Below are 104,431 nucleotides of genomic sequence, written 5' to 3'. Positions count from 1 at the left end.
TGCAGAAAAATATATTTGTTATTCTGGAATTGTGTTTCTTAGCTAAAGAAAGTTACATTCCTTACTAAAAAATGTAATTATTAAAGAATGTTTTTTTTATAGAATGTAATAAAGATGATTCAGGAAGCAAAAAAGCTAAACTATTTCATGTTGACTCGTATTTTTTTTTTACTTATTTATTATTTAAAGAGTTTAATTTCTATTGTTTGTCCACTCAAGGTTTATGGGGATTTTAATAAGTATTTAGTTAAATTACTTATTGAGTAATTAAGTTACTTTTCAGACACAGTAATTAGATAAGTATTTTAAATACAATATTGATTAAGTAATTAGTAATAGTAATTAATTACGTTTTTAAAGTAACTTACCCAACACTGGTCGTCATATACATATACAGACAAAAAACTTGAATTTTACAGTGTTTATTTATCAGACAAAATAAGTTAAATTAATTAGCTGTCCAGTACCTGTGCAACAGATGGTAGTGATGGTTCAATAGGAGCATGCTATACAACAACAGATACAAGTGTATACATAAACAGAGAACTGAGGATACTCTTCCCTAACGGGTGGAATTTGGGAGAAATTCAGGAGAATGGTGGCTCCGGGAGATTTTTGGGAGGGGCACTGAAATTTGGGATTCTCCCGGAAAAATCGGGAAGGTTGGCATGTAGTGATACCAAATAGCAGAAGAAGGAACACGAGAAGCTGAAAAAGTACCAAGGGCTCAGAGTAGAGCTCAAGAAGATGTGGATGATGAAGGTAACAATGGTCCCAGTGGTCATCGGGACCATTGTTACCTCCCTGATAACGACTGTGTTTAGTCTGTTCCTTCCCATTCCATGCAAGGCCACCTGGGTTGGCTGGAAGACTGTTTACTTAGCCTAGCAGGGCGAAGGACACTGTCTCAGCTGAACTCTGGACACGCACACACATACATATACACTGATATGCACACCTCATCCCCCCTCCCTTTCCAAACGCCTTCGATGCTTGTTCCCTCCTGGGAACACAGCAGGTCTGAGCCCGCGCTGGAATGGTAGCGCTGGGCAGGATGGCTGCTGTGTTTGCTACGGATTACTCCTCACCCCCTACCCAACCCTGTGGCTTGTCACATGTTCCATAATGTTGTGCTGTGGACATTTATGTGCTTTTTTGTGCAGAGGAGTTTTTTTGTTTCCTGTTCTGATGCTGGCATCCCAGGAGCCCAGCATGAGTAGAGGTCTCTTTTTTTCATCTTGTACTTTCCCATTGTATATTTCAGTGTTTTTTCTGTAACACTACCGATCTCCGACCTGTATCCCCATGCGATGTCTGTGTTGTGTGTGTAAGGTCGGGGGGGTTCCCATTTCACTGCAGGGCTACCAGCACGTGGCGAATAAAGCCTTGATTGATATATTGATTGATTGATTGATTGATTGATTGATTGATTGATTGATTGCAGTGACTCCCAAGCTAGGTGAGTGGCTCCAGCAGATCAACAACATCCGAGATCTCTGTCCAGAAGAGCGCAGTCCTAGGAACAGCAAAGACACTGCACAGGACCCTCAACATCCCAGGCGTCTGGTAGAGGACCTGTGCTTGAAGGACCACCCGCAGGGACGAGACGGGAATAAATATAAATCTCACAACAGCAGTCACCTCAAGACTGTTTTGACTCTTTCTTTGATTTTTGAGAAACACTTTGAAGACCCCTGGGATGAAGGGAGAGAGTACTCCCCCTCATCAGAGAGGGCTGCCTGTAGTGCTATTACAGTACATTTGTGTGTGTTGGACTCTGCTGATGGTCTGCTAATGACAAATGGATAGACTGAGCCAATGGGGAGCGAGCCGTGTGAAGTCAAGTGCAAAATTGATATTTCAGGACAGCTGATGCATTGTGGGAGCCAGGTCTGCTTAGTATCACTGGCTCAGTGGCACAGAGATGCAATACTGACTCTGTTTCTATCAAGGGTTCAAGAGTTTTTTATTTAAAACCTCTCCTAAGTGAGGAAAGAATGCAAAGGAATTGTCTTTAGAAACACTAACCGATGTAGATGATAACAAATACATTGGTTTTTGAGTTTTCAAGCTAGAGTTGACAAGGCTAAGCATCAGGGTTTAAAATGAATGAAAAGTCTGTATTAGTCTTTGGTTGATTAATAGGCTGGAATACCAAAGTAAACACAAAGAGAAAAACTGACTAAACATGGAAGATCTAATAGAAACACAGACTAGGTACAGGGGACATGGGAGAAAAGGAAAAAATCTTGAGAATAACTTACAAAGAAAACTAGGAATACTAAATCAGAATGAAAACATAACATGAGCAAAGGTGATATTCAAACTGAAAACTACTACAAAGTCAAACAGAAAATATCAAACAGAAACCGAGAGTCCAAAACTGAAAAACAAAAACAAAAAACAAACAAAAAACAGGATTAGATGCATGAATGCAGAAGCATTTTATATTCTCAGATGACAGTGAGGAAGATGCAAAGGTTGGAAAACATGAGTGAGTCTGCAGCTAATAAAAAAATAATCCTCTCTGATAGCTTTGTTTCCTGTTTCAACTTCTTCTGTTCCTACACCAGCACTTCTGCAGTTTCTTTTCCTTTTTTTCTGAATTGCATCACCCATCATTTTGGGAAAGACTCAAACAAATCCACCATGTCTCAGTTGCAGGTGTAAATGCTTCTGTGTTCAAGTCACACTTTGTGCAATCATTACCAAGATTTTTTTTCTTTTGCAACCACTGAGGCCAAGTTCTGGCTGAAAGCACAGTGGAGATACTGACACAATCATAGTAGAATAGGGTAGCTAAGTAAAAAACCAAAAAAGGGCAGAATCATGGACTCATGGAGGAGTCCATTTTTCATATCCAGAGGTACTGACTGTGGGGGTACAGCTCACAAAAAGAGCATTTGATCACAACTCAAGAGTTTTGTGACCCAAGTCCAGATGACCCACACAAAAAAGATGTGCATGTAAAGTCAGTAATAGTGTTTTGGAACCTGGAAAATTTGATCATTTCATTATTATTGTTGTTGTTGTTATTTATTTAATATAGTACATGTCAAACTACTAAAAGATTCTGGCTTAAAATTTTCACTTATTTTTAGTTTCCCCAGATTTAGCCAAATGGTTCTGAAGTCTTTGCTGTTGAAATGTGTTCAGTGGTCATAATTTTGACATGACTGTAATTCAGATTTATTTATCTTCTCCTAGTGTACATGCTAACCCAAACTTTAGGTCATCTTTATTTTGTTAAGGTAGTAGTATAAAACCACTTAGTTAATTTGAATTCAATTTCAATTTCTAGATCGGTTTTGTTTTATCTGGCTTTAGTTAATACTGAATGTTCTTTCATTCCAGTCATTTTTTAAGGGTCCCAGTAGAAATGAAGGTAAAAAAACAAAACAGTGCTCATTTTCACTTGACTGTGAATAACACACGTATGAGGCTTCTGTTTAACTTATGGATTACAGATGTTTGTTTTTTTAATTAACCAGGGAAATGCACCTTCTTATGTATATACATGAGTGCAAGTAAAAATAAATATAAGCAAATAAAGTGATCTGTTTGTCCCCTGAAATGATCAATAACACTAAATTAAACCTGGCTTTAGTGTTTTTCCAGCTGATAGAATAAGAGCAGGTTTACTGTTTGGATCCTGCATGTTCTGAAGCTGGATGATGAAGCTTTTTCAGCTGATTTATTGGAAGGAGCTCAAATCCTTCGACTCTGTGTGGATTTAAAACTGAAACCTGCAGTACCGGACTTTTCCTCTCTGGACTAAACAGCTCACCACCTCCCTTTGCAGACCATGATGGATCCTGGAGATTAATAAATGGATAAATTTCTCGGGAAGCTGAGGATAAACAGTACTCAGTACAGAGCAAATTCAACAACACTTGTTTCTGATAGTTGATGGAAGTATATGAAAAGGGCACTGCCTATGTTTACGTCTGCATTTGGGATTCTCATCCACAACTCATAACATAATGCACTGGCAAATAAAATAGACTACTCAGACTATCAAGTTTTTGAAGATGTTCTTTCCCTTTCACAGAAGAATATTGAAGTTAAGACAAGGCTCATGCCATGATCCTTGGAGGACGGGCATGGTGCATGAGGACCCCCACTGGAAGCTGTGATCCCAGGGCATGCCAGTGCATGCAGGAGGTGTACACATTGCATGCCCTTTTTTCACCTGAGGTCAAAAAGGGTTTGTTAAACATACAGCCAGCTAGCCACCCACCTGGTGCAGTGACTGCTAGCCACCTGCCAGAGCCCACTTCCTCTCTTTTGACATTGTCAGTGTTTGCAGCAGCTCAACACCCAAGCCTCGTCACTACAGCCCCACCCTCCAGAGTTGACTATGCAATCTACATTGCACCAGCCTGAGTATCCTGAGCAACCTGAGTGGCCTGGGATGCCCAGGCAACATGTGCAGCGGCAACCATCCACTCCACCAGTATATACCATATATTCGTGCATTCGAGCCAGCCCAGTATAAGCCGGAAGATCCTGAACCTGCAGAGTTTCAGAGCCAACAGAACCCAAGTCTCTGTGCCCTGCTGAGGATAATTGGAGGTGAGCTTCCCTTCCTCCAGGACATCTACAGGAAGCGGTGCCTGAGGAAAGCAGGGAGGATCATCAAAGACTCCAGTCACCCCAGTCACAAACTGTTCAAACTACTTCCATTAGGCAGGAGTTACTGCAGTATCCGGTCTCGAACCAGCAGACTGAGGGACACCTTTTTCCATCTTAGAAGGTCTTAGAGTGTCTTAGAATTTGTTATATCTTTGTAGTCCAAGGTTATATTCTGGCTCTGGGTTTTGTAACATTTTAATGTAACAGTTTTGTAATCTCTTTGTTTCCCTCAGTCAAGCCACAGTGTCTGTCTGTTCTGTGTTTTTTCTCTGTATATATCTTCTGCCTTAGTTTAGTTACGTTTCCTGTTTCATTGTGATAGTCTATTGTGTGTGCACTGTGTTGAGTCTAACTTCCCCTTTATGTATATTAATGAATGGTTCCCACTTTGTTTCCCTTGTGTCTCCACTTCCCCTAATTGTCTCAGTCTCCCCTTGTCCTTTATCAGAGTGCAGTTCCTCAGTTTTTGTTCCCTAGTGGTTCCTTGAGCAGAGTTAGTTTAGTTAGTTTTTATTTCCTGTTGGATTTGTATTTTGCCTATAGCTAGGTTTTTTGTATCACCCCCAAATGAGTTGTGGAATCACAGTTTTAAATGTTAGAAATAAATATTTCTAACAAGCGGCACGGTGGTTAGCACCGTGGCCGCACAGCAAGAAGGTCCTGAGTTCAATTCCAACATCAGGCCGGGGTCTTTCTGTGTGGAGTTTGCATGTTCTCTCCATGTTTGCGTGGGTTCCTTCCGGGTACTCCGGCTTCCTCCCACTGTCCAAAGACATGCAGCTTGTGGGGATGGTTGATTGGATAATCCAAATTGTCACTAGGTGTGAATGAATGTGAGTACGAATGGTTGTCTGTCCCTGTGTGTTAGCCTTGCAACAGACTGGCGACCTGTCCAGGGTGTACCCCGCCTCTCGCCCTATGACAGCTGGGATAGGCTCCAGCACCCCCCGCGACCCTGAAAAGGATAAGCGGAAGCGGATGGATGGATGGAAATAAATATTTGATTTGTTCCCCTCATTTACTTATTTCTCTTTGTTAAATTGTATTTTGAAGATCTGTTTTTTAATTTGGAATTCAAAATTGATTTTTGAAATGCATTACTAAATCCATAAATGAATTCAGTAATGCATGTTTAGTTGCACAATTCTTTATTTTGATGCATGTGGCTCTTTTGGTCCTCTATAATTGGTCCTCCCGATGTCTGCATGGAATATGAAAATATGATGTTTGTGCATCATATCCTGCAAACATGAAGCTCCCAATGTCACAGTACGGCTGTGTGCAGGCAAAAGTAGGACCCAAACGCAAACTCACAGAGACAAAAGGTAAACTCAAAAAACACAGCTTTATTGCTGGCGTGGAGTGGGACACGAAAAACAATACAAAATAAACTAAACTGGGAAAACTAAAGCACAAGGAGCCACAGGGGAAAAAAAATCACACAGCTATGATGGAGACTACGACACTGACAAAGAGAAACACAGGGCTTAAATACACAGAGGGATAACGAGGGAATGAGACACAGAAGGAGGGCACAGCTGGGAGAAATCAGGACTGGACGAGACAGAGACGCAAAACTAGAAACACTCACATGAGGCATGGACCTTCAAAGTAAAACAGGAAGTATCACACAGAGACGCGAACTAGACACAGTGGAGACAGCAACTAAGAAACAGAGACAAACCATAAGGCAGAGGTCTAAGAACCAAAATACACAGAGGGAAATACTCAGCTTTGAACACAAGAGACTAGACTAGAGGGAGTAACAAAAGACCAACCATGAGAACATAATGCACAATGCAGGGTGACAGAAAACAAGAAACTCAAACATGCAAAGACACACCATAAACAGAACAGAGGGGGCACAGAGAGACATGAAGGGCAGGGGAGACTTAACATGGGTTGAAACACAAGGGGGAACTAATAAGCAAATCAACATAGGAGGCCTAATGAGCTAAACATACTATAAACATCAAAATGAACTAAAACTCAAAACACTGGGTCCTAAGACCCAGGATCGTGACACCCAAGTCTTAATGATTTAAAATTAAAATTCTCTGAAACACACAAACTCACACACACTCTGTCATGGTCCCCACGTTTTTGTTTTTGTTCTCTCCCTCTCCCCCCTGCCGTGGCGGTTCTCATTGTGGGCTCCCGCCCCTGGCCCACGCACCTGTGCTCATCATCACACCTATCGCTGATTGCTACAATCAAAGGAGCTTCTTAAGATGGCAGACCTATGCTACTCGTCGCTGGAATGTTGAGCCACCAGCGTCATTCTGTATTCAGCAAGTCTGAGCCTGTAAGTCTTCGTGCGATCTTGTACTAATTAGATTTTCTGTGTGTGTAGATCTTCACTGGACCCATCCCTGTATCTTTGAGTGATTGAGTGAGCTAGAGGAGCGTTGGAGGAAAAGGAGTGGGATTGTTGCTGAGAGAGTGGAGTGTGTTTTCGGACCCTTCCCCTCGGACCCTGGAGCCCCGGACCCCTCTCCCGAACACTTTGTATGTATTATCAACTGGTGAAATCACTGTAAATAAATGCACTGCCAGCTTTTGCAAAGGTCTCCTGGTCTGCGTCTGAGTCCATCTACAAAACCATGTCACACTCCCTCACAGAGACCCACATGAATTTAGTGCATAATTCAATTCATGTTAATATGTATTCTCCAATGAGAAGCCTGCATTATGTTTGATAAAGTGTGTAGGTATGTATTTCATCATGTTAGCGCTACATGGAGGATGAGAGTTTTGGGAGAAGCTGTTGCATTTTTCATGCCTTTTGCATTCATATAGCCCTCAGCTTTAAGGCCTATACAGTAACCATCTGTTATTAGCAGTCGGGACCTAAGGCTAGTATCTGCAGATTGAATGTGTCCAGCAGATCCAGTTTCAAATGCATAAGGATAGGCTGAAAAACAGAGTTAATTTGCTGATTCAGTCAGGTCAATAATTTATTAGATAGACATATTTTTTTAGTAACTGATTATAACAAATATATGGTATATCCACAATATTTGTAGCTGCTTTTGTTTTAATTTCTAGTTGAATGTAATCACTAGGCTAAATGTAAATTGCTAGAACTCTCAAGGAAGGAAAATTTGTTCCCTTACAACTGAGCCAGAATTCTGACTTTCACAGATAGGAACAGTCAGTTAAAGATACTTCTGATCTCAACTCATTACATGTATACAGCAGTCTACAGAATCACTTTCTTCATTCCAACCTCTGGAGCTTGGAAAGACAAGCACCTGGACATCTTTAAGTTTCTTGAAGACGTTTCTGTGTCAAATACTGAGCTTCAGTGAAGATTCAAGTTCCAGTTATTTATATTTCCTATCACCTTAAATCCTCACTCAAAGACAAGTATCTTTGACAGTGTATATATAGGTGTATCATATATAAGAGACATATTGTTTGTTTAATTTGTTGGCAGCACTAAATTTGGCTCAATACTTACATATATGTGTAAAAAGCAAATGTACGAGCTGTGATAACTGTTTCTGATCGAATGAAGAGCAGACTGATATATTAAATATTCCTTTATTGGGTGAGAAAATCAGACCATGTCATAACTGCTTTAAGTCATACAGAATAGATATCAGAGCCTTAAACAGGCTGGCTTCTGCTAAATGGGTCAAACTGGGCAGAAAGTATCCAAACACATAACATCCTTATAGAATATGATGTAACACTATAGATCAACTTACCTCAGAATATATAAAGCATATAAACAATTACAGCAATATGATGCAACAAACACAGCAGTACTGCTAATCCAAAATACTCAAAGCTTCATAGAACTGAAACAAACATTTATTTTTAGCTCCATTCTGCTGCTGATACATACTTTAGGTTTCTAAACATTAAACTTGTTGCTGCCTTTCATAGTGTGTAACTTGAAGGCCCTGAGTACTTTCTCCCACACTGAAAACACTGGAATGATCAAATTATTTGAACATTACCTAATAAGACAGCCTGTCTATTCTCTCCATCTGTCAGCTGCTGCAGGCTCTTCCTCCTCCTCTTCCTCACACACTGCTGAGGTTTTTTTTTTTTTTTTTAAATAAGTTGACTTATGTAAGTTAGACTAAAGTGTTTTGGGTTATGGTAGTTTGGAGCATCTCTAGAGCTGAAATAATATTATTTAATATAAATAATTATTTTACTAAAACCTTATAGTAAACCCCAAGTGTGTGACTAATCAGTGATAATTGTTATGACTAAGTTTAGCAAGTGTCAGACGTTAGGAAGTGTGCAAAGCTTTTGTTATAAACATAAAAGGTATCGTTCGGTCAAAAGCATTTTTTATTGTTAAAAAAGTTAAAAAACAATACATAGATGAGTATAATTTTAATATCTGATTTCAAATTTCTTGCATAAACACAGACGTTTGTAATGGTTACAAGTATGGCTGCAGACATACAGCAGGTCATCCACCAATTACAAGGTTGGTAGTTCATTCTCTGGCTCTTCCAGTCTGTATGCCAAAGTATCCTTTGGCAAGATACTGAGCCCCAACTTTCTCTCTGATGCATCCATCAAACTATGAAAGTGTGAATGATGGCTAGAAAGCACTTAGGCACAGAAAAAAGTGCTTGTATGAATGGGTGTGAATGTTGTATAAAATGCTTTGAGTGCTCAAGTAGATTGGAAAAACACTGTAAGAGAGACAATCCATTAACCATATTATATTTACATAAAACTTAATGTCGAGATCTGTAAAGGGAGACCCAAATACAAATATGAGAAGCAAAATATCAAAATAAAAAGATGTACTTTATTCAAAAAGTTGATAAGCAAAAGTCCAAATAAAAGGACAAAGAAAAAGGGAACATGGAGTAGAAGAACTCAGACAACCATTTGGAAGGACCACAGGGTAAACAACTAGAATGGAGAGAAAGACAAGACTGTATTTACACAGGGGGCTGATCATAAAATGTAAGAAGTGAAGAATCAAACAGAGGGGAAATTAATGAAGAATAATCACAAAGCATAGGAAAGAAACAAATCCTTAAAAAAAACAAAACATGAAACAACCCAAAGAAATAAATCCATGACATGGAAACTATACATGATGAGAAATAGGAGAATGTCAAAAGCATGGGAAGAAAAAAAGAGTTAGAATTAATTAATTAATTTGTTAATTAATAAAATTAAAAACTCATAGAAAATCATGGCGCCAAGACCACTAAACTAAAAATTAATAGTAGATGTGAATAACCATTTTAGTAAACCAAAATTAAACTAAAAGGAAAAAATAAAAACCACACAAGGAAAGAAAAGTGAAACTAAATACAAAATAACTTAAAACTTTGGAACTAACTTAGGAATATAATGTGCATACAATGTATTTAGTCTTTGCCAAACTGATCGAATTTGTGATCAAAAACCACTACACACTTCTGCATACATGTTTACTGGAGACCGAGATCTCATCATTGGCAATCATGTTTTATCTGACTAAAGATATACGGAAAATAAACCTAAAAGTATATACTCATTCATTAATAATATAAAAAAGCAAAAGTACATTCTTTAATTCTTTAAAATGATCTGAAATTTAAAATATGTATACCGGGTATATGAAATCAAATTTTTATAAAGGATGAAAAATGCAAAACCACAAATATGTCTGAAAATAGTGTATTACATATATAATGCAATTAAAGGACCCTCAAGCAAACAAAATGAATGTGGAAAACAATATTTAATTATGCCATTGTACTTGCTGTACACAGATCGAATGCATTTATCTGCTGCAGCTTTATCTTTGACAAGGCTACCATGCAGGTATGTAAAAATGTGCTTGAAAAATATGTGTGTGGATGTATAGTTTTACATGTCTATGACAAAAATAAACTAGGGCACAAGTCCTTTCTGAGATTTCAGCAGATCCAAACACCCCACTGAAGTCTCAAAAAGGGCAAAACACAGCACAGTGTGAGGTGTTTAAACCAATAAAGTGATTACAAACACTAGATTCCTGAAGATGATGATAGTACAGAATCACTGAGATTTTTTTTTTTTTTGATGGGGTCAAATTCAATGAGGGGTGGCAGCGGCACTCTATGCTTTAATCACAGCTGACAGGATGGAAATAGGCTTTTGAAGGACCTGGCAGAGGAGGTGAATCTTCTCATTTAGGTGTCAGATGAACAGTCAGAGGCTGCAGCTGTTCACTATCACAAAGAAGCAAAGGGGAGAAATGCATCATAGTGATGTCACATTGCAGCAGGATCGAGCTAACTGATGAGATCTACTCCCAACTCAGCCTTACTTAAATAAAGGGTGAACACGAGTTTTAACTCACTGTCTGCTCACCAACTTGTTCATGCTAGCATGCCAACATTTGCTTAATACCATCCAGTCATCTAATTCAATATTAGTAGAGTGGCTGAACAGAGTTACTGTAATTTTATATTTTCTAATTACCGGTAGATTTTTTTAATGCCACTTTTTCATTTTGGTTTTTAATTCAGTTTAGTTTCAGTTAGTTTCCAGAGTGAAGTTTCTCCTTTCAGTTTAGTTTTTTCTTTGAAAATGTGTAGTATTAGGGTAGTTTTATTAGTTTCATTGTTAGTTTTAGTCTTTTACTCTTTATGGTATGGAGGTTTTGTATGGAGATTTAGGAAAATCAGTACGGGAAAAACGTAGATTTTTTTAAACAGTTGACTCAGTCAAAGAGACATCCAGGTTCTCAATAAAAATGCTCATCAATGCCCAGCTAGACAAGTTGTAATAGAACAGACACGGAGACATGACAGACTGGGGAGACTAAGGGACAAAACACAGGTACAGGACTACAAATGTATTCACAAAGACTGAACACAGAGAGACTAGACAGACAAAGGGATGTGATGACAGGACGCAGAGACTAGACAGAGACAGATTGGACATGAAGGTGAACAAATATAAACAAACCAGAAATCAAGACCCATACCTACCTACCTTAGTTTGATTTTGTCCCCAAAATCTAGTTTAAATGTTAATTAACTAAAATGTTTCCAAGTATCTGGATTTGAGTTCTCTACTCTGCAATACTTTAAGTTCAATCTATTTTGGCCTCTTACTTGATAAGCTTATTTCAAAAATGTATTTGTACTTTAGAGTTTAATATTTTCATTTAAAACCTGGCTCAGGACTTTTTCACAGGATGTAATGCCCAACAATTGCATTTTTTCTAATTCTTCTAGACTGCAGACCTCCTGGCTCTCCTTTGACTTTTCTTGTCACAGCCAGCTGGACATGGCTTTCATGTGCCCTGAGGAAGAACGTCACATAGTTAATCGGTTTGTGATCGCTAGATAACAATAATGTCTGCCACAGCCATGTCCATGTTTGTGAGTGTCATATAATTAAAATACCATTGCATGTTGAACAGCCACAAAATCCCTCCTTTGGCAAATCTGATCACGCCGCCATCTTCCTCATCCCAAAATACAAACAAAGGCTGAAACAGGAAGTTCCGGTTCAGAGGAAGGTCGCGCGCTGGACGGATCAATCGGTGGCCGCGTTACAGGACGCACTCGATGACGCAGACTGGGGCATGTTCAGAAACAGCTCTGATGATGATGTCAACGTGTTTACGGAAGCGGTTGTGGGATTCATCGGGAAACTAGCGGATGATACCGTGGAGACAAAGACTATCACAACGTTTCCCAACCAGAAGCCGTGGGTGGATAAAACCATCCGCGACGCTCTGAGATCCCGCACCGCTGCCTACACAGCAAATTCAAAAGTGTTAAATGTTTTGGTGTTAATAGTCTTCTTGCAAAAGTAGAGTTAATTTTACTCTAAGTAGAGTCACATTCTTTTAATGTAACTCTGAGGTGTAAAATGATAGTAGTTAAAATCGAGTGTTAAAAATGAGTGTTTCTCTGTCAAATCTGGAGGTGTTACAATGGAAACATTAACTCTTGACCTCTTAACTCTGAACTCCTAGAGGGGCTATGACACCAACAGAGTAAATTCACAGACTCCGCCCCCAGCACGGCTCCAATCGAAGCTGAAGTGAAGCCGTTTCAGAACATTTTGCTCTACATATTTGAGTTGTTTGCCATGCTTGGTAAGTCATTTTTTCAAAGATTGTTTCAATTATTTCTATTAGCTTTTACTTCTGTGGCTCTTTGGAGTTGAGACAAAGCTGTGTGAAAGGCATTAGCCATGTTGCTCGCTGATAGCATAATATTCTGTTTTAGCTAGCTGAAAGGTATTGTTTGCAGGCAAATACCACAGCCTTGAAAAAAAGCTTGCATGTGAATTTTCAGTCAAACTTTTGGTCAAATACACCTAAAACAATGTGTAGAATGTGAAATGTTGGTATAATGGTGCTACTTGAAGCCTGAAAACGATCGCCCATTAAAAAAAACTAGCAAACAGCAGTAGCAGACGTCCTGACTGGATTCTACGTTAGCATAGATCCCTCCAGAGTTTTGTGTGCACGGTTTAGGTAAAAATGAAAAAGGTTGAGGTTTTACATTTAGTTCAGTATTACCTGTTGCCTGTGTCCTTGTCTTTTGGGAAAATACTTTACACAAGTAATGGCTCAAAGAGGATTCCTTTTTTTTTTTACTGTGCTGCAATTGTTTACTGGATTATTTGTGCCATTAATTAGTCTCAACTAATTTTTATTCAATCTCCACACAGGATATGCTTGTGAAGATGGAATATGGGGGAGAGCAGAAGTGCGTTGAAGTTCCACAAAGGGATGAATGAAGGACATGCATATTGTATTGAAGAAATAAGTGATGAGAATGCTGTTATTTGCATTTACCATGTCAGACCTTTTGATAAACAAAATTCTAATGAAAGTGAGAACATGTATACTGTTACATCTTTCAGAAAATGTTTTGAAATTGTGGTGCACAGTTCAGAATAAATGTTTTTCAAAAACCATTGCATCTTTTTAGTAAATGTTTATTTCCAAAAGAAATTTCTAGAAGTTCAGAACAGTAAAATTCCTGCTTTTTAGAATTAATTAGAAGATAACTCTTACGTAGTTAAACTAAAATACTCTTTGAGAGTTAATATATAAACTCTTAACACCAAGTGTTAAATTATCAACTCCAGACAGATTTGGTGTTTAACACTAAATCAGAGTTAACGTACCAACTCTCCAAAAAGAGTTAAATTAACACTCTCTGGTGTGGACCCATATAGACACTTTAATAGTGTTGAAATCAAATCCGACAGTGTTAATTTGGACATGCTGGATTTGCTGTGTACAACACGGGACTCAAGACGGGGGACATGGACCCGTACAAAGCCGCGTCATATAACGTGCGGAGGGCGGTGAAAGAGGCGAAGCAGCGCTACAGGAGGAAACTAGAGTCACAACTCCAACAGAGTGACTCTAGGAGCCTGTGGTGGGGACTAAGGACAATAACGGACTATAAAGCACCAACAACCGGTATGACGAACGCGGCCGTGACTCTGGCAGACGAGCTGAACACTTTCTATGCTCGCTTCGAGGCTGCAGCTAAGGACTCCAACGATGCTAGTGTTAGTGGCGCTAACGGCTGCAGACAGGAAGATACTGCCAGCACCGGAAACGTGCTCGTCATCTCCGAGCATGAAGTAAGGAGAGCCTTCAAGAGAGTGAACACCAGGAAAGCAGCAGGACCAGACGGCATCCCAGGTCGTATCCTAAGAGACTGCGCATACCAGCTAGCTCCTGTGTTCACTGAGATATTCAACATCTCTTTATCTCAGTCGGTGATCCCCACATGCTTCAAAGAGTCCATCATTGTTCCTGTCCCGAAGAAACCCCACCCTGCTTCTCTCAATGACTATCGCCCTGTAGCCCTCACCTCAGTAGTGATGAAGTGCTTTGAACGCCTGGTCAGAGACTTCATCATTTCTTCACTACCAGACACACTGGACCCACTACAGTTCGCTTACCGTCCAAATCGTTCCACAGACGATGCCATCTCTCATCTCCTCCACACATCACTCACTCACTTGGACACTAGAAGGGGGAATTATGTTAAAATGCTCCTCATAGACTACAGCTCTGCATTTAACACCATAATTCCCTCCACACTCACCACCAAGCTGGAGCATCTGGGACTCAGCTCATCTATGTGTCTGTGGATCTCCAACTTCCTAACTGGCAGACCACAGGCAGTAAGGATGGGCGGACATGTCTCAGCCTCCACCACTCTCAGCACTGGAGCCCCCCAGGGGTGTGTTCTGAGCCCCCTGCTGTACTCTTTGTACACATATGACTGTGTGGCCACTACCAGCTCCACCACATCATCAAGTTTGCTGACGACACCGTCGTGGTGGGCCTGATCTCTGATAACAACGAGACGGCCTACCTGAAGGAGATTAGGAATCTGGAGAACTGGTGCCAGAGGAACAACCTCCTTCTAAACGTCAGTAAGACAAAGGAGCTGATAGTGGACTTCAGCACTAAGCAGGAGAGGAACTACCAGACCCCCGTCATCAACGAGTGCCCAGTGGAGAGAGTGGACAGCTTCAAATACCTCGGAGTTCACATCACGCAGGACCTGTCATGGTCCTGTCACATCAACACCGTGGTGAAAAAGGCCCGACAGCGTCTCTACCACCTCAGACGCTTGAGAGACTTCCAACTGCCCTCCAAGGTGCTCAGGAACTTTTACTCCTGCACCATAGAGAGCATCCTGACGGGAAACATCTTAACCTGGTTCGGGAACAGCACCATGCAGGACAGACGAGCTCTACAGAGGGTTGTGCGGTCAGCTGAGCGCACCATCCGCTCCGAGCTCCCTGACCTGCACTCAATCTACAGCAGGCGGTGCTGGACCAAGGCCAGGAAGATCGTGAAGGACCTCAGCCATCCCAACAACAGACTGTTCTCTCTGTTGAGGTCAGGAAAGCGATTCCGCTCCCTGAAGACCAACACAGAGAGACTGAGGAGGAGCTTCTTCCCGCAGGCGATACGGTCTCTCAATCACACCACCACACAGTACTGACCCACACATACAGTTCTTACACACACTGGACATTCTGGACATTGTTTTCACTTCATTACTTAAATCACGCTGCTGTTATTGTGTATATATTTATTTATATTTCTTCATACATTCTTACATAGTTCTATATTGTGTATTTTGTTGTACAGTTATTTTATTTTCAACTTTTATTTATATATTTTATCTTATTCTTCCCAGTTAAATTTACCCTTCATTCTAATTTGTGTTGTACAGTTATTTCATTTTTAACCTTAATTTATATTTTATTCCTTCCTAGTTAAATTTACCCTTTTTAATTTTCATATTTATTTCCTATCTTATTCATAGCCTTTTCCTTTTTTGTTTTCTTTAGGTCACGAGCAGTTGTCCAAGCATTTCACTACATATCGTACTGTGTATGACTGTGTACGTGACAAATAAAATTTGAATTTTGATTTGATTCTGTGAGAACAAGTCCCACTAAAGGACTGGAAGTGTCTGTTCTGTACCTCATTGCACTGAGACCATTGGTCCTTGGCTCAGTTGATGCCTTTCTACGGTCCCATCATGTCCTACTTTTCTCATTTAATAGCTTGTCCTCTGGCATATCTACCACACTCTTTTGACTGTGCTTGGAGATAAAGGAAACCTTCTTGCAACCACACATACAGATGTGGCGTCCTGGTAGAGCTAGACTGCCCGTGCACTGTTTTACAGTGAACTTAGACTGTATCTGTTGTCAACTGCACCTAGATTGAAACATCATTGAAACAACTAATAATACACTTACCAAAAAAATCACACCATTTTATATAAAATTGTTCATTAATTTCACAATCGACAGGACCCAAAATCTACATCATTGGGGACAGCTACATCCGCCTTGGAGAAGCACAGGCAAGGGAGACCATTGGGACCAACCTAGGTCTGGATGCCCAGGTCCAGTGGTTTGGCTGGGGTGGGATGGTTTGGAAAAACCTGATCCCTTTTCTTCTTCAATGCCTTGGAAGAAGAGCTTTTCCAGGTGTCCTGTTGATCCACTTTGATGACCTTGGCAACATCAAGAGCATCAGACTTGTGTCAGAAGGACTTTCATGATCTCCACTGACAGTTCCCGCAGATTCAAATGATTTTCTCTGCCATCACCCAGCGATGCCAGTAAAGAAATGCCCATTAAAAGAAGATGGACAAGGCTTGACTCTTTGTCAAAAGTGTGATGGCTACCTTCATTCTGTCTGTATGTGGTTGTATTGTACAGCATCCACAGATAAAGCGTAGAAATCCTGACCTGAATCCTGAATAATATTGCCCTGTGTGTGAAAGGCCAAATCCAGTAAGGTGACGCTGGCTTTGGCCTTCCACTAAGCTTTTGGCAGTAAAATATAAATCAGGAATTTTATTTTTTATACTGTTTTTGCTTGTTCTTAAAAAATGATTTTACATGTCAAAATATTTTTTGGATTATTAATCAATCAATCAATCAAAGCTTTATTTGCCACATGCAGGTTGCCCTGCAGTGAAATAGGACCCCCCCGACTTTACACACACAACACAGACATTACATGGGGATACAAGTCAGAGATCGGTAGCGTTACAGAAGAAACACTGAAATATACACTACGATGGGAAAGTACAAGAGTAAAAAAAAGAGACCTCTACTCATGCTGTGCTTCCATGGTAGGACAGCATGAGAACAGGAAACAAAAAAAAAACAACAACAAAAAAACAACAACAAAACACTTGAGTAAAATGTAAAATGTACTCACTGTAAAAGATAAAAGAGCGGATAGTCCTATATTAAAATCACAGTAAATACTGGAAATACTAATCTAAAATTTTTAATTAGCTAGTAAAAGGTTTTTAACTTTTGAACAATTTCAAGAAAATACAGACATCAAAGATCTGAAGGGGAAAAGCAATGAAGACATGAATTTTTCACTGCATCTGAACAAGGTTATCGCTCAGTCGGAAATAAATCAGACGACTGAGGCGACTCTTTACTTGTCGTAGCTCTTCAATTAATAAAAAGATGAGAAAGAGAGGCATTAAAATTTCGGCACCCATCATTTCCCGCTGTCACCAAAGGGAAAAGTGGTAGGGGCGGGAACAGCTGGTGACGCAAATCTGAAGGCTAGACCTGGCCTGCATGGTATTTGCCGTCTTCAAAGGGCCGGGTCCTTTAAAGGATGCAGCCTATGAATTGGGACACAGCTAAGATTCCTCTGCTGATGCTGAAGGATGAGGAGCATGTTTGGCCATGTGCACCGCAAGGCACAGTAATTAAACAGGTCACCTATACTGCCTGTTGACCTCATATTACGTTTGTTGTAAATTAAGGCTTTATTTGTTTTGTTTCCAGTTTCACTTTGATCTGTGACAAATTAAAGCGATTAGCACCTCTCCTTTATTAGGCTGTGGAGCAGCGAGCTTTCTTTAAATAGGTCCAATCGCTGTTGCCTCACACTGAAAAAAAGGGACTGGCCATCTCTTGGATTTATGTAAGCATCTTGCATGTATTTAACACAATTGCCTCATGTTTTAAAGATAAATGTAACTATATAGTGTAAAAACTACATGATATGCAGAAAGGGTGTATTAAATTGTTTATATCATGTTCAGGTGAAGTAAGTCAATAAGATAGCAACGTTAAATCTCGTGAAACCACGCGTGATTTCATCTCGCGGGCTTTGGATCGTGGTTTAAAAAATGCATCCATCTCAGTCAAGTCGAGCAGCCAACTCTACGTTTTTTGGTATGTCTTGATTTTTTGAATTAATATTTACCATATTTCAGCCAAATGTAGTTAAACGTCTAAAGTGCCGCCATGTAACATGCTAAAAAAGAGCCGTTAGCTTATTTGCTGTTTTATCTGTTATCAAAGAATTGGCGCTTTTTCATTTGAATTTGTCTTTGGCACAAGAGCCGTAATATCACATTAAACCTAATTACGAGGCACTCATAACATAATTTGGTTTTCTGTGTGAATAGATTTGCCAACTGACTCTTCAGTTACATTGTGTATTTACTGCACCGTGGTGTTAGTGAGATTTTGGACATTGAACAGCTTTAGCTAATATCATCAGTGGCATTATGCTAGCTTACATCCCTACCCCTCCTGCCCTCACCTGCTGTCCTTTTTGTTTTTGTTTTTTTTTGCTGCACATTGAGAGATGACCTCTATTCTGCATTTCACCAGGAGTCAGCTGATGGATTGTGGGTTCAAGGTGTTATGGTAAGAAAGTATATTCTATTTTCGTTTCTGTAACTTAATTATAATAGGTTTTTTATAATTATTAGGTGCATGCATACTCAAATAGACCACCCTATTAATACAACTGAGAAATCCAAAATCTGCCATAGGTTTAACTTATACCTGTATGTATTGTCAGAAAGGTGATTACTGGACTCACATTAATGCACACTTGAACTAAAATGAGGTTGTAACTTGTGGGTTCTTGGGTTGCAAATCAGAAATAAACATCTTTGGATTTTTTTAATCCCATAAGATCTGGAAACACAGTTTTTATTCAACAAAACATTACTGATTAACCAAGCACAGTGCCTGCTGTTATTTCAAAATAATTTTATGTCATTTCAGATGAAATGCAGCATTCCAGTGCATCCCAACCATGCCTTTACAGTCAAGGTTTCTGACGGAGCTGAGTTTCTCTCTGACAGTCTGCTGAAAGTGTTTGCAAAGTGATCGGGGGAACAGGGCACAAAGCTAAAGGATGTAGCTGCCATGATGACAGTAAGAACTTTAAAATTCTTTAACTACAAAGTGTATATGTATTGCATTAGGTCAGTAAAAGATTTTTATGCTGCATCCATTGAAACAGTCAACTATTACCTGTGAGTACTGATTCCACCGAAAGGATGCCATAATTTTCGTCATGCATTTACTGGCGCACTGAGAAAAATTGATCTTTTAAAAAAAATAAATGTTCTGGAAACTATATATCCATAAAGTTGATGTCAAACAGGAACTTTTGATATTGCTTTGTAGATGCTGGTGTTGCATGTTGACTGGTTTAAGTTTTTGTCTGGGATCATTTTCTTCTGTGCTACTGAAAAGTTCACAAATCTCTGTTTTCTTTGTTATAATACTTTAGGATGACATTAATGCTCGAAGGGAGTCTCATCAAAGTGCTCCGCATCCGTGTGAAAGACAATTGCAACATCTTCTCCACGCAGGAGTTCATGGTGAGTGTTTTATGAGTAGATTGTGGCTTTGCAACATTTAAAAATGCATTTAGTTATCCACTTGATCCTCATTGGACCAGTTAGGACCAGTAGTCCTCTTTAATAATTTGAAGTTCACATGAGGCCTGGTAGTGAACTCAGCCGCCGGCCCTTGAGGCCCCACCCCTGTATTAGGGGTCACATCAGTGTGAAAAAACTTTAAATTTGTCATTCTAGTGAACAAAGGAAAATCCCACCAATATTTACATTAGCTTTTGTTTGAAAAAAAAAAAAGACCAACAGCTAACCAAATTGTGGGGCTGAAAGTCTAAATTCTAACATCTTCTGAGTGACAAAACCTGGATTTCTGATGGGCCGGTGTCTTTCTAACAAAAACTAATGTAAAGCATTTGAAATTATGTTTTTCACCCTCTCTTAGAAACTCTGTTAGACCATGAATGGCACCATGGCAGGCCACTCTTTGGCTATAGCTATTTACTATGTTGCTTGCATTGGTTTAAATTACTCTAACATTAGAACTGGTAGAATCAAAAGAGATGAGTTTAAAAAGGAATCTTAAAGAAATGTTTTGTGTTTAACCAGGACTTGATTGAGGCCACTGCACAGATTGAGAAAACCACAATGAACATCTGTCTCCAGAGATGCGCCAGGCAATGACTTTTCTGATGTTGGCATCATCATCGAGGGTATAGTAGTTCTTCAAGATCTGGATAACGTGACCTTTGCAGTAGCCATGCTGTTTGGACCTTTTTTATTCCTTCAACATGAGTTACCCATCACAACTCTGCTACACTTTTGAGGTGATTCAAAGGGTGGTAATGGAGTTGGAAGCAACTCAGCTCTCAAGAAAAGTTCACAACTAAGACAAAACTGCTCCTGCAAGGAAAGCTCACTGTTATGCATGCAAGCTGATCAGCTCTAGGTGAGAGGACATTTAAATCTCACACTTGTTCTGCTGCATTTTTGAAGCTCAATTCCAGGAACAGATCACAGGGTTCATTTTTATATACTCTGCAACTGCCATGAGGACGAGCCGTTTTTGTTGTTGTTGTTTGTTTTTCCTTTTGCTCTGTACAGCATTTTGGCAGCATTTTTAAATTTCTCTTTGTATTTTTTCTTTCTTTTACTAGTGAAGAGATGTAGCGTGAACAGTTATACAGTCTAAATATCCCATATGGGTCGTGTGAAATGGTATTTTCAGTTTCATTCAGTTGAAGTAAGGAACGTTGAATATTTCTAAGTGTGCTGTTTTGAACCAAGATGTCACAGTATGATCAGTGCCGTAATTTTTGACAGTCACTGTATCAATGTTATTTTTGCATCTCTTGAATAAAGGTTTTGACCTGCAAGTGCTAATTTCTTTAGTTATTGGGGTAAAATGGGTAATGTTAATAGGAAGGTGTTTGCCAATTCAGTAACCTAATTTAATGTTAATGGAAACTAACATTACCTCAAATTGTTTAGTTATAATTGTTGTTTAACTGAATCTTGACGTCAGAGGCCTTAAATAGAATGTTTTGTATTGTTCTTTCCCAACATTTTTCAAAAGAAAGAGTCTAATTTCTTTGCTGTGATTGATTCCAGAGAACACGGAAGAACTGACATTATTTAACTGTTGATTTATATAGATTCAGTAGTGGAGTAATGTCAGTTTAATTCTTTACCTACTGTCAATGCAGTGAAATTAGACATTTTGTTTTGAAAGGTTACTGGTGGATGCCAGCAACCATCTTGGAAGAGAACAATATAATCTGTTATAAGGCCTCCATTTGAAAATTGTGTATTTGATACTAGAATATAATAGCAAAATGTAATTTGAAGATAACATGTAGTATTTAAGTGACCAAGTAGTATTGGGTAAAAGTTATTGAATGGTGTTGGGATAAAGTGAGAAAATTGTGAAGGATTAAAATATTTCAAGAGCTCAAATTACTTCATCAAAACATGTTTAAGTCACATTTTATCAACACAAATTGCACAGGTTTATTGAACATGAATAAATTGTGTTAATTTAACTCAATTGTTTAAGTTGCTGCCAAAGCAAAACATCTGTGTGCAACAAATGTCCACCATTGAATTAAGTAAATCCAACAACATATTTTTTTCAGTGCAGAAATAAATAGCCTCACTGTGCACTCACTCTGCCATAAAATATTTTACTTGAATAAAAAAATATATTTTACTGCTTTGTGTGCTAAATTACGGAGCCCCGCAGGGGACATGGGAGAAAAAAAAATTAAGACGGACTTTTGCGAGATCTCGCATGATGATCTGTTAGATATTGCCAACACCATGTCTTTCATGCGAGCATGCAGGTGAAACGTGGGTTAACTTAGGAAGTTAATAAACCACACCTAACCCTTAATTATTATAATTCATCATAAATCATGTAATATTGATTTTACATTTCCCAGTTGTGGTACAATACAATGAAAGGTCAGATTAAGAAAACACAAGGGGTACTGTAGCAACTGTCTTCTGTCCTAGATCAGATCATCTAGCAGGAAGTAGTATGATGAAGATGTATTATGATATGATAAACGACCCATATAGAACCAGTGAATGAAAAGTCCATTGTGTGAGCTGATCAGTTTGTAGAAATATGATGATTATTAATCTAATGATTTTGGATCTGATTCTGAAGTGTATGGGTGTGGAAACAAATAAGCAAAGTAAGGATGTAGGCAAGAAAAAGGTGTGCTAGTGTGTGCAATTAATTTATCTGTTATAAATACTAATACCTCTGTTTGGGCTTAATTATCTTTTCCCCAAAATGTCTGTGTAAGGCTCTGTTTCTGAGAAACTGTGATTAGAATATGAAAAGCAAAGATCTGGAAAAGATGGCCGTGACACAAATAAAGCCTCTCACAACACAGGTCACATTTTAATTTCATCATGGCAGTGAGGCTGCCTGAGTTTAATAGAGCTCTTTTGAACTTGCCAGATTAAACATTCAGACTCATTTATAGAGAAAGGGAGTTAAATGAAGACATTGGGCATTAAAAGGATATGTCATGTGAAACAGAGCATGTGGGAGGCAGGGAGTGGACCCAAAATGCAGCTGACAGATGAATAATTTAAAATCACAGCTTTATTGCTCGCAAAACGGTGACAAAAAGAAGCAAGATGGAAACACATAAACTAAGCAAGTCCGAGACAGGCAAACTGACAGATGGACAGAGGCTACATGCACCACGAAGGAGGATGAGAACAGAGGGAGACACAGACAATATACAGTGGTGTAAAAAAGTGGTTGCCCCATTCCTGATAATGTTTCTGATCATCAAACAAATGTAAATATTAGACAAAGATAAGACAAGTAAACAATGCAGTTTCTAAATGAGGGTGTTTATTATTAACGGGGAAAAAATCCAAACCTACACTGCCCTGTGTAAAAAAGTGATTGCACCTCCTGTTATAACATAAATTAACTGTGGTGTATCACATCTTTGGAAAGCTGAGTTCAATTTCTGCAGCCACACCCAGACCTGATTACTGCCACACCTGTTCTCAATCAAGAAATCACTTAAGTAGGACCCACCTCACAAAGTGGAAGAGACCAAAACATCCTCAAATGGCTCCTCAGTTTCATTGGATCGTGGCATGATGTCTGGCCATAATGCCGCAATCCAAGGAAATTCGGGAACAAATGAGAAATAAAGTAATTGAGATCTCTCAGTCTGGAAAGGACTATAAAGATATTTCTAAAGCTCTGGGACTCCAGCAAACCAAGAGTGCAGTGATGAGGTCACAAAAGGCCCCAGAAGAAGATCAGAAGAACTGCAGGCCTTAGTCGCTCAGTTAAGGTCAGTGTTCACGACTCCACCATAAGAAAGAGACCATTAAACATCTTGATGAGCCTCAAGACTTTTGGGAAAATACTCTGTGGACTGATGAGACAAAAGTTTAACATTTTTGAAGGTGTGTGTCCCACAAATGGGAAATATATTTACACTGCCATACACATAGTAAGGGAAAAAAAATATTTGAACCCCAGCTGATTTAGTAAATTTGCACACTAACAAAGAAATGATCAGTCTGTAATTTCATATAATTTCAGTGGTAGGTTTATTTGAACAGTGAGAGACAGAACAATAACAAAAAAAATCCAGAAAAATGCATTTCAAAAAAGTTATAAATTAATTTTCATTTTCATGAAGGAAATAAGTATTTGATCCCTTTGCAAAGTGTGCTTTAGTACTTGGTAGAAAAACCTTGTTGTCTTGGTGTGTCTTGTAGTTGGTCGCATTGGGGGATATACCCACCCACAACTCATTTTCAATGGCCTGCTGAGGGAAGAAGGTTCTCAGCCAAGATTTTCCCATCTTCCCTTTGATGCAGTACAGCTGTCCTGTTCCCTTGGCAGAAAACCCCCCCCCCAAAGAATAATGCCTCCACCTCCATGTTTGATGGTGGGGACGGTGTTCTTGGAGCCATAGTTCACATTCCTCCTCCTCCAAGCACAGCAAGTTGAGTTAATGCCAGATAGCTCGATTTTGGTCTCACCTCACCACAACATTTTCACCCAGTCCTCCTCTGAATCGTTGCGATGTTCAGTGGCAAACCTCAAACGGGCCTGTACATGTGCTTTCTTGAGTGTATGACCTTCGGTCCTTCACAGCTTAGTGTGTTACCAACTGTTTTCTCGGTGACTATGTTTCCAGCTGCTTTGGGATCATTGACAAGTTCCTCTGGAGTAGTTTTGGGCTGGTTCTACAAACATTGGTCTCATTATCATTAAAACTCCACGAGGTGAGATCTTGCATGGAACACCAGACCGAAGGAGACTGGCAGTTATTTTATGGTTCTTCCATTTGCGAATAACTGCACCAACTGTTGCCACTTTCTCACCCAGCTGCTTGGCGATGCTCTTGTAGCCCATTTCAGCCTTGTGTAGGCCCACAGTCTTGTCCCTGACATCCTTGGAAAGCTCTTTGGTCTTGGCCATGGTGCAGAGTTAGGAATCTGGATGGACCGATTGCTTCTATGGACATCTGTCTTTTATACGTGTGTGTGTATATAATACATATTAAAATTTTTAAGCAGTGCACCTTAATACCAATTATATTTTCTTTGCTTTTTTGCTTTTCAAATTTGCGTTACACTGGGATGGAAATCTGTTACCAGCTATTACAAGTTAATATTAAATGACACATAATTCAATTAATAACAAATGGCAAAATATTTTTCTCCCTCATTTTTTGTTGACTGATTATTATAAGAAAACTTGCAATAAGGATTCACTATTGACATTGTTCGGAAGTCTGCACACCTGCGAAAGTCCTCAGAAAATAAATTGAGGTTGTTTGCAGACTCAGACTTGCTAGAAATGTGCCTGTGAAGGTCACAAGTCTGCAAGGGCAGCAAAGTCTAGACAGCAGTATTCAGCTCTTGTATGAGATAAAACCCAAGATTTACTGGCTTAATGTTTACAGTTTTCTCCAGCTGCTGCTCCACATAAATACCATCCAGTGATAACTTCCCACCAGCCCTCCCTTTACTTTATTTCACCAAACAGTTAATAAAGAGAATCATCTTTCTGATTATTTTCTGTTCTGTGTATAAAAGTGGGTTATTACTGCTGAGGAGTTGAAGTAGGGCAGAATATAGAGTTAATAAATAAAGGATAATCTAAGAGCAGTGAGGCCTCGGAGAGCTCACCCTACATTCTGCTCAGTATTTTTAGTTCATCTGAACTCTGAAAGTTGCATTCACTCCATGTATTCAGCAGTAAGGCTGCTTTTTGACAGAAACACAGCTAAGCTTGTTTCTGTCAAAAAACAAGCTTAGCTGTGTTTTGCCTGTCAGTCTGAGGGATGAAGGATCTGTGGATACAAATCTGTATACAAACTAATACGTTACTGGCTTTGTGAAGGTATTTCAAGGTTTTTCTTTGAATATTGGTGGCTTTTACACTCATTTTTAGCCCTTGTACCTGATGATTTTAATAGGAATAAAAAAAACCCAACCCAAAAACCTTTCAGCTGAAAACTTAGTGTACAGTGTTTCCTTGAAATGAGGAAACTAGAAGTCAGAAGTGGCAGGCAAAATCATGTCCTTGAGAAAAATCCTTAGAGACGATTGTAGCCCTTATATCGTGGTTATTGTCATGTCATAACAGAAGTAGTTTGGTACAGACAAGTACTGTTGGATTTTTAATCAATCTGGAAAACACCTGATTGGGAACCGCTTCATTTTTCAGCATGACACGGACCCAAACACACTGAAAATGCAGTAGAACAATATCTGGAGAGAAAAACTTACTTCCATCGATCCATTTTCCTCTTCCCAACTCTGAGATATATTCCCTTCAGCTTCACTCTGCAGCAAAGTTCAGGTTGTTTCTTCCACTTCTACTATTTCTACAGTAACCGTAACAGTAACTGTAATTGTTGTAATTGATGTAATTGGAGTCCACATATGTGGACATCACATTTTGGGTTGTCTAGACCAAAATATGGGTGAACAGCTACCCTGAGGTACCCCTGAGCAAGGTACCGTCCCTACACACTGCTCCCTGGGCGCCCAATAGCTGCCCACTGCTTCACTGAGTGAATGGGTTAAATGGGAGAGAGGAATTTCCCCATGGGGATCAATAAAGTACACTTTCTTTCTTTTCTAAAATACTAAATTTTTTTGCTCTTCAAGGGCCTGATATCCACTTACGAGGACATTATACTGTCAGTGTTCTATCAAAATTTAAAACGAATGTCCCTTATATGTGGATCTCATTTTTCTCAGAAGTAATTTTCACATCTGAAGACAGTATGTTTGAATGCAAAGTAGAAGGCCAGTTGCAATTATAGGTTTAAAATGGTGATAATGACTCCCATTTTCAGACAGACACTCGTGGAAATATTGTGATAGTGTAACATAAAAGTGCCATGACACAGAGTAAACGAATGAATAAAGACCTGGAAAGAAGCTCCTGTCTCACCTCCAAGCACCTGGTAAGTCCCAGTAGAAATTTGATTTGAATATCAGATTTAGTATTGCATTTGATTCATGCAGCATTATACACCCACTACAATTCTAGTTGCTGATTGTGAACATTAGTGCTAGTAATGTGCAGCTCTTCATACAGAAGGAGAGAGGAGGGAGACAGAGAGACACATGAGAGATTATATCCCATTTCCAGCATGAAGAGAAAACAACATAAACCAGAGAACTGAATAACAGCTGACCTCATTCATATACATACAATCATTTAACAAGCCTTAATTAATGGACATAAGTGGATGTTTATCAGCTGTTTTATATGTTTGAAAATGGAAACAGTAATAACATAATAGCAAACTTATTGGTTGTTGTTATTCTGTATATTAAATAAATAACTACTTACATACATAGATAAAAATGCAAGAGCTTATGCTGGAAACAATTAGAAACAATACCATCATCCTGAGAATTCAAGTAAACCCTGTTAAAGGATAAATTCTATTTCAGCCAGGAGTTTCCTTTTTTTTTTTTTACTCTTTGGAGAAATGAGTTGGACAGTATATACTGAAAAACAGAAGCTCATCTCTGAAAAGAAAAACACATTTTTATTTTATTTTGACCCAAAGAAAACAGAGGATAGTCATAAGCTTCCCACATTCATCTTTGCACACTGGTTTGTTGTCCCACATAGGTATTATTGTCAGGGTGCTGGGTCACTGACCCAGCATTTTTGTTTATTTTGCAATCATGATTCTTTTGCTGAGTATTCGCCCTCTGTGCGTGTTAGTCGTGTTGCTGTGATTTGTCTCCTGTGCACGCCTTGTTCCCATGTCTGTTTCTTCCCTGACCCCAGTGTCAAGCCTGTCTGTCTCAGTCTCAGTGTGTTTCCTGTTTTATTTTGACGGTCTCCTGTCCTGTGTTCAATGTGTTCAGTTTTGCTTACCTCGTCTCATTATGTTCGTTCACCTCAGCTATGTTCCCATGCTGAGATGAACAGCCTTTCCCTATTCACCCTTGTGTGTGTTTGTGCCATGTATCTTTTTTACCTTGTTGGATTGTCTGTCCATCTTCCTACCATCTTTCAGGTTTTCCATGCCTCTTGTTTGGTGTTGTATGCCTTATGTGCCATGTTCTTAGTGTTTAGCTTTCTGTTCAGTTTAGTGTCTTAACCTCCTTTTTCCCGTGTGTGTGTGTGTGTGTGTGTGTGTGTGTGTGTGTGTGTTTGTCCTGCCTTTAATAAACTGCTTGCCTTTAGTTAAGCTCTGCCCTGCCTTGAGTGTCTGCTTTTGGGTCCTCTCTGCAAATACTGTCTGAAGCCACAGCCCGTGACAATTATCCCTATTACCATGTAAATTTTGATAACACTGAAAGGCAAAGACAGAATTCCCTTGTTCTTTCATCTGCAATTAAAGTTTAAAATGAGAAACCTGAAGCTAACATTATTCCCACCTCATGTCAAGACCAATGTTCCCTCTAATTTTTTATTTGTCTGAGCGAACACACAAACTCCCTGAGCGATCCCGTGGACCACTGTGAGCAACATTAGACGTGTGCACTGTAGTCACACCAGCATCGAATCCATCCAAGTTACATGGTTTATTAAAATAATCAAATTACAGCATTTACATTTCTGTTAGACTACTTTTAATTAACTGCTTTAGCCCACTTACAATGAAAATTAAAAAAAAATCTTGTTCATGTGGCAGGATGAACATTATTCCTTGGTTCAACCCACTTTCAGCCTGGCACATTAGGGGGCGCTAGTATAAATAGTGGCCATTTGAGCATTCCTGGATCGCTTACCTGTGATCTCCTTTTTGGTCACCTGACTTCCCTTTGGTGTTGTAGAGATCATTCTGAAGCCTCCATCGTGGCTGGTAGGTGTTCACTCATTGTAGTGTGTACATTACCTTACTTGGTGGTAAACAGATATTGTTTTTAGGTCATAGCTGTAGAAGCCTCCTATGAGCCACTCTGCTCATGTTTCATGACGCGGTTTACTCGGTACGTAATTCAATTTTGTTACAATCTCTGCCTTTTATTCTTTTATAGTAATAACTTATTATGCTTTGCAGGAAGTGTGGGCCTTAGTTTTACGCAATGCCACGCTAACTGAAGTGCTGCTGCTTTGCTTTGCTTTTACCGTCTGTTCCCGTTGCGAAGAGTATTTACTTTATTCTCACCTCGTGCTGCCACATTCATGACCTGTGTAGTATGTTAACATTATTAGAAGTAAAAATAACTTGAACTCCAATTTTGAAAACACAACTTTTTTTTTTTTTTTTTTAAATAGAGCTCTGACTTGTATTATGAGTCTGTGGTCTGGGAGAGAGTCCTGTAACCCTGTCTGCCAAATAAAGTATATAATGACCAATGTTGGGCAATTAATTATATAGTTCTTCAAAAAAGTTACTGAGTTTTGGAAACAAAGTTTTTTGCAGCTGTTTACCTAAAAATGCAGCCAAGGTGTTTTTTTTTTGTTTTTTTAAATAAACATTTCGAACTATTTACAGAACAATCAGCTGTTCTGCATCAAATTTGATGCCACACAAATTCTTTGTGCCACTCCAAAAAATTTCTGTCCACTATGAGATAAAGGAGAACAACATGATACCTGCAGGCCTGCAGTGTTGGGGAGTAACGGAATACATGTACCGCCGTTACGTATTTAAAATACAAAATATGAGTAACTGTATTCCGTTACAGTTACCGTTTAAAAAGGTGGTATTCAGAATACAGTTACTTTGTTGAAATAAATGGATTACACTGCGGTACTTTCCTGTTTCATATTGTCGCTGGTCAGGACTGTTTGGGTTTTGTTTGACAGCTACGTTCTGTTGTTCCAGGCGGCAGCGTTACGGTTGCCATGGTTACAGGGCGACGCTCGCTCTCTCTCTGCGACTGTGTGTTTCCTGGGTGAGAGAGCGCCTTTTCGTTGTTGTTGTTGTTGTTGTTGTGCTAAGCTAACAGGCAGAATGCTACAAGCATAGCTCTAAAGAATGTAGCATCATGGGCAGTGTAGTCCGTGTTGCAGGGAGAATGGACTGCCATACACGTTATGGGTCTGTGAGCGCGAGGAGGGAGAGAGAAAAAGGGGAGTGGAAAGGTACGAGTTGTCATCGAGGAAAAACGGGAGCTGGAAGCATGTAAATATAATAATAACCACTTCAGCCAAGAAGAGTGCCTGACGAGCCCAGTTGTAAGTATGCTATTAAGACTCGACTGTACACCGTGTTCGTGTTTTCATCCGAAAACAATAAGTTCCGTTGGAGCAGTCTTTCAACGCCTCTCTCTGTCTCTCGCAAGAAAAGTTGACCCACACAACAAAGTAAAGCTATTTTTCAGCTACGAGCCGACAGCGACCCCGCCGTATTAGCCAGAGGTCCCTTTACTACAGTTCGGAGTCGCGGACCTTCAGTAATAGTAATAAATCACACAGCAATAGTACATTCACGTTGTTGTAAAAAGCATGATAATATATTAAGTAATCCAAAGTATTCAGAATACGTTACTGTCATTCAGTAACGTAACGGAATACGTTACAGAATACATTTTGGGGCATGTATTCTGTATTCTGTAATGGAATACATTTTAAAAGTAACCTTCCCAACACTGCAGGCCTGACAGCAGGAGATGTATCACTCCTGTAACACCTGTAACATTCAGCAGTCGCCTCATTGTTCTGACACACACAACAAAACTATTGACTACACTACACGCTAACTACACAAGATTTGCGCTAAACGTTGCAAATCTCTCACAACTCAAAACACCGCTGTCACTCCTAAAACTTCCCGTTTCTTAACAACTAAATGCCATGTTTTGATTGGTCGACATGGTACATTTTTCGACCAATGGGAAAGGGTGGGGTGTTTTGGTTTCGTCTTTGCTCACAGGTGGCGAGCGCTTTCGAGCGTTTTCCTTATAAAACGCCGTTTTTACCGTTTCTCCCCGCAATAAATATAAAGAACGATAGTATTCAGGAAGAAAACCAAACATTGCATTTTTTTTTTAATCACAACTCTGGTTTTACGTGGCCTATCAACACAATTTAAAAGCTGGTATAAAGTCCACACACTCCGTCAATTGTTCCGTCTGTCCTGCTCACATCTCCAATGGTTGTACACATTGTCATTAACGTGGCTTCACTCCACATCAGCCACGCCGCTTTGCTAGCTAAAACACTAGCACATATTTACTTTAATTTCAATTCAGGTTAGAATTCTTTTTGTGTGCGTAACACAGACTTTCTCTGCGCAGAGATCGTGCAAAAGTGCGCAATTGCACACGTGCGCAGCTTAGAGGGAACATTGGTCAAGACCCTAAAAATAGTGAATATTGAGATAGTTGCGGATTTGTTCCCTGCACTTGTTATTTTCCATATAAAAGTATTTAATTTGTCACCAGAAGAAAACATTTGGGAAGATAGGCAATTAAACTGCATTTTCTATTTAGTGAAAAAGTGGTTCCATAAGGACAGAACAAGGGAACAACAACTTAATTTCCCATTGCTGAATAAGAGTGAGATAAGGCGATGACCTACAGAAACATGGAATTGTTAGAGTTGGTATACATTTAGCTGTTGAAGGGGGAAAATAAATCAATGTCACTTTTTTGTTTATTTTTTGTTTTTGCTTTTTTCTTTTTTTTACTTAGTGTATAGTTGTATAATAACTGATTTTAATTCCTATAAATTAGCTTGCCCAGGTTTGAAACATCTCTTTCACATAACACTTCATATTTGTCTTCTGCTATCTGTAAAGAGCTGGTGTCAACCAGTTTTTGTTTACTACTGTAGATTTATTGGCTTAATGCACAACTTGATTTTTAATGACAGTACGTGGAAAAATGTAGGTAATATTTCATAACTGATGTAAACAAATGATCAGTTATTACTTTAAGTATTACTTATGATATGTAAGTATTTGAAAGGTAACCCATCAGAAAGTGGTCAAAATGAAAACACCTTCTCAGTCCCAGCTTAAAAACAATATAACTGTCAGACCAAGCTTTGAATAACAACAGGTTTCAAACATGAGTCAAGCATGGCTTTCTACTAACATACAATGTATAAAACTGTTAACTTTGGAACTTGAAAATCTATTGTGTTCTTATGTGTTCTGCTCTCAAACAGAAATAGTGTGTGGTATGAAATTCCTTGCTTAACTGAAATCGTCATTGCAAATTGCATGTTGGCCAAATATAGAAAAATGCAGAAGAATATACAATGTAGTCTGGTGGAATGGCCAGGAATCCTCTATAAATCTGTAGTTTGATGGGGTTTTTTAATGAGGGATAGTGACCTGTAACCATCGGGAGCTACTACACTGCATTGTTTTATCTGAAGAGACAATATTATGTTCCTGAAATATCTGATGTTACTTATCCATCCCATCCATTCACTTCCGCTTATCCTTTTTCAGGGTCGCGGGGGGTGCTGGAGCCTATCCCAGCTGTCATAGGGCGAGAGGCGGGGTACACTCTGGACAGGTCGCCAGTCTGTCGCAAGGCTAACACACAGGGACAAACAACCATTCGCACTCACATTCATTTGCACATTCACACCTAGTGACAATTTGGGTTATCCAATTAACCTATCCCCACAAGCTGCATGTCTTTGGACGGTGGGAGGAAGCCGGAGTACCCGGAGGGAACCCACGCAAACACGGGGAGAACATGCAAACTCCACACAGAAAGACCCCGGCCTGATGTTGGAATTGAACTCAGGACCTTCTTGCTGTGCGGCAACAGTGCTAACCACCATGCCACCGTGCTGCCTAATTTAATTTATGTCTAAATTAAATTAGGCTAATCACCTAATTTATGTCTAAATTAAATTAGGTGAGTTCACATTGCTGAAGTTCCATGCATTTATCAGCATCACTGCCTCAGTTGTTACCTGCACAATAAAACTGAAATCTTTGACAATTGTAATGTCTGATATAACATAAAAGTGAACCCAAAGAGGTTCAAAATCAAGTACTATAAAAACTGTCTGAGGTTCACTTAGTTCCATTGTTTTAAGTATGCGCATCAGTTTGAACAGTTACTGTATATTTTTCTACTTGTTACCACACTCAAAGTGTTCCTGCCTGGTCGATGGAAATTTCTATCTGTAAAACAACATTTCAAATGTCTACATAAAGTGCAAGTCTTGATGTTTCTATCATAAAAATGTCAGATATGATTTTTTATCCTCTCTACCAGACTGATGTCCAGCACATAGCCAGAGTGTCTCAACAGAAACAACAGCTTCAACTCTCTTCATCCAGAAACACATTTTTTTTTTAAATAACTCTTTATAACTTTTTTTTAAAACTTTTCTTAGTTAAGCCATGTAGAAGATAATTACCGGTATACAATGTTTTCATTTCTATGCAAAGCTATAGTAGGTATAGTGGCATTCTGAATGTCTCATCCCCTCCAAAAACATGTCTTCGTGGGCTCTGTTCATCTTTGGTATGTAAAAATGAAACAGAGTTTTGTGCCACAAAAAAGATATCCATCCAATGCACTAAAATTGCTTTTCAAATCTCTTGGAAAATGAACACAGTCACTGTTTTTCCCCAAAAGAAGTTTAAGCTTCAGTTTCCAGAGTTCACCGATGCATCAAACAGGAAGTGCTGGTGCTTTGACCTGCGACTCTGAAGGCTGCGGTGTTCTGTGATCGGTCTTCAGCAACTGAAGCTGGAGAGGATGGTCCGCTAGCTGATGATGGGTAATGGATGATGGGAACCTGTCTTTCTGGTGAGTTGTAGTTGTTGTAGTTGTCAGTGTCAGGAGACCTAGAGGACAGATTTAAGCAACATTAGGAATATTTCTCTTTTAGGAGACATAAAGAGGGGCCATTGATCAAGAAAGAAATTCCAAGTCTCCAAGTCAACAGACATTCAGAAGTTCTCTGAAGAGATGAGAGAACCTGATTAAAGGATCTCAACAGCAATTCTTGCCACCACAGGGAGAGGACTTGTTAGTAAAACGATATGGCAGCTTGTCAAATTGCTTTTTAAAAAACTACGAGGAACTATGAGCATGAGGAAGACATTATCTGATCTGATGAGCCCAAGACTGAACTGTGAGGGTGGAATTCCAAGATTCCAAGATTCCAATATTATGTTATTACATTACGTTATTTCTGTAATCTATAATCCCAAATTTTGGCGTAGCTTTCATGGGTACCTTTTATCATAACTCTTCAATGTCTGGATTGAAAGAGCCTACTGAGAACCAGATCACAATCTTTTCCTTACCCTTACCTAATCATTACCAAGCAGTTATGGTGTTTAAACCTAACAAAACAGTCAATGAAAATAAAACCAAATACAGCATGAAATCAGCAACTGAATTCCTTATTGCCTGTATAAGAATCGCTGTAACTCCTAAACATTTAATGCAATTCAATACTTTTGTTAGATCATTTCATTGATACTTTTTGCCCTTTTAGTAGATTTTCTGACAGTAAGAAAAGCAGCATCACTAGAATTATGAACTGCTTATAATGCTGAACATTACCAGAATAAATCTCATACAGCAGGCATGCCCCCCCCCCCCCCAAATAAAGGAGAACATGAAACTTAGTGAAAATAGATATTTACTTTGGAAAAGAAGCCCTTTTGTAATTGCTTCTAGCTGAAGCCTCACAACGAAGTGACGATGAAGTAGCAGCGGCACTACTTCTGAACAGCTCTTCTCTGAATTATTCATGTCCATCCTGTTTGACTGCCGCTGGAATTCTAAAAGAGCTGGAGGAATCAGATTACACTGAGAATGATGTATAACTTTGAAATGACGTCAACATTCAAACTGCTCTTAAAATGCTCTGCTCACAGTTGATTACCATCAAGTGAAGGTGCATTTAGAGCATCTGTTGCCTGCACTCAGAGTAAGCATGGCAGATTTCTTGTAGGTGGAGGAGGCAACTGAGCTCAGAAAGTCGTCCTTGTGCACTCAGCAACTGGATTTTCTTGCGTTAGGCCAAAATACACTGCTGACACAATAGCCTTATTACAACCAACTCTTTCCATGAAATTCATCATTTCTGATGGCCAATGAGAAAAAAGCTGCAGTAAAAACTTTAAATGCTGTCTCTTTATCACTGTCTGAAACCAAACAGGGCTACTGGATTATCGCAAAAGTAATAATCAAATGTAAAGGGTGTTATAATTCACAATTCAAAATTGAATGTGGCAAAATGATCATTTTATCTCAGTCATTTTGTTTGCATAATGATGATGATAAACTTCAATATGCTTCTCATAAAAATATTAATTTCAAATTAAAGTTGCAAACAGCATTTATCAGGCCCTCGCTTCTCTGTGCACATCCACTCATGCTGCACTCTATCCATATTACAGGTCGGTTGGGTTGTAGGCGAGGAGTTTCATGTTGTCATGTGAGTGTTTTAAGCCCAACACTAGGTGTTGCTGGAGAATATCTACTAATTATATGCCATGCCACAGTATATCATCTGTGGAACCACCAATGAAAATTTGATGTACATGGGATGATTATCGCCTTCTGCTGATTTCCTGTACCACTACATGGTGCCATAAGTGTTACCTAATATTGGCACATAGACATCTCCAGACTTGGACTTCCGTCAAGCATGTCAAGTTTGGGACAGACTGGATAATGTGCACTTGAGATATAGAATTTTCTATATCTACCTTTGTAAGTTAATCCCTGTAAGTGTCTACTGCTGATAAGCTAAAAACAAGCAGCTGTATTATTTTATGTTTGAAAGAGAAAAGGGGAGAAAAACCCCATAATATTCAGTTTCTAAATTGCATTGTGTCACTTTCACATCCTAAGTAAATGGATTCCCTTCTCTCCAAGGAGAACTGGATTTTTCTCTGAGTGAGTAGACTGTGATTTACTCCTGTCATTTTCTCCCTGTGTGACTGAAAATAGATAAATCCCCCTGCAGGTTGCCACCACATGGCTGCCTTCAATACAACACTTAAGGAAACATAAAGGTATATATATATATATATATATATATATATATATATATATAGATATATATATATATATATATATATATATATATATATAGATATATAAAAACACCCAGCACGCCCCTGCGGGCGGTTTATCCTTCAAGCTCGGGTCCTCTACCAGAGGCCTGGGAGCTTGAGGGTCCTGCGCAGTATCTTAGCTGTTCCCAGGACTGCGCTCTTCTGGACAGAGATCTCCGATGTTGTTCCCGGGATCTGCTGGAGCCACTCCCCTAGCTTGGGAGTCACCGCACCTAGTGCTCCGATTACCACGGGGACCACCGTTACCTTCACCCTCCACATCCTCTCGAGCTCTTCTCTGAGCCCTTGGTATTTCTCCAGCTTCTCGTGTTCCTTCTTCCTGATATTGCTGTCATTCGGAACCGCTACATCGATCACTACGGCCGTCTTCTTCTGTTTGTCTACCACCACTATGTCCGGTTGGTTAGCCACCACCATTTTGGCCGTCTGTATCTGGAAGTCCCACAGGATCTTAGCTCGGTCATTCTTCACCACCCTTGGGGGCATCTCCCATTTTGACCTCGGGACTTCCAGGTTATACTCGGCACAGATGTTCCTGTACACTATACCGGCCACTTGGTTATGGCGTTCCATGTATGCCTTGCCTGCTAGCATCTTGCACCCTGCTGTTATGTGCTGGATTGTCTCTGGGGCATCTTTACACAGCCTACACCTGGGGTCTTGCCTGGTGTGATAGACCCCAGCCTCTATGGATCTTGTACTCAGAGCTTGTTCTTGTGCTGCCATGATTAGTGCCTCTGTGCTGTCTTTCAGTCCAGCTTTGTCCAGCCACTGGTAGGATTTCTGGATATCAGCCACCTCCTCTATCTGCCGGTGGTACATATATATATATATATATATATATATATATATATATATATATATATATATATATATATATACACACCATATATACATATACACAATTAACAGAAAAGAAATAAAATCCGCCATTCACTGAGAACACGGTGATCCAGGCAGTTGACATAATATAAGTAGAAGCTGAGATGGAGACCTTTACTACGCTTCTTAGATCCAATGAAACAAATACAGACAAATTTTAGAAAGCAGAGTTCTCAGAAATATAAAACTTTCTAAAAAAAACCCTCTAAAAATAATCATTAAAACAATCTTGTACTGTTTAGTAGACTTGCAGGTTAGTTATACTTCATTCCTTATTGACTTACAGTGGTCATCTAACATACAACACTAAGTGCAATAATCTTTTCTGGCATCGTTGTATTTTTACTCAGTTGTATATAGCATTCGTATTCTATTTTTATCTTATTGTATATTTTTATTCTATTTTATTCTACTGTATATAGTATATTATTTTATTCTATTCTGTACAGCTGTGTACTGTATTTATTCTTATTGTATTCTAATTTTTGCGTCATAACTTTTGCACTGTCCACTTCCTGCTGTGACAAAACAAATTTCCCACGTGTGGGACTAATAAAGGTTATCTTATCTTATCTTATACATTACTTCAGCAAACTGTAACCACATATCCTTACATTCAAATGTAATGTGAAATCTGTATATTGTTTCTTGTGTGTGCCCCTGCAATTTAAACTTGTTTTATTACAAGATGCAATAAAACAAGATTAAATCTACAAATCTTCATGTCTTAATAACATAACAGTGTCATCTGTAGCTTGCACCTGTAAGTGACAGAGATGACAGATATGAGCTTAACTGTGTTACACGCTAGTTTAAAATACATTACTGCTCTACAATGTCATATACCGGCTCCCGTCATTAGTGTCTGTGTGTTTTATCTGCCATTTCCATGATAAACACCACAGCTGAGAGTAAACTGGAAAGCAGGCAGCTTTTTTCCCAACATAATTGCTTTATGATGAATTGTGGCTGGTGATGACAAATAATGAGCTCTGTTTCTATTTATTTCACCTCTAAAGCAAACACAAATCACAACTTATCCCATTAATATTGAATAACTTATAGCATCTTAATTCACCCAACCAACATATGTTTAAATCCTGCTGAGATACAGTGGGGCAAAAAAGTATTTAGTCAGCCACCGATTGTGCAAGTTCCCCCACTTAAAATGATGACAGAGGTCAGTAATTTGCACCAGAGGTACACTTCAACTGTGAGAGACAGAATGTGAAAAAAAAATCCATGAATTCACATGGTAGGATTTGTAAAGAATTTATTCGTAAATTAGGGTGGAAAATAAGTATTTGGTCACCTCAAACAAGGAAAATCTCTGGCTCTCACAGACCTGTAACGTCTTCTGTAAGAAGCTTTTCTGTCCCCCACTCGTTACCTGTATGAATGGCACCTGTTTGAACTCATCATCTGTATAAAAGACACCTGTCCACAGCCTCAAACAGTCAGACTCCAAACTCCGCCATGGCCAAGACCAAAGAGCTTTCGAAGGACACCAGGAAAAGTATTGTAGACCTGCACCAGACTGGGAAGAGTGAATCTACAATAGGCAAGCAGCTTGGTGTGAAAAAATCAACTGTGGGAGCAATCATCAGAAAATGGAAGACATACAAGACCACTGATAATCTCCCTCGATCTGGGGCTCCACGCAAGATCTCATCCCGTGGGGTCAAAATGATCATGAGAACGGTGAGCAAAGATCCCAGAACCACACGGGGGGACCTGGTGAATGACCTGCAGAGAGCTGGGACCAAAGTAACAAAGGTCACCATCAGTAACACACTACAACGGCAGGGAATCAAATCCCGCAGTGCCAGACGTGTTCCGCTGCTGAAGCCAGTGCATGTCCAGGCCCGTCTGAAGTTTGCCAGAGAGCACATGGATGATACAGCAGAGGATTGGGAGAATGTCATGTGGTCAGATGAAACCAAAGTAGAACTTTTTGGTATAAACTCAACTCGTCGTGTTTGGAGGAAGAAGAATACTGAGTTGCATCCCAAGAACACCATACCTACTGTGAAGCATGGGGGTGGAAACATCATGCTATGGGGCTGTTTTTCTGCCAAGGGGACAGGACGACTGATCCGTGTTAAGGACAGAATGAATGGGGCCATGTATCGTGAGATTTTGAGCCAAAACCTCCTTCCATCAGTGAGAACTTTGAAGATGAAACGAGGCTGGCAATGATCCAAAACACACCGCCCGGGCAACAAAGGAGTGGCTCCGTAAGAAGCATTTGAAAGTCCTGGAGTGGCCTAGCCAGTCTCCAGACCTCAACCCCATAGAAAATCTGTGGCGGGAGTTGAAAGTCCGTGTTGCTCGGCGACAGCCCCAAAACATCACTGCTCTCGAGAAGATCTGCATGGAGGAATGGGCCAAAATACCAGCTACTGTGTGTGCAAACCTGGTAAAGACCTATAGTAAACGTTTGATCTCTGTTATTGCCAACAAAGGTTATGTTACAAAGTATTGAGTTGTATTATTGACCAAATACTTATTTTCCACCCTGATTTACGAATAAATTCTTTACAAATCCTACCATGTGGATTCATGGATTTTTTTTTTTCACATTCTGTCTCTCACAGTTGAAGTGTACCTCTGGTGCAAATTACTGACCTCTGTCATCATTTTAGGTGGGGGAACTTGCACAATCGGTGGCTGACTAAATACTTTTTTGCCCCACTGTACATCAGTCCAGCTACCCTATATGGACACAGGTATTGGGCTACAACTCTGAATCTTTGAATTCTGCTCTTTTTAGACCCATTGGCACATAAAATGCCACCCTTGCAACAAGTCAGTTTCCTTCCTCCTACATACTCTGAAATCACCTATTAGTGGTATTATTGCAAAGTGGAAGTCTGTTAGACCATCTCAGCCATGAAGTGACAGACCATTAAAATTTACAAAATAGGATCAAAGAGTGCTGAGACCCAAAGTGCATAAAAGTCACCCACATTCTGTTGACTCAATAGTTGCAGAGTTCAAAACCTTATCTGGCATTAACTAGAGATGGACCGATCCGATATTACATATCGGTATTAGTCCGATACTGACCTAAATTACTGGATCGGATATCAGAGAGAAATAAAAAATGTAATCCGATCCATTAAATATCAGGAAAGCACCTCACAAAACTTGCAACACGCTGTAGCTCGCCTCATAACCTTAGCACTTCGGAGCAGTATGCATCACGTGATAGAGCGGCTGTGGCCTGCCAGACCTGTCAGTGGTCTGGTTGAGCATTTGGAGCTTCGCTAGCAACCCGGCATTTCATCTCCGACAAAGTTATCCCCGAGAGAAGTAAAGCAAGTGTGTAAGTCCATCTCTGAATGTTTGTACAGCATTCCCACGTTAAGCTTAACAACCGATTTATGGAGCTACTGCCTCTTCTCTCTTTCTCCCTCTCCAATCATGAAACTGCTTAATGATCAGCTGATCGGCTTTTCTGTCGCGAGTCCATCTCTCTTGTTTGTTTTTGGCCCACTTTGCACCAGAAAGAGGAAACCAGCGGCTGAACAACAGCAGCACGTTTAAGCTTGATAAGCTGTTGTTAGAATATATTTAATATTACTTTCTACACCAGGATCCTTTTCTACTAGGGGTGCAACGATACTCGTATGGATATTGAACCGTTCGATACAGTGCTTTCGGTTCGGTACGCATATGTATCGAACAATACAAAATTTGTAATTTATTTTATCAACTTTCCTTCTGACGATGCTGTCTGTATTGAGCGCTCAGTGAATCTGCGTTCGACTACTCTGCCTAGGCTGCACTGTCAAGCGCAGATCCACTGAGCGCTCAACACAGACAGCATCGTCAGAAGGAAGAGCGCAGGGCAAGCTAGCGAGACAGAAGTTAAGCTCTCCTTGCAACATGGAAAATTGAACCTCCCCCACCCTCATTCAGATCTGGCGTTTGGAATTATTTTGGTTTTCATGTGACGTATGACCCTGAAGGTAAGCGCGTCATTGACTAAAGTAAAACAGTATGTTGTCATGGTCGCTGTGTGGCAGGCAGGATGAGGACCCAAAATGCAAACTCACGGACTCAGGGGATAAACTCAAAATGCAGCTTTATTGCTGACAAAAGATAATAGGAAAAACTAATCTGGGAAAAACTAACATAAAGCTCACCAGGAAACACAGGGGGAATCACACACAGCATGAGGGAGAACGCGACACAGAACTGAGGAAGACGCAGACATAAATACACAGAGGGTTAACGATGGAAGTGGGAGCACACGGGGAACACAGGTGACACTGATAATCATAACAAGACACGGCAGGAGTGAACGCAACACTAACGGGAGACGGGCAAAGTAAAACAGGAAGTACAGAGGTTCAGACAGGAGGAGAGAGAGCACGGGGAAAACACCGGGCTGGGGAAAACATAGAATAAAACACAAAGAGAGACGAGGGCTCATAAATACACAGAGGGGCACACAGGGGGTAAGAGTCACGAAGGGAAAACACTTAGGGAACAACACAACAGGGCAACTCAGGAAACATGGCCTAAATAAGGAACGAAATACAAAAATACATGAAAACTAAGAATACTGGGCCCACATGGCCCAGGACCATGGCATATGTTGGATGTGCCACGCACTAGTGTGTTAGCGCAGTTAGCTCGTTAATGTGTTGGCCGTTTAGCCCCACGCACTGAGATTTGCCGTGTTGTGGCGTTAACGTCATTTCAACGAGATTAACGCTGACAGCGCTAGTGGGAACACAACGAATATGACTGCACATTTACACCGACATCATCCTAGTGCAAAGACAAGTGGAAGAAGACAAAAACAACAAGCATGCATGCTACAAACTTTACCCGAGTCATTTAGACAGCCGTTAGCACATGATTCTCCTTATGGGGACCTGATATGTTTAATATTGTGGCGAGCTCAGACAAGGTGGAGACGGAGGTGTCGTTTAGTCTTGCTTCCCGTGAGCTAGCCAGGGAGCACAGCCCTTTATTGACATCTGCAGAAGAACACTGCCGCTAGCTAACTGCTCAGCACGGCAACCGCACAGCAACAACAATACACAGGGCGCCCTCTGACCCCAGAAGGACACACCGTCGCAGCGAGAGGGCATCACCCGTCACTATGGCAACATAAACAAAACATAACTGTGCAAACAGAACCCCGAACAGCCCTGACCCGCTACATAGCCCCCAACTAAGGGGTTAGTCGTCCCCGACGACCCCATTACCCCACACAAAGTCCTGCAAATGTCCAGGTGCCTTCTTCTGGCGCACCGGCCGGTCACGACCGGCGGGGAAAAGTCACTAGGGTCAGAACATGGGGTGCCACCATCATCCCACTTCTGACACCAATGTGGCGAGCTCAGACAAGGAGGAGACGGAGGTGTCGTTTGGTATTGCTTCCCGTGAGCTAGCCAGGGAGCACAGCCGTTTATTGACATCTGTAGAAGAACACTGCCGCTAGCTAACTACTCAGCGCAGCAACCGCACAGCAACAACAACAACACACAGGGCGCCCTCTGCCCCCGGAAGGACACACCGTCGCAGCGAGAGGGCGTCACCCGTCACTATGGCAACATAAACAAAACATAACTGTACAAACAGAACCCCGAACAGCCCTGACCCGCTACATACAATATGCTGCTGAGAATATAGCCCAGAAGAAGCGTATAGTATAGCTTTTATTTTGGAAAGAGCCATTTCTCTGTAATAAACTCTCTTTTCCAAAGATGAGTGATTCCTCAATCAGATACAGGGCTTGCAAAATCGCTAGCCCGACGTCTGTTTTACAAATTTGGAAGATCCCAAGAAGTTTCTCTAGGTATGTTTGTTTTTTGTAAGCATGTTTGAGATAAATTAGATAAAAAAAAGCTTTCCGTCTTTCTCCAAAAGTCCATGATAATATAATATAATATAATATAATATAATATAATAAAGATATATTAGGTAGTTTTCCCCTCACTCACATTCCTCCAGTTCAAAAAGTCTACATCTGTTGGCTTAAAAAAAAAAAAAACCTTGTTAGAAAGAAAACTTTTTCCTCTGTGATCTGAGGGTAAAATTATGGCTGTAAAGTAAAAGTTCCTCAATGGAAAAGGTTAGAAATGAGAATATTAGAGGGGCAGCTCAGGTTGAGCAGTTAGGACTCAAACTTAGAAAGGCAGGGTTGAGACGGTCTGGGCATGTGCAGAGGGCTGGATGTTGAATATGCAGCTGGTAAGGAGGAGGAAGGTTTATGGATGTGCAGGAGTGAAGGAGAACATGGAGAGGGTTGATGTGGGATGCTTGATGTAGAGATCCCATCCCATAGCAACAACTGTAATGCCAAAAGAGGTCATTTCTTGAAGACGTTAAGCTGTTAATTTTCATATTTTTTCTATTCATAAGCAAGATTAGACAAAATAAGTATTAAAGATTAAGTTTCTGAAAATGTCGTAGGTTTCACGAATGGTTATTTCATTACACATCATAAAGGTAAATATGTATTGTATGTATGTAAAATTCACCAATAAGCAAATTTTACATCTAAATAATTGATATAGAAGAAGATAATTATGGAAAAGTCAAAAGTGAATTTTGGATAACAGGTGGCATTAGTTACACTAAAAAAAAAAAAAAAAAACTACAACAATAAATGAAGAAAAACTCTCACTGCTAAATTTATTGAACAGGTCATTGTCTGCATTTTAAAACTGACCTCAAAATTAGGACACATTTTAATACATTATTTACTGTAAAAGTACAACAGTAAAAGTTTCTCACACCATCTACAACTGCCTGTGCTTCATTGGATATGCAGCCTTTCTCTTTCATTAAGCATCCACAGTGCTGCACCTCAGTCGGCAGCCTTTGAGCCTCTCAGCTTTTCTCCTGTTTGGGACTGAAACCTGTCCGACTTCTGCTCACTTCATCTATGGCTCCCCTGCTGCTCTGTGCAACCAGCAACCTAGGTGTGGCTAGGCAGTCTGGCTAGGCAAAATTACCTTTTTATACCAATTTCTATATGGTCAAAATGACATTGTCATCTTTCTATCCCTATTACCCCCAAATTCACTATATAATGAATAATTCAATTTTTGAAAAAGTAATGAAACATGAGATCATGGAGTTTAATTGCAGAGAGTTACACTATTTTTAAAATGGCCTCAAAATGACCTCCGTCTTGGTTCTTGTGTTAAATATTTAAAACTGTGATGTTTCTCCTTTAAACTGGTTTAAAACATCTGGAGAGAAACAGAAATTGACATTTCTATTGTAAAAGGTTGAAAAGCAAATTTAATTTGAGGCTTATCTTAACATGGTCATGAACTCCAATAGCTAACTGGCAACATTTAACATTTTTAAAATCAGAGATATTCTGAGCATACTTTTATTTTTCTAAAATTAAGAAGGGGCTTTAATTTTTTAAAAGGTTCATAGCATTAACAGTTTCATATTCTTTAACTGTAAAACATGTTTATGCTCATCTAGATTTGCCACAAATTCTATTGAGGTGCTTTAAAGTGTGCAGATCTGAATAATTGTTTTGTTTGCTTAGCATTAAAAATGTGGTCAGGGGAGCGGAAATTAAAAAGGAGGTTGTTTCAACTTTTCTTTACTGTAGCCTTCTCATTTACTTGAATGGAGAAGGAATTTTAAGGATCTTTTATGGTTTTTCCGGGTTTTTTATTTTATTTTTAAAGGCATAAAAGGTTTACTGGAAAAAATGACAGCATTGGTGTAAATAGTGTATCTACAACAAAGGTGTGGAAAGCAATGGGACAAGAGTAAGAAGAGAGACAGATTAAAATCAGTGTTGAATGAATTTTCTGGCAAACATTACATGTGAGTACTGAAAGCTGAAATATTTTGCCTGCAATTGTCTGAAAAGGAAAAAAAGACTGAACAGCATTTGTTGAAATTACTGTTAAAAATGGAAATAATTACAAGAGCTATAATTAGGAGCTACGGGGCATCAAAAACTAGAAGGCTTTGGTCTTAAATTATTTTGTCTCCATGGTACTGAATGACATTACCTCAGGAAAAGTTGAATGAACCCAACAATCATACAACGAAAAACTATCATGGTGCTGAGTCTTTGACCCATTGATTTGAAATTTATTGTGGACGCATCATTCTTCTTTTATTTTATTTATTTATTTTTTTACAGTAAGAGAGGATTTATGTTCAAGCTCTTTGAACTTTTTTGAGGTTTGTTCCTCCTTGTGCCTCTGAGATTGTTATCTATATTTCTGGTTCATGGATTATGTTTGTCTCCCTTTGGTTCCAGTCTGTATTTTTATAAGGTTATGTAGCCTTTTGTTATCATCATCTTTCCCTTTCTGTCTCGTCAGTCAATCATGTCTTCATGTTTATTTATTGCCTGTCACTGTATCACGTTCATATGTTTTATTACTGGTCTCAGTCTTTGTTACTTCCTGTTTTATTTTGATAGCCCCTCATCTCGAGTGGATTGCGTTTAGTTTTGGGTCCCCTTGTCTCGTTAATCAGATTCCATTCAGCTATGTTCCCTGGTGTTTCCCTGATGTGTATATATTGTTTGTAATGTAGTGCCTTGTGGTTGTGTCTTCCCTTGCAGTTTGTGCTCTCTGCTGTGAAGTTTGGATTTTCCTTGTTTTGGACTTTTTAGTTTAATGAAACTACCTTTAATTTACCCTTTGTGTTTCTGAATCATGCATTTGAGTGCTGCTACTTAACCAGCCTTGTTAAAAACTCGATAAACAGAAACTTAATTTGTTGAACCAGGTTAATTTCATTCTGTTACAAAAACATGGGTAAAAGTAGCTGAAGATTGTAATGAATTAAACAAAAAAAACCTGAACAACACAAATTTAGATCTTCATTAGACCAATGAACATTCAGATGGGAAGAATGAAGTTATATTAATTCAAAAATGTTCCCTGTTTTAACTCATTATTGTTGGGTTGTTGTTTTTTTTCCAGTTTCTGCTCAAGGATTGTTAATATAATTCTCAAAATTACTTTTGACAAGACTCACGGTGAACCTGACATTATATTTTTCATGGACAACAAAGCTGAACTGTGTATGAAATATGGGAATTTGTTTTTCATAAGGTATTTAAAAGAGAAAAAAATTATAAAATGATTACTCCAAATTACATCTGTTGGAAGGCTGTTGACAACTGGGGGGAAAAATAGCTCCTCCTTCACAGTAAACTTGCACCAATAAAGACTGCACACCTGAGGTAGGGTGTACAGCTTTCTTCATTCTTACAATTTAAGTTCCCATGTTTGGAGCTTACTTAAACTCTGTGATTCACAGTTTTGTAAAAATAGGATGACTCCTTGAACAATACAACAGGTTTTGCTTCTATACTTTCTGTTACTACATGCAACTAAAGTGGTGAAATCAATTTCCAGTATGTCTTGCAAATATGTTCAAATCACCATTTTTTCAGTGGTAAGTGTGTTTGTATTTGTCAGCGAAGCTTGTTTTCTCACCGTGGTGGTTTTCACTCTGCCTCCTGGTTGAGTACAGGTCCAGCCTGACTGATTGACCAGGAGATTACAGCCTTCATCCTCTAAGCATGGAGTCATCTCACACCACTGTCGACTCGTGATGATACGAACTGAGGAGGACGACAAGAGGAAGAAGAGGTAAGTATGCTTGAGCTTCAATTTTAAGTTTTTACGTTATTTGTGTTTTTTCATCAGCATCTTATGGCTGAACAACCCCCCCATCTCCTTTATCATAAATGATGATTTTATTCTTGTTGATGTTTCTCCTTTTACTCCTACTGTTAATAATGAAGAAATAAGTGCAGATACACAACTGTATTTGAAAATTCTACATAATCTGTAATCTATATTCTGCAATGGCACTCCGAGTTTGCAGTGTTTGCATAGAGTGTAAATAATTGTTGAACATACCAAGCTACTCATGCACAGTCTTTACAGAACATTGACAATTTTATTAAGATACACATACAAAATATAACAAGAAATACCAAGGGCTTTATGGTAAACATTGGTGAAATAACCCTTTAAAACAATGTTGCAGCAGATGTAGAGTAACAAGGGTTCTGTGATAGTTAACCTCTGTCCAGCATTTTCAGTCAGATGTGTGTGACTCTGGATCATGTCGAAAGAAGACCATCAAACATCTGTTATTAACAGCTGTATGTGTTTTCAATTAAACACTATAAGTGGACAACACAAAATAATTTAATGTTTCTCATTATGCAAAGGAAATGTGAGGAAAAGGTGTCAAGGGTAAAAATAAATAAAGATGAACATTAGTCAGACATTTACATGCACTCATCATGTGCATAAATATCATGGTAATTTGGGCCTTACCAGATGATCAGAATGAAAGGCAAAAGCAGTCACTCTACACTCTACAGCTAATGACATGTGAAAAAGTTTTCAAAGAAACTGGAGTCCAGTTTAAAACTTTGCTCATAATTCAACAGCTCGTAAAACCATCTTTAGCAGCAATAACTCAAAGTAACCATTTTCTTTACAATGTCATCATTGAGTGATAGAGGGATTTTGGTCCACTCCTCTTTACAAAATTGTTTCAGTTCATTGAGGTTTGCGTCATCTGTTTAAATGCAACAATATTTCAGTTGGGTTGAGGTCTGCACATCGCCTGGGCCATTTGAACACTTTCGTTCTTTTTTTTTTTGTAGACATTCTTTTCTAGATTTTATTGTGAGGGTTATTTTTTTCTCTCTTGGGCATACAACAACAACAACAACAACAACAACAATAAAAATCTCCTTCAAAAACATAACAAAGAACATAAGAGGTTTAACCTAAAAATCCCCCCAATCACAATCTTATTAAATATCCTAAAGGTCTTAAAGGATGTGCTGCTAATACTATTACAGTAGATCTTTAAGAGGTCTTGCAGAGTGCATATCTGGACAAGTGAAAGCAGCTGTGGGAGCATGAGGGTTACTTACCAGGCAAGTGGGTTTAATGTTGTGGCCAATAAATGCAACATAAAGGTAATCTAATGCAGTGTGCATAATTAATGTAGCATGACATAGCATGAACAAAGCTTATGACATGCCATATAATATATTCTAATATATTATGTAAAATAGAATGACCTGAGTTATCAGCACTATGTGGAAAACACACACACACACACACACACACACACACACACACACACACACACACACACACACACACACACACACACACACCACTTCACTTGCAGGGATATTCCTGCTGTTTGAAGTGATTCTTTACTGACCCAGTCTTTCAGTTCTTGCTCTCATTCCTGGCACTAAATTACACACACTCTGAGCCATGTCTGGGGAAACACAAAGAAAATGAAAGACTGTAGAGGCCTGTAATACATAACCTGGTAATCAGTTCGCCCATTGGAGCAGTGGTGTGATTGTGATAGCCTGTGAGTCCCCAATTATCAAACCAATTTCCTACTGAACAACAGTAGCATTGCTCAGCCATTCTTACATCCCCTCACACCTCTATCCAGATGGAGAGATCCTTCAGGAGGAGGAAACAGTTCAGCTTCAGCAGCTCATTTTTATTGAAAATCTTATTATTAGAATTTAGGTTTAGGAAAAATTACAAAGATTAGTATGGTTGTAATTTAAAATATAAATCTCTATAAAGATTTCTGGCCTTTGTTGGAAATGGAGTATATTTTCTTGTTCCTGGTATCATTAATAGGAATAAATGAAAAATCATTTGTTGTCATATTGAATGTATACTAGCAATATCATCTGTAGTGTGTAGGATGACTTCGCCTTCTTCTTGATTTCTAAAGTTAAGGATAAATTGGTGGAAGCAGAAGGAAAAATATTGCACAGAGTTCATTGAGGAGTTGAGATGGGCTCTGAGTGGTTACCACGATCGTGGCTCAAGAGTTGGGAGTTCGCCTTGTAATTGGAAGGTTGCTGGTTCAAGCCTCGGCTTGGACAGTCTCGGTCGTTGTGTCCTTGGGCAAGACACTTCACCCGTTGCCTACTGGTGGTGGTTAGAGGGCCCGGTGGCGCCAGTGTCCGGCAGCCTCGCCTCTGTCAGTGCGCCCCAGGGTGGCTGTGGCTACAATGTAGCTTGCCATCACCAGTGTGTGAATGTATGGATGACTGGATGTGTAAAGCACTTTGGGGTCCTTTGGGACTAGTAAAGCGCTATACAAATACAGGCCATTTACCAGATGACTGGGAAAGTACCCCTGAAGTGCTGAGGGAAACACGGTATTTGATGTATCCTCTGGAAAAAGGAACAAAGACAAGCAGACTTGGTATGGTATGACCAAACAAAGGAAAGGATCTGAAGGAAGAGGAAAAAGCAAAGAAAAAGTCGATTAGCCAAAGAGATGAAAAAAGTAGACAAGAGTGCTGGGAGTTTAGGCGTATGGGAAACAGAGAGGTAGCAAAGACAAAGGAAAAGGCTTATATTGAGTTGTATGTGATGTTGAGGAGTAAAGGACTTGTATCAAGCTGGAAAAGATGTGCAGAAGATTAGGGTGATTAACGATGTGGCTATTGAGATGAGCAGTGAGAAGACTGTGTTAAAAAGATGGAAGGAGTACCTTGAGGAGCTGATGAATGAAGAAAATCAGAAGAGGATGGATGGAGGACAGTTTCATGGTCCATAGCTCCATGAATTTGGAAAAACTAAGTGTGAGCTCAGTCGTGCTCCTGACTTAATGCAGCATCTTTGGATTTTGACTCTTACTCTTGAAAAAAACTTTTTTGGTCTCAGGATCATGGGCAGAGACCAAGCTGTCAGCACTAGCATCTGTCTTTGACATGAAATTTGGGTCAGTTCAACATCAAAGTTGACCTCCTCACAAGTTTAACGTCCAAGATGAAATTGTACGTGAAGATTTCCACAACTAGACTTACAGAAAGTGATCAACACAAAATTTGAACATAATAGGAATGCTTCACTTAGAGGTTTGCTTTTTGTAAGTTCAGTAATTTGATAATAATCAGACACTGTATTAGAGCCTAGTTATTTAAATCTAAAACATGAATTGCTTTCTAAATATCTGCTTACTATTATTATGTCTGCATTGTTTTAAAAAAAGGGGGTTTCAAAACTTTAGATTTTTAGATCAAAAAAATGATTGAATTTCTTACTAAATTTTTGTTTAAATTAGTAGTTTTTATTTCCTCATGTATACCACATTCCCCTGAAAGTCTCTTAATGTCTAACCAATAACAACACAGGATGGATGAATGCATTTCAAGGTGAATTACGTTGCAGAGTGTAGAAAACAGGAAAGAGACTTTGAATCAATAGTGTGAAATGGAGAATCAGTGGATTAATAGCATGTATCGGTAAGTACCCGAACACCTGTGAGCGCTGCATCACTACTCTGACAAATTAATGACTGCAATGCAGATCCATCCACCACCGCCAAGCACAGTTCATTTATCCAGAAAGCGAGGAGGCCATTTTGTAATGACTTCATTCATCAAAGAGGGTGACCTGAAGGAGGGTTGCTCCTTTGTCTCTAGAGAATGAGACAATCCTACACGTTAGGACTGAAGTGCAAATGAGGCAAACAAAAAATCCGTGCTAAACTTTAAAGTGGACACATCGACAGTACACTGAGAAAGGGTTTTTTTGTTTTGTTTTGTTTTTTAATTTGCTAGAAATTAAAAAATCTGTGCTAAACTTTTACGTGGACACAGACACCAGTTTTAATAGGATACTGTGGTGGTGAAAGGTATGTCATCACCTGAGTCTCTGCTCTGGAGCAGGTTTTCTTGAAGTATTCCACTATTCACTACAGGGATGCTATTAGCAGGTGATGGGCAGTGTCTGGTGTTAAAAAATATAATGCTCAGAGGTTGTTTTGTGTGAACAAAATCTTTGTTTGTGGTCTCAAAGATGTCATGCTTTTTCATTTTTAACTTGTAGTTCTATTCCTGTTAACCAGTAAATAATGAGATAAATATCTAAATTTTAAATAAAGTTGATTTTTAAATAAAGTTTTTTTCCCTCAAGAACTGCAGATATTTTTTTTAACCTAAGATTACAAGAGAAAATACAAACTTGCGCTTTCGCCTGCAGTGTGAACGTAGCCAGAGAGACATGACTGACTGGGGAGACAGAGGGAACATGGAGGCAAGAAATGAAATGTGGAGCAAAGGGAGGACACAGAGACCGTAACTAGAAGCTAAAAAACACAATAAATTTAATATGAACAGAAAACCATCTACCAAACTCAAAACCATGAATAACAATAATCAAGGAATACAAATTAAAACGGATACAAAACGCCGTGACAAAAGAGGAGACAGCTACTGATGAAATGCAAAGAAACTTTGGGCTTTATCCATCTAGGCAGTGACTTTCTGAACTCCACATTCAAGAAGACAATTGGAAGAGTGAAAGCTTCACTTATGTTTTCTCATAAAATAGAAGTACTGGACTGATCTGTTGTCTTAGAACAGGGGTGTCGAACTAAAGGCCTCGAGGGCCGGTGTCCTGCAGGTTTTAGATTTCACCCTTGGTCAACACACCTGAATCAAATGATTAGTTCATTAGCAGGCCTCTGGAGAACTTCAAGACATGCTGAGGAGGTAAATTAGCCATTTGAATCAGCTGTGTTGGATCAAAGACACAAAACCTGCAGGACATCGGCCCTCGAGGCCTGGAGTTCGATACCTGTGTCTTTTTTTTTGTATATTCCTAGAAAAACAATTATTCACAGTATGTTATATTATTTTAGTAAATATCTATTGGAGACCTATTCCAACAAATTTGAAATTAAATGATACCCTGTATCTGAAGTTCTTAAGCTAGTAAATACTGTCAAACAAGTCCTTTTTATGTTGACAAACTACCAGTTGTAGTCAATCGCGATGACTAAAGAGAATTTAATAGGCATCGTCAAATTAAAAATCATTGTGGAATCTTCAACACCACTTATTAAAAGACTTAACTGAATGCATATATACAGATTTTAAACGTGTATGTATACTTTTGACCCTGTATAGATTAGAGAAAATCCAAAATAAACCCAAACATGAGCAATACAAATTTAAAGTAAATAAAGATGCGTGCTGTAAGATCATTCCATCCTGGAAAAAAAACAGTTCAAAGAAATAAAAGTCTCAAATAACTATAATGAGTTTACATAAACTTCTGACCACAACTGCACTTTTATTATCTAGTATTCTATTAGACAGATGCAGCCAGCCATAGCAAACAGATTTACCATAGCATGCTCTAAAAATAAATTATACAAATACAATAAAAAACAAAACAAACAAAAAACAGGAAATGACAAAAGCAAATGCTCAAACAAACATAAACAAATGTAAACATAATAAAAAATATAGAAAAGTCAAATCAAAGATTATAGATAAGCAAATAAAAGTAAGATCACCAATACTGTCAGAGCTTTGCTATAAAAGCACGCTCATCTTGTCATCCAGCTAACCCTTCATATGTTATAGCTGTAAATTTAGTACAGAAATTTGTATCCAAACACAGAAACATGTTATTCCCATGAGTTAAGTTATATCCTAGAAAGCGGATTCTGTTCATCTGGATGTGGCGTGCTCAGTGGGAGACATATTTCATCACTCATCCAAGTGCCTTCAGCAAGCAGTACTTTTGTATAGCGCACTGTTATGTAATGTTACTTCTACACAAGAAACCAGTTTTTTTTAAGTTCATTTGTAACAGCTAAAAAGTTGTCAAATTAAACCAGGCCAACGTTTCTGTTTGTTTTACTGTTTGCTATTCAGCCTCAAAGCTTTTTTTTTTTGGATTCATTTGTATTATGACCAAAACAAATGCCACTGCTAATATGAGGTCGGTTTCACGATCATTGACATATGTGTAACCATTGATCAATAGCAATGAGTCTCTGTGGCTTTCAAACTCCAAAGCTTGATTGAGCAAAGAGTTATGGAAGCCATTTATGTGAAAAGGTAACATCCATCTTGGACCAGAGGCCGAGGCCTTATGGTTCAGCAAGGAGAGCATGTTCAGAGTCTGCTGGCAGACGAAGAAAAGGCTGTCTTCCTGCCGGAGCTCTGTTCCCACAATCTGAAAAATGCATATGTTACCCAGTTCCAGTGACACGGAGTTAGTCGATTGGAGTAGGTAAAAACCTCTCTCCCCTGTCTGAACAAAAATGTCTACACAGATGGACACATTTGTGTACACAAATTACACTTAATGGTACATCTTTTACTTACTTACAATGCTATGATTGGACCCATTCCTCAACTCTCTGTGAATGGTTCTCATTGCCATTGATCACTGGGCATATAAATTTGCATATTCATACTCAAAAAACTGACCTCACAGCGCATTGTTAGTCATGGAGCAAGTTTTGGTCATCATGTAACTGTGCTGATTATAGGGTTGGGGAAACCTGCAGTCAGCTGAGACTGAAGAAGACACTAAAAACGCTGAGTCCAGATGAACATAACCAACTTTTTGGGATTTCCTTAGTTCATTTGTGGTAGCCAAAAAGGTGTTAAATGAAACCTGGCATTTTCTACCTCTTTTTACAGTTTGATATTCAAAATGTAAACTTTTTTTCCTGATTCACTGATTGTCTTATTTAACATAATATATTTTTATATATTATTCATCGTATTCACCAGTCAGCAGCAGTCGTCTGAGGACAGTGAGGATCTTACCATCCACACAGGCTGGTCTGGCTCTCGTCGTACCAGCAATCTGTTCCTTCTTGCAGGCGCAGCGAGCTGTCTGCCGTGCGATGGTCCTCCTGGGCTGGCTGCTGTCACGGTCCAGAGTCACAATCTCACAGGTCCCTGCTACCAGCTGGCCTGAGGGAAGCGAGCAGGAAAATCCCATAAACTTCATCGGTCAATTTAACTTTGATGACAATGTTTTACATTCTGTTTATTTTAACGATAATTGTACATCTTTAACACTTTATTTTCACTGAATACACTCAGCTTCCAGCTTAAAGTTTCAAAGCTAAGAACATCTCTAAACTTGTTTCCTGAACATGACAGTGACTTCAGGGTACTTAAATGATCTGCACAGTCACAAGCTCAGTCACAAGCTCTAAGTCCAAGAAAGCATCTTTGGGATATGATGGAATAGAAGATTTGGCTGTACAGTTGATGAATGTGAACCTTGCTGCATCTATGCCGCAAAGAATTAAGGTAGTTCTGAAGGTAAAAGGAGTCCCATCTGGTACGAGCAAGTGTACCTAAAGAAAGTTACCGGTGGCTGTATAATAATCAGGCCCCATCTTATCTTAATGACCTTGTAGTACCATATCACCCTATTAGAGCACTTCGCTCTCGCTCTGCAGGCCTACTTGTTGTTCCTAGAGTATTTAAAAGTAGAATGGGAGGCAGAGCCTTCAGTTTTCAGGCCCCTCTTCTGTGGAACCAGCTTCCAGTTTGGATTCGGGAGACAGACACTATCTCTACTTTTAAGATTAGGCTTAAAACTTTCCTTTTTGCTAAAGCATATAGTTAGGGCTGGATCAGGTGACCCTGAATCCTCCCTTAGTAGTGCTGCAATAGACGTAGGCTGCCGGGGGATTCCCATGATGCACTGAGTTTTTCCTTTCCAGTCACCTTTCTCACTCACTATGTATTAACAGACCTCTCTGCACTGAATCATATCTGTTATTAACCTCTGTCTCTCTTCCACAGCATGTCTTTATCCTGTCTTCCTTCTCTCTCCCCAACCGGTCGCAGCAGATGGCCGCCCCTCCCTGAGCCTGGTTCTGCCGGAGGTTTCTTCCTGTTAAAAGGGAGTTTTTCCTTTCCACTGTCGCCAAAGTGCTTGCTCATAGGGGGTCATATGATTGTTGGGTTTTTCTCTGTATCTATGAAGCGCCTTGAGCCGACTTTTGTTGTGATTTGGCGCTATATAAATAAAATTGAATTGAATTGAATAATCATATCATGTCATGATTTTCATGTGAGAAATGAGCTTTCAAGCTCCTACTTTAACATGAAGGCTTTGAAAAACATTTGTAGGGACCCATACAATTTGCCCATACAACCCCTCACCCCTTCACCTATGCAGATGTATAATTAATCCTCAGAAACAAAATTAAAGTGCCTTTATTACAATAACACATTCTGTCAATTTGTTATTTAAATAAATATTTCTCATGAAAAGGAAAAAATAGAGAGCAGTGGAATCGAATCACAGTAGAAGATTAAAGCCTTGGGATTTGAAGAGGTTGGGTGTATGTGGTTTCTGTGGTGACTGCAGCAGTCCCCCCTGCATGCTGATGAACTGTCATCAATAGGGCTATGGATGGACCATCGCCTTTCCAGAGAGGTCCTGACTCACAACAGCCAGGAGCTCAGAAAAGAGAAAACAAGAGGCTCCGTTCAGAGAGGGGTCAGCAGGGTCACAATATGAAAAACAGCAACGACAATAGAATAGCAGCAGTGCCCACAGCAACAGCCACAAAAACAAGGGGAAAAGTTCATTAAAGATGAGGCATTTTCAAAAGGTTCAGCAGCATTACTCCCTGGGCAGCTGGTCATTTTTGTCAACAGGCATGTCTGGAAAACACCTTTGTGGACACAAATTTTTCCAAAAGAACAAAAGAGAAAAACAGAGAAGGAGATGTTTGTTCTGCCCTATGAGGTTTTTAACAGCTGGGCATAGAATGGGAGGTCAGATATCCACGGCACCTTTGAGGGACCTCCTGAAACGTAATAATTAATTCTTGTATACTATCTGTAATATGTTCTTCTTCATTTATACCTGTTCTTTATGGTTCTTTTGTGATCTATTTATTTAATTTATACACTCATTATATTCGTCATGGGCAGAATGGTGGCACAGTAGTTAGCACTGTTGCTTCACAGAATGTTCTTGAGTTTGATTCTAACATCTGGTGAGGGCCTTTGTGTGAATCACAGAAAAAGTTTCTGGCACAACTTCACCTACTTCCAAGGTGCATGGAGAGGATGAAACAATTCACAATGCAGGAACTCCCGCAATGCTTAAGGGAAGAGGAACAACTTTATTATGTGACCAACGCTTTTCGGCTTGTGGCCTTCATCAGGGTCATAGTAAAACATTGTAGAAGTTTGCTTAAATAAAAGACAGGGAACAGAAAAAAAATTCAAAATAACCAATCACATCTTCATAGATATATAAGATAATGTATAACAGGTTGGTATTTGGTTAAGTCACACCCAAGTAAACATACTGGACTAGATCATTAATGATGAAGATAATCATCAATAATAAGGGACATAATCCCCAGCTGTCTCAAAATAACACGTGTGAAATACATAAAAAGAATATTATGAATATACAAACAAAAAAAAAAAACCATAAAATGGTTACAAATGACAGCATTTCATAAAAAAATAAGGAGGTTGGTGCAGCAGTTAAGAAACAAGAGGAAGTCATAACATGAAAACACATTTGTGGAAAGGTCCTCATTTATGTCTCTACAATGTAAAATCTCTCAAATGTAGACTTAAAACGAGATGTCTAGAATGCTACACCTTCTTTTGCTGATAAAATAAATATAAATAAATAAATAAACATTACCCATGCGAGAATATTGTAACTGGGAAAAAAAATAATAAAAACATTAAAAATATAAAAAGGTTTAAGCTCACAAAAACTCATTGATAGAAAAATCCTCATTCACACCTCTAGGGTGCAGACTTTTAAAACGGAATATCCAAAATGCTTCTCTTTTTTTCCGGATAAAATTAGTATTACCACCTCTTTGGTTTAGTTTAATTGCTTCAATGCCAAGAAAAAATAAAGGTGAACTTGGATGTTTATCATTGAAGCGTCTTGCAACAGGGTTGGTTAGATCATTCCTCTTGATCGAACTTCTGTGTTCATTAATTCGATCTTTTAGAGGGCAGGATGTTTCTCTTATATATATTTTAATGCATGGGCACTGTATCATGTAGATTACATTTTTAGTTCAGCATGTGATAAAGCCCTTTATTGCAATGGTTTTGTTACTTATAGGGTCTTTGAATGATTTTACATTTTTGGTGTATTGACAATTAATGCATGACCCACACTTGAAATTACCTTGTACGTTATGGCTTATTAGGATTTTATCTGAAGTATTAGGGTCCTGGCAAGCTCTATCTTTAATATTCCTTCCTCTCCTATAGGTTATCATTGGTGGTTCCTTATACAGGGAGTGCAGAATTATTAGGCAAATGAGTATTTTGTCCACATCATCCTCTTCATGCATGTTGTCTTACTCCAAGCTGTATAGGCTCGAAAGCCTACTACCAATTAAGCATATTAGGTGATGTGCATCTCTGTAATGAGAAGGGGTGTGGTCTAATGACATCAACACCCTATATCAGGTGTGCATAATTATTAGGCAACGTCCTTTCCTTTGGCAAATGGGTCAAAAGAAGGACTTGACAGGCTCAGAAAAGTCAAAAATAGTGAGATATCTTGCAGAGGGATGCAGCAGTCTCAAAATTGCAAAGCTTCTGAAGCGTGATCATCGAACAATCAAGCGTTTCATTCAAAATAGTCAACAGGGTCACAAGAAGCGTGTGGAAAACCCAAGGCGCAAAATAACTGCCCATCAACTGAGAAAAGTCAAGCGTGCAGCTGCCAAGATGCCACTTGCCACCAGTTTGGCCATATTTCAGAGCTGCAACATCACTGGAGTGCCCAAAAGCACAAGCTGTGCAATACTCAGAGACATGGCCAAGGTAAGAAAGGCTGAAAGACGATCACCACTGAACAAGACACACAAGCTGAAACGTCAAGACTGGGCCAAGAAATATCTCAAGACTGGTTTTTCTAAGGTTTTATGGACTGATGAAATGAGAGTGAGTCTTGATGGGCCAGATGGATGGGCCCGTGGCTGGATTGGTAAAGGGCAGAGAGCTCCAGTCCGACTCAGACGCCAGCAAGGTGGAGGTGGAGTACTGGTTTGGGCTGGTATCATCAAAGATGAGCTTGTGGGGCCTTTTCGGGTTGAGGATGGAGTCAAGCTCAACTCCCAGTCCTACTGCCAGTTTCTGGAAGACACCTTCTTCAAGCAGTGGTACAGGAAGAAGTCTGCATCCTTCAAGAAAAACATGATTTTCATGCAGGACAATGCTCCATCACACGCGTCCAAGTACTCCACAGCGTGGCTGGCAAGAAAGGGTATAAAAGAAGAAAAACTAATGACATGGCCTCCTTGTTCACCTGATCTGAACCCCATTGAGAACCTGTGGTCCATCATCAAATGTGAGATTTACAAGGAGGGAAAACAGTACACCTCTCTGAACAGTGTCTGGGAGGCTGTGGTTGCTGCTGCACGCAATGTTGATGGTGAACAGATCAAAACACTGACAGAATCCATGGATGGCAGGCTTTTGAGTGTCCTTGCAAAGAAAGGTGGCTATATTGGTCGCTGATTTGTTTTTGTTTTGTTTTTGAATGTCAGAAATGTATATTTGTGAATGTGAAGATGTTATATTGGTTTCACTGGTAAAAATAAATAATTGAAATGGGTATATATTTGTTTTTTGTTAAGTTGCCTAATAATTATGCACAGTAATAGTCACCTGCACACACAGATATCCCCCTAAAATAGCTAAAACTAAAAACAAACTAAAAACTACTTCCAAAAACATTCAGCTTTGATATTAATGAGTTTTTTGGGTTCATTGAGAACATGGTTGTTGTTGTTCAATAATAAAATTATTCCTCAAAAATACAACTTGCCTAATAATTCTGCACTCCCTGTAGGTACCTAATAGGTTTGGGTCATTTTGAAGTATATGCCAGTGTTTTAAAATGATTTCTTTAATGGTTCTGGTTTTTGGTGTAAAAGTTGTGCAAAAGACAAGGTTAGATTTAAGTTTTGGAGATTTCTTAGTTGCTAAATAGAAATCCTTGCTTACTTAATTCACCTTCTCTTCTGCAGATCTTAACCACTCCTCTTTGTATTTTCTTTCTTTAAATTTGTTCAACATTGTTCTTTGCTCTCATTATATTCATCTGGAATTTCACAGATACGTTTGAGTCTAATCAATTGGCTTGAAGTAATGTATTCCAATCAGTGGGTTTAGAATAGAGACAGGTGGATAGAGATTTGTCTTTTTTTGTTACTTTTATGTCCACAAAGTTAATTTCTTCAGTACTGTAATTGAGGATGAAATGTAAGCCTGCAAAATGTCCATTAAGGAATTCTACGAACTGTAGTAATATAGAGACTGGTCCTTTCTGAGCGGTGAAGTTTGCATGTTCTCCCTGTGTTTGCCTGGGTTCTCTCTGGGTACTCTGGCTTCTTCCCAACTAACCCCACTAACAGGCAGTTAGTGGGGTTTGGTTAATTGGTCATTCTAAATTGCCCATAGGTTTGAATGTGAGTAAAATGGTTGTTTGTCTGTCTCTCTGTGTTAGCCCTGCATCAGGTTGGCGACCTATCGGGGATAGGCTCAAACCCTCCCCAAGGACCCTGATAAGGATAAGTGGAAGAGAATAGATGGATGGATTACAATCATCACATATACCCATTTTATCAAAAAGAAACACAAACATATTTAAGAAATCACAAGTACTAATTGTTTATTTAGTTACATGAAGTGCTTTCAAATGTCTGTTTCTGTTTCTGTTGTCTTTGATCATTCATATAGTTGTTATCAGTGTTGAGTAAGTTACTTTAAATTAGTAACTTAGTTACATTACTAGTTACTTCTATCAAAAGTAACTCAGTTACTTCAAGTTACTCGTTACTTTCAACGTAACTAGTTACTAGGGAAAGTAACTTTGGTTTTAGTCAGAATTCTCTTGTTAATGTGTTTCTTCCATAACTTTGCCAGTCTTCTAGCTTGCTTACTTGCCACAAGTGCACTGTGCCACCTACCAATAGAAAAACAAAGTGCATATTTCCACGAGAGAAATCCCACGCCTGGACCGTCATTGACTGCTGCCATGATTCTAGCCTACGTCACAGCGTCATGTGCGCTTTTTACATCCAACACAAAAACTGCAGTCGTGGTGCTTTCGATTGTAGTCAGAACTCAGAAATTCTGCCTTCCGAATAGGAAGATGTAGGCAACACCAGACTGCAGATGAGCTGCATACAGGGCTGGACTGGGACTATAATCGTTCCAGGCATTTTGACTAGAGACCGGCCCGCCATTATGGGAAAAATCATAAAGCCTTTGAATGAAAATAAACACTGTTGTGACAGTGATGTTCCCTGTTTTGATGGTATATATGTAACAATCTATCAATCGTTTGTTGTAAGATTCAGATAATTATTTTTTAAAAGTAAGACATTTTAAATGAGAATAAGAAAGAAAAGTATTTTTTTGTGCCCTCCTTTCCCTGTTAATGCCCTACTTGGCCCCCTGGCAAAAGCTTTGCTAGACCCGCCCCTGCACAATTACCAGCTGTCAGCTACGTAAAAAAAGATCCTGGTGTTATTTGTCTCTCAGAAACAGTTCATAACTTCCCTTCAACTCATTCATGTCAGCTAAAAGATAAACCTGTTTATAATATAAACCAGATAAACCACTCAGACCAGCGGCCGCCTCGGGTCTCTCCTCCTGCCTCTCCTTTCCCTCATCCACCTGCCATTCTCCACCACTTGCTAATGTTACTGAATCTGTGGAAGCTCCGCGATAGCCACCACACGAAGTAACGAATAACGAGCCTATCTAAATCCCAGTAACGACTAACGCGTTCCTGATTTTTGCATAATAACTAGTTACCGTGCTCGTTACCACAATAATAACGTAGTTACTGTAACGCGTTACTTAATAACGCGTTAGTCCCTACTAGAGATGGACCGATCCGATATTACGTATCGGTATCGGTCCGATACTGACCTAAATTACTGGATCGGATATCGGAGAAAAATAAAAAATGTAATCCGATCCATTAAATATCACGAAAGCACCTCACAAAACTTGCAACACGCCGTAACTCACCTCAGAACGTATGCATCACGTGATAGAGCGGCTGTGGCATGCAGGACCTGTCGGTGGTCTGGATAGCATGTGGAGCTTCGCTAGCAACCTGGCATTTCATCTCCGACAAAGTTATCCCCGAGAGAAGTAAAGCAAGTGTGTAAGTCCATCTCTGAATGTTTGTAAAGCATTCCCACGTTAAGCTTAACAAGCGACTGCCTCTCGCTCTCCGGCTGCTACTTCAATCGTGAAACTGCTTAAATCAGCTGATCGGCTTTTCTGTCGCGAGTCTGTCTCTCGTTTGTTTTTGGTCCACTTTGCACCAGAAAGAGGAAACCAGCGGCTGAACAACAGCAGCACGTTTAAGCTTGATAAGCTGTTGTTAGAATTTATTTAATATTACTTTCTACACCAGGATCTTTTTCTACGTAGCTGACGGCTGGTAACTGTGCAGGGGCGGATCTAGCAAAGTTTAGCCAGGGGGGCCGATAGGGCATTAACAGGGAAAAGGGGGCACAAAGACATACTTTTCTTTCTTATTCTCATTTAAAATGTCTAGCTTTTAATAAATAATTATCTGACACCCAAAGTTTTAATTTGATGTAAAATGAATAGAAGTCAATTACTGTACATAGTGACTATTAAGTCTAATATATATACCCTAGTAAGCTATAGTACTTTTTACTTTGGGAAGGTACCATCTGTGCAGTCTGCAATTTTGTTGAAGAAAGATGTTGAATCTATTTAATATTTCTTGAAAAATAATTGATTTCTGTGCATTTTTTTTTCACACTGCATCAAATTAAGGTTGATTACGTCGATTAAGCATCATGAGGTGGCGCGTGAGGGGTGGTTCCCTATTTTTTATTTATTTAATTTTGTTGTTGCTGGGAGTTGGAACCCTATTAGTTAGGTTGCTTAATATTTACGCTAAGTACTCTTTAAAATACCAGAATAGGGAGGATGGTGTAGGTCTAAGTTTATTAGATTGATCAGTATTGCTGAACTATGAAATATTTTTTTTGTATACAGGTATAACAGAATAGCTTTAGTGTAGTTGTTGTTTTAAACTTGAGTATGAACTTGCAGACTTGCAAAATGCAGCAAGATATTTTAAAAAACAGTTTTGTTGATTAAAAAACACTATATCGGATTCATATCGGTATCGGCAGATATCCAAATTTATGATATCGGTATCGGTATCGGACATAAAAAAGTGGTATCGTGCCATCTCTAGTCCCTACACTGGTTGTTATGGAGATAATATTCAGTTGCACATGTCATTTTGTATATTTAAATTTACATGATCTGTCCTTTAGATCTGATTAACTTGATGGCAGCCAATTATCATGCATTAAATATGCAAAAAACAAAAAGGGCTTTTTTTGTGTGTGTACCTAATAATTTCCTCTGAATGGTGACTGAGAATCTTAGATCCATCACATCTCAGCCACCTGGAATTAGTGTTCCTTCTGATCAGATGTTCAGTTGTTATAAACATGTTGGTTGTTTTGTACCATCCAGTTTCTATCATCTGCTGAAGAGTGTCCATTTTACAGCTTTCACAGTTCAGTTGTTATAAATGACTATTCCTTTGCCCCACCAAATCCCTGGATCACCTAAAAATGACCCCACATGCCCCTGCAAGCCTTCTCACAAGGCTTCTTTACACTGGCCTTCTATAAATTTTAGGGATCAGTTTAAGATTTTGGTGATCACTTTTCTGTAAGCGGTCTATGCAGTTTTAATACTATTTTTCATTGAGTTTAAATAATTCGAGAACAGCTTCACAGCCTCTCTCAGAGGCCACTCTGTCCTTCAGCTGCTTTTGTATTCATTCTGTCATTCTGTGGTTGGGGCTGTTTGAAATACTGGCTGCTGGGGTGAAAAGCCTGTCAGACTGAAACATGGCAGAGTGTCAGAAGTGCTTGGGAGCTCAGAGGTTCTGAAGCAGCATGCAGTGTTTGCTGTCAGCAACGCCTCGATGAAACATGAATAAAGGCGCAGTGCTGTTGTTTCTATCAGCTCGGAGTCATTGCTGCTGTCCGTCACAGAAGTAATCACTCAGGAGGATTAATGTCTTTGTGACAAGGCATACTTTCTCCTCTTCAAAACACACAGGATCCTTTAAGTGCAGGAAAATGGCATTATCGAAACAATAGATGAAAACATCAAATGAGCAACAAAAAGTGTCAGTATGCAAACAAATTACCCCCCTAGTGTAGAGAAGGCTTGCTGTATTACTTCAACTTTGTTAGATAAAAAAAACTACAACATGCTTTCTCCTAAAGTCTTTTAATGGCAGGAGCTCACCCCTCAGTTTACATATAAGTCACAAGTCCACTTGTTTCTGTTTTTTTTTTGTTTGGTTTTTTTATTCCAAATGTATGGTTCATTACCAGAGTGCAAACTCAGAGTGTCACACTCAAGAGTGAGTCACCACATACAATAATATTGACATTAAGAGTGAAGCTGAGGGCTTGCACTTAAAACACAACAGTATATACTAATAAAACAGGAAATTCGAGAAAAAAAAAACCCCACACCGTGTGTCTCTAATACAAGCCTGTCTTTAAATGGAGTTGTGACTTTCTGTACATGAGGTTCATACGGGGCTGGTTATTATTTGAGGACAGACACTAATTAAAAGATGCAATGCTAAAACTGAGCTCTGTGCTGATGAAACACATACAAAGAAAACAGTTTCATAAAAGTGAGTCTAACAGTAACATGATCTTTCCTAACACTAACACTGCACACAACTTTGTGCTGAGACTACACTTTTGATGAAGTTCAGGTGTGCACACAGGTGTACACACAGGTGTTCACACAGGTGTGCACACAGGTGCTCACACACACACACTAAATTGGGCTGCTGTTGCCTCTAAAAATATCTTGCATTATTAGTACTCTGTGCTGCTCAGTAACATTGTCATTGTTATTTATGCTGGTCGTTGCCGTGGTTTCTCTGCTGTTTTTTCCCCTCAACAGGTGTTGAGAAAAAAAAAAGTTTCTCTGTGTTTTTCCTCTTCTCCTCTATTTTTCTCTCACTGTCTTTCTCTTAACTTTCTCCCCCAACTTCACTTTCTTTCATTTATTTCCTTTTCTGTTTCCTGGGTTGTAATAATCCAAAACAAAAACTCCTAATAAAGTTCTAATAAAATATGACCATCAAGTGGACCATTATAGTCAATGCCACTATGCTCCACTTGTGAAAGTAAATCTGTTTGGCGTTTTTTGGCCTTCAGACAACAATTCTGATTGCTACACTGGTGGACAGGCCAGGGGGGGGGGAAATGAAGTTCATAATTACATATGACAGCCTGCATTAATAGCACTCCAGCTATCTCTCTGGTGTGACCTCCCGCTTCTGTTAACCTCAAGGCAGCATGGAAACTGATCACTGCCCGAGAGTTACCATGATAGTAGTTATGACACTTCTCCCTCTTTCTCCTCTCTGTATAAAATCAGGTCTGTAAGATTTGTCAAATCACTGATTTACTTTCCGGTTCCAAAAGGCCAAAGTTAATCTTGGGGAGATGACATTTCTCCATCGCTTTGTTTGCTCTCATACCAACAAATGACACTAATACAGTTAGAAAGTAAGAAAAACTGCTGTCTGTCCGGACTTTCTTTCTGACCTCAGGAATTTTTTCCATCAACCTAATTCATTATGTTTTCTTGGTCTCAGGGATTTCTCTGGTTTTTGAATTTGATATTTTAATTTTGATATTATTCCAGTCATGTTAAACTTCAGGTCTGATTTTTAAAAAATCCTGCTCATTTAATTATCATTGCAATCATTAGTTTTAGTTGAATTTTGATTGTGAATTGTGATTTTGAATTTAAGTTCCTGTTTGTTAATTTCTCCACTGGAAAAACTCTGTTCAAGTTTTACTTTAAAAGTGGACAAGAAAAATAACCTTTTTGTCAAGACATTTCACTGTAAGAGGCACAGTTGTAGCTGAACTTAACAGGACTAAAGCTGACATTCAGCATCATCCTTTGTTTTACAGCAGTACACTTTCTGTGCAGACTACCTGCCAGTGGGTCCTTCCTCTGATCTCTGCTGTTTCTCTCTGCAGTGAAACACTTGTATGATTTTTACTCCACTGTTTGGCCAAACGAATCGCTTTAAACTCGGCTGTAGCAGAAAAGCTCAGATTACAGGAAAATAATAACAGTTACAGGACATTGTTTTTTCCACTTGTATTGCTGTTTCCTTACCAGTGGGAGCTGACACACAATCTATTCATGGAGATGACAAAAGATAAACTGACACCCAGTGGATATGACCTTTTATTATCTATTGTCTTTTTTTTCAATTTCCCTGCAAATTGAATTGTTTACCGTAAGAGGGAAGAAAGAAGAATAATGATGAGGGTGAAACTGATTTTGACGTGATAAAGCAGCTGTCTGCTGGCCCTCTGATGACAGTTAATGAGTCTATTATTGTGCACCAGGAAACAAATTCAGAATCCCGCAACGGGTGAGATGGAAGTCTCTAAAGCAGCTTGTTCTCAGACGGCAAACTAGCAAACTATCAAAGAAGTCAGAGGTTGTGTTTAACATGACGTAGAGCAACTTTTGGAGAGGAAGTATTAAAACAAATCTACAGAGACACCAAACTGTTAACTATTTGTTTGTTTGTTTTTTACTTCTTTTTCCTGCCTCCTGTCTTTCTTTGTCTTTTCTTTCCCCTTTCTTCAGTGTAATGCGTGGTTAGCATTACTGTGGAAATTTACAATTACTTTCATTGTGGGTATTTTGTATGTTTTTTTTTATTTCCTGGATTTATGATTGCTTTCACTGCCCATATTAGTTTCACCAGTTTTCTATCACTCAATGACCTCTCTGTGTATTTATTGTGGCCTTTACTGTAGATTGTATGTTTGATGCTTGATATTTGCCACTGTGGCATCAAATATCCATTAAGCTAATCCATCCACACAAGCTAATAAAGATTTCTAGCAAAATGCATTCATAAACTGTGCAGAACAATGCACAGACACAGAAATCTGCTTATGTGTTCAAGGTAACAGAAGGAATGTCTGTTATTATTGTTATTATTTCCAATTTTAATTAATGACACATTTAATTGATACCTTTGTTGCATCTATTAGGTAGACCATGTAAGTATATTATTAAAGTGCAATGTTAAATATCAGGGAAAACTTTGATTTATAAATATGAAATGTAAAAAGATAAAATGAAATGCATAACTGAAATAATTACATAATTGAAATACAAAAAATATTACTACAATATTATTATATAATATTATTATTATATAATATTCAGCAATATATTATTATTAAAAATTATTATTTGCTTTTTTTAAATATAGAAGCCCATGGATAGTGACAGCGTCTGCTGTAACAACAATCACAGAAAGCATGTTAGCATATGCTGCACACATGTGACATACAACCAGCCAGCTGCAGAGAAGCTACATGACCTGCGAGAACATGACAGAGTGTTGCATGTGCAAAAGAGTGATGTACCACATAGCGTTGGCATCGTGAACATTGGTATTTCAGAAATAAACCTCTCGTTTTGATTGAGTGATGAGACTTTAACCACCCACCCTTCAAAAGAAGCTGCCATCGTCAGTCACATTCAGTGTTGCTTCCAAATAGGATTTTTTTTTTAAGGTTTTGAATTGTATATTACCCTTTCTTAAACCCTGGAGTCCGACTCCTCTATTTTGCACAGGAACATATAGTTTAACTTTTTTAAAACGAATGTTTTCAGTTGAGCTCGTGTTTCTGCTGAAGACACTTTTATTTTGGAAATCAAAGCTTGTCAGTGTTTTGTGCACACACGGCAACAGATCCTATCTTGTCTAGCTGAGCCAAGGGGGTTTTGGCTTTTTTTTGTCACACTTCCATGCTTACCGCTGAATCACTCGCTGATGTGCCTCCTCCAGACCCATTTATTCAAATCCAATTACACTCTCTGGAGCTTTTCGCTTTCTTAATTTTTGTTGTGTGTTTTTTTTCCTCAGCTGATGATTCCCTCTTTCATTCAGTTGCTGTGTTCATAATTCCCATGAATATATGCTCAACTTAATGGAGCATTGAAAATTAATTTGGGCTCTGAAGGTTCCTTAGTTAAGCTTTCAACACCGCAGGCACAACAGCGTGTCTGCTGCATAACAGGTTTGTTTCCAGGATCTAAACGAGCTTTATGAGCAGGCAGATAAAAGGAAGGAAACACAAAGTAAACAGACAGCATAAGGAAATTAAACTTGATCTGCGGTTTGTCTTCATTAAAGTGTTTCACACTGTGATGATCAATGAAAAAGAGACAACCAAAACAACGTTCTACAACTGATCTTTTATACTGTGCTTTTTTTACCTTGTGTTTTGATGTCATGTAAACTGGCAGACCGTTTTACAAAAACGACTCTGCAGAATCATTGCAAACGTGCAGCTGCTCACTTGACTCTGTTTGAGCTATGACTGATGAATTTCAATGAGCAGCTGCTGGACTTTATGATTTTCCTCTCTTTGCAGCAGCACTGATTATCTGAAACATCTGCATATGATGAAGAAACTCGGAAGCAGCTGCTGAATAAAAACAAAAAAGCAAGTTTCTCCTTCACGGAGAGCAGAGGGGATTTTATTGTTTTCCTGTCATACATCAGAGACTGAGGAGAACTTTAAATGTGCCAGTGTTATGTTGCATCTGGCTGCCTCAGAAATGCATATTCTACCTGAAATAAAAACAGTAACATCTATGAAACATGACTAATTCCAGGTATCACCCACAGTGTGAAAGAAGTCTGGTATCAGATCAGAAATGTCAAAAATCACTTTCACAAAGAGCCAGAGTGGAATTGTCACATCAAGGACAGTTTCTTTTCGAGGCTTGTACTATGAATCGAGCTCAACATACCGAGGCCAGCTTTCTGTTACGTGAACAGCAGCGATCACATGACTCTGGCTCAACTTGGGTTTCCTTTGTGCATTCACATTAAAGAGGTGGTGTTGTAGTATCTGACCAACCACAATTATTGATAAGTGTACTGGCAACAAAGTGGCTGATTTTTCAACACAAAATAAAACTAGATGAAACGCACAATAACTGAAAACAACACAACAGTGTGTGAGAGAAGAAAAGCACTGTAGTATTAAATGTGTGTGCTTTAAGCACATGGATCAGTAAAACTGGAAATGAGATGCTATAGTAAAATGGCCTGTATTTAGTATAGTATAGTAATACACATTAGCCTATTTTAAGTCATAAAGGAAAACTAGCAAAAATGCTGACTTCTGTGAGTTACTACTCACAGCTTTGTCATTTATATACAAAGAATTATAATGGATTATAAACAAGTAGTTCATTCTCTTCCACCTTTCCTTTTCATGGTCGTGGAGAGGAGTGGAGTTGGGGGGGGGGGCTATCCCAGCTGTCTTAGGGCGAGAGGCAGGGTACACCCTGGACAGGTCACCAGTCTGTCGCAGGGCAGTAGAACCATAAGACTGTTTTAAATGAATAAAGTTGCATATAGAAATATATATTCAATACATCACACAGAATGGGAAATAGACTTTTGACTCTATTAAAAAATGTAAACCTTCCAACTCTCACGGTTCTTCCAGGAATGGAGGTACAACTTTCTAGAGAACTGATCAGCTGATTTCTAATCTGAAACAAGTTTGCTGCAAGTTAAGGTTACCATGGCAATGGACCCCTGTAAAAAGAAATACTGAAAACTTAGAGATGGACGATCCGATATTACGTATCGGTATCGGTCTGATACTGACCTAAATTACTGGATCGGAGAAATAAAAAATGTAATCCGATCCATTAAATATCAAAAAAGCACCTCACAAAACTTGTGACACGGCATAACTCTGCTCATAACCGTAGCACGTCGGAGCAGTATGCCTCACGTGATAGAGCGGCTTTCATCTGAGGAAGTTATCCCAGAGAGAAGTAAAGCAAGTGTGTAAGTTCATCTCTGAATGTTTGTAAAGCATTCCCACGTTAAGCTTAACAACCGATATATGGAGCGACTGCCTCTCTCTCCCTCCCCTTCCTGCTGCTACTTCAATCGGGAAACTGCTTAATGATCAGCTGATCAGCTTTTCTGTTGCGAGTCCGTCTCTCTTCTTTGTTTTTGGCCCATTTTGCACCAGAAAGAGGAAACCAGCTGCTGAACAACAGCAGCACGTTTAAGCTTGATAAGCTGTTGTTAGAATTTAATGCCGATAGGGCATTAACAGGGAAAAGGGGGCACAAAGACATACTTTTCTTTCTTATTCTCATTTAAAATGTCTAGCTTTTAATAAATAATTATCTGAATCTTACACCCAAAGTTTTAATCTGATGTAAAATGTATAGAAGTCCATTACTCTATATAGTAACTGTTAAGTCTAATATACCCTACACACAAGGCTGGACTGGGACAAAAAATCGGCCCAGGCATTTTGACTAGAGACCGGCCCACCAGGATAAAGATTTAAAATGTGACGTCATTCAGGGGTAAAACCGCAAAAGATTCTGGGAACTTGTGGCAAGAGGTACTAGCGCACGCAGGCTTTCAATTGAACTCAGTTACACAGCAATAAAAAGAAACCCAAAAAAATGGCAAGAAGCTGTTGTATTATTAACTGCAATAGCCGGTCGCATGACAGCCACGGGAAGCCGACGGGCAAAGAGATCGTTTTTTTTATCAGATTACGTCGTTGAAGAGAAATTTTTTAAGCCATGTTTCCGAAGTAAGAGCCGACGGATGGTCTGGATATACCAAATTCTGAGACGTTTAATAATAATAATAAACGTCTCAGAACACTCCAGCTCACATGTTCGTCTGCTCCAAGCATTCCCACAAAGGTTAGAGTTTTGTAGTAGTTAATACGTCATTTTCATAACATAATTAGTGACATAGGTTACAAGCAAGTCTGGCGCTGAACAGAAATTGTCGCGCTATGCTCCTTTGTTTATTGTGCATAAATAGTGAATTGTCCTGACACAATATTGCGTTTCGCTTCTGTTATTACCATGGTACATTGACAAAAACATATACTTTTATTCACAGGGTAAAACAGTTGTTTTGTATCACAAATTGTCCAGTACGATTACAACATACAATATTATTGTCACTGCTACATTTCTGTAATGCTACCAGAAATTATTTCCACTACTAATTAATTACCGTTGAGCTCAAAGGTTATATTAATAAACGGTTAACGAATGTGTATTTATGACGACGATTTGTGAGACTGGTAAACTTAACCTTTGTTCGTACAATGGTCTTTCGTTCTACACGGTGCATTTTAAGGTCCTGTACCCATCCGTCGGTAAACTGTACCTGGGCTTGTTGCAGTGACCTGAAGTTACTAAACTTCATGAGTGTATGTGTTGTGATGATTTCTGATATGAGGTTCAGTTCTACAGTGGTGATCGCAGGGTGTGCACAGGTCAAGTGCCACTATGACCCTCCAGAAAATAACGAGGACAGGGGATGATCGTTCAGCTCTTTAATGGCAGATTTAGCGTGGGTGTGGGTATGTGTGTGTGTGTGGTTCTACAAACAGAATGGAAAATAGAATACAAATTACAATCAAATTATAGACAACAATAATCACCATATAACATATTACAGCCACATACTTGTCTTATAGGCCCTAATACTAAGCTGGCGGCTTTTACTTATAGTCTGAACCATATTTGACAACAAAGAAAATAAACATCTTCCCATCACTTAACTCTTGTGCCCCACTCACTTATGATGCCAACTAAAGAAGGCAAATACACATAACAAATCACCAACTTAAACTGAACTCAGTTTGGCCTAGGCGAACTTAGCTTAGCTTAGCCTGCTTAGCTTAGCGATAACTTAGCTGATAGAAAATGTACAAACAGAGGACGTCCAGAGCAAGAAAACATACAGGCTATCCTTCTTACACAAGAAATATCCTGTAACTCACCAATCTTATGGACGCACACTCTCATTGAACCCACATAAACTGCTCTCGAGCATAACTTGTGATTCACACTGCCTTCATGAACACCATTTTCCATCCCAGTCAAACATTACTCACAAAACGGCCGCGCCCTCTAGTGGCGAGGCAGAAAACTGCATCACAGTCCTGCCTTCAGAACAGTATGCACTCACTCCAAGAACCGTATAATTATAAATATGAGCGTGGTGAAAGTTGGGCAGCACGCTGACGTCTTTTGTCCACTCTGTGTGCTCGTAAGGGTCTGACCCTTTCACTTATTTGATTTTTCCTCGTATCTTTTCTTTGTCTTTTCGTCGAGTCTGTCTTTGTACGGACCGGCATTGTTTTCCTTTTGTTTTGTACATTCCTTTTTTGTGCGCCAAAGAAAAAACAAGAAGGTATTGGAACCGGAGAATGAACGTTTTGCGGTGCTGCAAACGCTTGCATTTGATGCGGTACTTGGATTGTTTTGCCACGAGTTCCCGGCATGCAATGCGCGAAAATCACGTGATTGCTAAACAAGGGGGAGGGTGCATCCGGCCTCCTCTGCTGTAATTGGTCCAGCCCAGAGTCAATCATGACCAATTGGCCAATCCAACACCTTTCATACCTTTTATACCCTTCCTAAAAAAAAAAAAAAAAAAATCCATCGGCCCATAAAAACAAAAAATTGCCAGCGGCCCACCGGGCAAATGCCCGGTATGCCCGATGGCCAGTCCAGCTATGCAAGTTAGTACTTTTTCCTTTGGGAAAGTACCATCGGTAAATTCTGCAATTCTGTTGAAGAAAGATGTTGAATCTATTTAATTATTCTTGAAAAATAATTTATTTCTCTGCATTTTTTTTCACCCTGCATCAAATTAAAGTTGATTACATAGATTAAGCATCATGAGGTGGAGGGTGGGGGGTGGCTCCATATTTTTTATTTTTTTTTGCTGGGAGTTTGCAACCCTATTAGTTAGGTTGCTTAATATTTCTCTAAGTACTCTTTAAAATACCAGAATAGGGAGGATGGAGTGGGTTTAAGTTTATTAGATTGATCAGTGTTGCTCAACTATGAAATACTTTGGGTGCAGTGTGTTCTTTACATACAGGTATAACAGAATAGCTTTAGTGTTGTTGTTTATTTAAACTTGAGTATGAACTTATACAAAATGCAGCACGATATTAAAAAAACAGTTTTATTGATTAAAAAACACACTATATCGGATTCATATCGGTATCGGCAGATATCCAAATTTATGATATCGGTATCAGTATCGGACATAAAAAAGTGGTATCGTGCCATCTCTACTGAAAACCCAGGGTTAAGCTTGAACTTAACTTCATAAGGAAAAGTCCTGCTTCATAGTACAGTCATCAGGTCTGCCTAAATCCCTGAATCACACACAACTAAAAGAAAATCTTTAATCAAAACAAGCTAACTACCATGCAGCTAGTGCAAAATCATGAAAAGGACATTTTTCAGGCCTTTGCATTTTATTACATAAAATACATCCGGGTGTAAAAGCAATACAACAAATTGTTAAAATTTTACCCTCAACCTTTGAAATCTTATGTGGTTTTTACATACCACACAGACTAGACTTCTGGTGTGAAATTGGTTCCAAGAAAACATAAAAACCTTGGTAAACTTTTCCCCTTCTCAAAAATAAAGTCTCTTTGCATTTCTTTCCCCTCTTCAAGTTTTTGTCTTTACTGGTGTGTGAATTCAAAACAAAACCCAAATCTCTTACAGTCACAGGCCTCTCGTTACACTCAATAAAACAGTGCTCAGTTTCCCACCTCTCTTGGGAAATTTGCCGTTTAACAGTCATCCCACAAACCATAAGGTCTCCTCAGCACACACTCAGATGTACACTACAGTGTTAATTTCCTCAGTCACACCATAAAGACTGTGTGCTCAGCTATAACTGCTCAGCACACCAAACTGCACACAAATCATAACTGAGCTCTTCTTTATTAAGCTGGCTGTAACCTTTCAGTCTGTGTGCAAGAGAGCCTCAAGGTCCCAGCAGGCTACCGCATAACAAGAGAGAGGTGGGATTAGTGAATGTACAACACCTGTGCCGATCAGCCCTCCCTCAGACCGCTCCCTGAGCAAAAACCACAACCTGCCACTATAATCTGCCTTTATGATTAACTTTGTTTTTTGTTTTGTTTTGTTTTTGCTGTTTTTTGTAGCTTAGGGTTGGAGGCGAGTCTGTTTTAATCTGGCATGTCCGTGGGGTGGGCATCATTTTGCAGACAACAGTTAGCAACAATAGTTATCTCAACACACTTTGTGGTAGAAAAACAATATTAAACAGAGACAAGACTAAATTAACAATCTCCTATGAAGGCACTTGGTGATGGTGGTAAGAAAGAACTGCCTTGTAAGAGGAAGAGGACACCAGAGGATTGCATAGGGTAAACACAATAACAAACAGGACATAACACAAATTACAAGCAAGAGTAGATCAAATTTAATGGTGTGCAATAGTAGCACAAAAGGGGGAAGTGGTCAAGCCCAGTGCATTATGGGAAATCACCCAGTCTCTTGAGCCTACAATAATAACAACTTAAGCTGTGAACCTAATCCCAGCACTATCACCGCCAATGACAAAATATTCCAAAACAGTTCTCTGGAAGAGAAAGTCATAAAGGTAGAAAGAGTGTCTGCCTGGTTTCACAGGATAAGGGGCTTGAGCTCAAAGTGGGCATGAAATGCTTGTACTGTCCATAATTTAAAACATAAATGTATTACAGTTTTCACACTGTATGGTCTAAAAAGTGGGCTCAGTTTTGTTGTGTCCTGGCAATAGCAATTACAAAAACCAAGGAAAGACTGTTAGCTTTTACTCCATGCCTCAAAAGTGGCAAGTGGTTCTTCAACACTGGCTAGCTGGAAAAGTGACCTGATGGATGTTAAGACCTACAGTAGCTAAAGATGAGGCCCTGAGAAAAGTCATTAGACCTACCAAGACACTAACTAATGCTACCCTCACTGTACTTTTATTATCGTTGGAATCTTTTTCAGTTCACTCCACAAGTAAACAAAAAATAAGTTCACTTCAATAACTGCAGATTTTATGTGCAGTATTAACCAAAGATGAGAGAACTGAATATGTTCTCACTGTATTCTTGGCTGATGCAAATTGTTATAATATCAGTTCCAGTTTTTGATATTACAGCTGATGATGTCGTTGAGTGTTAATGCAGCTTAACAAAACACTGATTATAATACATCCAGATGTTTCTCTCTGTTTTTCTGCAGGTGAACATGATGCAGCATGACTGTTAGTATGTTAAAATATAAACTTTCTCCTGCAGATTTTCCTCTGCAGAAGCTGCTGATGAAGACTTTTGCAATCATATTTATGGAAAGCCTACAACAACATGGAGGCTGCACTAGGCTGTAGCAAAGACACTGTGCTGGCACAAACTGTATTAAAGATGCATTTTTTAGGCTACATCGACAAAATGTTTGCTCATCAGCTGACCTGTTCACTAGATCTGGCTCCTTGCAACTTTGTCCACTTTTCCAAAATTAAAATTGCTCAACTTACTGGACACGATCCAGCTTACACCATAGAGGCAAAAGACATTGTTTAATTTTTACTGGCCCTTTCTGATCACAACTTATTAACTCATTTTCACTTTTCATTGGAAACGTTTGAGCTTATTAATGTTACTGCTCTCTTGGTATCCCAAAGGAGGGGCATGTTCAACACTGCAGAACCCCCTGATGAGGTGCTTTTTGCAAACTAGTACTGACAACCACAGAAAAATCAGTGCTGCTAGAGATGGAAGCAGAACAGGTTGATTTTTTTTTTTTTTGTTCTCTTTAAAGTAAACGCTGTGGTGCTTTTCCACTTGGATCACTGAGCAATTTTATATCAGTGTTTTTAGTGAATGCAAAGTACGAGTGGGACTCCAACACTAAGCTGGAGCATTGTGTGTGTGGTGCTTCAGGGACAAGGCTTCGTAAAAATGCTCTGCACTTCCTTCTTTTCTTTACTATCCACCACAGAACAAACCTGAACACTGAAATTTTCACAGTGTTGGCGACATTTCAGCCAGATGAGTCCGGAAGGAAGTTACAAAAAGAATTTCTCTACTACTGCAGTGCTGCTTGTTTTGGCAAGAATCACTCAGCTAAAGATGTAAATAATGCAATGTTTCAAGAATGACAATTATATTTATTATGTTTTACTGGTGACTGGAGTTTGTAAGCAGTACAATTTATTTGTTAGTGCAAATAAAATTAAGACCATTGTCTGTCCTTTCTCTCCCTCTCTCCCTCTCTCCCTCTCTCCCTCTCTCCCTCTCTATCTATCTATCTATCTATCTATCTATCTATCTATCTATCTATCTATCTATCTATCTATCTATCTATCTATCTATCCATCTATCCATCTATCTATCTATCTATCTATCTTCTTACTATAATGATCATTATGTATGTTTGCATATATGTACACTATTTCTTCCTCAATGTGCAGGCCAATCTCCACAAAACTGTTCGTGAATATTGTCACACATACAGCAATTATTCAAATCTATTAAAAAAAATTTGAATAAAAGATTTATTATAATATTATATTTGTATAAATCATCCCCCTGCAAATGCAACGTTTTATTCTCTGTTTGTATTTTTTTCCACAGGTCACGTTCAACAGACATCGCCTGCACTTAATGTCACGATCACCAACATCTGTATCCGTGACAGAATTTTGTTCTTGTCGCCACTACATATGGAATAAAGACAGAGCGCTGTAATTTCGAGTAATAATAACTAAAGTAACTTAACCTTTTAACTCTTCAGAACTCTTCAATGTCTCTTTTTACACGAGACATTGTATGTTGAGTTCGGCTTTTGAACCAGCTGCTTAAAGTCCTCCTTTACTACTATGTAACTGCATTACTAATTTCCATGCACTATTTTGTTCTTCCTGTCATATTCAGCCTAACGAGAGAGTTTGATGGAGTAATTTATATACTTTTAGGTCACATACCATCAGCTGCTTGTATCATCTCTTCACATGCCGTCATAGCCTGGTTGTACTGTTTCCACCTTTGGCAGGAACAGTTTTCTCGCATATTTTACAAAGCTTTGTGCTTTGTTAGCAATTGCTGATGAAACTCCTGTTTTCCTGACTTTGTCTCCTGTCACGTGTATTATGCAAGTAAACACTTGGCATTGTTATAACATTGTAATATGACACTTTTATGTCACGTAAATACTTCATATTATCACAAATAATATCACGAATAATCTGATATGATATATGACATATACTGATATAGTGACTGCTAATAAGAGATAGATTCTTCCGACTATCTAGACTACAATATCTGAAGATCCGTTTAAAGTGAAAGATCTCAGAGGCTATAGGAGAATAGAAAAGGAACATTATCAAAGATGAAGAATTTGATAAGTAAAGAAAATAAGGGATCCACCAGCAATGACCCTGTTATAAGAAAGTTGCAGGGGTCTCAGAGGATGAGTAGCAGTATCTAAACCACTTCTTAGGTGGGGAAACAAGATCAAATGCTTAAAGTAAACTAAAAAAAATAGATGATGGTAATATGATGGTTAGAGGTTAAATGCAGTCACAGAGCAGATGAATCCAAGACGAAGTTAACAGGAGAAAGAATGACAGCACACAGTGAAACACGGTACAAGGTTACTGAGTCCTCCAGAGGAGCAAATTAACTCTACCCTCATTGTGTGAGTACCACCCCCCTCAGAAAAGATCAATAACTTCATTCTTTTCATTGCAAATAATAAAAAGCATCAGAAAAACATTTGTTTTCCCGATTGTTGTCTTTTAGAGTTGCAAAGAGACTTTTCTAGTTCCTGCTTGAATCTAATCAAATTTTGGTCAAGTTTTAATTTCTAATCATAATTGTAATAAAAGTGTAATGCCCCTGCATTGAGAGAGTGGAGCTTAGCACAAGCCTAAACCCTGTGTACCGGCGGGGTCACATTATGTCATATATTTTCTTAACACAACAGAGATCAGCATACAAATATCAAAACTACTTTTTAACAAGGATTAAAAATAGTCCAGAACATTAGTAAAATAAACACTTTGTATTATTGTGTCTGTTACTGATAAAACCTGCACATCAGTCTAGAAATAAAACACTGCAATAGTAGAGCGACCAGACCAACAAAATAAATGTCACAATTGCTAAGAATGAAGTTTAATAACTTGCCATGACATTCATTAGATTTCCTTGCACGGTCTGTGTACAGAACCGTACAGTCGCTCTGTGTGTGGCACGATGGATAGACAGGTAGAGTGTTTCATCTCTGAGATTGTTTCTGATTGCTTCGGTTTCCTACAGCGAAAAACATCGAAGCTCTGCTGGAGCTCAGACTGCTTCCTGAGCGCCTTATCCCGCCCGGACGTCCCGACCAGGGTCCGTTTCTACTGATGTTGATTCATTTGTTTTACATCTCTGGCCTTAATTTACCATATCATCATCATACCGTAACCATATCACTGCTGCACAAGCGCTGCACAGACGACTAAAACCGCGGGACTGCATGCACAAATGCACTTCCCTGTTAGTGTCTCCGGGTACTGAAACCACAGAGACAGAAACCTTTCAGTACATTTTTTCCCATATTGTATCTGACCTGTTGAAGCACTCTGGCTCCTAAGTTTGACCACAAACATACACAAGCACATATGTATGTAACTATGTAACCAGAAAACAGAAACACTACCTTCCCTCAGGATTTGGCTGTGGAGGAGCAATAGGAGCAGGAAGCAGACCGCGGCGGCAGTCAGAGCCCAGGCCGGCCGAAGGAACTGCATGAGGTGAAGAATGTGTGGGCAAAAAACTCCAAACTGTCCTCAGGTTAGTGCCTCCTCACGACGCCACATCCATCCACATTCGACCAAGAGGAGGACAGAGAGAGGAGACACCTCTCATCTTCGAGATGTGTATTCACAAACGGGCCTGAAGTGACAGATCTTCAGTGGAGGAGATCTGGGATCTGAGATCCACTACACGAGAAATCACAGGGTCCTCACAGAGCTCCCCGGCGGTTTCTGCGGGCAGCAGCAGCTTTTGATGTGGGAAGTCCTCCGCTGCAGAATCACAATCCAATAAGCTTCAAACTAGAAGTTTTCCAGCTTTAACCTGCAACTTACGGCTCGGTGTCCTTTGGATCCATTCACTAACTCGTCCACGTAAAATCCGCCAAAGATTAAACAACAGACACCGGGTCCAAACCGAAGCGCCTCGGGGGGCATACTTTACGCTTCTCCGCGGGGTTTGTGATCCTGGTCGGTGCCTCGGTGCTTGCCTGGCGATAAGTGATGAGCACGGAGAAGGATGAAGAGCAGGTAATGTGTGCAGGTCTGTGTACACCCCCCCCCCCCCCCCCCCCCAACCACACACACACACACACACACACACACACACACACACACACACACACACACACACACACACGCTCTCGCTCTCTCTCTCTCTCAGTCACATACGAGCTGACGTCACACCAGTTACCAGTTACAAAGACCACTATGGAGGAAAATAAAGCGTGCACAGTATTTAAGACAACCAGACTGAGTGAGGCTACTTCATGATGGACAGGAACGGAATCAGAGCGTCCCTGACCTCCGGGGAGGACTCTGACGTTTGTGTGGGGTGGGATTAAATTGAATTTATCGGTCAATAAATTCAGATTCATGAATAAAAAGTCTCATCACTTGTAAAAGATTATTTTAAATTACTGCTATTATTCCATTATTGGTATTTGGTATCTCAGTTTCCACAGGACGCAAACACAACCTGGAAACTGAAAGCGTCTTCTTAAGGCTTCAACTTGTTTTAATAATGTATTTTTTTTTATAATAAACAGAACATTTTTTTATTCATCATTTATTTTATTTTTTTTTATTTTCATTGAAATAAAAAAAAAATATCACGTGTTCAGAGAAATTAAGAGGAATCTCCATTTCAAGTAAAACTATTTGCAAACCTACTTTAGTTAACATTGGCATGTTGGTATTTTTTAAATTGCAGAACAAAAGTACGTTTACAGTATCGTCCTTATTTTGTTATATATACGACAGTAAACACATGAAAAATAGCAGAAATGTCAGAAATATGTTTTCGTGTATTTATTTATTCATTATACATTCATTTAGAGCAGGGGTGAGATGTTTTCCCAGGGGCCACATGAGCAACTGTGGACTGTCTGATAGGAAAGGCTTCTCGTGTGAATTGCTTTGGTAAACATTATAGTTGGAATGTTCTGCGAAGTTTCGGCGAGCCTTCAGGTCCACCGCTCAAATTAACGGTCCTCGGCAGAGTCTCCAGCCGGAGCTGTCGCCGCTCCGGAGATGTTTAGTAGTGTGCACCGGTAGCTGCCACAAGCTCGAGCTGTTACACTGCTGTGTTAAAAGTATGCAGTGTCACACAACTCGTGGTATTTTACAAGCCGTTTTTAGCAGCTGGTCAATGTATTTTTCATCTTATTTATTCCCTTTTTTTTTTTACAAGTGAATAACTTGTCACTGGCAACACTTCAAGCTCCTCCCCGCCGATCTGCTCCAGTAAAGAGGAATCATGCTCCTAACTCTGAATCACTGTCCATACCACTGCTGCTAATTATTAATCACCTCACAAATATTAGCATCCATCAGCAATCAGTATACAAGAAAAATACTTTTAAACAGATTTAAAAGGTAATCAGTTAAATATAAATACAAAAGTAGCATATATAGGGTTAAGTACACTGTATAAAAATCGTGATATAAAAGTATTTTACTGTGTATTTTACAGTTTTGTACTGGTCTTCTAGAATATCATTAAATTCACATAAATAGACTGTGATTTTACATTTCAAATGTAAATTAACGTAAAATCACTGTTTTAGCCTGTTTTAGCCTGCTGTGTTAGGATGGACAGCTACAAATAACAAGTATAGCCTAAAAGAAGACAAAAAATAGCTTAAAAAGATACATAAAATCTTTTTTATAATTGAATTTTTCAACTAACTCGATGCATCGTTGCACCCCTGATCATGTTGTGTCATATGAACTAATAATGTCGCTACTATAATGTCGCTACTGATCAATTACATTTTAAAACTTGCTAAAAAGGTCCAAGGAAGTTCCTTTTTCTCTTTTTAAGGAGAGGTCAGTACCACATCATGGTTTTATTAAGTGATTAGTTTCAGTTAAATGACAGGAAACAGAAAAAAACAAACAGCAAATTATTAAAACAAACATCTGTAATGAACACATATACATATACCTATATAGACAACACAAGAACGCTACACTGCAAACCTATTACAGTAAATAATTAGTGAAAGCTATAATGGGAAACAGTGCAGACAACCAAATTTCATTGATTTAGCTGAGCTCATGAATCACAAAAGTGTCTTCATAACTGGGGAGAAAAGAAGAAAAACAAACAAATATGAATGTTTGTGAATGAATGATTCTATTCCACTGAGTAAAGCCTGAAGTTATCTTGGGGGAGATATTTTATCAAATAATTTTTCTTATATTAAGCAGCAATATTTTTTTTTTCCAAACTTCCAAACTGATAAATATCACGCAGCAACGTTTCTCCTTTGTGTTCAGTATTTAGAGATGAATGAGGACTAATAAAACTGTTGGTTGATGATGGAAACATTTGAAGACAGTAACAGCAGTGCATCAGTTTTTCAACCTCTCTGAATGAATCCATCCAGCTGATTGATTGCTCAGCTTCAGAGGCTCCAGGTTGCTTTCAAAGACTCTTATCAAAGCTCTCAGCGTCCTGTCAGACAAACTCCATCAGAGCTGCCCTACTGCTCTGATGGAGATCCGTCTTCATCAGGTCACGCTCTCTGGATTTCTGCCGGCAGTGATTATTGCTGATGTTTTCCTGCCATCGGTTAGCTTTCCACAGAACTGTCAGTCAGAGGTGTTGTATGAGATGAATCTACAGAGAGAGAGACATCAACAAGAATGCTGCCAGGACCTATCTGGTGTGTGTAACAGCACAGGAAATGAAAAGTGTCTGACAGAAAAGGAACTGAGGAGATGAGGTCAATCAAATCAACCAGAGGTCTAAATTCAACCTGTGCGCAAAGGTTCTGTCTACTCACCAGAGAACCTAGATGCTGCAGAATTAAGTTTTCATTTGTATGAAGGAAACAAATCTGGCATGGATTTTTCCAAAAAGACCATTTTTTCACTGTCATCTCAGATTCATATTCAGAAAATAAGTCATTACTGCAGCTGTGTAGAGAACTGACTGATCCTGAAAGTATGTATCAATGCAACACATTATCACACATGGACAAGACACAGCACTACACTGTAATCCCAAAAGTTATTTGCATTCAAATGGTTTAGCTATAATCACTGATGGTAATTAATTTTCTTTGTAAAACTAAAATCATATAACTGTGTCAGACAGAACTCATTGGTGGAAGCTTTTTGCACTTAACCTATATTGTTTTGCATGTGATGCACTAAAATGAATACATTTAACATGGTCCTTTCTATTTTAAGTTTATTCTAATAAATAGTTTAAGTTCAATTTTTTTATAAGAGAATAAGTTTTAAACTCAACACTCAAATAATAAAAGTAAATTTGATGTTTACTGATCATGTTTAGTTGAAAGCACTTTCACTATTTTTAAGTTTTTGTTGCCCCTCCCATATTTTTCCCGGCACTGGAACCGAAGAGACGTCTGGACTTGTTTGTCAGGAAAAATTAAGACAAGTCGTTTTTGGTGGTTTTGCCTGGGATTGGACATGTTTGTTTCAGTCTACAGTCGATAGGGAGTACTTTTCCTCAAACCTCCACGCACACTGGTGAGTTAAATCTTTTTATTTCAACTTTAAGCAAAAATAGTTGCATGTTACATTACGCAAATGTGCACGCTAATTCAATCTACAGTGAACCCTCCGGGGGTTACGTCCCAAAAACAACCCGCAATAAGTGAAATCCGCAAAGTAGTGAAAAGTATTTATTATAAATGTTTTAAGGCTGTAACCCTCACAGCCTTAACCCCTGCTCATGCGTAATGGTTCTAGCATCTTCCTCGTCCATCCAAACCGCGCGGTTCCATTGTGTGATGTGAGCACATCCAAACCGTGTTCAGGGTTAGCCCGGGTCCGGACTCCGGCCCCGGTCAGAGGAGGAGGACCAGAGCACGGCCGGGCACCTCCAGCCGTTCACACGGACAAATAAACCTGTCATTATTCTCTGCACAGCCGAGCTCTGACACTCAGCCCCTCGCTGAGGCTCGAGGGGCTGAACACCGCTCCTCTGCACCTGTACGGCCTCTCATAAAGTTTACTTTATTAACATGTGCGCCGCTGCAGCGCCATTCTCTTTACGGGTTGCTGCCTTATCAACATTGAAGAATGGGTCAAATGCAGAGGACAAACTTCATTATACAGTTGTATAATGACAATAAGCCTTACAGATTCCCCAAATTTTCCTGTTTTTTTTTATTTTATTTGAACAATTAACTTGTACTTAAATAATAAACAACATTTATAGAAATACAATACTTTGACCTTTTATACTTGTGTTACTCTCCACCAACAGGTTAACTCACAGTTTTTCCCCCCCTCTGTAGAATGCTGCTGATGGTGACCTTGAAATCCCAATAGGAATCATCTTCAATGGTGAAAACGGAAGTCCAGAGCAAGAACTGAACCCCTGCCAGCTGGGGATCCTTCTAGAGGGCAATGTGGTAATGGATTCCATCTGCAGTCTTCCTTTGGCAATGTGTCTCCTGTTTGGACTGACTTATGCACTCCACTTGGAGTACCCAAAGTGCATGAAGAATACATTCCTGTTTATCCAGCAGATTATGCTGAATCTGGGACGAAACGATCCTCCTCCAAAACTCCAAAGGCTAAAAAATGAGCTTTCAATGTGTGTATAGATACATTGAATGTTCACTCTTCATTGAGCAGCTTTTTCTCAAGTTCAGGAAGTCATTATTGTGTTTGTAATTGTCTTTTTTTGTTTTTAGTGGATGGCAAAACCAGGGCTTAAAGGAGTAGTTCACTGATTTTACATACTGAGATATGTTCTTACCTTAGCTTTGAAGAGTTGATGCATACCTGTCTTGTCTTTGTGCGAGAGAAAGGCTCTCCCATATATTCCAACTACCTCCACTTTTTGCTCCTTTTAGAAGCTACCGAGCTCCTCCACGTTTTCCCTATTTATGTAAAATTACATGAAAGGTTACACTATCTAAGTTTAGATTCACTAAATTTAATGTATAGATTTTTTAAGGCGATAAAAAGGGGCACTATATTACAAGCGCGCAGTAACCCTAGTGCACTCTGGAGCATAGACTGAGTTACTGGGGGGATGAAGAAGTGCTCCTACAGTGTTATTACACCTTGTAATATAGTACCCCTTCTTATCGGCTTAGAAAATCCACACGTTAAATTTAGTTAAACTAAACTTGGAGAGTGTCACTTTTCATGTAATTTTACATAAATAGGGAAAACATGGGGGAGCTCGGTAGCTTCTAAAAGGAGCAAAAAGTGGAGGTATTTGGAATATATGGGAGAGGCTTTGCTCCATTTGCATGACTGAGGGCACGCACAAAGACAAGACTGGTACACATCAACTCGTCAAAGCTAAGGTAAGAACATATCTTATTATGTAAAATCAGTGAACTATTCCTTTAATTTCATTGTCTCGCTGGGGCCATTCCTTATTCCATAGTTTTTATTTTTCCAAGTTAAAATATTTGTGAAAATAAGTTTTACTGTTACAACTTGTTACCCAGAGTGTCGCACCAAAGTTCTTTACTTGTGATACACAGTTTTATCTGTTTAAAAGGATTGTTTTAAAGAAAATGTTTTATTGGAAGTCCAATTGTGCAAACAAAAAACTTACTGTTCAAAAAAAACTACCTCAGAGACCACAAATAAATTCTTGTCAAAAAGTGGCTAGGAACAACTGAAATATTGTGTTTGTTTCTGTCATGACCCTGTGCCTTCTCGGCTGACTCTGTATGGCTACAAGTGTTTTTGTTGCGCTGCATCTCTCTCTCTCCCCTGCACTGCGCTCTACCGGGGCGGAGTCATGACGGCTCCAGCCCCTGGCTCGGACACCTGCAAGCAATCATCTCACTCACTTCTTAAGGCGGCTGCTGAGAGTGCTTCCTCGCTGGATTATTGTGTAACACTCGTCAGTGTCATCACCTATCTGAGCCTTTTTCTGAGTTTCTGTCGTGCCACTACTTACCTGCCTTTCCTCTCTGTGCCAGGATTCTCGCCAGCCTGAGGACCGCCGTTGGTGAGCTAAAGCCGGAGTCCGAGCGACCTGAGATTCAGTGGATTTTGTACATAGCCCTCTTCTTCCCGTGCCTGTGCTTCCCGGAGACCCTCTTCCTGTGCCCCCTCACCTGTATATATTCGCACCTGGTGTCTGTGTGTGTAAATAAAACGTGAACTTTAGTGACGGTCTGACTCCGAGTCCCTCCTGAGCCTGACAGTTTCTGAAAGAAATGTCTTCTTAGAAGCGCCATGTGTAAAAATTGGAATACTGTTCAAAGGAAAACAAAAGTCTTGTTTTGTTATAAATAAAGTAGAAAACAAAAACAAAAAACACTTTAGTGGTCTTTGGTTTTGAGTGTGTTTGCCTTGATATATTAAGTTTTAGTAATAATAATACATTTAATTAAAAGACGCTTTTAATTAAACACTACGCAAAAAAGTGAGTTTTGTAATATTAGCACCACTTAAACAATTTAGTTTTTTCTATTAATATTAAGTTAACTGTACTTAAACAAATTATTTTTGAAATATTGAATACTTAAACACTTTAGGTAGCGATGACTCAATATAGTAAATTGTGACAATTTTACTTTTAAGTTTACTTGACTAAATCAGTTAATTTTTTGTTTTGGGTTGATTACTCAAATCATTTGAAGGGAATTGGTTTCCTCAAACGATTTAAGTGTATTGAACTTATCCGGGTTTACAGTGTAGGGCCAGAACCCAGCCACAGAAATGTACTAAAATTAAAACTAATCAACCCACCACCCTCACAAAAAGGATTAAAAAGGGTATAGTTCAGGTACATGGATAAAGGATACACACTCACAAAGTAATTAAGAAATCATACTACATGTACTATAGGACAGTAAATAGCAGAATTAATATCATGTGTCTTTACAATGACCATCCAAGGTGAACCAAATGTTCTGCAAATGATTCAAGTAAAAAGTCTTAGTAAACAAGTCAGTATGTACTAAGGCAGCACCTGAGGAGGTGGCAGTGCTATATAAATGATAAACAAAGCGTGCTAACCCCATAGCGGTAAAATTTAAACTATTAACAGGCAAATGTGGGGTTACCTGTTAATAGTTAATGTTAGTGGGGATGACACTCATCAGTGTCAAGGTGCAGCCAGGCAAGCAGGACGCACTCAAAAGTTCAGTGGATTTATATACAAGGTAATGTGCAACAACAATCCAAACAATTTCCACAGTGTTGATTATCCCAATCCCCATCTCTTCACTTTTTCACTAGTTTTGGAGTCCTGCAATTGAGTCCTGCACCAAACAAATTGTGACAATACCTTTGCCAGGGACACTGTGCCGATCAACGCCGACTCTGCATTCACCAACGAGCTGAATCGGTTCTACGCCCGTTTCGAGGTTAGCCAGGCGGCTAATTCTATCTACCGCCTGACTACCGAGGACAGTGACGTCATCAGCGAGAGACCGGTGACCAGCATCGCGGAGCATGACGTCCGAGCGGCACTGAGGAGAGTGAACACAAGGAAAGCGGCGGGGCCAGACGGCATCACCGGCCGTCTGCTGCGCTGCTGTGCTGACCAGCTAGCAGGTGTGTTCACTTACATCTTCAACGAGTCCCTGGCGAAGTCTGTGGTCCCCACATGCTTCAAAAGATCCACCTTCATCCCTGTGCCCAAGAACAGCAAACCCTCATCCCTGAACGATTACCGGCCAGTTGTACCTACCTCAGTAGTAATGAAGGTGTTTGAGAGGCTGCTGAAGAACATCATCTCCTCCTCCATCCCAGACACCACACATCCGCTGCAGTTCGCCTACAGATCCTACAGATCCACAGAGGATGCCATCGCCCACGTCCTACACACCACTCTCAGCCACGTGGACAAGAAACAGGGTAACTATGTGCGAATGCTGTTTGTTGATTACAGTTCAGCGTTTAACACAATAGTGCCCTGCAGACTGTTCACAAAGCTGAGGGATCTGGGACTTAACAGCCGTCTGTGTGCATGGGTGTTGGACTTCCTCACTGGCAGAACTCAGGTGGTGAGGGTGGGCAGGTGCTTCTCCAACAGCATCACCATCAACACAGGAGCACCTCAGGGATGTGTCCTCTCGCCACTGCTCTACTCCCTCTACACTTCAGACTGTGTGGCCACCCATGGCTCCAACACCATTGTGAAGTTTGCTGACGACACAGTGGTGTTGGGTGCCATCTCCAACAACGATGAGGCGGCCTACATGGATGAAGTGAAGAATCTGGCATCGTGGTGCCAGGACAACCACCTCCAGCTGAACGTCAGCAAGACCAAGGAGCTGGTGGTGGACTTCAGAAGGGGTCAGCACAGAGACTACAAGCCCATCATCATCAATGGAGCTCCAGTGGAGAGGGTGCAGTCCTTCAAGTATCTTGGTGTCCACATCTCCTCAGACCTGACATGGGCTGCCCACATTCAGGTCCAGACCAAAAAGGCTAGGCAGCGCCTGTATCACCTACGACAACTGAGGAAGTTCAGGGTCTCTCCAAAGATCCTCAGGATTTTCTATACAGGCGCTGTGGAGAGCATCCTCACACAGAACATGACATCGTGGTTTGGGAACAGCTGTGTGAAGGACCAAAAAGCTCTCCAGAGAGTGATCCGTACAGCAGAACGCTGCTGCAGGATTGCTCTCCCCCCGCTTCAGGACACCTACACCAGGAGATGCCAGACTAGAGCAGCGCAGATACTGAAGGACCCGTCCCATCCTGGCAACAAACTGTTCCAACTTCTGCAATCTGGTAGACGGTTCCGCATCTTCCGGGCAAGGACAGAGAGACTCAAGAGGAGCTTCTATCCCCAAGCCATCCGTGCCCTAAACACACACACCCGCCCTCTCACATCATCTATAATTGACTGAGACAGGACTCTTCCAGACACTAAACCAAGGCACAATGTACATTTCAATTCCTTTAATTTTAAATATGTTTATATTGTCTATCCTGTAAAATAGTCAGATGTCTATTCATATTAATGTACAGAATTCACCTGCTTGTTGCTACTACTGCAAATTCACCCAGTGTATATACTATATATATATATATAAAATGTTCTTCCTCTACCCCCCCCCCCCCCAATTTTTGCACATGTCGAGGAGCGTGTCAGGCTACATTTCACTGTGTGTTATACTTGTATAACTATGCATGTGACAAATAAAGAGCCTTGAACCTTGAACCTTGTTTTACTTTGGTTGACTTTGGTTGCTACAGCAGAAAAAAGATGAAGAGAAAATTTCATCACACAAATCGGTGGTGCAGATTTACAATTTACCTGAAACAGAGCAAAAGTGCTCTTTAAATAGCTTAATGAATATTAAGCATGTAAAGGAAGACGTGTGCATGTGTGTTGGTGTATGTGCGTTAGGAACATAGATAGGACTACGAAGGGGTGAATGAGGTACCAGGATTCAATGGTACTCCAAAAGGCTCACTTCTGTACACTCGGTGCAACCTTCTCCTCTACACTTAACTGTTTATCAGCCCTTAAAGGACAGTGGTCACTTCCTACCGATGTCTTTTTTAAGTACCCTTCATAACAAACACGAACCAATGAATGTAAGACTAGTGTGAATTGTTGATTTTTCACCTGCTATAATATTTACCCTTCATTGCAATTACCCAGTAATGTGCTTTGTGCATTGAAGTTCCCAACCCAAATTACATTTCACTCAAAATATACACCAAGTTCCTCCTCTGATTTTGTTCTCACCCTTTCTGCCCTCTCAACATTCTTCATCTCTGTGCACACTTCCACACTTGGAGCACCTCTGCATTCATTTGCACGCCACAATTTGAGCATGTGTTTTACTAGTTTCTTCTATAGAAAAATAAAAACAAAAATAATAAATAATAAAAAAAAGTATTCATTTTTAAAATGTCACTGAACACACATCCTGCTTTTATCACAGTAACAGTAGCACCTGAGTAGCCAGCGGTGAGGGTAGAAACTTAGATACACCAATAAGGAAACAATAATAATGACAGAAATGGACCCACATGTTATCTGGCAATGTTCAAAACAATAACAGGAACAAAAAATGTTCAAGAATAATTCACCTTAATTAGACAACTGGACTTAAGTAAAGTCTCGTTCAATCACCTGCCTTCATTTTATGGAGTAATTCACGCATTGGTGTTGGGCATGAACAGGAAAGGGGTCAGTCGGAGCTGCATATATGTGTCAAGGCATTTGTAATTTACAAAATAATTTAGACCTTCGAACATGTGCCTGAACAACAATGAACAAAACACTGAGAGAATATCAGAAGTGCATTAGGGCAACAGAATAGAGCCAGAAATTTTTTTTTTCTTAATAATAAAAATATGCTTTAAACAATAATAATCCTTTGCAAGGTTCTCTGCCATTTGCTGTTTTTTGTCCTTTGTGCTGTTGTGAAGAGAGCTGAGACTTGTTTGAGTCTCAAGGTACTTTAATTTTCATCAGCAAGCATTGCCCACAGTTTAGATGAGGACACACAAAACACTTAAGTAACAACTAATATCTGCATGAATTTACCATGAAATACACTACTGAATAAGCATTTACAAAACCTTTATTAGCACATTCGCAAACACACACGTGTGTATGCATCTAAATACTTTCTTAATAACTTATTTCAAGTTTATAAATGATACCATGACCATGTTATATATGAGCTTATTAATTAAGATATGTATATCTGTATTTATAAATACTAAGGAGGAGTCATGCTTTGTAAATATTTAATAAGTTATTCCATATTGTGAAACCAAAATGTGAAACACAGGCACTGACACCTTTCAAAATATTGTTTAATATTTTCACAATGCAACCCACAGCCTTATAGAGAAGAAAGCAATCATATCATGGTGAATCTAACTGGGAATCCTCTACAGCTAGAAACAATCCTGGTTAAATATAATCTTTATGTAAACCCAGATAGTAAACAAAACTCAATAGTGGTCCTTCTATTTATGACAGCAGGAGCATGGTGTCTTCTTTGTTTTATATTCACAGACTTCTCATTGCCTAAACGTGTATAGGGCAGATTAACTTAACTCAGTATAAAAAAAGCTTTCTTTAAAAGTTTCACTCTGAAGTCAAAGTGTTCAAATTTCTGCTGTAATAAGATATCAGGATAAATGTCAGCATGGATTAACTGGTTTGGGAAGTGAAAAAATGCTAAGCTTATCTGTGTTCTCTGCTCCGTTGAAGTATATAACCTCAGTAAGTGTGGGTTGAACTGCCTCGAGCAGCAGGTGGTTCACTGATCAAATGCCAGCATGGAAAGGTGAAAGAAAAATCATCGAGCTGTTTTCTGTGATGAATCTTGATGCTTTCCAGGGTGCGACAGACAGTAATTCTCAGTGTTTACATAGGTGTAGGTGAGATGCAACAGTTTGAGGTTGAAGCCTAAAACCCAAGAAAGTAACTAAATTCAGAGATATTAAAAAAGAAGGTTTTTGTTAAGTGAAAATGATTTTTAAAAAGCAGGTCTTGACTAAAGTTTTTAGGCTGGAGGAGGGGGAAGGTTTTTGTGGAAAGATAAATGTACAGAAATCATTGAAGTTAAAAGATGTTGAAGGAAGATGACAGCATGCTTAAATAGGCAAATTTATCCATTATAGTCTGACTGAATCAGATTACAGATAAAATATGAAACAAGTGAAAAATGTTGCATTTCAAAAATAGAGTGAAAGCACAGTAATGAGCAGATATTAGGATGGGTCCACATCTGCTGCACAAGACTTAAATAGCTCAGGATTTTATAACTATATCACAAACCTTCATACATAAAACTGCTGTACACGATCAAACCTCTATGTTATTTATAATAACCTCTAGTTATAATGAGGCACATTATAATTGCTTATTACTTTAGAATAATATGATGGGCAATATGGACAGTAGGGCAAATGTTAAAATTTGTAAACATTACATTTTTTTGTATTTATAAACATACCTACATTTATGAAAATATACAATTAACCATTCACAAATTTATTCCGAATGTTTCTCAGTTTCATCAAGCCTATCGCATTGCATCTTTCTGGGTGTTTTGCAAATTTGTAGGCAACATTTAAAGATGGCAAGGCAGATACATGTATAGTACAGTTTTTTTCTTAAGTTGAGCAGCTGCTACTTTTGTGCATTCATCCATCAAGGACATGAGCTGGTTTTTTTGTAGTTAAATGGAGTCTATTGTATCTGTTCTGCATATTTTTTAAGACTCTTTGGGTGGAACTGATTTGCATCAATAACTACACATTGATGCAAAATCAGTTCCACCATAGAGAGTGCAGCAGCATATCTTTTAGAGCTGGCTTTACAATATGGATTTTTGGCTAGTCCCAAACAAATAATGACCAACTTGAAAGATCTGCTGTAATATCTTTAGTCATGGCTTTAGAACTGTAGTCCTACATCGCACATTGGCAGGTTCAAAGATCATTTTTACAATGATCTTGTCAAGCAAAAAATAGCCTGGGACACACCAAACAGCCACTCCATTAAAAAATGGCACAATACAGAGGGGCTACCTCGACCGGACAAGACTCTTAAAGGATAGAAGTAACTCTAACAGACGGTTTGAATGAGGAGTGAAAGAGATCATGGAAAGAGTGGGGGGACAGCCCAGGCCCTTTTGCTTGCAGTGCTGATGGACAGGTTGACAGATGAGGTTAGGCGGGAGTTTCCATGGACTATGATTAGGGATGGGAATCGAGAATGGTCCCACTGGTTCAGTTCCTTGGGATCGTTAGTCTGCCTGTCTATTGGTCCTGCTTATTGGTTTCACATGCACTACAATCAGCTGATTTCAGTTTGTGTGCCAGGGGAGGAAAATAGTGGCTCAGTCCACAACGTGGATGTAAACATTTCTTTTATTGCACAAATAGATGAAAGCGCAATAGTAAAGTGGAAGTTAAAGTTGTTTCTGTCCTGCATTCAGGACAGCCAAGAATCCAGATGATGTTAAGATTGAGTGAATGGTGACCAGCCCAGCAGCCAGACCCTGAACTTCAACACATAACAAAAGCAGTCAGGCTGCAGCCTCTGTTTCTACCTGTTCATGTTTCTAAAGTCAAATCACTATAACAATCACTTTAAAGTCTCTCTGTGCTGGTTTTTATGATGAGATGGTGGTGGTGGTAGATTCGAAGATGTGGTGATTTTCAATGGGAGTGACCAAGATGAAAAAAAACTATAAATGTGTGCATCACAGAGACAGCTTGAGCAATTTGGAGACCAAGGCAGTGAGGCAAGGTTGCGATAGTTTGGACATAGTTTGGACAAGCGGGATAGTGGATATACTGCACAAAGGATGATGAATCTCCCAGGCAAGAGAATAAGTGAAATGCCCTCAGGGGTCGGTGTGTTGGTGGTTCTTGGTGTCCGGGCTGGGCGCTCAGGTATGTACCAGCTCACTCCCGGTGACTACTTGGCGGGGCCTGGTGCCTGTTGCTCGGTCAGGCCTCTTCCAGGGCAAAGGGGGCCCTCGGGCCTCCAGCCTCTGGGCTTGCGGCTCGGTTCACTCTGGTACAGCTGGCTGCCGGCGGAGCCGGCGGGCACGCCACTGCAGCCCCTCTGGCTTCTGCTCCGTGGCTACTGGGTGACCCCTCATCTGGGGCTCTCCTCAGCTCTTCCCAGGAGGGTGGCACGGATGCCCCTCCGGTGGTCCTCCTTTGGCTGTCGCACTCTGGGGCCTCTGGATGTCTGGGGCCTGGATCTCCTCCATGCCTGCTTCATGCCCTGGGGGACAGGGCTATGGCTCTGTACATCCTCTAGCAGACCGTTACATGGGGGAAACCTTTTGAATACAAGAGCGCTGATCCACACAGGTGTGCACATGGGTGTTCACTGTTCGTAGACATAAACTACACCTCTATTGGCTGCTATTTCCAAGCACATTGTGTGCTATCGGTCCTATGTGCTGCACAACAACATTCAATATTTAGTATTTACTGCTGTTTACACTTAGCTAGATTAACGTGATGGTGTTGTGGTTAGTATGTTGCTCTGTTGTTTTTGCTTGTTTTCTCTTCTTTTTCTCTCAACAGGTGATCCAGGAGATTTTTTTTCCTTTTCTTTCTCTTTTTAACTGCCCTTTCTCACTGTCCCTCTTCCCTTCTGTTTTTCTTTTCCTTCATACAGTATTTCTTTCTCCCTTTCCTATCCCTGGCTGATCAAATGGACCAATACGGCAAGGCCGTGATGATCCATTTGGCAAAGTAAATCCATTGGGTATCCTTGTTGGTCTTCAGACAACAATTCTGATGGCTAAAGAACCAAATGGGACAGGCAAAAAGAAAAAAAAGAAAAAGAAAAAAAAGAGAATAGTGAAAGACAACATAAAAGATTTATGGATGTAGTGAAGGAGGAAATGGTGTGAAAGAAATGGATGCTAGAGACAGGGTGAGATGGAGGTAGATGATCCACACTGGTGACCTCTAAAACCAGTCAGAGTTGTTTGTTCATGCACTGCTTTGCTACCCAAAGCAGGGAAAAGAAATACTTTTATGGTAAATAATAGCTTCTAAAACTAAAACTTGAGCCTAAAAACCATTTGACATAAAGTTAAACCATACTATAAGGAACTAATACTCCATACATTGTTTAGCCACTTTTGAAATCAGTCTGTTTGACATTTAAACTTGTTTTAAACCATCATCCCATTTATGCTGGGATAAAAGACACAATGCCTTATCCATAATATTATCTATTTTCTACTTAAAACATTTGATGCAAACATGATAAATGTCCTTGTGTATGATCAGCTGACTATAGCTGAACAAACACTAATGTTACCCAGCAGGAGTTCCATAAATCTATCACTGATATTGACTGATTGGTCTGCTGTGACAATCCAGGAGCTCTAAACAGAAGCTTCCAGCAGCCAGATAATAACAGCAATCATCTCAGCAGCAGCAGCAGAAATAGCAGAGCCGTCATCCTGCTGTGTTTTATCAGGGATGAATGAGGAGGCAAGATATCAGCTCCTAATATCCCCCTGCCGCTGTCTGTTGCTCACACCAGCACCACCACTGAAGCAAACGGATTCTTCATGCTTGCTTCCAAAGCATCACTCTTCCTCCTTCTCTTTTCCCTCCTGGCCAAGATTTTAGTGAAAACAGAACACTGTGAAGAAAAGAAAAGAATTATCACAGACAATCAGTTTGAAATTCTAATAGAAGCAAAAAAATTACATGTATATAGATAAAGGGTGGTGTGGCAAGTTATCAGCGAATGCTATCAAGCTTGTCAAATCAAATCAAATCAAATCAAATCACTTTTATTGTCACATCACATGTGCAGGTACATTGGTACAGCACATGTGAGTGAAATTCTTGTGTGCGAGCTTCACAAGCAACAGAGTTGTGCAAAATACAATAATGTAAACAAGCAAAATACAAGAATGGCCAACCTGAAACTAATAAATATATGTACAGTATATAATAGTATATGCATTTCTGGATGTGTATACTAAATATTTTTCTACGTGTGTGTGTGTGTGTGTGTGTGTGTGTGTGTACACATATTTTACAAATTAAATAGAGTAAACAATAAATAAAATATATAAAAATATACAGAGTTGAATATGTGCAAAACAAGTGGCATTTATATACAGTGTGGAGTGCATAATGTTAAAGTTCCAGTAGTGAAGCTGAGGTGTCTATGACGTGTTCAGCAGTCTGATGGCCTGGTGGAAGAAGCTGTCTCTCAGTCTGCTGGTACAGGACCGGATGCTGCAGAACCTCCTTCCTGATGGAAGCAGTCTGAACAGTTTATGGCTGGGGTGACTGGAGTCCTTGATGATCCTCCCCGCTTTCCTCAGGCACCGCTTCCTGTAGATGTCTTGGAGGGAGGGAAGCTCACCTCCAATTATCCGTTCAGAGCACCGCACTACTCTCTGGAGAGCTTTGCAGTTGTAGGCGGTGCTGTTGCCATACCAGGTGGTGATGCATCCAGTGAGGATGCTCTCAATGGCACAGTGATAGAAGGTCCTGAGGATGCGGGGGCTCATGCCGAATCTTTTCAGTCTCCTGAGAAAGAAGAGGCGCTGCTGCGCCTTCTTCACTGTTTTGTTTGTGTGTACTGACCACGTAAGATCCTCAGCCAGATGTACTCCAAGGAACCGGAAGCTGCTCACTCTCTCCACAGCAGCGCCGTTGATGGTGATGGGGGTGTGTACTTCTCTGCACCTCCGGAAGTCCACTATCGACTCCTTTGTCTTTGCGACATTGAGGGTGAGATGGTTGTCTTGACACCAGTGGGTCAGGGCGCTGACCTCCTCCCTGTAAGCCGTCTCATCACCATTGGTGATAAGACCCACCACTGTAGTGTCGTCCGCAAACTTCACAATGAGGTTGGAGTTGTTAGTGGCTGTGCAGTCGTAGGTGTAGAGTGAGTACAGGAGAGGGCTCAGTACACACCCCTGTGGAGCACCAGTGTTCAGTGTGATGGGGGATGAGGTGATGCTGCCCAGTCTGACCACCTGGCGTCTGTCAGACAGGAAGCTAAGGATCCAGCTGCAGAGGGAGCTGCTCAGTCCTAGATCCTGCAGTTTCCTGTCCAGCTTCGAGGGAACGATGGTATTGAATGCTGAGCTGTAATCTACAAACAGCATTCTCACATACGTGTCTCTCTTCTCCAGGTGTGACAGGGCAGTGTGTAGTGTCAGGGCTATGGCATCATCAGTGGACCTGTTGTGGCGGTATGCAAACTGTAGAGGGTCCAGTGAGTCGGGTAGTGCAGAGCAGATGAAGTCCCTGACCAGCTTCTCGAAGCATTTGCTTACGATGGGGGTCAGGGCTACAGGTCGCCAGTCGTTCAATGAGGAGATGGTGGAGGATTTGGGTACAGGGACGATGGTGGCCATTTTGAAGCAGGCTGGGACTACAGACAGAGAGAGGGAAAGGTTGAAGATGTGTGTGAACACTCCAGCCAGCTGAGCCGCACATGACTTGAGGACGCGGCCGGGAATCCCGTCCGGACAAGTAGCTTTGCGTGCGTTCACCTTCCTGAAGCACTTCCGCACATCCTCCTCAGACACAGTGTGCGCACTGACGTCATCCGCGGTGCGCACACTGTCCGGTCTCACACACACACACACACACACACACACACACACAAACACACACACACACACACACACACACACACACACACACACACACACATATATATATAGATTGTCCATATAAATTCCACAACAAGATCGCCACAAATTAAGTTCACCCTTAGCCATTATACCACACCATGTACTGACTTAGCTTTACTCTATAGAAATGGTGGCCTCTCTTTCCTCCAGAAAATTGTGAAGATCCTGTGTAGAGATCCCTAGAAGAGCTGGCACAGGCATAAAAATAATTATTTCAACATGCATAAGAAAAAAAGCAAATAGTTGCATAATTCTAGGACGCTAGCTTGGTTGCAAGCTAGATTGTCAAAATAAAAGCTCCTAAATATTAAAAGGTGTTTACCAGGATAAACACGAATGACAGAACCATTCCTAGATTGTCTCCTTCTTCTCCCCTGTGCCTCTTATCCACAAAGCCCAAGGTTGTTTATTTTGCGCCAGATTTCTCTTGTGGAAATTTAAAAAAAAAATAGCCTTGGGCTTAGGAAGTTAAATGACTATGGCAACTGGGCCATTGGTAGCCTGTAATTAGAGTCTAGGTAGGGCGATTTACTGACCTGATAAAGTCTACTCAGAGACACAGCACCTGTATCAAGACTACCATTTTTCCTGTAAAGTTAGGCTACTGGTAATCATACCACAGTCTTTACACAGTCAAACCAATTCAGAGTATACTATTAAGACACAGAAAACAGACACTCTAATGAGTGTCTCGGATGAGAGGTGAAACGTCTTCAAGCAACTTAAAGAAGTCCAGACGCTTTTCTTTCCAAGCTCCTTAGACTACGATGACCTGGATGACTGAGAACCTTCACAGACATATGTCTAAATGGTGAGTGATCAGAATTTTAGGTCGCCTTTCCTACCCAAATGTTAGGCTATGCAAGCCTTGTCTTAACCTGTATATGTGCTCCTGGCTGACCCACCTCTCTCTGTCTGTCTGTCTGTGTTTGCTTGTACACTAACTAAAATCTGTAAAGTGAAGGACAGAACACAATAGACAGAACAGAAAATAACCTAACATGAAGTATCAAAGACAAAAGAAATCACTATGGACTTGGGGAAAACACAAAGAAGACCTCCCTCCACTAATTATCAAAGAAGCAACAATGGGGAGAGTCTCCTCGTTTAAATTTCTGGTGATGGATGTCTAGGAGGACTTCGCGTGGACAGGCAACTCCACTGCTCTGATTAAAACAAGCCTCAACAGCAGCTTTATTACTTCCTGACACTTAAGAAAGTCAATCCATCCACAGAGATGAGAAAATCATTTGACTCCCACTCCCCACACTGAATGACACAGGACTTGCTGCCTCCGTAAAGCCTTTGAAAGATGGAACTGACCTTTCATCAGCACCTTTTGTTCCTCTTACTGCCACCTCCAGGGCCATTCATAGCCCAGACACCTCCAAGCTGAAAAACAGCTTCTTCCCAAGAACCGTTACTGTACTAAACTCCCAGAAACACTCAAATTCACCATCTACATCATCCTAATCTCAGGACTATTATATTTGCATCACACCGTTCATGTGTAAAAAAAAATCTCATAACACTATGTGCATTATAATATATCTTATTTCATTATTGAATTCTCTCATGTCTGTTGGATACATCAGGTGCAATATTCTTATTTGTTTATTTGATTTATACAGCACAGGACGTGGTGCTCCTATCTTAGTACATGATTGGTATCTGTGTGTACGGTTGAGTGTGTGGGTATTGAAATACATGAGTGAAAGAGGAAAATGTAGCTTGGCGTTGGATAGTAGTCTGTAGGATGACTTCGGAAATTGGAAAAGAGATATAAAATGGTGGAAGTTCGAGGAGAACGAATGCTGCTCAGAGTTCAGGAAAGACTTGAGAAAGGCTCTGTAGGGTAGAGTTCCAGATGATTTATGACTGCAACGGTACAACTGAAGTGGTGAGGGAAACTACCACAAGGCATTCGGTGTATCCTCTGGACAGAGAAAAGAGGATGAGGAGACCTGGTGAGGATGTACAGGGAAATAGTCAAAGGAATGGATGAGCAAAGAAAATGTGGGATAGTCAGGGAGGTGAAGAAAGAAGGCAGGAGTACTGGGAGGTTAGGTTAGGAATAGGTTATATTGAGTTGTATGTGAGGTTAGATACTAAGGAAAGAAGAGGAATTGCATCAGTTGGCAGAGAGATCAAGCCTCTGATCAAACCTCAGAAAGACCCTTGGGGCTCAAGAGGTAAATTACAATAATTCAAATCAATTTTATTTATACAGCACCAAATCACAACAACAGTTACATCAAGGCACTTTACATTGTAAGGTAGACCATACAATAATACATACAGAGAAAAACCCAACAATCATATGACCCCCTATGAGCAAGCACTTTGGCGACTGTGGGAAGGAAAAACTCCCTTTTAACAGGAAGAAACCTCCGGCAGAACCAGGCTCAGGGAGGGGCGGCCATCTGCCGCGACCTGTTGGGGAGAGAAATAACAGTCATTTAAGATGCTTTACATGATAAAATTAAAAGCAAAAATAAAAGAATAAGAGGCAAAAGAAATACCAGGAGTAACAAGAGCACCCAGAGAGCACAACTCCCCCAAGGGGGTGGTTAAAGTAAAGTAAAAACTTTGATGGTTTTATTACAAAATTCTGATGTTTGCCTATTATGGCATTTGTTGTGTATGGAGCAGAAAAGAGACTCTTGAAGTATAAATTATCAAAGGATGAAGCAATCACACATAAGCAGTTGTGTTACCCCAGGTTACTGGTCAATGACTCATCCAACAAAGCAGAGGCCTCTTCTTCTACTTCTTTTCTTTGCATTAAAATTTGACTTCATTCAAAAGTCAAGTCTTTACAAAAATCCTAACTCCTGTCTACAAGTAACACAAAAAAATCTTTCTTATAAATGTGTAGAGATCATTATAACTGTAACCAACATGTATGTCTGTCTGTATAAACACAGGGTAGCCTCAAACACTGATACTGGATCAGGACACATTGAGCTCATATTGTGAAGCACTGCCTATTGCCTAACATGTAGATGAGATCAACAGAAATCACATCGAGTTCTTCAGTGTATAAATGTAGCAGGCATAAACATACATAGAATTTCTTAGCTGGTGATGTCACGCTTGCTGAACATGTAACATTAGTAATGAAGGAAGTATGAGTATTGCAGTAACCAAGCGAATTTAAGAACAGCAATTTTTTTTATTTTTTTGCAGAAGGGAGAAGTTTGCCTTTAAGAAAGGATTTATTTAAAGCCACAAGTGGTCCCAGACAGAGGCCAATAACCCTCTGGCTTGCTTTTCATACAGACTTGTCATGTTTGATGACCAATCTCTGGTAAAATCTATATGAAAAAATCTGCTAAATTTAAAAAAACGGTTAAACTGTCACTGGGTTTCATTGCTGGATGGAAAATATTTTAACAACTTTTCACTTTGCATTTTCCTGTCTTTTGACTTCAGTCTTTAAACTTCCATCCAGCTCTGTACTGTACATGCAGATACAACTTGTCCTGCACATTAGGAGCAGAGTGTGTTCAGAGCGGAGTGGGAAGTCATTACTGTGACTAATGACTTGCTGAAGGCATTTTCAGCCTTCGCCTTATTACAGCACTGATGATGACACCTCCAGCAGGGAGAGGACACAGAGAAGTTAGGGAGGGATGGGGGGGCAAAGGAAAACTGGGGTCCAATTACCACCAGTGCTAAGCACTCTCTGCGGGTGAGTGCTGGCCTTTTCTCCAGGCAGCAGTGGTTGTGGAAGGTTATGTCGTCAAGGGTAGACAGGCAGTGGTGAACACCTCAGAGAGAATTTTCCAGGTCAGAGAGATTTAAAAAAAGAAAAAAGTTTTCATCTTTGTTTGAGGTCAAGAGTAACACCCTGCTACAGGATACATATGTGCAATCCTTCTTTGGCAGTAGATCAAAAGACTGAGAATACACGTAGAACATTTTATTGAAAAGATAACAAGATATGTGATTTTAGTATAAACTCCTTCGTCTATGGATTCTAGTATTTTACAGTTATAAAAATCAGTATTGTGATGCTAAGATTGTACTAGGCCACTGTTTAGGAAAAAAAACTCAAACAAACTAAAAACTGGTGACTGAATGGCTACATTGTTGTCTTGCATTTCTAAATATAACCCAAAATTAATCATATTCTAATTTTGGTCATCAGCCATTTAAGTAGCTTAGCAATGGTGGCAGTGAGGAGAATGTTTACCTATAAAATATATTGGTTACCTCAAATGAATAGCTAATAATAATCATTACAAATCTGTGACATTTATCACAATAAGATTTGCATTGTATAGACTGTTCTTTAGTTTAATTACTCCGACTTATGGCACAATAGATTCTTCTTCTTCTTTCATTAAGACCAACCTATTTGCTTCTATATTTTGACAGTTAAGTTAACCCTTTAAGACCTACCATAGAACCAAGTCCGCCAGAGCTTACTTTATATTTCTACATGCTGTAGTGCCATTTTTGGGAGCATTTCAAGTTGCTATACATCAATACAACTGTTATAGCCCGAATTTTAATAATATTTATGCATTAAATCCATAGTAACCACATAAATTGCAAAAAAGTGCAATAAACTACAGAAAAATTGAAAATCGTTTTTGTTTTTTTTACATATATTTCTAATTAGAGAAATTTAAGAGGTTTATCCCTCAAAACTTTAAATACAAAAAAGTTGCAAAAAATAGTTTAAAACCACAGGAAATTTATTTTGAGTGTCTTCATAGTTTTATTTTTGAGATACACCAATTTTTATATACTGCAGAAAAACGAAAAACAATCCTATGATGCAAATTTGCAAAGAAAACAGCATGTGCATCAAAATAAACTATTTCCAGCAGTGCAATCTGAGTTCTAAGCATCCCAGCAACTATTCAGAAAAGCATAAAGTCAAACATGACTGGGACACCAGTTTAGGCTTTTAAGGCCTAAAAGTAAAAAACTACATTTTCCGCAAAAATGATGTCACTTCCGGTTTTGGGCAGGTAATGGCAGACATGCCATCGTTGGCATTTCCTTCAGTTATTGAATATGAAGCTTCACAGAGAGGTGATGGATAGAGTCGTCTATATTGGCATATCTGTCAGAGCAGCCATGCCCCTAATTTAATATCCACAGAACTATCCCATCTCCAAAGTTAAGAGAGGTAAAATTAGCTACAGCTCTATGACAACTATGAAACAAAGGATTTAAATTCAAATTCTGATGTGTTTCATGTTTATCCCAGCAAATCACTGTCATCTCAGACATGGTCATATGGCATTATAACAGGAACCAAACTATCCAAACGTCCTCTTAACAGGAAAAAACAAAAAACCTGGCTCAGTACCTTTCAGTCTGGACTGAAAACTGTTTGCCCATAGTCAGAGACCCAGGTTTTATCACCTGCAACGATCATTCACAAAAGGTTAAAATTGTACAGTGCACAGCATAACTGGTTAGTTCTCTCAAAGTCTCTTTCTATCTAAAATTACCAGTGGTTCTGCAGTATCTGTGCAAGTGTGAAATGCAAGAGAAGATTAACTTGAATGAGAGATCAGCAAAATTCAAATAAAGCTATGAAACTATTAGCATCTAATGCATCCACAGAAATGTTGACAACGGGTATTTCTAGCTGTAATAAGTTGGACTCATGAGAAATGAGCAGATGTTAAAGAACTCTGACAATGATCAGATAATTATGACCAGACAACTGAGTTAGAGCATCTTTTAGTTTCTTTTAGTTCTGCCTGTGTAAAGTCCGTGTTTTCTTAGTCTGTGTCTTTGTGTATTGTTTCCTGTTTTATTTTGAAGGGTTATGTCTTATGTCAGTGTGTCTAACTTCACTCCCCCTGTCTCGTTAGCCCGAATCTCTCCCAGCTGTCTCCCTCCTGTTTCCCTTTCCCTGATTACTCCTCTGTGTATATAAGCCCTGTGTTTTCCTTTGCTCTCTGTTGCATTGTACCCTCATATTTGCCTGTGTGTGCATGTTGCCAGTGGTTCATTGTCAGTTCATGTTTTGTTTCATCACCAGCAATAATGCTGAGGTTTTTTGAGTTGCAATTCAGTGTCCGAGTCCTGCATTTAGATCCTCATCTCCGCCTGCCCGCACACAGAGCCCTGACAGTAGGAGGAAGCCAAGACACCAAAACCTTACCAGAAAAGGTCATAATTGGCTCCTCTGTGTATATTTTTGAGGCTCAGTTTTCTCTGTCGACCCTCCTGCTCTGGATCAAGTGACATCTGTATTCACCGTCTCAGCACTGTGTTAAACAGCAGGGTTTTGCTGACTACTTCTCTTTTTTTCTGAAGTGAAGATATTTTTCTGTCTCTGAATATTCCTCTGCCTCCCGTTGAGCTTCTCCTCTCAAATTGCTGTTTTCATCTCTTTAAGACATCAGTGAATTTCTCTCCTTCACCTCAGATTCATGCTGTGCCAGTTTGCTGTGTGGAGACAAGCACTCAGTAGAGTTCAGTGAGCACAGAGGAGAACGCTTTTTTGTTTTTTTTTCTTTTTCCAGTATTTACTATATCTCAGCAGCTTGAGAAAGGTATTTAAAAGAGTATGTAGCATATAGGGGGAAAAAAAGCTTGGGTGATTTGGTGGGTGAAGGGGGACTTTTTTGTCTCTCCTGAGCCCACCTTCCTTGTGGTCTTTTTAAAAATAAATTTATTTTTATTTTCCAAGGCAACATATTTGTTCCCCAGGTTTTTCCACTTCTTTCTATATTTCCTCAGATTCATTTTAACGTTTTTGGAATCTAATTGTGTGCATCAGTCCTTGTGTCGCACTATGTTTTTTTTATTCCTTATACTAAGGTGATACGTTTTATTCACTAACTGATAAAATCAAAAACTGCAGTCTTTGCTACTGATTTTCTTATAACCTTATTATTTCTCAATTTTTTCCTAGTTTTCTCTTCTTACACATACATTTTTTAATCTAATGATCTTTCCAGAATCTCCTGGTTTTCTCTGATAATGTGGTTTTAATTCTGGTTTGAAAAAATGTGTTTTATTCGTAGAGTTTAATTTAACTTACTGAACATTTATCGGTATTCTTAAAGGTTTGATTTAGGGTCATGTGTACAATTTATATAGTCATCTGTTATTTTTAGTGTTTTCCCTATTTTCTTCTTTCCCCAGCTAATAGAAATATATTGACACTTACTGAATATGTTTTATCCTCCACACTTCTCCATTGTACTTCCCCCTCTAACCGTTCATCACTTGCAGCATTTGACCTCCGACCTCTTCATGGAGTCAAACATCTTCATTAACTCAAATTACAATGGAAGTGGAAATTGATCAGTAGTATTGGTTTTTCCAGATGAACTGTGGGAATATTGATCTCTACACATTAGATCAGCTGTAAAAACACAGATGGGACAACATAGTGGCAAACTCTGTTGAACTTTAAAAAAAAAAGCTCAATAGATTATCTCTCCTGGTTGCATCGATCATTATTTAAATTGATGTAATGATGTTAACCTTTTTGGGGGTGGGGGTTCAGAAAATAAACCTAGAAGATTTGGTGTTGTTTGGAATGTTGGTTATGACTGTAGATCATAATCATGCTTGGATTATTAAGTAACAGACCCCTTGGCACAAATGTTTAATGAACCTTAGCCAACTTATTTTAAGGATCAAACTTTCTTCAGTAATCAGACATATTGTACAGGAATGCATCCATACACTTACACAGAACAGACCATAATTTAATAAATACATTTTTTCACAGTTGCTTTGGTGCATTTCTCACAACAGAATTGATCTCTGCACCACTACTAAGGCTCTTCTCAAAACAATTAGTGCAAACTGCAAAACATGGTGGATAACTTGCAAAAGTGAGTCACTTCATCAAAAAGAAAAGTCATTAGTTCAAAATAAGTAGTCAATGCTTCAAAAGCAAGTCCCTTAATCAAAACAGATAATATATTCATCAAAAGCAAGTACTTATATCAAAGTGTCAGGGCTGTCACAATTACACGTCATTACACCAGCACCTTCGGTCACAAAATCAAATGGTTTGAACATGTTCTCATTGTGACGGATTTCTTTGTAGGTGCTCCCCAATGACATGTCAAGTCTGGACAGCATCCATGGCATGTTGAAAACCATAAATTGTAAAGGAAAATCAAGACACTTCATATGCACTCTTGATAATATTTAATTGAAACTGTTCACAGCATTGTGCAACTGGGGAAATACAGCAAATCAAACATTTTACAGCAAACATAAACTCACTTAGACAGTAAACCTTACTGCAGTAGTTATGAAACAAAACCCTGAAAAACAGACACTGCTGCATATCAATCATTGATATCTAGACGCTCCCGTCTGTCTGCCCACATATTTGCATCAACATCACAGCGAATGACAGCTCTATCGATGCATCGGGGAAAGTATCTTCTGGAGTGTCGAATCCACCCTCTGCAGGACTCTGCTGTGATGTCATCACAAGCTGCATCCATAGCTGCTAGCAGGGTCATTTGGGTATAGGGATGCCTGTCATATACCTTCCACCTCCAGGAAGAGAAAAACTCCTCAATTGGATTTAGGAATGGAGTGTAAGGAGGAAGAAATTCCATAAGTATCCTGTCGTGTGCTGCAAACCACTGCCTGACTACAGCAGAGTGATGGAAGCTAACATTATCCCAAACCACTACATACATTGTCCGATTGTCACCAGGATCATCCCTTTCATTTTGTGGGATTAGGTCCCTATAAAGAGCGTCCAGAAAAGCCAACAGGTGTTGTGTATTGTATGCACCAATACGAGGAATATGGGTGTGGACGCCATTTTCTGAGATTGCTGCACACATTGTAATATTTCCTCCTCGTTGGCCTGGGACATCAATGGTGGCTCTTTCTCCAATGTGATTTCGTCCACGCCGTCTGCCTTTTGCGAGATTGAATCCCGCTTCATCAAGATATACAAACGTGTGCAGGTGTTCCCTGGCTTCCAATTCCAGGATACGCTATACAAAGGATGAGAATGAAAAAGTCTGTAATGGTGCATTTGGCACAACAGATTGTACAGTTTGAATTGTAAATAGGATTACAGTAACATGCATAAATGTAAGTGCAGTACATGGCCTAAACTTTTACAGTAAACAGAGGTACATATGCAAACATGTTTTACCTGTACATACTGGTGACGGAGCTCCTTCACTCGATCACGGTTCCGTTCAAATGGTACTTTGTACAAATGCTTCATGGACATTTCATTCCGTCTGAGGACTCTGTCTATGGTGGAAATTGATATTGACTGAATATTTCCGAAGATGGTGTCATCTTCTACGACAGTTCTTTGCATTTCTCTCAGTCTCAAAGCGTTGTTTGCAGCCACCATTGCACAAATTCTTTCCTCTTGCTGCGGAGTCAAAAGTGGACCTCTTCCACCTCTTCTAGGTTGTCTGGCAGTCCTTTTTAAGATGCAGATGACAACACAAACATAAATAAGCGCAAACATGCTTACAGTAATTGTTACAGGACTATCATTCAAAACTCCTTTCTTTACAGCATTACTGTATTGTACCACAGCACACTATGCCACACCTGGGCCAAGTCTGCGCTTCAGTTACAGTACGTCT

General features: G+C 39.5%; 1 protein-coding gene and 2 long non-coding RNA genes across 6 annotated transcripts; 2 read left to right on the top strand and 1 right to left on the bottom strand.

The window, feature by feature from the left end:
- Positions 1-18,039: 18,039 nt before the first annotated feature.
- Positions 18,040-19,770, top strand: LOC146570199 (uncharacterized). Of its 2 annotated transcripts, XR_014893196.1 has the most exons (5): positions 18,040-18,076; positions 18,198-18,330; positions 18,775-18,810; positions 19,177-19,329; positions 19,691-19,770. It is a non-coding gene; the product is annotated as an uncharacterized LOC146570199 (long non-coding RNA). The 2 variants fall into 2 exon arrangements; XR_014893195.1 differs by having other exon boundaries at positions 18,047-18,330; positions 19,691-19,749.
- An 11,729-nt stretch (positions 19,771-31,499) lies between these two features.
- On the bottom strand, positions 31,500-77,767 carry LOC146570198 (chemokine-like protein TAFA-5). 3 transcript variants are annotated; one of them, XM_085283086.1, is made up of 4 exons: positions 77,160-77,767; positions 53,259-53,408; positions 46,099-46,226; positions 31,500-33,505 (listed from the first exon to the last, which is right to left on the bottom strand). In XM_085283086.1, exons 1-4 carry the CDS (start codon positions 77,248-77,250, stop codon positions 33,497-33,499), a joined length of 378 nt encoding a protein of 125 aa, XP_085139212.1. In that variant the 5' UTR covers positions 77,251-77,767; the 3' UTR covers positions 31,500-33,496. The 3 variants fall into 3 exon arrangements, with proteins under 3 accessions (XP_085139212.1, XP_085139210.1, XP_085139211.1); XM_085283084.1 differs by lacking the exon at positions 77,160-77,767 and adding an exon at positions 70,424-70,830 and having other exon boundaries at positions 53,220-53,408; XM_085283085.1 differs by lacking the exon at positions 77,160-77,767 and adding an exon at positions 70,424-70,830.
- Positions 77,768-82,984: 5,217 nt separating this feature from the next.
- On the top strand, positions 82,985-84,031 carry LOC146570197 (uncharacterized). The gene is made up of 2 exons (XR_014893194.1): positions 82,985-83,611; positions 83,691-84,031. It is a non-coding gene; the product is annotated as an uncharacterized LOC146570197 (long non-coding RNA).
- Positions 84,032-104,431: the final 20,400 nt, after the last annotated feature.

This window comes from Mchenga conophoros, linkage group LG7, assembly GCF_057382185.1.
Source record: "Mchenga conophoros isolate Kocher_MC1m ecotype Shallow Benthic linkage group LG7, M_conophoros_male_GT1.1, whole genome shotgun sequence".
NCBI lineage: Eukaryota > Metazoa > Chordata > Actinopteri > Cichliformes > Cichlidae > Mchenga > Mchenga conophoros.
Note: the sequence above shows the minus strand (reverse complement) of the source record. Positions and strands in the feature narration are given on the sequence as shown.

What these genes read in the sequence shown, in the direction of transcription:
- LOC146570198 (XM_085283084.1), bottom strand. Translation starts at nt 70,517, where the DNA reads ATGGAAAATGGTGTTCATGAAGGCAGTGTGAATCACAAGTTATGCTCG. An exon ending in AGTGTGCGTCCATAAGATTG is followed by an intron (nt 53,409 to 70,423) that starts GTGAGTTACAGG and finishes CGCTTCCCTCAG; the next exon opens with GCCAGCTGGTAGCAGGGACC. An exon ending in CAGACGACTGCTGCTGACTG is followed by an intron (nt 46,227 to 53,219) that starts GTGAATACGATG and finishes CGTCCTCCTCAG; the next exon opens with TTCGTATCATCACGAGTCGA.